The sequence below is a fragment of the Xenopus laevis genome, chromosome 5S (genome assembly GCF_017654675.1).
Source record: "Xenopus laevis strain J_2021 chromosome 5S, Xenopus_laevis_v10.1, whole genome shotgun sequence".
NCBI classification, from domain to species: Eukaryota; Metazoa; Chordata; class Amphibia; order Anura; family Pipidae; genus Xenopus; species Xenopus laevis.
The window spans coordinates 52798638-52925376 of record NC_054380.1 but is presented as its reverse complement, the minus strand read 5'-3'; the positions used below and the strand labels follow the sequence as shown (position 1 = coordinate 52925376).

The window sequence follows — 126739 nt, the reverse complement described above, 5'->3', positions numbered from 1 at the left end:
ATTATTTAAGAAGTCATTACTAGCCCCAGGACTAGATCCATTTGAGGAGTAAAGAGATTCATAGTATTCCATAAAAATATTTACTAGTTTTTGGGGATTATTTGTTAGGGAGCCCTGTTTATCCTTAATTCTAATCAGTGTGGATTTCCTATTCCAACATTTGGAAAGATTAACTAAAACATTGTTAGCTTTATTACTTAGGTTACCTAGTTTAGCTTTAGAATATTGAGCAAATAGTGAAGCTCTTAAGGTTATCCAAGCCTTCAAGGAGGCAGAAACTTCCTTATATTTGTTACAATTAGATTGGGAGAGAAAGTTTTTTAGATTAACATAACAATCCTTAGTTTCAAAAAGTTATCATTGACTTTACGAATAAGGCGAAATTTAAAGGCTGATATCTCACCACATATCACAGCCTTCCAAGTATCCCATAAGAGAGGTAAATTCTCAGAATGTTCACAATTTTCTGTCCCATCTGTCTAATAGCATTTTAATAAATTCGGGCTGCTCTGCTAGAGAAGTTGGAAAATACCAAGGTACATAGTCTTTAACACCTTTGGTAGTAATAAATTGGGCAGAAATAGGGGCATGGTCAGAATGAACAATAGGACCTATGTCAACTGCAACTGTTTTAGCTATTACATTATTAGAAACAAATATATAGTCAATTCTAGTGCCCAATTCATGGTCAAACTGAAAGGGTTAATCAATCCCTTGAGAAATTTTTAAGGTGCTATGTGTCTGACAATCAGTCTTCTTGGGCTGAATTATTACCATGGGCAGAATTTGCTTATAATGCTACTCATTCTTCTACTGGTGAATCTCCATTCTTTATTGTTAATGATTTACAATACAAAGCATTTTTCTTTTCTGGTTCCTTGTCCCCTATACCCTCTGTCAACTCTTCTGTCAAACATTTTGCAAAAATTTGGTCTGGGGTGCACGACTCTCTTTCTGCAGCTACAGCCACTCAGAAAAAAGCAGCTGATAGGTCTTGTAGAGAGGCACCCAAATATCTGTATGGTTGTCTACAAAAAACATTAAGTTGAAAGACCCTTCTCTCAAGTTAGGGCCCAAGTTTATTGGTCCATATCCCATTACTGAAATAATCAATCCTTCTTCTGTTAGTCTCAAACTACCTGACAATTTCAAAATCTCTAATTCTTTTCATGTTTCTCTTTTAAAACCAGCTTCACAGGTCCGTCAACAGTATGTTCCTCCCCCAGTGTTGGTTGAAGGTCAGTCTGAGTTTGAAGTCCAAGAGCTCCTCGATTCTCGCCTAGTGCGAGGTAAGCTTCAATATATAGTTAAATGGAAGGACTACGGCCCTGAAGAGAACTCTTGGGTTCCAGTTAGTGACATCAGGGCTGATCGTCTCAGGAAACAGTTCCACCTATAGTTTCCTGAGAGACCTGGGGGTCCAGTGGCCCCCCTAGAGGGGGGGGTAATGTAATAAAAGAGACTCACCCTGGTAGTCTAGTGGGGGGACGGCAGGGATGCCCGCAACAATGTGTTCCTCCTTAGTGAAACTTTCCTAAGGTTCTCGCGCTGCGCGTCTCCTGTATTTAAAGGCACATGCAATGGCGCAAAATTCAAATGTTTAAAAGAGACATCTATGTGTAAAGCCCATTATAGGATTTGTTCCTGGAGCTGTTAGCTTTTGCTATTCTGATCTTGATTCTGACTACCTGTTGTGACCCCTGTCTGTTCCTAATGATTCTTACCTCTGTATCCTGATCCATTGCCTGAAATCTGACTATCTCTTCTGCTTTATTTGATCTCCTGGTTTTGATCCTTGCCTGCCTGACCACGATTTGAACTCTGCCAGCCCAGACCCGGCCTGATTTGTTTACGCTCACTTTCTGCCTGCCTCTACCTGGCCTGTTCCGACTACGATTCTGTCTAAACACCTTGCACCAAGACCTTCTGCCCAAAGACTTTGCTTACAGTTGTGCCCCTTCACTTGTTTAGAACCTTTCACCTTGCACCCCTTGTTTTAAGCTCCTCCCAAGGCCAAAGGCGGCTGCAACAGGATGAAGCACGAGCCGAGACCAGGGTGCTTGGCATTGGTTCTAAATTCTGGGTGCCAACCGTTACATAAATCTGTTATTGAATTGAGTGTCCTTAAAATCCATTATATTTTTTTTTGGTTGCACCTTTCACATAAGGCAAACCTTCAATACAAGTATAATACAACACAACACTAGCATTAGTTGTACAGTTTGAAGAGATTGTTAATTTGTTTTTGTATAATGACCTCATTTGTGTACTTGCAGACATCTTATTTAGAGGCAGGACTTTGGGTAATAATAGTGTGACTACATTTGCCAACCATGCAGCAGTATTAGAATCAGAAGAATTTTATTAGAATCAGAAGAATTAAATGAGGTAAGCTTTAAAAAGAAAACATTTGCCAAATGATGTGGCAGTAGTAGCAACATAAGCAGCAGTAGTATTGGAATCAACTTTATTAGAATCAGAAGAATTAAATGAGGTAGGCCTCAAACAGAAGACATTTGCCAAATGATGCGGTGGTATTAAAAGCAACATTTTTAGAAGCCATGGTAGGCCTCAACCAGAAGAAATTAGCCAACTACACCGCAGTATTAGAAGCAACATTTTTAAAAGCCATGGTAGGCCTAAAAAAAGAAGGCATTTGCCAAATGATGCAACAGAAGACATATATCCAAGTGCCTATTGTAGACATCAGAGACTAGCCTCCTCTCCTCCTCCTCCCAGATGTACCCGCCTCTCTCCATTGCTACCTATACTCTCTCTCAAATGGTGCACAGTTTCAGAAGCAACATTTTTATAAGCCATGGTAGGCCTAAAAAAGAAGGCATTTGCCAAATGATGCAGCAGTATTAGAAGCAACATTTTTAGAAGCCATGGTAGGCCTCAACCAGAAGAAATCGGCCAACTGCACAGCAGTATTAGAAGCAACATTATTATTAGCCGTGATAGGCTCCATCACAAAAAAAATTGCTGACAATGCAGCAGTACAGCAGTAGGAGCATTCATAGGCCCCCACCACAAAAAAATTTGCAGACAATGCAGCAGTACAGCCGTATGAGCATTGATAGGCCCCAACCACAAAAAAGTTTGCAGACAATGCAGCAGTACAGAAGTAGGAGCATTGATAGGCCCCCACCACAAAAAAATTTGCAGACAATGCAGCAGTACAGCGGTAGGAGTATTGATAGGCCCCCACCACAAAAATTTTGCCGACAATGCAGCAGTACGAGCATTGATAGGCCCCCACCACAAAAAAACTTGCTGACAATGCAGCAGTAGTACTAGGGGTAGCAGGCTGCAGCAGCAGACATAACAGCCAGATGGGGAATAGGCAAAACTATGGAGGAGGAGTCTATGAGAGGGAGTATAGGTAGCAATGGAGAGAGGAGGGTACATCTGGAAGGAGGAGGAGAGGAGGCTAGTCTTTGATGTCTACAATGGGCACTTGGATATACCCGCTTATCCATGCCTCATTCATTTTTATAAATGTCAGGATATCACTGCTGCCAGTGGATAGCCGTGTCCACTTTTCAGTGACCACCCCACCTGCGGAACTGAAGGCACACTCTGACAGGATACTGGCAGGGGGCAAGCCAGCACCTCCAGAGCATACTGTGACAGTTCTGGCCACTGGTCGAGCCTCCACACCCAAAAATGCATGGGGTCATCATCAGTGCACAGGCCCGGACTGGTAATCTGTCCGTATGGGCAAATGCCCGAGGGGCCGCTCTATCCTACGCTCAGGTGGGCCACCCGCTGCCTTATTAGATGCGGCGCTGAACTTATTAAGTACTGCCACCTTTTTCTAAGTTGCAGGCATTTTATTTTATTGGACTGCCCTGCTGTCTTTATAACTAAAAACTAGTGTCAGACTGAGAGTGGTGTGGGAGGGTGGGGGAGCACAGGGCCGGGTGATCGCTCACAGCGTAGGACCCAGGTGCAGCTTTTCCTTCATACACGTGTCAGGCTGAGGGTAGGTGGGGGGAGAAGCACAGGGCCGGCCAGCCGATCACTCACCACGTACCCAGGAGCAGCTTTTCCTTCCTGCACACTGAGGTTTCCCCAATCATCTACAATTGAGACTACAATTGGACTATGAGAGACCTCTTCTATTTTCAAATCCTAATAAGTATTAACAAAACAACAACATAAAATAAAACATTTAGATCAGTTATGCCCATTACTCGCCCTTGTTAAAAGGGGCATTTATATGTTTTCCTTTATCTATGTGTCCGTGAATCCTGGGAGGCAGCCAGTATATCCATTTTATTCAGACCGTATTGCTAGAATAAGAGGGTTAGTTCCTCTGAGGCTTTCTAGGTCGTACCACGTGGTTCTGTAGAATGTGGAAACTGTCAGTTTTCTTATGTCAGCGGGGAGACTTAGGATATAAGTGGTCCATATGTCAAAACATTTGCTAGTATGGGATATTTTGTTTATGGATGCTTCCAGCCAGTCAATGTGGAATAGTTTATTTTTTACTAAAGTCATGGAGGGTGGGTTGGGTGATAACCATTCCTGTAATATAGCTTTCCTAGTAGCTGCGGCTAACCGTTCTGCTACAGCTTTTTTGGCCCTGGTAATTTGTTGGGTGTTCTTGAGTTTACTAAATAGAGCCCATTCGATGTCAGGTTCGAATTGTTTTTTGGTCAGTCAATGCCAATATTCATATACCTCCAACCAGAAGGTTTTGATAATTGGGCATGACCACATGCAATGAATTAGGGAGGCATCAGCTGTTGAGCATCTCAAACACGATAAGCTGGCTAGCAATCCCATTTTGAACCGTCTTAGTGGGGTCAGGTAGGATTGGTTTAGTATTTGCAGGGTCATGATCTGATATTGACTGGATGGTATTAGGTGCATTGAATCAGAGTGCATTTTCACAATGTCTGATGTTGAAGTTCCTGAAATTATGTCAGTCCATTTTCCAAAAGAGGTGTCATTTTCCAATGGGTCTAGGTTTGTTCTTGTAAGTTTGTAAATGTAGGATGTGGAGCGTGGTGTTAGTTCCCTTCCATATATGGTTTAATGGACTAGATATGTCTTGCTCTGTCATCTTGTGTAATACCTCCCTCGCATAGTGGGTAGCTTGTAAGTAGTGGAAATGTCTGCAAAGAATCGGGTGTTTAGCGGATGCTTCCTCGTGTGTCATGACATTTAGTGTGCTAGTGAGTATGTCTCTTATGCAGTAGATGTCATTGTTTTGCCAGGTAGTGAATGTGTTTGATAATAGACCATTTGGGAATTGTTTATTACCAGTCCAATGTAGATATAGGGAAAGGGCTTGTGTGGTATTTCCGTTATGTCGGGGGTTATCTCCAGGCTTTTTAAGTGCCCATAAAGAGAGGGTTAGTTTTTTGGTTGTGTGTGTGAGTTCATTAGGTGGGAGGTGGAGTAAGGGATTTAAGTATGTAGTATCCATTAGCTCTTGTTCTAGGTCTAAGTTGCTGTATGTGGTAGTATTGTATATCCAGTCACCAGCATGATGCAACAAAGCAGCTTCATTATAGTCTTCAACACTTGGATGTTAATACCTCCATTAATTTTTGATGCTGTAGTTTTAGTAGGGCTATTCGGGGCCTTTTCCCTTTCCAAATGAAGTGTCTGAAAATGTTATTGATTAGTTTTAGGTCTTTGAGCTTGAGGTAATATGGTAACATTTGGATCTTATAAAGTATTTTTGGAAAATATATCATTTTGATTAAATGCGCTCTGCCTAAAAAGGAGATGTTTGCCGTTTTCCATTTATCTAGGTCATGCTGGATGTTGGAGATAGCTTGTTTTATGTTAAGCTGGTAGGTATCTGTGTGATGGCTTGTGAATTTTATGCCTAGATATGTAATATAGTGTTGAACGGTATATTTTTGTGTCCAGTCTGTATGGGTTATATGTTTTAATTTAATAGCTTCAGATTTGTCATAGTTGATTTTTAGGCCTGAGAAGGTTGCGTATATATAGTATATAGTTTCCATAACGATTGGGATGTCTTGGTTAGGTTTGTTTATGAATAACAGAATGTCGTCTGCAAATGCTATTATTTTGTGTTGCACTCGTCCTATGGTGAATCCTTGGAATGATTGGTTTTGTGCTAGGTGTCTAAGTAAGGGGTCTAAGGCTATATTGAAAAGGAGGGGGGATAGTGGGCAGCCTTGTCTGGTGCCTTTTTTGATTGGGATCCTATCAGAATTTATGTTATTTACCGTAAGGAATGCCTTAGGGGAGTCACATAGATTGTGAAAGAGCTTCAGTAGTTGGTGCCCAAAATGCTGAAATTTTAGAAGTCTAAGGATGTGTGAGTGGTATATTCTGTCGAATGCCTTTTCAGCATCTAGGTTTACCAATATCCCATGTTTGCGCTTTTCTATGTTGTATGTATATATTGAAGCTAATATTTGGCGTATAGCTTTCACCGAGTGTCTCCCTTTTGTGAAACCTGTTTGGATTGGGGTTAAGATCCTAGGTAGAATCAGTTGTAATCTGTCGGCCATTATTTTTGTAACTATTTTCAAGTCTTGATTAAGGAGGGATATGGGCGGTATTATTGTGGCTTTGTTGGGTCTCTGTGTCTTTCTTTGGGAGGAGGATTATCCGGGCTTCGTTTGCTTCTGGCCAAAGAGGGAGACCTGAGAGTGTATTTTTGTGTAATGTGTGCAGTGTAGAGGTTATATCTGGCGCTAGAATCTTTTAAAATTCAGTGCTTAGGCCATCTGGGCCAGGGGTTTTGCTTAATTTCAATGATTTGATTGTGTGTATCATTTCATTTTCTGTTATCAGGGTATCGAGTACAGATGGAGCCAGAATGGATGGTACATCTGGCGCGCTGTAACGTTAGATAAGCAGCAGCAAGTGCGTTGTGCTGCATTTCCACATCGCATTCATCGCCTTTACCAGCATGTAATACAAGTATGTGCTAGCTAATGCGATCCATACCTATACACAGTAGATGTGGTGTCTTAGTGGATTAAAGGAACAGTAACACCAAAAACTGAAAGTGTTTTAAAGTAATGAAAATATCATGTAGTGTTGCCCTGCACTGGTAAAACGGATGTGTTTGCTTCACTACTATAGTTCATATAAACAAGCTGCTGTGTAGCAATGGCGGAAATTGAAAAACGGCTAAATGGCACAGGATAGATAATGGATAACAGATAACACCATTAGACAGACAGAGCTTATCTGCTGTCTGCTGTGTAACTTGAGCCTTTTCTCCTTTGAATGGCTGCCCCCATGGATACACAGCAGCTTATTTATATAAACTATAGTAATGTTTCTGAAGCAAACACAGCAGTTTTACTAGTGCAGGGCAACACTGCATTATATTTTTATTACTTTAAAACAATTTAATTTTTTGATGTTACTGGTCCTTTAAGTCCCTGCCTTTGACCAGTGGGTTTAGTGTTCAATCCCCAAAGTATGTTTTTTTTTTTTTGTTCCCTCTAATTTATGTTCAAAAGTAAAATTTTCAATGTAACAGAACCTTAACTGAATCCTATTAAAACACACAAGGATTGATAAGTGGCACCCTCAATTTACACTATCAGGGTATAGATGGAGCCAGAATGGATTGTCCGTCTGGCGCGCTGTAACAGATCAAGCTAAATTCTCTCATCACGTTGAGTGCAGGGAACCGCGATGTCCCTACGTTAAGAAAAGCTAGAATCTAAATAACTAATAAATGAATGGGCATTGTGGTCATTGTTCTAGGCTTTGGTAATCTGCAAAGTACTGCATTAAAATACTTGGTTGAGTACTTTCCCCCCAATAAAAACAAATAAATAATTATAAAAAAAAAAAAAAAAATGCATACATCTATTTAAGTTTGTATAGAACCCCTGGCAATATCCTGAACACAGCAGTGATTTTTTTTTTTACTTATTACAACTATGTATATTCCCCTTAAATAAATGTTTTCAGCACTTCAAACAAGTAAGAGGCTTCATAGCCTTGTGGTTAAGTGAATCAACTTTGGAGCTGAAAATCAATGGGTTCAAATCCTGTATTTTCTTTTCCCCCTTATAATTCACAATCATGATTTTTTTTGGGTGGGACACTGCCAAATAAATGGACATAAAAAAATGGGCATTGTGATCATAATTCTGGTCTTTAGTAATCTGCAAAGTATTGCATTAAAATACTTGGTTGAGTACTTTCCCCCCATAAAAACAAATAAATAATAATTTAAAAAAAAATGCATACATCTATGTAAGGTTTTATAGAACCCCTGGCATCAGCCTAAATATAGCAATGATTTTTTATTGTATTTTACTATTAGCCTTAAAGAAAAGTTTTCCGCAGGTCCCAACACCAAAAGGCTTCATATCATTGTGGCTAGGTGAATGACCTATGAAGGTAAAGGTCATGGGTTCAAGTTCTGAATTTTTTTTTTATAATTTTTAAACTTCATACTGTTAAAGGTTGCACAGTGTTTGCATGAAAGATTCTAACGGTTGATTTATTCATATTAAAAATAATAGTATTTAGTCGGATCGCGGCCGCATCTGTTCGTTGATGCGGTTCCGCGATCCGACCCCCATTCCCATTTGTTAGGATCCGATCGTTGGGCCCTAGGGCCCACGATCGGATCAGCCCAATATTGCCCACCTCAGGGTGGGCATATCGGGGAGAGATCCGCTCGTTTGGCGACATCGCCAAACTAGCGGATCTCTCTGTGTATGGCCACCTTAACATGTGCCTGACTGAAAGCTCTCTGACCAAAGCTGCTGGGGCCACCTATTGTTGGACTCAGTACACCCTGGATGATAAATATCCTGACACCTGGGTCTGTGTTAAGAGGGGGTTTCTCTGCAGCTCCACATAAGCCCCTGACTGCTGGTTTATGTTTTTGATATTTTCACCGCCTTTGCCAATCACCAGACTGCATTTGCCGGCCGGCACAGTGTATGTGATCTCTTGCTTCCTGGTGTACTGAGATTACAATAACCACCACTCTGTCCCCTTCCCCATGCTAAGGAGAGACCTCTAAATCCATCCCATTCCCCCTCCCCCTAGAATTCATATTCACATGCTCATTGATTTTTTTCGGGGGGGGGGGGACACAGCCATATCACTGGAAGTAAATGTAAATGTTGCATATTTTAACACGCCATTGAAACTAATAGCAGGTTGCAGCCTACCAGGAACAGGACGGGGATCGACTGGTAGACTGCGATTGACGTCCTGGGCACTCCTCCCATAAACACTCACTATTTAGTGTACTGCTGGGGGGCTGTTTGGGCCTCTGTTTACTTAAAATTTCAGGGCCTATATTAAATCACAGTCTGGACATGGAATTTTCTTCTCCTTTAACAGACCTTCCCCCCCCCAACAAAAGTTTTACAAATGTAAACACTGTAATATAAACAAACCATTGTTCTTTTTAAATGCAAATGAGCTAAGGGCATTTAATGGTTAGTACTGCTTAGATATAATTAGTACCAAACTCCTAGACACAGGAATGCACAATAGGGTCCAAACAACAAGGAAGGAGTGGGGGTTGTGTGTGCTATACTATACCATGTGCTAAGTACGGAAGTGTCAGACCATTCAAATTAATTTACAAGGCCTTCAATTCTTTGAGCAGAGATTCATCTAAGATCACTAAGGGCTCATAGGGACAAGCAGGTTCTAGCTATCTGTATAACAGAGCATTCTGTCCCAATGACTGCACAGATCCTCTCTGATCCCCAGTGAAAGCAGTCGTGCATCAGAGAGCTCTCAGAGAACCAGAGGAATGGAGAGTGTCAGCCCAGGCCATGCAAAGCCTGGGCGGGCAAACCCCCAGCGTGAGGCCCAGGCCTTGGGGCCTACACTGGAAGGTGTGAGATCCACCAGGAAGGTGCAGACAAGGAGTAAAGCAGCAGGGAGTGAAAGGAAAGGAGCAGCAAGAAGGTCGAGATCGGTTTCCTTGGGAAGGATTTCTTCCACAGACATGGAGGATTTGGGAAAGGCAGCTGCCAGTGCTGTGAAAACGCCTGACAGGGAAGTAAAGTGTGTGATGAGTGAGAGGGAGGGAAGGAAGGAGATTGTTGGTAAAGAAAGACAAATGGAAAGTAAAGCAGAAATTGTATCTGTGACAAACATGGAGGGTTGTGTGCAAAATGTCAGTTCTGATATTTGTGTCTTAAAACATAAAATGGAAACCAGTCAGCATTTTATTTCTCCTGATCTCTTTGCCTCTATGAAATCTGTGTCAGGGGAAGACTGTGAGTTTGCGGGTGGAGAGGCAGCACAGAGCAAACCCAGCAAACAATCAGGGGCTGAATATGCAGCAGCTGCTTTGCACCATGCGGCCGACATGCAGTCTCCAGTGGCTGATTGTGGGGGAGGAATGGCTGCTTCTAAAACTTCCCCTGAGAGGCATCAAGCACCCCATGCTCTGGTAACAAAAACTGCCTCATGTGCGGGGGTGCGGGTGGTGTCTGGAGCTGGTGTGGAGTCAGGGGAGGCAGTAGGAACAAACTCCAGCAGCCATATTGCTACTCCCTCTGTAGAGATGTATAAGAGTCTCGCAGGGAACAGCCATCTTGGTACTCCCACATCAGAGGGAAACAATTGTTCTGATATAAATGAACAACCCCAAGCAGAAAGCCTCTTAAAGGGACAGTATGCTGGTTCAAGTCACAACCAGGATCAAACACCTACCACTGATGAACTGGTTGAATTAATAAAACTGGCAAATGAGCAGGAGCTGCAGCGAAAAAAATTTAAAGTTGAGTTGCAAAAAGCATTTTATAACTATTCCACTGCTGATGTGGAGAAGCAAGACTTTTATTTAGCAAAAGTCAACAAAATAAATGAAGAGTTCAGAACCTTGGAAAAACAGATTTTGCAGAATTATAAAAAAATTGGTCCCCTTTCTGAAGTCTATACAAACAGGAGAAGGTTTGAGGACTCTCGGCAAGCTCTTAAACAGCCGGCTAAATACAGGTCCATGAGGCAAATTGCATCTGCTTCATCTACTTCTGATAGTGACAAGGAGACTAGAAGGATTGGCCAACTGAAACCAAAGAAATCAGTTGTTGCTCAGATACATGCACCCAATTTTATCTTCAGCTTGGATGAGGCAAATAATATAGAAGATAAAATGGGAAAGAGAAGCCAATCTGCTCATAAGGAAGAGGAAAGCTTTGTTTTCTCAGAACAGGATTTTCCCTCCCTTCCCTCTACTTCCCAGAATGACTGTGCCCATCAGCCCTCAGCATCCAAGGAGACCTTCACTCAACCATCAGCCAATAATACAGAGACTTCTGCAGTTGTGCAGAGTGCCCCAATGTCCTTGGCACTGGGGCATGGGAAGCTGAGTGAGCAGGAATTGACGGCAGCTGCTGGTTTGGGAGAGTCTGGGAAGGATGGAGTGGATGGAGTGGAGGCTGGAGCAGACTGTGTGAATGCAAGTGATGTTATGGAGTGTGGAGGTGGAGACATCAGTGAAAGTGTTGCAAGGCAGTGTGTGGAATCTGTGCTGAGTGATGTTAATAAAGTAAACAAAGATGCTAATTCATTGGCCGATGTGATACAACCTGTTCCTTGTACCACCCCTTTAAGTACTGCCGCTTTAATTTCTATTTCATCTTCTGCTGTACTCACCACTTCTTCTATAGCCTCAACCTTTTCCCCAGCCCTTACAGTTTCTCCAATAACAACTTCCCCTTTAACTACTCCAGCTGTTTCTCAGAATCCTCTGCCTACAGTGCCCTCCGCACAGCCAAGTTCTGTCTCTGCACCTGTTTCTTCCTCTGTAAGGAGACCAAATGGTCAGCAGTCAATTCCTTCAGAAAGTGCAGGCAGCAGAAATGTGCCCCCACCACCTCCACCAAATGCTTGGAATAGGCCACTGAATAGGGTGAGGGTGCCTGGGGTGCAAAACAATATCACTGGGCCAGTTTTCAAGCAGAAGAATGTGATTAGACTCAGGTGGCAGGGTGATAAGGAACAAATGCCTTCTAGAGATGTGATAGCCAAGGAGATGCTGCTTAAGCAAAGTACTTTAACACCTGTAGGCGTCAGGGCTTATATAAAGTTTTCTGACACCGAATATGACATTGTGTTCAAAACATCACAAGCCCTGGAATTTTTTTGGCAGGATTATGACAGCTTTAAACATTCAGGCCTGTGGGAAAGCTTTAGAGTCATCTCAATCACTAAACCTGAGACAAAGAAAGTCACCATTTTGTTTAAGAATGATTGTGTCCCACCCGAGGATATTCTAATATGGCTTAGACGTCATTGTAAGGTGCTTACCCCTTTGAAGAAAGACATTGATAATAATGGATATTGGTCAGGTGGGTGGTGTACTAATGTGGAATTGTACATGAGGTATAATGTGCCGCAGCATCTTCCAAACTCTGTCTTCATTGGTAGTGAGCGAGGGGTGGTTTTTTATCCGGGTCAGCCAAGGGCCTGTTTCAAATGTAGTTCTTACCGACATCGGGCAAGTGCCTGTGCAGTGGTCAAGTGTTCACTATGTGGTGATGTAGGACACACCGGGAAAGATTGCAATGATGTGAAATGTAACTTGTGTGGAAGCTATGGCCACTCACATAGGGCTTGTCCAGAGGCTCTTCATAACATAATGGAGAGTTGCCCTCAGTTAGAGGAAGAGATGGCAAAGGATTTGTTGGAAGAGATAAGGGATGAGATGGATTATTTGCAGTCTGATTCACAACCATCGGTCATTCCCCCTTCTCAGCCTCATGATACGGTAAAAGATCAGTCAGCTGTGGCAAGAGATGCAGGAGATTCTGTTCCCCTGACTGTTTCCTCTTTGTCTCAGGGAGCAAAAAATGAGTTGCCAGTTTCTATAACAGAGGCCCCCATCATTCAGCCTTTGGGAATACAGCCTCTTCCCCAGAGGCAGAAACCTCTTGCACAGTCTGGAAAGGGAAATAGTGAACCAGCAGATAAGGCAATTCCACCAGTAAGACTAAGTAAGTCCCCTTTCTCACAAGATTGGACAGTAATAAAGAACAAAGACCTTTCAGGAAAGCAGTCCCCTCCAAAATACATTCCACCTATGCAAATCAGCCTAGAAAACAAATTTGAGCTTTTGGCAGAGAAAAAATCTTGGGCAGATGCTATGGAAGAGCAAGATGAACTGGAAAGGATAGATATGGAAGACAAACAAAGTGTGAAACAGTGTCATGGTCAGGCTGATGTGGGTACAGATAGTGGTGCTGAAGGCGATACTGACAGTAAGGGAAAGGAGGAAGTTGTTTCAGGGTCTGAAATGGAATGTGACAAATTGCAAGTCTGCAGGAAAATTGTCTCGGTTGAGTTCAGGGAAGATGATAAGGCTTTATCTGATGATGCAAGTGAGATGATATCGTTAGGAGATGATGATCCAATCCCATCTGGTACACAGATTAAAAGATTTGGTGATCAAGATGATAGTCAGGATGAGAGAAGGAGTAGAAGGAGGAGGAGGCACAAAAAAATTAATAACACTTAACTATGGCTTCTTGCCCCCTCAGGTTTATTTCAACAAATGTTGCAAGCATTAAAGTGGCCAGTACAAGATATCAAGCCTTTGAAGCCTTGAGCCACACCTCAGCTGACATCATCTTCTTGCAAGAGACCAGACTGACCACCACTGCAGATATCAAGAAAGCATCAAAAGATTGGCTTTGGGGTCCAGCTTTTTTTTCAATTGCTGCAGAACCTGGGGGTGGTGTTGGTATTTTGTTTAAAGGCTTTTCTGGAATATTTGTGCACCGCCTTATAGAGGTGGAAGTAGGCAGGTGTCTTCTATTAGACGTCTCTGTTGCAGGACGCAGACTGAGACTTATTAATGTTTATGGGCCTCAGTCTGGGCATGGGAGAAAAAACCTTTTGAGGGAAATTCAGCCATATCTCCATACCTCCACTTCAGTCATCATGGCTGGTGACTTCAACCAGGTCCTTAGAGCAGAAGATAGATCAAGGCTTTCCTTTGACAAATATGAAAGTAATTTTCTTAAAAACATACTTGAGCAAGCAGACTTGGTTGATGTCTTTACCCATGGTGGCCGGATGTCAAAGCATACTTACCATTGTGCAGGTCGAAGCAGCAGGATTGACATGGCTTTTGTTCGAAAGGAGGAGATCTTTACTCAGACTGAGGAAATCTTGGTTGATTACTCTGACCACCTTGCCTTATCTTTTTTGCTGGGTGTCTCCTCAGTTCCAACCAAAGGTAGGGGGTTATGGAGATTGAGTTCAGATACCCTGGAGAGCGAGTCAGTGCAGCACTCCTTTGAGGCACTCCTTCAGTGTGAGTTAACAAAGATTGTGTTTTTCGACTCAATGTCGCAGTGGTGGGAGGAGGCCAAGAAGTCATTCCGCACCTTCTTCCGCAGACTATCTGTTATAAGGGAGGGAAACAAGTATAAAAAGTACCTTGCCCTACGAAGAAAGCTTGAATCCTTAATTTCGGACAGGGTGGTTGGGGAGAAAGTTTCCAGACTAAAGCTTCAGATCAAACGGCATCAGTATAGTCGTTACAGGTCCTTGGTTCTGGAGAGGGATTATGGGGGATTTCATTGCCCGGATCCCTTTCGGAATTGCAGGGAAGCTGTGACGAGGAAGTTGATTGTTGGTTTGAAGGACTCTCAGGGTATAGTTCAGAAATCTAAGGGTGGGATCCTGCGAGTTGTTCAAACCTACTATGCTAGTTTGTTCGGAAGTAAGGGTTTGGATAGGGGAAGGATGAAAGCTTTTCTGGAGGGAACCCCAGGTCCAGACCTGAAAAATTTGGACTTTTCACCCTTGATTGAGGACATCACAGAGGAAGAGGTCAAAAAGGCAATTGAGCAGCTAAAATTAAAGAAAGCCCCAGGTCCAGATGGCCTAACAGCTGAATTCTATAGAACTTTTAAGAACCTTTTGACCCCGATTCTTGTGGAGGTCTTTAAAGACTGCCTGGGAAGAGGCATTTTGCCTCCCTCCATGAGAATCTCCTCTTTGGTGTTATTATCCAAGGGCAAGGATCCTACAGATGTCAAGAACTGGAGGCCAATTGCCCTCTTGAACACCGATAGGAAGCTTTTGGCAAAGGTTTTTTTTTCTAGGCTTGTTTTATTTTCAGGCACCTTATTGTCCCGTGAGCAGTTCTACACGGTGAAAGGGCGGAACATCTTTGGGGCAGTCTTGTCTGTACGAGAAGTGCTCGAAACATGTAAAGCCCAAAATAAGGGGAAGTATGTGGTAGGTCTTGACCAAGCTAAGGCTTTTGATAGGGTGGATCATGATTATCTGTGGGCGACCTTGCGTAAGTATGGCATCCCGGACCAATTTGTTGATTGGCTTTCTGTTTTGTATAAGGAGGGGGAAAGCTTCCCACTTGTCAATGGGTGGTGTGGTGAAACCTTCGGGGTTGAGGCTGGGGTACGCCAGGGTTGCCCTCTTAGTCCACTGCTATATGTCTTTGCGATTGACCCATTTCTTCGTGGAGTTCAGGCTTTGGATTTGGAGGGCTTCCAGGTCCCCTGTTACCTGCCCCTGAAGTCGGTAGCCTACGCGGACGATGTCTCGGTTGTCATCTCCCGTCCTGAAGAAGTTGGGATGTTGGCCGGGGTTATCGAAAGTTACTCAGAGGCCTCAGGCTCTCTGGTCAACGCTGATAAGTCGGAAGCTTTCTGGACCTTGGATGGTGAGCCGGATTTTCCGCTCCCTGATTTCCAGCATGCCTCCGGTGAAATAAAGATTCTAGGGGTCAAATTCGGGAGGGGTGATAATGCCAGGTTAAATTGGGAGTCAAAACTGGATGCTGTCGACTTAAGGATACAGCGATGGAAAAACTGGAAGCTGTCCTATAGAGAAAGAGTGAAGCTCATCAAAGCTTACCTGGTTCCTATCCTCCTGTATGTGTCTTATGTTTACCCCTTGCCAAAAGCTTTCTATGTAAGGATCCACAGCTTGTTCTTTCAGCTCCTTTGGGGGAACAAGCTGAATCATGTCAAAAGAGGGATCACTTACCTGCGGACTAAAGAGGGTGGGCTGGGCATGTTATGTCCTGTGGCCTTCTTTGGCACAATTTTCTTGAAATTTAATTTTGGGAATCTGGGCCAAAGAACTGATGTTCCGTGGGAAAACAGTGTCAGGGCCTGGGCATCCCCTTTTATAGGGCAATGGTTACAAGGCGATAGGGTGAAGTTGGTGCGGGTGCGACATGGTCAACTCCCACTGCACTTTGTTGCCGCACTGAAGCTTTTAAGAGTTTGGGACATTAGGATAGGCGAACTTGGCACAGCCTCCAGACGTGATCTTTATAAGAGGGTGTTGAGTGTCTATTTTGCTGTTCCAATGGCCTTAAAGGACTGTGTAGGGGGAACTCTTGTGGAGAGCCTGCGTTACCTAAACAGTAAGAGATTACCCCCAAAGTTTTTTGATCTGGCATGGCTCTCTCTTCAAGGAAGGCTCTTTGTTAGGGGGAATGTGAAATACCTGTCTGCAGTAGATAAAAATTGTCCCTGGGGGTGTGGTGTGGAGGAGACCCAGGAGCATTTTCTTTTGCAGTGTCCCATGGCAAGCAACGTCCTTCATCAAGTTTCCCAGGCCATATCTGCCCCATCTTTAAGTTCCCTTAACTATGCTGAACTTGCATATGGTGTTTTGGCAAGAGACCTTTCATATCAAAGGGAGACAGTGTACCTCATTATTACTGCCTACAAATATCACCTTTGGCAGGGTCGTTGTAAATACACTTTTGGGATGGATATGAGTGCAGAGAGGATAGTGTCCTTTATTCTCAGAGAGTTATGTTTTATAAGACAGATGGAAAGATCGAAATCCTCATCCAATATTTCTTCATGGAGGGATTTCATATTCTAATGTTTAGTTTAAACCTGCCGTTTTGTTCAATGTTTATTATTTTATTATGTACACCTTGGAGGAGAATTACTGCCTGCTTTGTTTTGTCCTTGGGGGTCCTTTGTTTTGGGTGGGGGACGGGGTTAGGGTGGAGGGAGTGTGTTACGAGGACATTTCAAGCAGACTCTGGACTTGAATATGAATGTCCTTTATTATAGGGAGGGGAGGATGTCAGTATGGACAGAGTTTGGACAATGGATTCTGACTATCCTCTGGAGGGTGGATTGGGTGGTTTGGTGTCACATACTACATGAACTGCCACAAATGGACTCTCATTAATTAGAGTTTGCATCATGCTAGTAATTTGAAGGTGTGCATTATTTTGTAAAAGGGTTTTTATAATCTATGTAAATAAAAAAATTCCTATCTGATCCCCATTGTAAGCATTCTGTCCCAGTGGCTGCACAGATCCTATCTGATCCCCATTGTAAGAAGCAGTCCTGTCCTGCTTTATGGCAGCTGAGATTCTAGCTATCTGTATAACAGAACATTCTGTCCCAGTGGCTGCACAGATCCTATCTGATCCCCATTGTAAGCAGCAGTCCTGCCCTGCCAAATTTGTGTTCTAGCCTATGGGTGACCTCCTACAATCAATTTGGAGTAGTTTGGTGGACTTTTGAAAAAAAAATTTAATTTTTTTTAAAAAAAATAGTTTTTCATTTTTTTGTGAAAGATTTGAATCATATTCAATTTGAATTCGATTAAAATTTGCAAGTCTATCCTATGCACTCGAACTTACAAATTCAAATTCACCAGGCGACTAAATTTCCCTGAATCTGCCATGTGCCCCTACCCTAAGGATTCATTATATCTTAGTTGGGATAAAGTACAAGCTACTGTTTTATTATTACAAAGAAAAAGGAAATCATTCGTTAAAAATTTGGATTATTTGGAGTCTATGGGTTTTCTGTAATTCAGAGCTCCATTGCTGAGACTCCTCACATGCTTGTCTGAAGCTGTAACTTGAGATCACCTTGCTCTAAACCATCCCCACTCGTCTCACAGGCAATCCCAACAATCAGAAAGCTAGCTGCTACTATTTGTTTCCTTCTTAACATATGCTAATTACAGTTTACACTTCCCAGCAGGACACTGAGACATGGTGGAGAGGGGGTGGGCAGGTAACATCAACAGCCCAATTCCTGCTGTTCTGCTTTGTGTCAATAGTAGGCACTAAGGGCAGCAGCACATAAGTTTGGATTTGTGGGATGCCCAATACATACAAGTGTACCCCAAGCACGTGGCATATACAGGCCCCAAAATGAAGACCCCTCCATATGGTTGGTCTTTTCAAGTACTGCAAAATCAACACATTTACATCACTGGGGGGGGCAAAGTAGAAAAAAGTTCATCCCAAAAAACATATTTTTGGAAAGTACGCATTCCTGCAAATCCAAATTGGGTATGCATGTCTTTGTACTCCAGAGCACCAAGTCACAACACAAGCCTTTCCTAAATTTGGTGATTTTGGTGACATTTAAGTACTACTTGAAAGAGCAAAAGTGGAATGTCATATATTGGGCTTAGTTGCCCTTTAAAAAGTGTGATCTCGTATATTGGGCTTAGTTGCCCTTTAAAATGTGGGATGTCAGATATTGGGTTTAGTTGCCCTTTAAAAGGTGGGATGTCAGATATTGGGCTTAGTTCCCCTAAAAAAAATTGTGATTTTGTATATTGGGCTTAGTTGCCCTTTAAAATAAGGGATGTCAGATATTGGGTTTAGTTGCCCTTTAAAAAGTGGGATTTCATATATTGGGTATAGTTGCCCTTTAAAAAGTGGGATGTTATATATTGGGCTTAGTTGCCCTTTAAAAAGTGTGATCTTGTATATTGGGCTTAGTTGCCCTTTAAAAAGTGTGATCTTGTATAGTGGGCTTAGTTGCCCTTTAAAAAGTGGGATTTCATATATTGGGCTTAGTTCCCCTTTAAAAAGTGTGATCTTGTATATTGGGCTTAGTTGCCCTTTAAAATGTGGGATGTCAGATTTCGGGTTTAGTTGCCCTTTAAAAAGTGGGATTTCATATATTGGGTTTAGTTGCCCTTTAAAAAGTGGGATGTTATATATTGGGCTTAGTTGCTCTTTAAAAAGTGTGATCTCGTTTATTGGGCTTAGTTGCCCTTTAAAATGTGGGATGTCAGATATTGGGTTTAGTTGCCCTTTAAAAAGTGGGATTTCATATATTGGGCTTAGTTCCCCTTTAAAAAGTGTGATCTTGTATATTGGGCTTAGTTGCCCTTTAAAAAGTGGGATTTCATATATTAGGCCTAGTTCCCCTTTAAAAAGTGTGATCTTGTATATTGGGCTTAGTTGCCCTTTAAAATGTGGGATGTCAGATATTGGGTTTAGTTGCCCTTTAAAAAGTGGGATTTCATATATTGGGCTTAGTTCCCCTTTAAAAAGTGTGATCTTGTATATTGGGCTTAGTTTCCCTTTAAAATGTGGGATGTCAGATATTGGGTTTAGTTGCCCTTTAAAAAGTGGGATTTCATATATTGGGCTTAGTTGCCCTTTAAAAAGTGGGATGTCAGATATTGGGCTTAGTTCCCCTAAAAAAAAATTGTGATTTCGTATATTGGGCTAGGTTGCTCTTTAAAATAAGGGATGTCAGATATTGGGTTTAGTTGCCCTTTAAAAAGTGTGATCTCGTATATTGGGTTTATTTCCCCTTTAAAAAGTGGCTTGTCATATATTGGGCTTAGTTGCCCTTTACAAAACGTTAATTAAAAAAAGTAGATAATACAGGATTTGAACTCAAGACCTGCAGTTTCAAGTCATGCACCTTAACCATTAGGCTACAATAGAGCTTAGTGCTAGGTGTGAGAAGTTTGCACACTGGAAGGATCTCTCTCTGCAATACGTTCTTTCCTATGACCAAAGTGTTCCATGCGCCACCTGGTGTCTGTTTAAAGAATTGCAGTTCAAGGAAACAAAGTGGAAATCTTTCTGCTTCGTCAAGGCAGCGTGAGGATCTTCATTCAGCGCGAATAGCGCGCCTATCCAGCTTAGTTACAGCGCGCCAAACATACAAACCAGGCTGGCTGTATATCTCGTTCCTCAACTGTCAGTTTAGGTAGATTAGTTTCCTGCATAAATTTAATGCCTTCTATCAGATCATCAGGTTCTGCCGTGTAGAATTTTTGGAAATATTGTGACATTGTCTTGGTGATTAGAGTAGGGTCTGTTATCTGGGATTGGTTAATTTGAAGTTTGTGTATGTATGATTGTGTGGTTTGTTGCTTGTGATATTTGCATATCTATTGCGTGTGTGGTCTAAATTTAGTTGTGCTTTTTCCGTTAGCAAAGTGTCAAACAGTTTTTGGATTTCTTTGTATTTTTTGTATGATTCATTGGTGTTTTGGGTTTTAAATGAAGCATATGCTAGTGATAGCTCTTTTTGTAGAGCGTTGTATTTATCATTATATTGCTTTTTCCGGTGGGCCATATATGTGATGATTTGTCCCCGTAAGACCGGTTTAGCTGCAGCCCAGAATAGGTTTGTATTATCCCAGTGGGCTATATTGTCATCTACATAGTTGGCCCAAGCGGTTATAAGGTGTTGCTTAAAGTCTTCATTTTTATAGAGATATGAGGGAAAGCGCCAGTTAAAGGATCTGGGCTGAGGTCGTGGATGTTGTATTTTTAATAGGACAGGGGCGTGGTCTGAAATTAATATGTCTTTGATTTCAGAGGTGTGTATCGTGTGTAGTAGTGTTTGGGAGACAAAAATTTAGTCTATGCAAGAGAGGGTCTTATGAACGGCAGAGCAATGAGTGTTTTCTTTGGATGTCGGGTGTGTATAGCGAAAAGAATCATGTAATTGTAAGTGTGTGCATAAAGTTTTAAGATGTTTGGCTTTGTCTGTGGTTGGTTTTGTAGTGGTACCTGAGTTGTCTAGGTATCTGTCCCATGTAGCGTTCATGTCTCCTGCCATGATTACATGTGCTGCCTCCCAGGAGTCCATTTGCTGTAGAAGTTCTGTAAAGAAAGATTGGTTAGCATCATTTGGTGCATATACATTTACTATAACATATCGAACAGTAGCAATTTCTACCAACAACAAGAGATATCTGCCCTGTTTATCCTTTAATGTTTTCAACACTTGTAGGCTAAGTGATTTATTAATTAAAGTGGCTACACCTCTAACTTTCTTGTTATGTGAGGCTTCTATACAGTGACTTAACCAGGTTTTCCTTTTTAAGTTTGTCAAGAATTTTTTTTCCTTTTCATAGGTGTATTTAGGCCACCTACGTTCCAGGTAAGGATTTTAATATTATCGATTAGGGAAGTAGTTTGTGCCATGGTGTTTTAACCTATACCCTTTTTTGTTTCATAAGAAGTACAGGTTATTGTAGTAGGTCGCTCCTGGAGCTGTCCCAGCAAGCAGCATCCAGGTGCTTGAATTAAGCCTGGATAAAAATAAATAGTTAGAAGTATATAAACAAGATTCACAACAGTTAACAATAACATGGTGTATAAGGACATTTAAAGCATACCACTACTGTATGTTCTGTATGTAGCTTGGGAAAATGCAGGATACATTTTACTTGGTGAGCCTGGTGTTTGTCGTATAGAGTTCTGGGTTATGGTCCCACTATGGTGTCCATAGCTAGATGTTAAAATGATTTCAGGTGAGAGGGTTATTTGTTCTTGAGTGTCAGTTAATTGTATTTTCCCTGTTTAGGATTACTGAAGTCATTGTCCTGGTTCACCTGCTGTTCAATCTTTCGAATTTTTGAAGAAAATGAGGAAGTCAGTCATGGTGGGGGTGAACTCGGGTTGTCGTTGTGATCACCATCATTTGTAGGGTTTTGAAAGTAATTTGTTGCTTTTTTGGGATCCTCAAAGTAGATGGTTTTGCCATTCTCCAGCACTCTGAGTTTGGCTGGATATAGTAAGGAGAATTTCCGTCCTGTGTCGTAGAGATGCTTACAGATCGGTGTAAAATCTCTCCATTTTGATGCGACTAGGGTGGAGAAATCTTGGAAGATGTAAAGTTTGTTACCCTCAAAGGTTATTTCTTTAGTTTTTCTATAAGCTTCTAGGATATTCTGTTTGTCTGTGTAATTTAGCAGTTTGAAAATGACTTGGTATGGTCTGGTTGAGTTTTCACGTGTGGGGGGGCCAATCCTGTGGGCTCTCCCTATGTGATAGTGACAGTTTGGTGGTGTCATGTGTAAGGCGTTTGGCAACCATGTGAGGAGGAGATCGTCTAGTTGTTTTCCTTTTATTGTTTCTGGGATTCCTACCAGCCTTAGGTTGTAGGATGAATATTTGTTTTTGTTGGAGGTCAATTTGATTTTGGGCTTTTGTAAGATCATCTTCTACTGTAGAGATCCTGTCTTCTGCTTCCTGTATGCGTTGTGATTGATGTGAAGTTTGTTGTAGGAGTTCATCCAGTGTTTCTTTTATGCTTGCCAGTTTTTGGTCTAGCAAAGGTGTGAGAACGTGTATCAGATCTGTTGTGGCCACCATTTCTGTTTGACTAGGTGGACTGGCTGGTGAGGCTGGAGAATGCTGTGGTGAAGTTTCAGTTACAGTCTGTTTGGTATCCTTCTTTTTCCCTCCTTTAAGGCTGCGTGAGTGAGAGGTGGAGTTTCCCAGATATCTGTCCATGTTTCAGGATTGTGGTATTTATTGGGTGGCAGTTACGTGATATTGGTGGAGACTGGTGATCTTCTTCGTTGATTTATTCAAAGGAGCATGACTTTGATGTTGTCTGTGGCAGGCTTATTTATATAGATAGTGATTACATCTTTGGGGTGTTGTAGACGTTAGTGTGTCTGAAATGAGGTTCTGAATGCCTCTTTTTTTGGGGGGGGTGGATTTAAGGGTAGTGCCTGTTGTGGGTTCCAACGGAGGTTTTGGGATTTCCTTTTTAAGTTGTTGTGTTGGCGTTTTATTAACAGGGTAATCTGCCAAGAGACGCACTAGCCCCACTTATTATAGATCCTGCAGGAGAGACAGTGGTTTGGTGGCTTTCACGCTTCTGCCAGTCTATTTGTTAGTGCAAGTGTGGGCTCTCCACAAGCCCTATATGTTTCGCCTGGTTTAGGTGCCAGTTTCTGGAGTGCAACTGTGTTTTATCCCCTTCACTGCCGTGAGATAGTAGTTCTATGGGAATGTTTTTTGTGTTATAGTGGGGCAAAGCCTGTCCCAAAATGGTGGGGAGAGGTCAGTCTGCCTTTCTGGGCCAGGGGTCTCCAGGGAGAGGTGGTTAGTGGCGCCACCCGGTTGCCCTGCTCCTATTGCAGGTGGGGTTGTAAGTTTATTGGGCCAGTCAGTTTTTAGTTGGCCAGTATTCTTTGGTGTGGCGTGGCTTCTGTTAGACTTTTACCCACCTTGGCTGTGGTATCCTGATGCAGTATTACTCGTCTGGGGGGGATTTGCGGATGACGGCGTGTCTCCGCTCCGATGAGGGCCTATAAAATGGCCGCCGCGTCGCCTTTGAAATATCTCCTGTGTCTCCACTCAGCACTCCAGGTGCAGTCCAGACGCCCCCTCCAGTAATCTGCAGCGGCTCCGATACACTTTCCTCCCTAGCTGCAGGAGGTTTGCACTGGTGCACACTACTGCTGGCTTTCAAAGTCCAATATGGCCGCCGTTTTTCAGGCCAGGCCTGTGCAGTCCGGGTATGCTGCCGGTAAGGATCCTCTGGGGATGTTAAATGCTACAGCATCTCCCCCATGATGTCAGCAGAGGGTAATATTGCCTTCTGTACGTTTTTTACGTATTTTCCCTCAGATGGGGGTGAAGTTTCTGGGTATTACGCTGAGCTCGATAAAACTGCAGCCGCTCTCTGGGCTGCATTCCCGGAAGTCCCTCACTCATGTATTTTAAGGGATAATGTACCCCCTACTGTAAATGATAAGGGTATTAGAAGTCACTGGGGTTGTTCTTTGACCATATAATTTATTGCAATTTTAACCCAATGTATTATATGGAGATATATACATATTGTTGGTGGTGACTTTGGGTGCTAACTGGACCTGCTGTTGCCTGAAGAGGCTCAAAAAGCTCTTCCACACACCAACAATATCTCCGACTTCGCTGCTGCTGCTAGACCCCCGTCTCTGCTGGATGTGTGGAGTAGTGGAGGCCGGAGAAGTGTCAGCCTGGGGGAAGGCTTCCCCCAGTTTCGAGCGCAGGCCCTGGAGTATTGTTTACATAAATTTTTATTAAAGCTTTATGGATCATATCCTGAGTAATAAATACTAGTTTTGGTATTAGCCCATTGACACTATACCAGACATTTGCTGCATTGGTTTTTGGGGACCTCTCTGTACAGGTTAGGATACAACTTTTGTGTGTGTTATTTGGGGGGTGGGAGCAGTGGCGTAACTAGGATAACTAGAAATATGCATTCTATATCATTAAAATGGTAAAAACTATTCCAGAAGTCAAAATATATATACAAAGATTCAGAAGTGATAACTTATATTTGATTTAACACAAAATCTTTTCAGAACTTCTGTTATCTACTGTGTATCCTGTGCTTGAATAGCTACCACCATGGCCACACATCAGCTTGTTTATATACAGTGGTAAACTATAGGTGAGTTTCTGAAGCAAACACACCAGTTTTAGCTGTTCAGTGCAACAGCACATTATATTATCATTCCTTTAAAACACTTATTTTTTAGTGTTACTATTCCTTTAACTCATTGATTGATTATAATTTAATGCAAGAACAGATATTTAGTTTCAGACCCCATAAGGTTAATTTTACTGTGTAACCACAAGAAAAGACAGACGGGATGCTAAAAAGCTGCAGTCATGTATATTACTCCCCTATATCTTGGTAATATAAGAAAACTCACTACTATAGAAAAATGCAAACTTTTGGCACAAGGGTGCTTCTAGCAGTTGGTCAACACCACAGTGTGTGTTAGACCGAGCACTGGCGACTTCTTTCTGTGTTTTGTAAACAATGAATTTTATCCGTCATAATTTGCGAGGACCAAAATGGGTGCTAATTTTTATTAATTTCAGTAAATATTATTTTGATTTGTGTTAGAACAGCATCACTGAGTTGTTAATAACACTATTAATAACACAAATAAGTCAGAAGTAGCTATGAGCACTGCTAAGGGAACCCTGGAATAAGTGGTAGGATCAGGCTGGTGGTGTTCCCTTACATGAATATGTTCACTTGAGTGTAATTCATAATAGAAAGCTGGGCTGCCTATTGTTTTAATTAAGAAATGTAGTATCTATGGTCTAAAGATGTCATATCGGTTTTCTTTATCTTTATTGTCTCAGAACACAAAGTCACTTTTCCCTACTTCTGCATTGAAAGGATATTCGTTTGTTAGAAGGCTAGGTGCTATATAGGTACGTTGACGCCGATAACCATATATTTTCGAATAGCACACATTCTGACAAATAAAATTTACATCTAAAAATAAATCTACCAAATAGCAAATCTAAGCCTGTGGGGCAAGAGGTGTCACCAAGATAGGACACAGGCTACACTTATATACTCATTACGTTTAGAAGGGGCATTGGTTGACATTTTCTGTTTGTTGCACACTATGGTAAGCTCTTGCATGGAACACTCTCTTTACTATCTGCATCAGCAAGTTATTCACAGAGATTATTAAATGAATTTGAAAGCTATCTGCTGTTGTATATTTATTGAAGACTGCTATACTAAGGGACCTGGATTGGCACTATAAACATTTCTGTTGTTTCTATGTAGACACCTACAAGATTGGAAATTGGATCATAGTCATAGTGCCACTTCATATGAATGTATTTTTGTTCTTTGTAGTAATAGTGCCCTACACTTCTCACTAGTGATGTGTGGGCCGGGGGGGGGGGGTTTGGGCCGACTTGCACGCGTGACTTCGCGTCCTTCTACTGCCCCACTTCCAACTCCATTCACGCTCTTTCATATACTTGCGCAGAATGTGCACCTCCCCTTCCATGATGTCACATGTATATAAATGAAGGAGAGCACTGTGTTATGGTCGGGGAGGGTTACTGCTGGGCTGGGTTAGGGTGATGCTGAGTTTTTATCGACCTGAACATCACTTCTGCTCACTATTGCCTGACCAAATCCCACGTTTCACAGGCCGGGAGACTATTGATAATAAACTGATAGATCTGAAAGTCTCAGTAAAGTTTTTTTTCGGCAGTCATTTTACAAGCAATGTGAATTGTACCTCATCCCCTTGAAGCTGTATCAAGCATTGTTTGACACAATTCCATGGAGTATAAAGAATTAAGCCTGACAGCCAACTGTCCATGCTATGGCAAGGGGTATTCATGTGCATGCCCCTTATTTGTGAGTTATTTTCTGTCTGATTCAAGGAACAGAGCATAGATCAAATGCAATTTTTTTTACTACTGATTACAGGCATTTTTTTCTCGGCAAAACTCAGCAAAATATGGCAATATGTTTTGCTCGTCCCTACTAGACATAATTGCACAGTGTATGGCAATCTGAGAGCACATTTGTTCTCAATCTAAGAGCACATTTTGAAGCCCCTAGTGCTCTGACACCTAGAGGCTATTGAAGGCCAAATTTTAGTGGTTTAGAGGTTTTGGGAACCACAACTAAACTCACAAACAGTAAAACAGTGTCATTGAAATTATTAAAAAGATCCGAATATAAAAAGTGCAAATGAAAAAAAGCTCTGAATGATGCACTAAAAAATCTGAATATCTTGTGAAGAAAAATCTAAAAGAAATCTAAAAATCCAAATTGATTTAAATGGTCCAATAAGATCAGCACAGCTCCCATTGACTCTTATAGGCCCTTGATAACCTTTACTTGGCAAATATTTGAATCAAAGATTTTCGTGGTTTTTACACCAGTAACATTCAAAAAATTAGTTTGTTCTTAACGGAAAAAAAACACCAAGACACTTTTAACTTTAAATTCGCAAAGTCTTTATTAAGAAATAACTTCAGAAACAGCGACAGGGCAACGATCCATTGTGCGGCACTCGATTTCTCCTCCCTGGCTATCTCCTATAAGGAAAGCAAAGGAAATTGAGCACTGTACAATGTATTGCCGGATCGCCTTTTCTGAAGAGGAGCGCAAGCGGAATTTCGGTTAGTAATTTCTTAATAAAGACTTTGCGAATTTAAAGTTAAATGTGTCTTGTTTTTTTTTCATTATGTAGAAACTAATTTTGTTTAAAAAAAATTATGTTACTGGTCTTTTAAAAAATATTTTTAGAGCTTTTAACAAATATAGAAAAACCACAAATTTTTAGAGATTCATGAAAAAATAGAAACTTGAATGGTAGCCATATAGCTACAAACTTTTTTTTTTTAACCAGTGCAATGCAACAGCAATATTACATGTAGAAAGGTACAAAACTCATCAATGTTTTATGTTACTGAAAAAACAGTTAGGACCCAGTTGCAGCACATATATTCCTGGGCCCTCAAAAGCAGTGTATTCTAATTCCACTTTTACTTTGCTCTACAGACAAACAGTACAATAATCTTGTATTTTAATTAGCTAGTTATCTAAGTGTAGGGACCTATAGGATATCCTATCCCTATAGAGTTAATCCCCTACCTTTTGTATGTAGCTCTCTTTTCCCTTGTTATTGGGCCAAGCCCTTCTAACTGGTAAAGTGTAACACCCTCACCTATTGGACAAAGAGTGTAATGACACTCCCCTGCCACACTGCTATATAGTGTTGTGCAGGGAGTGGCCTCTTCCTCTTTGACTCCTGGTTCTGCTGCTAGGTGAATCCCCATTGAGGCTGGGATCACCATAGGCCCCAGTAAGCATTTACCTGACACCTTTGGTGCTAAGTCGGGGACCAGGTAACCCCGTGAACGAGGAACAGCTAATATAGTAAGATCTTGTTATAGACTCTCTAGGAGAGTAAGACAGAGGTGTAGCATAAAGAGCCGTTGTCGCTCCAACAAGGATTGTAGGAGGAAGTAGCTTTCCCACAAGGCCTGTTTGCCTTTAGCAACCAATGTGTAAAAGAAACAGATCCGCACACACTGATGAAGGGTGGGTGTTTCCCCCCCGAAACGTTGATGTTTGGTGGCTGAATAAAAGGGGATATTCCCCGACTGCATTAATCGGAGTGTGTGCGGATCCGTTTCTTTTACACATTGGTTGCTAAGGGACCCTGCCGGGTCAACGGAAGGAACGCACCACCAGCTTGCAGGATTGGTGAACTACAGGTGTGCGGTAGGAGAATTACATTGTAATCAAACTGTTTGCCTTTAGAGCAGGGAACTCAGTTGATAGGCATCTAGGTTAGCAAAGGACTACCTGTACCCTACCTGATTGATCCCGATCCCCTCACTGGCAACTTCGGTTAAACTGGGAATTGATACACACTTATCTGCAATATACTTTGGGAGTCGCTTCTGTCTGTCTGTGATCCCTGCTATGTCCAAAGTGATTCCATTTGTTGTGTCCTACACATTTTGTAAGTAAACCTGTGGTCATTTGCCTCTGGCATAATAAATCTGTGCACCTGTTTTACTATCTAAGAACCTCCTGGCGTCCATTATTCTATTTTTACACTTATATGCCTGTGAGTTGTAGTTATACTACATTTTAAAGGGGAAGCTTCCATTTGGCGAAGGATCTGCCCTGGGTGTAGATTCGCAGTGTAACCCATGCTCACCATTTAGCTGGACACCCTTAACTCCTAATTGGCAGGATAGCCCAAGAAAGCGTTACATTTTGGTGCCCAATGTGGGGCTCTGCCCTAAATCCAGGCTATTTTTGTATTTTAGTGATTTAGTGTTTTTGTGCACTGTCGCTTTAAATTTTCGTGACAGGCGGCGGACCTGATTGGCAAAAGGCCGCCTGCACGTCTTTTTCTACTAAATTTGCTAGGTATTTTTCCCCTAGTATCTCAGGGCCGTGGGTTCGGGCTTGGAGGTTCTATTTCCCGACACACGAGCCTGCACCATAGCTGAAGTCTCGCAAACGCGAGATTTCGCTGGCGCAATTTTTTCCATGCAGTAATTGTTGGCGCGCTTTTGGATTAAGGCGGTTCCTGACGTCACGTAGATCTGTGCACCTGTTTTACTATCTAAGAACCTCCTGGCGTCCATTATTCTATTTTTACACTTATATGCCTGTGAGTTGTAGTTCTACTACATTTTAAAGGGGAAGCTTCCATTTGGCGAAGGCTCTGCCCTGGGTGTAGATTCGCAGTGTAACCCATGCTCACCATTTAGCTGGACACCCTTAACTCCTAATTGGCAGGATAGCCCAAGAAAGCGTTACATACATTTTCTGTAAGTTTTATGCCATACTCACACTTCAATGACAGCTCCATCAGGCATGCCAGTTACCAGAGCCGGACTGGGGGTAAAAAGCAGCCCGGGCAAAAGAAATCAAAACAGCCCACATGTAAACACGCAATGGTTTTGTACATATTCGCTCATATATTGGGGTAAAACTGCAAAAAATTATGTGCATAAAGTGCTGCCTTTCTCACAAGTGTAATTCATGTAAAATATGTTAAAGATTCTGAAGCCTTGTGTCTTTATATGCTCACAGAACAATCCCTCAGTGACTTCTAATATGCTTATCATTTACAGTAGGGGGTACATTATCCCTTATAATACATGAGTGATACTCAAGAGTTCCCTGTATAACTCAGACTGCAGCATTGTGCCTTTATATGGTCACAGAACCCCTCAGTGAATGATATCCTTATCATTTACAGTAGGGGTACATTACCTCTTATTTTACATGAGTAATTCTCAGAGTACTTTTCCAGATGAAAAGCTAATTTACAAATAGAACAAACTGTGTCTGATGCTTGCACTTGGTACTGCACCCCAGCTGTTCTTATAAGAAGCAGTTTCTGGCAGTATCTGCTGCTGCACAAGTCTGTATGTCAGATGACAGAAAACCAATATGTTCTGCTGAACCCTGCAGCTAAGATGCAAGTCATGCTATCACATTTTGTAAACAAAGAAAAAGTGTAAGGAAGGAAACCTAATTCTGTAATAGATTGAAACGAAAAATGGTCCCTTATGTCACACTCTTGTAAATGTCTTCTTAATGAAATATAATAATCATTAATTAAACGATTATAGGAGTAAATTGATTTAAATTAATTGAGGTTTTTTATTTCATCACACAATATATATAAAATCATGTACAAAATTCATTTATCAAATTTCATATGTAGCAATTAATTTATAGCATTAAATTCATATTATCAGTTTGTATATACAGTAAATATTTATTTAATCTTGATTATCGTAGCAGCAACTTGAAGCATAAAAAGTTCTATATTAAAAATAGACTTATTCTGTAATAGAACTGAAATGGTTGTAGCAAGCAGGAAAGGGACATCTACATGGCCGATATACGGCACATCTGCGGGGGGAAAAGTTAAATGTACATACCAGCTAAGGAACATAGCTTGCTGGGACACACGCAGCACGGCAGAGGCAGCATAAGCACAGAGTAGGAGGGCGGAGCCACAGCGGGAGATAGGATGGATGAGCGGTCCTAGAGCCCGCCGGATCGATCAGGAGCAGCCTACTTACGCAAAATATAGAGCGGCCCCACGGGCAAATGCCCGAACAGTCAGATGGTCAGTCCGGGCCTGCCAGTTACCTCTGCATGGGTTCTCCTTATTTCACCAATATCAATGACTGTGGTCAAGGCTGCACTGGCTTTTCTAATGTCCACACTACTTTCCCTACTTAAAATGGTAATATTAACTCAAAAATAAATTGATATAAATGTAGAGAAGTGTTATTTGCTCTTTCCCTAACTGCATAACCCTTTGACTTTAAATCTGGAGCCACCAAAAACATGGCTGCTGCTTGCACTGCAGTGAGACCGTTTCAGCCACAGCCTGGCCAATCAGCAAGAAGGATTTGCTTCTGACCTTGTGACCTCTCTGAAAGAAGTTTGGAGCCAAAATGAAAGTGAGACTGAGGTTGGTCAGGAATAAGAGAAGAAGAAAGCATGGTATCTGCACAGAACGACTGAGAGCCAGCCTGAGATTTCTCCTCTCTGCTGTGAGTGTTCCTGCTGATTTATCCAAGTAGGAAGCTAGGGATATCACCTATATAATATTTACCCATATAGGGAATCCCATAGTCTGAGCACAGGAGATTAGTTAACCCTTTCCAGTTAGCCATCATAGTGACTGGAACTAGTACAGCTGCCTGAGCTATTACTAGGGAAGTAATCCCTATAGCAGTGATCCCCAACCAGTAGCTCATGAGCAACATGTTGCTCTCCAACCCCTTGGATGTTGCTCCCAGTGGCCTCAAAGCAGGTGCTTATTTATGAATTTCAGGCTTGGAGGCAAGTTTTGGTTGTATAAAAACCAGGTGCACTGCCAAATAGAGCCTCTATGTAGGTTGACAATCCACAGAGGGGCTACCAAATGACAAATCACAACACTTATATGGCAGCCCAAGAATATTTTTCATGCTAGTGTTGCTCCCCAACTCCTTTTACTTCTCAATGTTGCTCACAGGGTTGAAAAGGTTGGGGATCCCTGCCCTATAGGATAGATAAGACTTCAGCCCTGTAGTGAGTTGGCAGCGTGTAAGGAAGCCTTTCCTTACACCAGCATTCCAATGTCAGTGTGGATTAAAGCTGCCAGACTGCTTCCCTGCATCTGCTCTGCCTCACAGGATCTATTTCTTCTTTCACTATCACTGGGAGTTGGTGAGACCTTGTTGGTGTGACCCCGGGGTGCATCAATCTGGTGTTGCAACACATAACCCTGATTTTACTAATTTGGGATTACTTACATATCCCTGCAGACCATAGTGTGCACACTCACCATTCTTAAAGTGACAGTAGACATTTACATACAAGGGGTGATCATTATTATACTGTCTAACATTCAGTGTTATTGTTATTTAACTGTTCTTATTGCATTGCATATATTATTGCAATATCCAAATTACTGCATATCTGCTTATTGTGTGGTTTATGGTCTGTTACATTGTGTACAGTTATTACTGTACTGCAGTTCCCAGGGAGTTATATATCCACAAATATCTGGTTTTAGCCCTGGGTGAAGGCACATCACGTATCCAAACTCTGCAAATCTCGCACTTATAGCGGAGGCTTGGGATCTATACTGCTAGTGCCACAGTGTGGCCCTGGATATTCCTGCTAAGAAAGGGTTACATAAACTTAAATCAGTTCTCTGAACACTTTTGCAATTTAGATATTTTTAGTGGTTTCTATTTTTGACAGTTTCAGTCTGATAATACTTTTTTTTGAAGGTGTCAATAATCCTACCTGTCTGTCTGAGGTTACTGATTCTCTTTCAGACAGAGCTCTGCTGAGCCCAAATCAACTAATTGCTGCTACATCTAAAACACAGACTGCTAAAAATAAAAAATGTCATGTAAATTGCAAATGTGCTCAGGGAAGGATTAATTTTTGATGTTTAGATTGCCTTTAAGGATACTGCATTTATAATGCTGCTACATCTAGTATTTTAAATAGTCATTTTATCTGCATTTGTGTGCATCTAATAAAACAAATAATGGATTAGTAGTAGGAGCAAATCTCTGAGAATTTCTTCAATTCTGCAAATGTAAGGTTTTTTTTTAATTTAAAAGAGGTCCTGTATAACAATGCGATTGCTGTGTTTTGGTTTTTTGTGTTGCTATTCAAACCTGGGCCATTAGGTTTATCATTGTTATTCCAGACCTACCCCAAGTTGCAAAAGGAACACACTGCAATGCACCAAATCTCATCCCCCCTGTGTAATGAGCAAAAAGACATTGTATATCTCACTACATAGATCATCAAAAAAGTACCGTGTGACTGCAGAAGAAGCACATCCAGTTTTAATACCTCTAAGATGTGCGATGACCATATAATGTATATTTTGCAACAGAAATGTTAAACTTGTACCTGTTTGTGTGTAATTAAAGGAGAATTAGTTAAACTAGTTAAAATGTGAACAAGCAAGAAAATAGATAATAATTGTAATCAGTGATATAAGCCCAAGGAGTGTCCACAAACAACTAAGTTCAAAATATCTAGACCTGAAAAAGGGACTTAACCTCTAAGAATTTATCCCTGAATAGGAACATTTCTTAAATAATCCAAAAATTTTTCTAAAAAGGCAATATTTATTCACAACCATGCCCCAAGTATCAATTAAAAACAAATTTAAAAACAAAGGTGCAACGCACAGGAGGAGGGATCCCTCCCCTTGGATTATTGAACCACACAACCCGATTTAAATAAATCAGGAAGGAGGAGCAAATAGTATTTATACAGCTGTAAGACACAAAACTAATCTGTCTATAAAAAGTATGACATGTCGACATTCAACTTATTAAGAATACATCTATGTATTCTTAATAAGAATACATAGATGTATACAACGCATGTTGTATCCGTCATTGGTTGCCACACAGCTGATTTAGCAATATGTTGAAACAATAGATGGTGTAATACGCAATAAAGTATAGATCATAGGCACTGTCCAGAACGTTATATATATTCGAAATTATCCCAATAATGCAGGTACTGGGTCTCCTTCAGAGAACAACGTCCCAAGGTGTTGATCAGGGACACAATATAATAGTTATATAGTATAGGTCGGCAGGGAGGTCTGTATATTGATAACCTGTGGTATTATTAATCCATATGTAAAAAGTCTAAGACATACTCATGGACTCATGGAATCCTATAATGGCACTGTCAAAGTAACACAAATAAACATACAGACCGTGTTCCTGAAGTTTCACCACTGAGCCGGCTTAAGGTGTGCAGCGGGAGTGCAGCGTCCATGGTCCAATGCCTTGTCACCACAAATCTTTGGAGAGGGGCTCCTTCTCCCAGAACGCCGCACCAACCTCAACGACCGTTTCGCTGCCAACCACAGCTTTGTCAAGAGGCCGACTGTGAAACAATGGACGAATCTTAAGGGTGTCGTCACGTGACCCTTCACGTGCGTGTGACGCACACGTCTTGTTGAAATCTTTAAAGGGGTAACAATCTTTTGACGTGTGCATTTCTATCATCAGCATCAAGGCACTCATATTCAACTGCAGGCAAAGTCCATTCTCAGCAATCAGCCGCAGGCACAAACGCCACTGTGTGAATATCAAGTGCCGACCCCATTGTCTGTTAGATAATATAGTGAATAAAGTACCCCCTCTTGTAAAATATAAGGATATTATAAGTTACTGAGGAGTTTCATGACCATATAAAAACACGAGGCCGAAGGCCGAGTGTTTTTATACAGGTCATGGAACTCCGAGGTAACTTCTAATATCCTCATATTTTGCAACTGGGGGTACTTTATTTATTATAATACACAAGTTTCAGTGAGTCATGTGACAGAAATGACATCAGAACTCACCGTTTATAACTGATGACATCAGAACTCACCATTTATAAGGATATAATTTACAGGATATTCATGGCTTTTGTGTATTATATATGGGATACAAAATATGCAATATAATCAAGGCATTCCCACGACATGTCTCACCCCTCGGGCATGGTTGTGAAATTATTAACAATAATTATAATATTAAAGTCAGTTTTGAACAAAATTGTAATATTTACTGCAATACCAGGGCCAAACAGCCCTGAATAAAATTTATTACAGTTTAAATTAAACAGTAAATCTACGGGCTAACAAATTTGCACATCAAACAAAATGGACCAAAATGCATTATATTACAACTGGAGCATGAGATTTCTGCTCCCTACACAAAGTATACCCTATTACATCAATCCCACTTTGACTAGCTATGTCTAGATCTGAATAAATGCTTGAAATTTTAAATGGCCATTGAGTCCCAATTCAGACTTGTATGTGTTAAACTTAAAAATCCAGGTGGTTTCTAGTTGAAGTAATCTATTGTCGAGATTACCACCCCTTAGATCACAATGGATTCGGTCTATAATTTGAAAAAAAAAGAGCTGGCATATGTACACAATGGATATGTTTTGCAATGCTGGATAATAAATTACAGTTTCTTATTTCCAGTAGATGTTCATAAATCCATCTTTTAAACGGACTCTTTGTTTTCCCCACATATAAGCTGCCACAATGGCATGTGAACAAATATATCACGAGTGGTGGTACAACACGTATATTGATACGTCTTGAACTCTGAGCCAGTTTTTCCAAACGTATTGGATGGTTTTATGAAACTGCATTACTCGCAGGCGCCACATCTAAAGCCACCCAATGTTTTACAACAGGATTTATTAGATTGCTTTTGAAAATGACTTTGTGTCAGTAAGTCACCAATACTGGTGTTTTTCTTATAGGTAAATAGTGGACGGGGGGTGACCAATTGACTTAGAGTGGGATCATTAGATAAAATTTCCCAATGTTTGTGGATTATATTCCGTATGTCCCCATCATTGTCATTATAAATCAAAATAAGTCTGGTCTGGCCCTGATTTTTGGTGCCAATTTTATTGAATTTGGGTTTTGTGGGTTTATAAAGTAAGTCCTCCCTGTTTTGGGAAAGGGCCCATTGATAAGCTCTACGGAGGGACAAAGATTTGTACCCTCGCATTTTAAATCTTTGGCATAATTTATATGCCTCGTATTTGAAATCCTCATCCGAGGAACAAATCCTCCTCAGTCTTATATATTGTCCCTTGGGAATGCCCTCAATGCATTTAAAAGGGTGCATGGATTTAGCGTGAAGTAAACTATTACTCGCTGTTTTCTTTTGAAATAAATTAGTAGACACTAAGCCATGATGATCCTTCTTAATTTTTATGTCCAAAAACTCGAGTTTGGAACTATCAGAGTTCATAGTAAAAGAAAGGTTGAAATTGTTAGTGTTAAGTATGGTCACAAATTCTCTCAGAAGTTGCTCCGAGCCCTGCCATATCATCATGATGTCATCGATTAGTGATTAACAGTGTCACGGTAGCTCGGTATTTGTGCATATAGTATGAGTTGACATTGTTCTGGTATATTCATAAAATACATAAACACAGACATAGAACAGCACAAACTGATAAAAAAAACTTTTTGCTTCATATTTATTTCATAATTTGATTTTAATTAATAAATAGCAAAGCGATAATTATCAAAAGCAATTGGCAAACAAGATCAAATCTGCACCTTTCTTCACACACTACTACTCGGCATGCAAAAAGAAGAGAAAGAAGGACCAGAAAATGTAATTTTTAAAAGGTGTTAGTCTGTTAAAAATTTTTACATTCTGTATATGAATCTGGCAATACCATATTAGTTCAGCAGAGGTTTTCTGATGAGGTAAAGGAGAATCTAGACTGAAAGGATGCTCTGCTTCCAAGGCAGATAGAAGGTAATTTACATAACATGTAATTTTTTGACAATTCCTAGCAAAAATAAAAATCAGAGAAACTCTAAGGGGGTTATTTATCAATGTCCAAATTTATCTCAATATTATCTGCTACAAACGCCAATCAAATCCACTCAGATTTTGTTATGCATATTTATTATTAAATTTTCCCGAAAATTTTTCATTTTTCATCTGATTTCAAGATTTTCAAAATATTTTCGTAATTTTCACCCAAAAACTCAGAAAACTTGGGGGTATTGCCCGAAACCCAGCACACATCAAAAAAATCATTGGGAATTCTCCCATTGACTTACATGCAACCTCAACAGGTCTGAGATGCGGATTTTCAGATTCTGACTTTTCCATCTTCGGGGTTTAATAAATTCCGAAAGATTCATGATTTTTTAAAAGTCAGATTTTATAAAGAAAAAACACACATTTTTCGTGATTTTTGCATTGTGAGTTTAGTAAATAACCCCCTAAAAGTCCAAATTGATTAAAAAAGATCCAATAGGATCAGCGCAGCTCCCACTGACTTCTATAAGATCATGACAACTTTTACCTGGTAAATTTTAGTATTGGAGATTTTCATGGTTTTTACACTTAAAAAGGAACAGTAACACCAAAAAATGAAAGTGTTTTAAAATAATGAAAATATCATGTACTACCCTGCACTGGTAAAACTGATCTGTTTGCTTCAGAAACACTACTATAGTTCATATAAACAAGCTGTAATGGTGGAAACTGAAATAAGGTTATATGGCACAGGTTAAATAGTAGATAACAGATAACACCACTGTGTTCTACAGAGCTTATCTTCTGTGTAACCTGAGCCTTTTCTCCTTTGAATGGCTGCCTCCAATGCTACACAGCAGCTAATTATTATAAACAATAGTAGTATTTCTGAAGCAAACATGGCAGTTTTACCAGTGTAGGGCGACACCGCATTTTATTTTTATTACTTTAAAAAACTTTCATTTTTTGATGTTACTGTTCATTTAATAAATCTCTAATTTTTACAGTTTTAAAGAAACATAGAAAGACTACAGATTTTTAGAGATTTGTGGGGAATGTTAGCAAATAGACCTCATTGTAACAGCACTGTAGATTCCACTGGCTTACATACATTTCTGTGCAGGATCAGTCCTGTCCATGCGTGATAATATGGGGTGCCGTTCGTCCCAAATACATTCTGTATACAAAACTATCCCTAATACACAGAATGAATGTCTCTCATGGTATATAAGTATTTGTGACCATAAACAGATAAAAAAATATACAAGAGAGACTTATTTATATTAAAGAATGAGAACAAAATCTGTTTGGTGCACAAAAGGATGTCATATCACGAACTCCATTCTGTACATTTTAACAAGCAATCTGTCGCACAAATGTATAACCTCCATTTAATGGACGCACTAATGTGCAAAGTTACTTACAGAATGAATTATGTAAAAAAAACTTGGACTTAAAATATAATAGTGTAACTAACTAGTGCATGTCAAGCTAGATTTGAATGACAAAATAGATATTTGTGACAAAAAGCAAGATTTTAAAATAACTAATTATTTTTACAAAATGAAAGCTCAGTTTCACAAAACAGATAAAATAACCATTCTGTGAAGCAACACTGTCAATCACATTCATAAACCAATAAGAACAAAGCTTATTGCCATATAACAAACAAGATGAGAAGTTGCCAGCTCTGCTCCACATGGCTGCATCATCCCTAAGGCATAGTATGTGGCCTGCTATTGATGGCGCCCTCTAATGTCCCCTGTGCTGCATAGTAATAAACATTTACAAAAATTTCCTAAAAGGGCTGCTGTTAAACACTACAGGTGATTGGGCGTTCTTACAAATGGCTGAAAAATATAATGATTCACTTATAATGATTGTAGAGAAAGAAAAGTATGCAAAACATAAATATGATCATTTTAGGTGATATAGCTACAGTATTTTTATTGTAGTAACCTGCTTGTGTGGCCATTTTGGTTAAGGGCATTCCTGCTGTTTTGCCATTGTCTTATGATTCACTCCTTTTCCTGTTTCCCTCTTCCTGTCTAAGCTGAGAGCAATAATGGGGCAGGCCACACCTACCTGCCATGTTGTAATAAATGTACCAGAAGCTGGGGGGTAACTACAGAGGAAGTAGACTCTGCGGGTGCAGGGTGGGCCAGGAGGTATAGGGGCCCCATAAGGCCCTAATTCATAGACAATTTCATTAAATATTGATAAAACAAGTCAACCACTAGACATTTTAGGGGCCTGAAAGACATCTCTGTCTGTGTCAGACATCTCATTTGCATTGTGGTAAAAAACATGGCAACTGTAGTCATAAATCACCCCTAAAGTCTATGTAGTACAATGTGTAGCCTTAGTGATTAGGGTTAGTGATGGGCCATTAAATTCGCCGGACACAAATTCGCTAAATTCATTGCAAGCAAATTAGTTTGCCGGCAACAAATCTGCCGTCAAAAATTCTGCTGCATCAAAATGAAAAATTGGGGCTAGTAAAATTGACACACATTAAAATTATTCAAACACCTACTGACTTTACGTAGCACGTAGTAGCTCGCGTCAAAATTGACACGGGTCAGAATTATTTTGACGCCCATTGCATTTTGCAAATTTTTGCTGTTTTGAGAATTTCAAGGCACATATTTGTCCATCACTAATTAGGGACATTATATAATTAATACTGTCAAATCTGAACTGCGCAGTTCCTTGCACAGCAGCAATCCAGGTGCACAATAATATAATTAGAAAAATAGTATTTTACTTAGAGTGAGTGCAGAATTTTTCAACAAGACTGTGCTGCTGAACTCCATCCGCCAGTCGGTCATTCAGCTGTTTTACCAGATTAATCCATATGGGAAAACTTCACTCATAAGTAGTCTCTACTCACTCACAAACTGTTACACTGCTTTTGACAAAGCTGCCATAGTGATGAAATGGAAACTGCCAAGAAACTGCTTATAATCCTACTCATGCTATACAGACTGTGTGTGTCCCCATTGTCTGGAGTGTAGAGGTTGCCAAACGAGCAGATCTTGCCCCAGTATGGCCACTGGGTGATGTTCGTCTGATCCGTTTGTGGGCCCTGGCAGCTTTTAATTGGCCAGTGTATGTCCACCTTTAGTCAGCCACTCCAGACACTGGGGTTACAAACACAGTCTGTATAGTATGACGTGTGGGCCTTATAAGCAGTTTCTTAGTCACATAGTTAGCTGTAGTTTAACTACTACATAACTTCAATTTCATCACTATGGCAGCTTTGTCAAAAGCAGTGTAACAGTTTGTGAGTAAGCAGAGACTACCCATGTGTGAATGTTTCCCATTGGATTAATCTGGTATATGTTGCTCAGTAAAGCAGCTGAGTGACCCACTAGTGGATGGAGTTCAGCAGCTCAGTCTTGTTGCAAAAATGTGAACTCACACTAAGGAAAATATTATATATGTATTATGAGTGGCTGCTTATAAGACATACACTTCATAACCTTCAAAACCGTGATGTCCGGGTGAAATCTGGACAGGTGGCAACCATAGATCAGTCCCACATCTCTGGCTACATCTATTATGTAGTTGTTGAACTATAGCTAAGCACATTATAAAGAGACTGCTAAAACCTAACAGGTGCAAGATTACAGCTAGGAGGAGACATTGGAGTCGAACAATCATATACAAAGCTTATTACTGACTCTGAGGGGCAGATTTATCAAGGGTCGAGGTGAATTTTCAAATGAAAAAAAATTTGAGTTTCGAGCTATTTTTGTGTACTTCGGCTAGGGAATAGTCCAAATTCAATTTGAAAAAAATAAGAAAATTAGATTATCGCAATTTATCATGTACTGTCTCTTTAAAAATTCGACTTCGCCCATTCGCCATCTAAAATCTGTGGAATTGCTGTTTTAGCCTACAGGGGACCTCCTAGAACCTATTTGGAATCAATTCTTGGACTTTGAAAAATCAAAGTTTTTTTTAGGAAAAACTTTGAATCAAATTAAATCGAATGCCTTATTCATTTGATTCATACAGTTCAAATTCGATCGAAAACGGACCTATTCGGCAAAAAAAAAACTTAATTTAATTTCGGTTGGTCTTTTTGAATTTCGGAATATTTCAAATTCAAAATTCGACCATTGATAAATATGCCCCTGAGAGTTTGTCAGAAGTTATTAAAGGGATATTAGGCTGCAAGAAATAAATGTGATAAACTGGCTGGTAGTGGACTAAATGATTCTGCTGTGTTAGTCCAGGCAAAACAGCCAGACAAGCACAGGAACTTCTGGTACATTTATTACAACATGGCAGCTAAGTGTGGCCTGTCCCATTATTGCTCTCAGTTTAGACAGGAAGAGGGAAATAGAAACAGGAGTGAATCATAAGACAATGGCAAAACAGCAGGAATGCCCTTAACCAAAATGGCCACACAAGCAGGTTACTACAATAAAAATACTGTAGCTATATCACCTAAAATGATCATATTTATGTTTTGCATACTTTTCTTTCTCTACAATCATTATAAGTGCAGCATTATATTTCTCAGCTATTTGTAAGAACTCCCAATCATGAACCTGTAGTGTTTAGCAGCAGCCCTTTTAGGAAATGTTTGTAAATGTTTATTACTATGCAGCACAGGGGACATTAGAGGGCGCCATCAATAGCAGGCCACATACTATGCCTTAGGGATGATGCAGCCATGTGGAGCAGAGCTGGCAACTTCTCATCTTGTTTGTTATATGGCAATGACAGTATTGCTTCACAGAATGGTTATTTATTATTATTAGTTTTGTGAAACAAAACTTTCATTTTGTGGAAAGAATGAATCCTTTACTATAAAATTTTGCTTTCTGTGACAAATATCTATTTTGTCATTCAAATCTAGCTTGACATGCACTAGTTAGTTACACTATTATATATTATGTCCAAGTTTTTTTTTACATAATACATTCTGTAAGTAACTTTGCACATAAGCGAGTTCGTTACATGGAGGTTATACATTTGTGCGACAGATTTCTTGTTAAAATGTACAGAATGGAGTTCGTAATATATTAATCCTTTTGTGCACTAACCAGATTTTGTTCTCATTCTTTAATAGAAATAAGTCTTTTGTATATTTTTATATATTTTTATCTGTGTATGGTCACAAATACTTATATACCATGAGAGACCTTCATTCTGTGTATTAGGGATAGTTTTGTATACAGAATGTATTTGGGACAAACGGCACCCCATATGATAACCTGGTATAAATGGCTAAAAGGGTTATAACATTCCCCACCACTTTTTCAGTTCAGTTGTTTTCCGAAAGATCACCAGAAATAATGACTTTTTTTACAATCACTTTCTATTTTTCTATTTGTTCTATTTTTCTATTCTATTGCTAATATTGAAGTTTAAAGTTTCATTTTTCACCTCTTATGTCTTTCTAAAGGAGCTTCAGGGGGGGGGGTGTCACAGACTCTGTAAACTAATCTAAATTGATACATCAGTACAATTAGATACATTTCTTATCTTTGGCCCTGCTGAATGAATTCCAGTCTTATTAAAGGCAGCTGACATAATTTATAAAATAGTTGATAATATTCCTGAGAATTGTATTAACTAATATAACAAAATTAACAGTTCCGAATCTGCACATGGATCACTGAGCTGTAAAAAATTAAAAAAAGTCTTTATTTCTGGTGAACAACCAGTACAGATTTTTCATAAAAAAACATGTAAAATGTTTTTTGTGAGAATTCATGACTAGGCAAATACACCACTATGACAAGGGCAAATACACCACTGTTGTGCTTGTTTGTTAAACAATCAAAATATTATTCATTTGAAATTGTAATCAATTTATTTTCAATAGAATAAAACCACATGGTTTTAGTTGCTTGTCCCAGGACAAACAAAGGGATCAAACCCTCTGTACCTAGTTTGCAATTGCGCACTCTGCACTATAAGAGCTGAATTTTGGTTCTTTAAGTTAACAGGAACAATTTCTTTCTGCTACTGGTAACCAGCTAGCTGCTGCCATCTGGGAAAAGTTTCTCAACTCTCTTCATGGCAGCAGTGCCCCTTGATCAACAATAGAACATTCTTGGAACAAGAATTTAGTATGGGCATGGTCGATGGTTCATCAGCCAATGACCTAGCAAACGGTCTAATGTCAGCTGATGGAGATATCATCTCTGATAGGATTCCAGGCCAGGTTGGCCAACAAATGAACGAATAGTCAGTCAATCTGGACGACCATTAAAAAACCATGCATCACTATCTTAACCATGCATAGTAACAGTATATTTCCCTTGGTTTTTTTTGCTTCCACTTTCCTGAGCAAATGATTTTTAAAATTTTGCAATTTAAATTTAACAGAACAGCCAAACAAATACAATTACCAACATTCAAACAGGGAAATTTTGCTGTTGGCCTTCCAGCACCACAAATGAGCTTCGTACAAAGAGAGCACTATATGCCACACACCTAACAAATAATCTATTGGTAATTTTAATGTTTTTAGAGATAAGGCTGAGGTTTAAGGTGGTGCCAGTAAGGTGGTGCCAGTAAGGTGGTGCCAGTATTAAATGTATGTTTACAAATGCAAGAAGTCTGACTGGTAAAATGGGAGAGCTGGAGCTGCTGGTGATGGAAGGAAAATATGATGTGATTGGTGTGGCCGAAACATGGCTGAATGAGTCGCATGACTGGGCAGTAAATATCAGTGGCTATACTTTGTTTCGGAGGGACAGAGGCAATAGAAAAGGAGGAGGGGTATGTCTGTATGTTAGGCAGGATTTAAAAGCTCATATAAAGGAGGAGGTTATGTTAGAAAATGAGGGGGCAGAAGTCGTATGGGTGGAGTTCTTCACCAATTGTAAAGAATCCAGCAAATTAATTGTAGGCATATGCTATAGACCCCCTAATGTAAGTGAGGAGGAAGAGACAAAGCTCCTAATGCAAATAGAAAAGGCTGCTAGTTTAGGTAAAGTAATGATAATGGGGGATTTTAATTACCCAGATATTGACTGGAACAACGGTACTGCTAGATCAGTTAATGGGAACAAGTTTATAAACTTAATGCACGACAATTTTTTAGCACAGGTTGTTGAGGAGCCTACCAGAAAAAATGCTATTCTTGATGTAGTGATCTCAAATGACCGAGAACTTATAGCAAATGTGCAAGTCATTGAACCCCTGGGTAATAGTGACCATAAGGTTATATCTTTTAATGTCTGGTGCAAAAAACAAAAATATACTGGGGCAACAAAAACCATGAATTTTGCAAAAGCTAATTTTAGTGCCTTGAGGGCTGCCCTACAGAGCATTGATTGGGGCATTAGGTTTTCAGCTAAAAACACAGAACAGAAATGGTTGTCCTTTAAAATGATATTAAATCATTACTGTTCTCAATTTATTCCCTTAAGGACTAAACGTAGAAGCTCTAAGAATCATCCTGTGTGGCTTAATACAGAAGTAAAGAAGTTAATGGGAAAGAAGAGAAAGGCATTTAAAAACTACAAATCTGTAGGGACAGAAGCTGCATTTAATGAATATAAACACTGTAATAAATGTTGTAAATCAGCAATCCGGAAGGCTAAGAAAAGAAATGAAGAGTTAATTGCGGTGGAGGTGAAAACTAACCCTAAAAAGTTTTTTAAATATATTAATAGTAAAAAGATGCAGGTTGAGAGTGTTGCTCCATTAAATAATGGTACCAGTATGGTTGTAACAGATACAGATAAGGCAAATGTGTTAAATCAGTTCTTTTCTTCAGTGTATACAATAGAGGAGTCTGGGTTCACAGGCTCACTTAATAACTGCACGAATGGTTCAGCTCAATCTAGTCAGTGGGTGACTCAGGATATGATTCAAAAAGCTTTAATACAAATTATGTAAACAAGGCTCCAGGGCCTGATGGCATACACCCCCGGGTTCTAAGAGAGCTTAGTTCAGTTTTAGACCAGCCCTTATTTCTGATTTTCTCAGATTCACTGTCATCTGGTATGGTGCCTATGGATTGGAGAAAAGCTGATGTTATTCCAATATTTAAAAAGGGATTACGATCTCAGCCTGGCAATTATAGGCCAGTAAACTTGACATCTGTGGTGGGCAAATTATTTGAAGGCTTGTTAAGGGATCACATTCAAAATTTTGTCCTAATGAATGGCATTATGAGCAACAATCAGCATGGCTTTATGAAGGCTAGGTCATGTCAGACGAATTTGATTGCATTTTATGATGTGGTAAGTAAGATTCTGGATAGTGGGGGGGCAGTAGATGTGATCTATTTGGATTTTGCCAAAGCATTTGATACTGTGCCCCACAAACGACTGCTTTCTAAACTAAGGTCTGTTGGGCTTAATGAAGTCGTTTGCACGTGGATAGGAAACTGGCTACAGGATCGGGTACAGAGGGTGGTTGTTAATGGGACATTCTCTACTTGGAGTAAGGTTCTTAGTGGGGTCCCCCAGGGCTCAGTATTGGGTCCACTTTTATTTAACTTGTTCATTAATGACTTAGGGGAGGGTGTTGTAAGTAATGTATCAGTGTTTGCAGATGACACAAAATTATCCAGCCCAATTAATTCCATCCAGGATGTGGCATCCTTGCAACATGATCTTGACAAACTGGCAATCTGGGCAGCTAAGTGGCAAATGAGATTCAATGTTGATAAATGTAAAGTCATGCACCTGGGATGTAAAAATATCCAAGCCACTTATACCCTTAATGGGACTGCACTAGGCAAATCCATTATGGAAAAGGACCTTGGAGTCCTTGTAGATGATAAACTTGGCTGTAGCAAGCAATGCCAGTCCGCAGCATCAAGGGCAAATAAGGTCTTGAGCTGTATTAAAAGGGGCATAGAGTCAAGGGAGGAGGGGGTCATTCTTCCACTGTGTAGAGCACTTGTAAGGCCCCATCTAGAATATGCCGTACAGTTTTGGTCTCCATCACTCAAACAGGACATTATTGTATTAGAGAGGGTACAGAGAAGGGCAACTAAGCTGGTAAAAGGTATTGAAAATCTTAGCTATGAGGAAAGACTGGCCAAATTGGAGATGTTCACGCTGGAGAAGAGGCGCTTAAGGGGTGATATGATGACTATGTATAAATATATAAGGGGATCATATAATAATCTCTCTAATGCTTTATTTACCAGTAGGACTTTCCAGCTGACACGAGGTCACCCATTCCGATTAGAAGAAAAGAGGTTCCGCCTAAATATTCGGAAGGGGTTTTTTACAGTGAGAGCTGTGAAATTCTCTCCCTGAATCAGTTGTACAGGCTGATACATTAGATAGCTTTAAGAAGGGGTTGGATGGCTTTTTAGGAAGTAAGGGAATACAGGGTTATGGGAAATAGCTCATAGTCCAAGTTGATCCAGAGACTAGTCCGATTGCCATTTTGGAGTCAGGAAGGAATTTTTCCCCCTCTAAGGCAAATTGGAGAGGCTTCAGATGGGTTTTTTGCCTTCCTCTGGATCAACTGGCAGATAGGTAGTTAATAAAAAAAAAAAAAAAAAGGTTGAACTCGATGGACATGTGTCTTTTTTCAACCTTACTTACTATGTTACTATGTTAAGCATCCATATCAAATAACCATAGAGGATATATGTTCATTAAAGGAACAGTAACATCAAAAAATAAAACCATTTTAAAGTAATTAAAATATACTGTATGAGTGATTGCTTTAGAACGACTACTATGGCTTATATAAATATGCTGCTGTGTAGCTACGGTAGCAGCCATTGAGGCTGAAAAAGAAAAGGAACATATTAGTCTTCAGATATCAGATAAGCTTTGTAATAGAATACAATGGTATTCTCCAGAATGCATCTATTATCTACTATGTAACCTGCGCCTTGAATGGCTGCCCCCATGGCTACACAGCAAATAGTTTATATAAACTATAGTAGTTTATATAAAGAAGGAAACACACCAGTGCAGGGAAACAGAACATTATATTGTAATTACTTTAAAGCAAACTTTTTGGTGTTACTGTTCCTTTAAAATACTTTTGTGCAGCTGCTCTGTTTTAAAAATCAGGGATATTTCCATGGGTAGCAAATCAAAAACAGCTGGGGCTGTTAATGGAAATGAAGGGCATCTGGCAACTGTGGACACATATTATAAAATTATACGTAAGGGGTCATATTAGACTGCATTTGCATGGAAAATCCCATTCATTAAAGGTACTTTGTGTCAGTATGCATTCCTCGCACATCATTTAGTTGCACTCTGTGCTGCTGCTTCCTCTTGCCTTCTGTTTCAAATTTCACCTAGTTGTACCTACCTACTTATGCTGGGAAACCCTGGAACTACCACCACCTCCAAACCAGGCAGTAGCTCCAGGGTTCTCACATCACAGAAATTGACACAGCACAGTTACAGTGAATGCTGGAAATGGCAACCAGAATTAGAAAAGATTCAGAACAATTGATCCTAAGTACAACAAAAGTTATGCTGGAATTATGCGAAGATCATTAAGAAAAACACTGACTTGTGGGTAAAACATGGAATCATGCATGTAACTGCACTTTGTCCAATGCCCTAGCAGACGTAAATGACCCCTATAATGTTTTCAAAACATTCTGGTTCTAATACTTTCATTACAATAAAAACAAAACAAAATATTTTATAATTCCCTGAAACAATACTGTAACTAAAACATGTTTCTTTAAATAATATATTATCTTAAGGATAAAGAATTGGTACTTGCAAAGCATGCTGTTGGTTATACTAGACAAGATTTTAAAATGCTGTAAAGAATATATATTTTATATCAAAATCCTCTTTATGACATTTTTTAACTTTCACTTTAAATAAGTACAATTCTACTATTCATAAAACTGAATGAAATTTCATTCATTTAACTAGTAAAAGAACATAACAAAACAAACGAAGTATCTCCATTACAAAAATAACAAAATGGCTAATACCTTATAAAACAGTGAGTATTTACAGTTGTGGCTGTAGTTTGGCATTGGAGAAATGTATCAGTGAGTAAAACCAATATTACATGTTCCTCAGTCTCCCTTTGAACATTTATGAAGATAATAAAAAACATGAAGAAATACTTAAATATAAATGAAATACTTCCATGAATTAATATTGCTGAATATTTGCTTTTCTACAATTACATGCCTTTTCTACTCCTATATTCATAAATGACTCTACGCAATGATTACAACTTTGATTTAACATAAAAAAAAACAAAAACAAAATCACATAAAGATTTCTGGTGACGATGCCTTGTACTTCTAAAAATTGAGACTATAGTTTCATTTGTTAACAACCTTGGTAAAGCCCTGTTAAGCTGATGTCATGCTTAAACTATATAAATATTTGACTAAAACCAATTTAAAGAATGGTACAAAATAATTTCTTCTCCCTAAACGGATTTTCCGATGCAGGCACTGGAAGAATAAGTGGGTCTTCTCTTACATGAGCATCACAATAGGCCATTAAATCAGCAGCAGCCTTTGACACCTATACAACAAACAGAAAGTGGAAAATAACTGAATTTAAACATTGTAAGAATTCAATTTTGGCATAGCAACTACTACCATGTCCCAATTAGAATAAGTAAATAATTAATTGAATAGGTAAGTTAAAGAGGGAATAAAACAATCTGTTTTATTGCAAACCATTAGAAGACCCAAGCAATGCATCCTTTTATTAACCGATACTCAATAAATATATCTGCTTTTGGAGAATATCCACCAAAATATTCAGCAGAATTCTGCTGGAACAGCACTATTAACTGATGCATTTTGAAAAAAAAAAAAAACACGTTTTCTTGCAACAGTATTCCTTTATCCTGTGCCATTTGCTCTATTTCATTTGTCTTTATTGCTACACAGCAGCTTGTTAATAAACACAATACCAGTGTTTCTGAAGAAAACACAATAGTTTTACCAGTGCAAAGCAACATTACATTATTTTTTACATTAATTTTTTGGTGTTACTGTTCCTTTAAAAAAGTTATAAATACAATAGATAATTATTTCCTTTACAATTATTTACTTTTACTATTTTGGTAGATATTACATAATATTATAACTTTTATATTATTGACACTCATGCAGATTTACAAAATAAAAACGTGATCTAAAAAAATGTAAACAAGGTGGCAATGTGTCGAAGTCTAAGTTGTTTAAAGAGACAGTACTTCGATTTTTGAATGGTCGAATTTGTGAAGTATTTTCAATTCAAAACGAATTTTGGCTTATTCGATGGTCGAAGTACCCAAAAATTACTTTAAAATTCGAAGTTTTTGAATTTGAAAATTCACTTCGACCCTTAGTAAATGGGCCCCCAAGTGATTACAGGATCACAAAAGCATTCTTTTGCATATTGGGTGTGGGAAAGTTGTGTCACCCAAAACAAGAAATGAGACCACCTGTACTTCTGTTTTACCTGTTTAGCCAGTTGTCTTGTGGGGCTGTAAAACACTATGAATGATGTGTCCAAATGACAGTCTGGGGTTATGTTTTAGGTAACAGACTTGTCTCTCTCTGAACATGCAGGCCCAGAGACTGACTTGCTGTCCAAGGATTGGTAACTATCCGAGTGTCTCTTTGTCATTGATAGTTGTTAATAGTCAGTGTGGTTATACAGTATGTGTATGGAATTTAGAGAATATACAGCTTGCAATACATTGTAGGAACCATTGTCATTGTAGGTTGTTTTCATACTGTGGATATTAATTATTGTTTATTTGGAGTTGTTGATTTGTCTTACTGGTTGTTTGAATACTCATTGCATAGAATTGGTGAATAGTATTTTGAATTATAGATTTTATATTTCCTTTTCTTATATATATATTATTGGTTATTATGTGCTGTAATTTGTGTTTGTGTGTTTTAGAACCTATGGTTAAAGTACTATTATAGACTAATATTAATATTGACAACCATAATAATATCTACACCTTGATGTAGGATGGTTCCCTTTAGGCTGCTGCGAAACTTTCTCACAGATTTAGAGAGTTGTATTCAGTGATGTTTTACTTAACAGAGATCATTCTGTAGTTATCAGTAATGTTTTCTCTGAAGGACTTTTTAATATTTTCTCTGAAATTCTGGAATGTTGGGCATGACCAGAAACCATGTATAAGTTTAGCATCTCAGGTATTTGTCGGAGGTAATTGTGTATGTCTTATAACATTTTACAGGGGTTGACTTGGGAGACATTTATTTTATCAATATGTATTTCATGATAATGGTTTGTATTATGTAAAATGATGTTATATTCATTATTTATGAAAAAGAGGAACATAGAGGAATCTAGTTTTAAATCAAAACATAATACTCAGAATTTAGTACACAGAACGTAAAAATGGAAAAAAGTACTTAGGAAAAATAACCTAAGAAAGGGTGGTCACTCCATTTTTACATTTTTTACTGCCCTTAGGTGGTAGCAGACTCAGAAACCGCTGGGTTATGAAAGAACCATGTAATGTTTGCAGGGTAATAAATAAATATTAAGTAATTTTAAAGCATATGGTATGGTTGCTTGGGGGATATTTTCCATCCATCTGGTCAATCCTAGATTTTTGGTTTCAGAGTATGCTTTCTCACTTGATCACAGTTCGAATGCCCAGACTAGAATATGAGCACAATGTACTCCCAAAGAATCTGAGTTGCCACAACTCTCCAAAAAGAAATTCCATCATTTATCTTATTCCAGGATCTCCTAAAAGTAACTAAATTGGTTGAAACTTGGTGGTTATGATGGCTAGTTTAATTAACATTCAGACTTACTGATTAAGGGTTAGGAGTCAGATGCAGGACCACAAAGGCTAAAGTCAAACTTGTCATTTTCTTTGAAACTGCCAAAATCTGTGTGTGTGCAGTAACAGCCAGTTGCCATTGAAGTCAAGGGATAACTTCACAGGCTGCAAAATAGGCTGCATCGCCCAGGTGTGCAGGGTTTGTATCCATGTACTGCTTTGTGCCTATTTTTTTAAAATTTGTGCTGCCTATATGTAAATGAAACCAATTAGGTCCATGTTAATCCAAGCATTTAGTCCTTGTGGGTGGGGACATACTGCATTCCCATCTACACAGAAATGCTGAAGCAAGAGTGTACTCTAAATAGCTTTGTAATTGGTATTTGTATATGTCATTTATTATTTATATTGTCCTCTAAGGGAATAAGTGACCCTAAATCAATTCTTAGTATGGAGTGTTCTAACACATGGAAATGTTGTGCTTTGCTGCTTATAAGCATAGGGCATGTATATTCCCAATGAAAGAAGTAAGGGCAAACACCATTGTGGCACTCAACGGGGAAATAGTGAAGCCTGAAAACAGGACGCTCCCTCCAAACCCCACTCTTCACATGTAGAAGAAACTTGATGGTGTCGGAAGCATCCCCAAAACAGGAATCCGGGGAACCCAAGCTTTGTATAAAACAATAAATCTTTATTGATCCATTTTAAAACACAACATGGTTGAGCAGGCAGGGGAACTAGCTTTACGAGTTTCGTGACCGAGTGTCACTTCATCAGTCCCAATGAGCCATCTCTTTTGTATTCTGTAGTTTAAATGTTGCTTTCAAAAGTATTTTCTCTCAATGTATAACTGGATTTACATTGTGGCATCTTAATGGGAGTAATATTTATCAAGGTATCATTTCTAGTATATAATTGCACCATTAGATATAAAACTTTTCTATGTGTAGATTTAAGCATTAAATGAATTGTTCAGTATAAAGATAAAACTGGGTAAATAGATAGACTGTGCAAAAAATAAAATGTTTTAAATATAGTTAGTTAGCCAGAAATGTTAGCGCTCTTGGTTTCCACAAACTGGTTACCAGGCAGTAACCAATGAGTGACTTGAGGGGGGGGCACATGGTTCATAACACTTAGCTTTTGAATCTGATCTGCATGCTAAAGATCAATTGCAAACTCACTAAACAGTTATGTCCCATGTACCCCCCTCCCCTTCAGGTTGAGCTGCAAAGGAAGTCATGCTCGGGCTATTATGTTAGACATCCAGTCACTCCAGTCTTTATAGATTACATTTTTGTCTATATTAGAAACATTTTTATTTTTATTTTAAACAGCCTATCTAGTTACCCAGGTTAATTTTTTACAATGAACTGTTCCTTTAAAACTAGAGCAATAAAATATATCTTTGCCAATGAAAATTTTTAGTAGGCCAAAATTTTTTTTATTCATGAAAATCCACTAACATGTCCAAAATATACACTGAAGGAAACATGGTATAACATGTTAAAAGAAAAACTGCAGTTATATGTATTGTACTGACCCTTTATGTTGCATCAGAAACAATAATAAATTTATCAATAAAAAGTTGCATAGTTTGTACCTTAATCCTGTCCATACATGCTTCCATTTTAAGTTGTTCCACTGCTTTTCTTGCTTGAGATATACTAGTTGTGCTATTGTTAGACATGCTGTCTTTCATTGTCTGCTTCTGAAATAAAGAAGTTATATTATTTGTTATATGATATTTTAATTATATGTTATGTACTATATGGGACAAGAATGAATAAGGTGTTTTAAAGGGAAACAACCCCAGTTAACCATGTAGATCCTGCAAAGTCCCTCAATCCATTCCCATGTAGTGGCTTTCAGTTTGCATGCTCCTGTCAGTCATCAAAAAGAGAGTCTGGGACTTAAAGTAATGTGGTCAGACATGACAGCCAATAACCATGCAGCACAGATTTGCAGGTACAGGAAATGCAGCTTTTGGGAGTCACTTTTATGGTTGGAGAACTGGTTCAAATGTAACAATAGGACTCTTTCCCCAGTTCTTCCCTTTTACTATCAGTTCCTACCCAAAACTGATGATGGCACAGACAGCGGACGGCAAAAACCAAACAGCCACAGCATGAGTACTGTAAGCAACAGTACTTACAGTATCATACAAACAAATATCGGTAAGAAGATAAAATTTGAGAATTGTAATGGAACATAACTTGAATTTTAATTTATTGCTGTGTATACATAAGTATTTGGAACTGATGTTTCACTTGTTTGAAATCAATAAAAATTATATATATAAAAAAAAATGTAACAATAGGAGAAAACTTAAGGGCCGAAAAAAATCCCAAACACTGCTTAATCCTCAAAATCATCTAACCGCTGATCTAATGACTGTGTCATTATGCTTCAACTGAAACAAGCAAACAGTCGTAAATATAGAATTTTTATTTGTGCGCACAATACCCAAACCCTTAGAGCTGGTTGAGCAACACTGGCGCTGCCAATAGCAGCTGGCAATAGCAACCAGTTAACAACTCATTTTGAACAATTTAATAATTTTTAGCTTTTTTTTAAAACTGTATTTATGAATGAATTAAGGGGCAGACTTATTAAAGGGGACATATACCATAAATTTTTACAATGCAGAAAACCATGTAAAATAATGTAAAATAAAAGGAATTGTTTTTATTTTAATACCTTTTGTGTCAAATATGTCCATATAAGCATGAAAACTGTGTTCAGCCCGCCCCTTTGCTAAGTTTCCTGTCTTGGAATCTCTGGTATGTGGCTCTGCAGCCGACGGCCGTTTCTGCCTGTGTAATAGAGCTGCATCCAGTGAGGGAGGACTGGGCGTGCAGAGGTTGGCGGTGCTGTTCATGATGTCACACTCAGTCCGTCCCTGCATTCCTTCTACAGACTGGATCATTCTTACTGCTCGTTTCCCTTCTGCTGGTTTCTTTCACTCTCTGCTCGATTTGTTTAACCCCCTCCTCCCCTGCTCATTTGTCTCCCTCTGTTTCCCCCCTCCCTCCACTACTCGTTTCTTTCACTCTCAGCTGTGTTCGTTTTTAATCCCTCCACTGCTCCGTTTCTGTCTCTCTCTGCTCTATTTGTTTAACCCCTCCTCCCCTGTTCCTTTTACTCCCTCTCCCCCACTGCTCCTTTACTTTCTCTCTGCTCTATTCACTTAACCCCTTCTTCCCCTGCTCCTTTCACTGACTCTCTCTGTTTGTTTCCCCCTCCCTCCAATACTCTTTTTCACTCTCTGCTGTGTTCGTTTTACTTCCTCCACTGCTCCTTTCTGACACTCTCAGCTCACATCCCCCTCCCTCCCCTGATCCTTTCTCTCCCTCTCTGTTTGTTTCCCCCCTCCCTCCACTGCTCCGTTTCTGCCACTCTCTGCTCTATTTGATTAACCCCTTACTCCCCTGCTCCTTTTACTCCCTCTCTGCTCATTCCCCGTCCCACTACTACTCGTTTGTCACTCTCTGCTCTATTCCTTTAACCTCCACCTCCCTATGCCTCACTGTTCGCTTTTCTCCCTGTCTACCTTATTCTTTTCCTTATCCCCCCCTTACCAAATGCTTGTTCCTCTACTTTGTGGATATTGGTTTTTTTTTTTTTTTTTACACCTTGCATCTGTTATTAGATGTTACACAATTCCAGAACATGAGCTGCATTTATCTCCTTACAACTCCCTGCACCTGACAATAAACTGTTGCAGAACAGCTGCCTTTCCCTGCACCTGACCACAAACTGTTACAGCACAGCTGCATTTTTCACTTGGAACTCCCAGCACAAGATCATAAAAATGTTCCAAAAATGCTGCATTTTTTCTTTGCAACTCACTGCACCTGGAAATGTTTTAGAACAGCAAATTTGTTTTCTCTTTATAGTTTGTATTAAACTCGACATCTATTGCTTTATGCTGAGCATTTAAAATATACTGATAGGTTAAATGATCAGGCAACAGTGTAAGACTATATGTGCAGACTGGGACACACAAGACAGAGGGTGGGAGGGGAGGGGTTTGGCTGCTACAGCTCAGGAGTTCAGCCTGTCAGTCAGTGCTGTGACCACTTCCTGTGAGAGAATGAACGACACTCCCACTCTTCATTTCAGCCTAGCTTCTGACCTGAGAGGTTCTCATTGCAGCTCTGATGTAATGACAGTTTTAGCAGGTAAAATGCATTCAAAACGTTTTTTTTTATGCATCATTACATTGTTTGAGGAAAGATTCATCATATATCTGAATATGAAGGTTATGCATAAATTTTTATGTTTAAGACTGTCAAATTCGACTAGGGAGTTATACAAATTTGATTAAAGTTTTTCAAAAAATTCAAATTAGATTTTTGAGATTTATCATACATTGGCCCTTTAAGAACTCGAAATCGACTATTCGCCACCTAAAACCTGCCGAATTGCTGTTTAAGTTAATGGGAAACTTTCAGGGATCAAGTTGTAGTTGTTTGCAGCCTTCCTGGCATTCAAGTTTTTTTCAGAGAAAAAAACTCGAATCAAGTTTTTAAAATTCATATTCACAGTTTAAAAAAAAAAATTTGATTTTTATAATAAAAATTAGATTGGTCGAATTTTGAGTTTATAGGAATTTCAAAAAACTCAAATGAATTTGAAATTTGACCCTTGATAAATGTGCCTCTAAGTGTTCTTTTTGTAAAGCTCAGTTTTGGATTCAGATTTTTCAGCAGGATTCAGCAGTCTAAACTGAATCTAGACTTTACACCATGTAATAATGGAAGGCATTTTACATATACAAATAAAGGCTCAGATCCAATTGAATCTTTCATGGAGAATACAGAAAAGGTAAAGTCTGTGCATTCCTAGTACATTCTATTATAGTAACGTTGGCAGCCCTAGTAGCCCCAATACTGTCATCTTAGCACAAAACCCCCTGTAAGTCCAGTTATCAAGTAGTGGTACAGCCCAACTGTAACAACCAGGGCCGGATTTCCTTTTTCCTGGCCACTCCATATCAGCATTACAACCTTCATCAAACATTACAGTTTGGATTTGTCCTCTTCAAGTAACCATGCCTTTGCAACAGGAGCCCACCTGGCTTTCTCTAGTTATTAAAAAGATTTTTGCAACATTATTGGTTATGTTTTTTCCCACCCTAGGGAATGTATGGCTCGGTATAGCCGGTTGTAATGCTGATATGGAGTGGCCAGGAAAGTGGAGAATTCCTATCATACTTACCGTAATTCTCTTTTCCTGGCCACTCTCCATATCAGCATTTCCCCCCCAGGCAAGTACAGATGCTTGGTATTAGACAAGGTAGGTGGTCTCCAGAGAGGATTTAAAGATTTAGAGGGAGGGACGTTCTGGTCTATGGGTGGGGATGGGAGGAGCTCCCCGGTTGTAATGCTGATATGGAGAGTGGCCAGGAAAAGAGAATTACGGTAAGTATGATAGGAATTCTCCACTTTTGCCACCCCTAGGCTGCTTGGGTCCTAGCACCCGCTCATGTGTGCACACCCCCCTGCGTGTGTATGCGCTGGCCACCAGGTCCTAGTGCCTGCCCGGCAAAACGTGCACACATGTGCTTGCACGCTCACTCACTTGCAGGGGGAGGCCCCTGCAAGTGAGTGAGCGTGCAAGCACATGTGGCTCCCAATACTTTTATAGATGCGCTGGGCGGCATGCCGCCCCTCAAATTATGCCGCCCCTCAAATTATGCCGCCCTAGGCCCAGGCCTTTGTGGCCTCGCCACAAATCAGGGCCTGGTTACAACATTTTAAGATGTTCCAGACGATCAAGTAGTTGTAGAAAACAATTACCTTACAAATTACAGGTATGAGATCTGGAAACCCGTATCTGTATTGATAAAACAGTAGCATGGGGGGCATGGCCTGGATACTGAGAAAGATGGCTGATTAAACCAACTGCTCCTCCGTTTTTGCCTGCCAAAAGCCTACATTAGCACCCTGAATCCAGCTGAAACCTTGACACAGAGACTCCTCGGGCCCGCAGAGTCCTCCGGTACCTGTAACAGGAGTGAGACTGCAGACAGCACGAAACCAGAGAGCACGCTAAGAGTGAGCGCCCATTTGCCAGCACATCCTCCCGTCCAGAGGCATGACAAAGCCTGCACAGCAGGGAGGCACCCTGATATCAGGTAGATATAACGGCACAGCAAGAGCCGACCTGGAGGCAAGTAAAGACACCGATACTTCAGCACTCACTGGGCCCCTCCAGGAACAGGCGACCGCGCACTGAGCGGGCCTAGATGCGACTGCTGCACAGAAGAGGAAGCTTCACCACTGCAGCACACTGAATTATTGGCACCCAAGATCGAGTGGACACCCTGACACATGGGCTCCCCCAGGCCCTCACGGCTGACCGCTGCCTAGGGCAGGATCCAGACTGCAGACAGTACGCTGCTGCGGCCACAAGGACAGGTGTGCACACATAAGGAGAGAGGTCGCCATCAGCCTAGCATCCATAGGGCCCCCCCGGGAAAAAGTAACTGTTCAATGAGCGAGGCCTAAACACAACTGCAGCACAGGGGAGGTAACCCACACCCAGATCTTCACCATAGCAGTGCACTCAATTACTCATAAGGCAGAGGTGTCCAAACTTTTTGCAAGGGCCAGATTTGGTGCGCTGAAAATGTGTGGGGCCGACCATTCAGCCTGACATTCTTTGGACCATTAACATCATTTAACTCATTTAAACAAGGAATTGCGTAGCCGTAATATTTGGGCACATGATTAGTGATCGTCTATACTGCTGCCTGTGTGCTGATGGTGTTCACAATAGCCATGTACTGGCACGTAGTGATGCCCCGTTCTTGCATACTTCTTTAGTTTATGGTCAGTACATCTTTTCGCTGTCAGTACATCTTTTGACACCTTCAGCCCTAAAGAAGTATGCGAGAGCGGTGCGTCAGTACTTGCCAGTATGTGTCTATTGCTAACACCTTCAGCAGAGGCAGCAGTATACCAAGTGGCAGATCATTTCACTCATTTGCCCAAATATTACTGCTACAGATACGCAATTCCTGATTGCACTATGATGCGGGCGCATTATTATTAATTTCATGATGGAGGCTGAGGGCCAGCAATCAGCGCAGAAGCCCATTGGAACTATATGCTCTATCCCACCCATTGGCCAAATAACTGCCAAACCACCAGATCGTTACTATAAGGGCAAATAATACAGACAAACAAAAAGCCATCATATGCTGACCAGGCAGGCCAAGGAAGGTACCAAACAACCTTACCACATAAACGGTAAAACCAAAAGAACATACTGCAAAAGCCACTTTGCAACCTGCATCATACCAGCAGAAACAGTAGGCTGCATTGCATGGGGTGTGATCCCCAGAACAAGTGAACTTAAGCTGTAGCCAAGCTTCCTCCAAAACCAAAAAGTGGACATGAGATCCAACCAACACCATTGCAAAATCCACACTGGTTCTCTCCTCCTCACCATGATGGGTGGCAGACAGAAGCAAGCAAATTACCCCACTGAGGGGCATCAGACTTTTTTAAAAGTCTAAAGCAAACAAAAAAAAAAAAGCAACAAAAAAACACAAGAGTTAGAATATTAGTGCACCAAAAAAGATATAAACAAGCTGAAATCTCTCCTCCTCTGTTTCAAGGATGAGATACAAAATTGAATATGGAACTCCCTTACTGAAATCAAAATGTAACTTACAGCAATGGACCACAGGGACCAACAAGAACAAACTCAAAACCCAATACAGGAATCCACATCCGATATGGAAATTATGATCCAGGACCTTCAAACACAAGTGAGAGATCTTCAAGATACCCATGAGGAGCTAGAAAACAGCACTAGATAGAACAATCTTTGCCTCCAAGATATACCACCCACCTACTGCTCCAACTTTATATTCTATTCCTTCGTTTCCAGCTTCTCCCCTCTATGGCTCTGCACCAAAGTACTACGGCTGCAACTGAGATGGGCGAATAAACCACCTCCGGCCACTGCTCCTTTGATTTGAAGGTAGGCAAAAACACACAATGGCCTTCTCCTATTACGATAAACACAGAATAGACATCTTGCTGCTGCAGGAGACACACTTTAGCAAAATATCAAAACCAAAATACAAAACATTATTCCCAAGTATACTTGGTGAACTCAGTAATCAAAACCAAAGGGGTGGTTATCCTTATTGCAAAACAGGTCAAGTTCCAACTTAAACAGAAATACTTAGACCCCACAGGCTGATATCTCCAGAACCAGTTAACTACACTAGCATCAGTCTATGCTCCCAACACAGGCATTTTTTAGTACCTTCTTCAATAAACTTGAGGAAATCTCAGAGGACAGACAGAGTCATTATTTGAGGAGATTTCAACACAGCACTACATAATATTGTAGACAGATCTCATGACATACTAGACACACTGACTCTCACTAACCATGACTGAGACACTAAACACCTAAAGGAGAGAGCTCTACTTGACGCTTGGAGAGAAAAACACCCTATAGATAGGGGCTCCCTAAAAAAGAGCAACAAGGAGAAAAACCAAACAACTCTCACAAAAACGACACGAACTGGCCACTGTACACAAAAGCAAACCGTCACCAGAGAACACTGGAGAAATACAAGACACAAGAGCTCAACTGATTGGTTTAAGTTTATCTAACAATTTTCCTACTTGCTTGAGTGAATGGTTGGTATGTCCATTTTATTGCCACATCTGGCTCAGTCCCATCCCTATTGTTTAATTACTGATCTTCTGTTAGATAACCAGACTATGAGATTCTTCTGTCTTTAAACTTGTCTTACTTAGTCAACTGCCGGCCCTCACCCATGTGACCCCCTTGCTGTATATCAGGACATTCACTTTAAGGAAAACATGGCAGGGGTGAGTATGGCAAGAGAGCTATGGCAGATTTAGCAACTTAAAGTCCAGCAACTTCAAGTACAACAAATAGAGTTAGACAGAGTTGGACAGTAGTTGGATCAGAGTTGGATTGGAAACTGCCAGCAAACATCAGGATATCACTGCTCGTCAATACTATAAGATATAGATAAGCCTGATTATACCATTTACCTATGTTTAGTTTGATTGCCTTCTTTTTCTCTCCTCTGTACTTCTGCATATACCCTCTGCACTATAACATCCATCAAACTATCCTGAAATTGTAACCTCCTCTTCACTGCTCCCATCACCCTCTCTCAATCTAAGCACAATGTCTTGTATTGTTAAATCTCTTATCCCCTTTCAACCCATTAAATGATAAAAGCTTGCACTGTCAAATCCAGGTCACACCTTGTCTCACTTTCTTTATTACTATTACTTGCAGCTGGGGACATCATTCCTCCCCTCACCTATTCCCACTCATTTGACAATGTTTCCAGTCTCTAAAACTTTACGCACTTCTAATTCTGCAAAACTTTTTCACATAAAGCTAGCACTCTCTCTGCCGTTCTCATGTGCCCTCAGGAATGCACGGTTAATCTACAATAAACTCAGTCCATGATCTCTTTATATCCAATTCCCTTCATCTTCTGGCTATCACTGAAACATGGCTCTCTCCCACAGACACTGCTTCATCTGCCGGCCTCTACTATGGAGGCTTCTCACTTAGTCACACCCCTCGACTGGATGGCCATCACGGTGGTAGGGTAGGATTTCTTCTCTCCCCCAAATGTAGGTTTCAAAATCTAATCACACCAACTTCTCTCTTGTTCACTTCTTTTGAAGTGATGCTTCTTTTGAACTTCTTTTCATGGTCATGCTCTTGATCTTATATTCTGCCACTCGTGCCACCCATCCAACCTTACTAACTCTATTTACTCTCTATCTGACCATCACCTACTCTCCTTTCAGATAACACTTTCACCTTTCCCAAACATCTTTTTCTACCCACACGTACGGAAAGCTTAATGCCTTTTATTCACAACAATTATCAACAGTATCAGCACACCCCATCTATCATATTAACAATCTTTCCTGTCCCAACATGGCAGCTCTTTCAACAGCCCTTGCTCTTCTACCACCCGTCACAGCCAACCAGCTTAACCCCAACCCTGGCACACTAGTGTAACGTGGAACCTCAGAAGATGTAGTAGATCACCTGAATGATGGTTCAGAGGGACAGAGAGAAATAATTACCCATATATTGACTGGAGCAGCAGTACTGATCAGCCAGATCAGATATTGGGAAAAAGTTTATACGCTTGTTGCATGACAATTTTATGGCACAGGTTGTTGAGGAGCCACAAAAACCATGAATTTCAGAAAAGCCAATTTTAGTGCCTTGAGGGCTGCCCTTCAGAGCATTGATTGGGGCATTAAGTTTTCAGCTAAAAACACAGAACAGGAATGGTTGTCATTTAAAATGATATTAAATCATTACTGTTCTCAATTTATTCCCTTAAGGAGTAAATGTAGAAGCTCTATGAATCACCCTATGTGGCTTAATATAGAAGTAAAGAAGTTAATAGGAAAGAAGAGAAAGGCATTTAAAAACTACAAGTCTGTAGGGACAGAAGCAGCATTTAATGAATATAAACACTATAATAAATGTTGTAAATCAACAATCCGGAAGGGAAAGAAAGAAAATGAAGAGTGCATTGCTAAGACTAACCCAAAAAAGTTTTTTAAATATGTTTTTAGTAAAAAGATGCAAGTTGAGAGTGTTGCTCCATTAAATAATGGTACCAGTATGGTTGTAACAGATACAGAAAAGGCAAATCAGAAATCAGTTCTTTTCTTCTGTGTATACAATAGAGGAGACTGAGTTCCCAGACTCACTTCATAGCTGCACTGATGGCTCAGCTCAATCTAGTCAGTGGCTGACTCAGGATATGATCCATATAGCTTTAATAAAAATTAATGTAAACAAGGCTCCAGGGCCTGATGACATGCACCCACAGGTTCTAAGAGAGCTTAGTTCAGTTTTATTCCAGCCTCTATTTCTGATTTTCTCAACGTCACTTTCATCTGGTATGGTACCTATGGATTGGAGAAAAGCTGATGCCATTCCAATATTTAAAAAGGGATTTTGATCTCAGCCTGGTAATTATAGGCCTGTAAATTTGACATCTGTGGTGGGCAAATTATTAGAAGGCTTGTTAAGGGATCACATTTAAAATTTTGTCCTAGTGAATGGCATTATGAGCAGCAATCAGCATGGCTTTATGAAGGATAGGTCATGTCAGACAAATTTGATTGCTTTTTATGATGAGGTAAGTAAGATGCTGGATAGTGGTGGGGGGCAGTAGATGTAATCTATTTGGATTTTGCCAAAGCATTTGGCCCCACAAACGACTGCTTTCTAAACTAAGGTCTGTTGGGCTTAATGAAGTCATTTGCATATGGATAGAAAACTGGCTACAGGATCGTGTATAGAGGGTGGTTGTTAATTGCACATTCTCTACTTGAAGTAAGCTTTTTAGTGGGGTCCCTCAGGGCTCAGTATTGGGTCCACTTTTATTTAACTTGTTTATTAACGACTTAGGCGAGGGTATTGTAAGTAATGTATCAGTGTTTGCAGATGACACAAAACTATCCAGCCCAATAAATTCCATCCAGGATGTGACATCCTTGCAACAGGATCTGGACAAAATGGCAATGTTGAATCATGCACCTGGCATGTAAAAATATCCAAGCCACTTATACCCTTAATGGGACTGCACTAGGCAAATCCATTGTGGAAAAGGACCTTGGAGTCCTTGTAAATGATAAACTTGGCTGTAGCAAGCAATGCCAGTCAGCAGCATCAAGGGCAAATAGGGTCTTGAGCTGTATTAAAAGGGGCATTGATTCAAGGCAGGAAGCGGTCATTCTTTCACTTTATAGAGCACTGGTAAGGCCCCATCTAGAATATGCTGTACAGTCTTGATCTCCATCTCTCAAACAGGACATTATTGTATTAGAGAAGGTCCGGAGAAGGGCAACTAAGCTGTTAAAAGGTATGGAAAATCTTAGCTATGAAGAAAGGCTGGCCAAATTGGGGATGTTCAAGCTGGAGAAGAGGCGTTTAAGGGGTGATATTATAACTATGTATAAATATATAAGGGGATCATATAATAATCTCTCTTATGCTTTATTTACCAATAGGTCTTTCCAGCTGACACAAGGTCACCGATTCCGATTAGAGGAAAAGAGGTTCTGCCTAAATATTCGGAAGGGGTTTTTTACAGTGAGAGCTCTGAAGATTCTTGCCCTGAATCAGGCTGATACATTAGATAGCTTTAAGTAGGGGTTGGATGGCTTCTTAGCAAGTGAGGGAATACAGGGTTATGGAATATAGCTCATAGTACAAGATGATCCAGGGACTAGTCCGATTGCCATTTTGGAGTCAGGAAGGAATTTTTTCACCTGAGGCAAATTGGAGAGGCTTCAGATGGTTTTTTTTGCCTTCCTCTGGATCAACTGGTAGTTGAAAGGTTGAACTTGATGGACATGCCTTTTTTCAACCTAATTTACTATGTAACTTACTATGTTACTATGCCCCCTCCTCCCATTAATGTAACTGCCCAAGATCTTGCTAATTTCTTTAATGAAAAAATCGATCTCATTAGGCTGAGCATGCCGTCTAACAACAATCTCAGACGTGCAGTCCACTCAAATCCACTTTGCACTCCTTCACCCCTGCAACACTAGATTAAGTTAGTACACTTCTAGACTACTCAAAACCCACAACCTGCTCCTTTGACCCCATACCCTCTTGCCTCCTCTATACAATCTTTGATACACTCTCTCCTGCACTTACCCAACTATTCACGCTCTACTGGTACTTTTCCATTCTTATACAAACAAGCACTAATCACTCCTATCCTCAAAAAAACCTTACCTTGATACTAGCTCTCCTGCTATCATCCAGTTTCCCTTCTTCCATTCACATCCAGATTACAAGAAAGGCTTGTCTACCAATGCCTGATCCAGCATCTCACTCACAACTCCCTTGTCGACCCCCTGCAATCTGTCTTCCGCCCAAAACACTCAACTGAAACTGCACTCACCAGGTTCTGAAACTCTGGGGCCCCATGCGCAAAACCCCGTGCGTGTGTCCGAATGGCAGAAGCACAGCACGCATGACAGGCCCACCGCACGCATGCGTGAACGTCAAGCACACCTCGCGCATGCGCTAACTGCGACCATACTGCGCCTCATAACTTTTTTCCCCCTTTGGGAGGCCAATCTAGGACTGGATCTGGGCCGGCGGGGGCCCAAGAGGGCCAGGGCCCACCATGTTTTTTCCTTCCGGCCCAGTCCAACACAGTTGACCACACACTCCTCCTAGACATTCTATACTCAGTTGGCATTCGTCATACTGCTCTTTCATGGTTTACATCTTATCTGTCTGACCGTTCCTTTAAAGTTGCCTTCTCTAACTCTACTTCTACTACGTTCCCTCTCTCTCTGTCGGAGTTCCTGAAGGCTCTGTTCTAGGCTCTCTGCTGTTCTCGTTCTATACAACTTTGCTAGGAAAACGTATCCAGTCGTTTGGACTTCAGTATCACCTTTATGCTGATGACACCCAACTGTACTTGTCTACTCCCGATCTTTCTAATTCTGTCCTTTCCCAAGTTACAGACTGTCTCTCTGTTAACTCCTCCAGGATGTCACAGCACCACCTGAAACTGAACCTTTAAAAAACAGAACTCATATTTCCTCCAAGATCTTCCCCTGTCCCTCAGTTATCACGCACAGTAAACAACAACAACTTTCATTCCATCACACAGGCACTCTGCCTAGGAGTTATCCTAGACTCGCATCTGTCTTTTTCCCCACACATTCAAACACTTGCAAGATCTTGTCGTTTTCAACTGGGCAACATTGTCCGAAAACTACCATATCTCCGTTCAGAATCAACTAAAACACTGATTTAGTCTCTCATCATAAGAGCACTAAATGAGCACTAAAACGGAGAGCCATACATACCACACAAACTATCCACACTATATGGACACCGTCAGGGATGATAACATGAGACACAAATCAAATACTCAGGACGTTCAGCAATTTCTACGCTAAATTATACATGGCAGATAAAGCCCCAGATGCTAATATTGCAAAGGAATCAGACTTCCTGACTAACTGGAACCCTCCTCAGCTCAATAGGGAAAACCAGGAGATTAGGCGATAGCCTCACCAATAAAAATAGAGGAAATAGAAGCAGTGATTAAAGACTCCAAACCAAGCAAAGCCCCTGGCCTAGCAAAATATTACAAAACATTTGACAAACATTTAATACCACATCTAGATCTCTATCAATCAATCCTTGATGGATCACCGTTCACACAACAAATGCAAGCAGCATCTATACTAATGATATTAAAACCAGGGAAAGATCCCCACAGCTGCGCTAGTTATAGACCAATATCACCAATGTATTGAGAAGGGCTCTTGTTCAGTCTGTAGAGTAATTAAACTGACACACACAAGTAAAACAAACATAAGAGATTTATTGATACTGAAGGACCCCTCCATAAAATGGCTCAGCAGCAATTCCAACATAACCAGGCACTCTGAAGTCCAGGCAGAAGTCAAAGAGCCTCCCCCCAAATGAAGCTTTATATATGTTTCCCCCACACAGGATATAAGAAGATTTATACATTTTAGCAGCTAACATACTATGGGGGTAATGTAATAAAAGGCACTACGTTTGCCCATGGGCAGTAACACATAGCAACCAATCAGCAGGCAGCATTTACTGGTCACTGGTTTAAAAGCAACGATCTTATTGGTTGTTATGGGTTACTGCCCCTGGGCAAACTTAGAGCCTTTTATTACATTAGAGGGTATATATGGTAAAAAACTACACTTAGCATACTATATATGGGGAAAATCAAGCATTAAACAGTGTCACATTCCTTGAATTGCTAAAAGCTCTAGACGCCATATTTAAGGTGTTGCTCTTTTTTCTCTATCTTCTGCTCTGTGAATCACTCATTTTCCTTACAACCAATCAACACAGACAATAAGATATTTGTGAAAATACTGACTTTCTGCATTACTACCCACGATCATCCACAAAGATCAAGTGGTCATGTGTTTGACACCAAAGATATCAGTCTCTGACACCATTAATTTTTGCTCACACCATTAGACACAATCCAGACATCAAAGGTATCCGAATGGGAGATAGTGAGCACAACATAAACCTCTTTGCTGATGACATTCTACTCACTCTCACTTTTTTACAGTGAGAGCTGTGAAGATGTGAAATTCTCTCCCTGAATCAGTGGTACATGCTGATACATTAGATAGCTTTAAGAAGGGGTTGGATGGCTTCTTAGCAAGTGAAGGAATAGAGGGTTATGGAGCATAGCTCATAGTACAAGTTGATCCAGGGACTGTTAACCCAACAAAGTCACATGCACTGCCACTGAAAATGTCTGAGCCAGATCTAAAACTACTACAGCTCCATTTTGACTATAAATGGGAAAAAGAACCTTGGAATTTATCTCACCCCATCATATGACACTCTATATAATGCCAACTACCCAAAACCTCTCTTTGTTCGGCAGAATAGCAGCTGTCAATATGACATTAATGCCAAGACTTCTATATCTATTTAGAAAACTGCCTATACACTTTGCTGAAAAAACAGCCTCTCATCACAAAAGAACATATCAGACTTCACCTGGGGGGAAAGAGTCCCAGGATTTAAGTGACAACTATGACCAAGCCAAGACACTGGGAGGGATGGGAGTCCCACACATTTACAGATAGCACCTGGCCAGCAGATTAGAGGCAATGGTCTACATACATGCCTCGACAGAAGAGCCATGGAAAGATATCGAGAACCCCCGACACAGCCCCCTTAGAACTATCTCACCTATCTTGGATACCCAAGACATCCAGAATCACCCCCAGAAAACTTTTTCCCACATCACAAGCCCTAGATCTTTGAGATTCAATATCCACCAGGATGGAACCGAACAGATTTTCAACCCTGATAGATGCAACCATGCTCACCATCACAGCCATTCACCCAGACCAGACAACATCTTGCAAAGAGAAACATGACATCATACAATCAAAATTTTTTCGTCATCTGCAAATCAGACATTACATAGAAGCTGAGGTTAAAAACAAAACATCTAAGACCTCTGACCTATTTTGAAACCAAAATGATGGGCGAATTTGTCCCTCTTTTTTGAGAAACGGGCAAAAATTGTGCGGAAAGCTGGTTTTGACGCCGGTGACAATTTGACGAATTCTAAATTGGCAAATTTTATTCACCGGCGTCAAAATGCGGAAATTCACAGTGAATAAGTGCCTGGCAAATAAATTGGCCCATCAATACCCATTGCACTTAATCTCACTGATATATAGCAGCTTTACAGCAGACAACACAGATATACACCAACCCTACATGAAAAAATGGGAAGAAGACTTCGACCTCAGAAAACTCCTGGTCATATGTGTGGGAGACAGCCAAAAAAAGTCAATATGTGCAGTTTCCAGTAAAAGAGCATATAACATCATATTCAGATGCTACTACACCCCCAGCAGACTTAGTGGTAATCCTAATCATGCCATGTGCTTTGGAGGCTGTGTAGCACAAGGTTCCTTTCTACACACTTGGTGGACATGCACAGTAGCTCAGGAATTCTGGAAGATGGTAGTGACTCTGCTCTCCAAGGTACTTCACTGCACCATTCAGGCTACCCCCACATATTCCTTTTAGACATGAAAATCAGAGCCATTTGCTCCAAACAATCCCATAAATTAGCCACACATATCCTAACAACAGCGAGCTCGCTATTAGTGGTACATTAGAAATTACCACAAATCCCAGGCTGACAAACATTGGAGACCAAGGTAAATTGCATAAGGACAATGGAATCAATTAGAGTTAAACTTTTGGACAGAAGTTATGAGGTGGAGCTGGAGTGGTATCCGTGGGCCCAGTACCTGGAAAGCCCAGGAATAATGCTGCAACATAAGTCATTACATAGGAAAACATATTTCTGCCCAGGATGGGAACCAGTATGGATACACGCTTTGCACCCCAATATGCCAACCTCTTCATGGCAAAACTAGAAGAGGACTTCCTCTCCACCCGCAATACCAAGCCTTTGACATACCTCCGCTATATAGAGGACATATTCATAATCTAGACAGACACTGAACAAGAACTTATTCAGTTTCACAAACAGTTTCAAGACTTACATCCAACTATGAATTTGAAAATGAGCTACTCTCCCACTCACATCCACTTTCTGGACACAACGATTCACATCAGGGAAAATACTATTCAAACCAACATATATCGAAAGTCAACGGACAAACCATCATATCTAATGTATGACAGCTTTCACCTTGACCACATGAAACACTCAATAATCTACAGCCAGGCTTTACGATACAATCGTATATGTTCGGACACCACTGAAAGGAACCACCACCTCAAAGCACTCAAAGCAGACTTCATCAACAGGGACTACAACCCCATGATTGTAGATCAATACATTCATGCAACCACCAGGATTCCCAGAAGTCACCTTCTATAATATAAACAAAAACCTGAAATAAATGGGGTTCCCCTAGTGGTCACATACATTCCACAACTAAGGACCCCCAGAGATCTACAAGGTACACTTCGTAAGGACAAGAGGCTCAAAAGCATATTCCCAGATCCACCACTCCTAGCATTCAGACAGCCTCCCAACCTAAAGTCACTAATAACAAGAAGTGCCTTATTGCACCCCACTAAAAATGGAACATATCCCTGTGACAAAAAACAATGCAAAACCTGCCCACACATCCTGATTTCAGACAAAATACCAATTCCGGACACATTAGAGGAATACAGCATCCATGGTCACTACAACTGTTCTTCCTCCAATGTGGTGTACTTAATACAATGCACTAAATGCATAACAGGGGGACTATATAGGTGAGACTGGGCTAAAGGTGGCCATAGATGCAAAGATCCGCTCGTTTGGCGATGTTGCCAAACGAGCGGATCTTTCCCCGATATGCCATTAACAGGCATGGCTATATCGGGGGTAATCTGATTGTTCGGCCATATGGCCGAACGATCAGATTACGATGTGCCATGAGCTCCGGCGGGATCGGTCGGGTCAAAATCAAACCTGACCGATCGACCAAACGAGCGGATCTCTCCCTGATATGCCCACATTGAAGTGGGCCCAACAATCGGATCATAACGGATCTGATATGTTTGGTTGCATCGTGGGGCCGCATAAACACATAGATGCACCGCGATCCAATGGGATTATTAAACCTGCCCAATCGAGATCAGGCCAACTTTAAATAAATAATAAAACCAATTTGTGTTTTTTCAAGCATTTACCACAATACTTTAAAGGTTCACCTTCCAACACTTTTTTTCATCTTAGTTGTTTATAGATTGTTTAGCTTTTTTCGATTACTTTCCTTGATTTATATTTGACCGTTTTCCCAGAATTAAAGTTTTATGTTCCTGTCTGTTGTTTTTGTAATCCAGGCGCAGCATCTGAACTGTTACAATTTGCTACATTAGTCGATACATTTCACAGCAGCATCTGTGGCATATTAGCAATTACTGTATCAATTACAGTATAACAGTGGCCTTTAATAAAACTCAGAGCTGCTTCAGAAAGACTGAAGAAAGTGAAAAATTAAGCAGGGTTTTATGCAATATATTTTTTATAGAGACCTACATTGTTTTAAGGGTATAGTTTTCCTTTAAGGACTCTATTGAGATGTATTCTAGAGGGCCTACTTATAATGCTGTGTAAAATTATCAATTAAAAGTGTGTATTTTTTTTTACATCACCATTATGTTTATGGAATAACCTTTTGGTGACAATGAGTGTGATGTACTTGATTGGCATTTAATTACATAATTTGATAAATAGGCCCTATGCCTTGCACAAAACATGCCAGTAAAAACATAACAGGTACACGTGTAAAGAAACTAAGATTGGCTGTGAGATTGGAATTTCTTGTGGATGTCTATAGCAGTTAACAAAATTTTACCTTTGGGACAGCTTTGAGCAATAGCACTTTGGCACACAAGAAGGTTTCTAGCGTAGTACAATTGCTATTTTTCATCATGTATTAATAAACAATGCTACACTATATATTTTTCTCTTACTTCTGGCATAACCAACTAAGCCTATATTATCTAACATTGAACAATTTGCTCTATCATAATGATAATTAACAATTAGTTTTATATAATACGGTTTTTAAATGACTGCACAGCCTCATGTAATATTGCAATGCTGCTGTATTATATACAAAGTCTGAGGAATCAAATTATGAGCTTAGGAGCAATGCTTAAAGTAATTGAATCAAACTTTATGTTTGATTTGTGTTTGGAACACCGTGAGTTCTTTTTGACTGTTTTACAAACTTTTATCAAAGCTAATTCTTTTCCTTTTCTTAGTATTGTGTTAACAATGTGGCCTATGGCATAAACACAGCAGGACGCACTCCACTACTGGAATATTTATGAAGGAAAAAATAGCTACTGCATTATGTACTTAATTGTATTATGTCAGTATGATTGCTAACACATTTATAGAACTAGCAGCTGTTTCATATTAAAAGAACAGTGTCATATGCCAACCAAACACACTAAAAAGAAATACTAGTATTAATAGAGTCACTGGGATCCTTGCATCCATTATATCTGATGCTATTTTGTAGCTTATACAAAAATGATTATTAAACCAGACCTTATTAAAAATGATGGTTTTGATTATACTTGACCAAAAGTAAAGTATAAATTGGGATTATTTCATTAAAGGGGTTGTTCGCCTTCCAAATACTTTTTTTTAGTTCAGTTATTTTCAGATTGTTCACCATAATCAAAGACTTGTTTCAATTGCATTCAATCTACTTGTTACCATTCTCCCAAAATGTAAGTTTAAACCTTTCGCTGCCAGCGAATTTGGCTGATTTGGTACTTGTATTGCCAGACCATTTTTGAACATTTTGTACCCTTTCACTTTAAGGGCCATTCCTGGGTGGGTCTTTTAGTTTACCCAGCAAAATATATTTTTTTTTTTCAGGACAATCTGAGCTTTCAAAATATGCTAGAATGTTTCTGTAATTCCACTTCTGTAAAATAATATAGGCCAAGGGGCACATTTACTAAGGGTCAAATCAAATCCTACGATCAAATAAAAATCATTAGATCGAACGATAAAATCCTTCGGATCGAACGATTCGAACGATTTTAATCAATCAAAGGATTTTTCTTCAATCAAAAAAAGCTTAGAAAGTGATGGGGAAAGTCCCCATAGGCTAACATTGTACTTCGGTAGGTTTAAACTGCCGAAGTATGTAGTCGAAGGTTTTTTTAAAGAGACAGTACTATCGAATGGTCGAATATTCGAACGATTTTTACTTCGAATCATTTGAGTCAAAGTCGAAGGTCGTAGTAGCCTACTCTATGGTCGAAGTACCCAAGAAAATACTTCAAAATTCAAAGTATTTTTCATTCGAATCCTTCATAGTTACATAGTTAAATTGGGTTGAAAAAAGACAAAGTCCAACCCCTCCAAATGAAAACCCAGCAAACATACACACACCCCTCCCTACTTTTAATTAAATTCTATATACCCATACCTATACTAACTATAGAGCTTAGTATCACAATAGCCTTTGAGATTATGTCTGTCCAAAAAATCATCCAAGCCATTCTTAAAGGCATTACCTGATTCAGCCATCACAACATCACCCGGCAGTGCATTCCACAGCCTCACTGTCCTGACTGTGAAGAACCCCCTACCTTGCTTCAAATGAAAGTTCTTTTCTTCTAGTCTAAAGGGGTGGCCTCTGGTATGGTGATCCACTTTATGGGTAAAAAGGTCCCCTGCTATTTGTCTATAATGTCCTCTAATGTACTTGTAAAGTGTAATCATGTCCCCTCGCAAGCGCCTTTTTTCCCAGAGAAAACAACCCCAACCTTCACTCGAGCTTAGTAAAAGTGTCCCCCTAGTGTGTAATAAAATGAAAAAAATCACATAGTACAATCACATATATCAGAAACATAATTTAATTTATGTAAGAAAACACAGCTAATTTGGAAAGTTATATGTCTCCTGAATGTGCCAATATCAAATATATATAGTTTTATGGAGATCTCACACTTGTATAGATCAAAAGCAGTAAAAAAAAAAAAAAGCAGTAAAAAAAAAAAATAGTAGTACACTACCAAATTTCCAAAGCACTGCTCTACAAAATGGCATACTTCTGATTTCAAGGCAAAACATTCCACTAACAGTAGGTTTACCATAGAAAACTACCAATTATTAGAAAGAACAGATTCCGGAGAATCAAAAAATGGGTAAATATATCTATGTACTCCAAACTACCAAGTTGCAATTTTTACCTAAAGTTATAATTTTTAATAGAAATTGGTGAATTTTTGAAAAATGACCTCAAAGCTTCCAATCTACAGCATCATATCTCCTACTAAGGTACTACGGTATCAAGATAAATCACCCCAAATATTAAAGCCTGGGGTTTTATGCCTAATATGTATATGTTTACCTAAGCACCTGAAATATAGGGGCCCAACAATGACAAAGACCCCCATATGGTCTGTCATTTCAGGTACTGCAAAATCAACACATTTACATAATTTTTGGGGGGGGGGGGGCAAAGGTAGAAAAAAGTACGTTCACCCCAGAAAACCATATATTTTTGGAAATTACACATTCCCCTGAATCCAAATTGGGTATGCATGTCTTTCTACTCCAAAGCACCAAGCCGCAAACCATTCCTAAATTTGGCAATTTTGGTGACATTTACAAAAATCACCTCAAAATTTTCAACCTGCAGCATCATATTTCCCACATACTATTAGGTATCAAGATAAATCACCCCAAATATGAAAGCCAGGGGTCCGCTGAACAGTTTTATGCCTAATATGTGTAGGTTTACCTAAGCACGTGGCATATAGGGGCCTGACAATTAAGACCCCCCCGTATGGTCTGCCATCTCAGGTACTGCAAAATCAACACATTTACATTGTTTTGGGGGGGGGGGCGCAAAGGTAGAAAAAAGTACATTCACCCCAGAAAACCATACATTTTCGTAAAGCACACATTCCTCCAAATCCAAATGGGGAATGCATGTCTTTCTACTCCAAAGCACCAAGCCGCAAACATTTCTTAAAATTGGTGATTTTGGTGACATTTACAAAAATCACCTCAAAACTTCCACCCTGCAGCATCGTATTTCCCAAAAAATATTAGGAATCAAGATAAATCACCCCAAATATGAAAGCCTGGGGTCCTCTGAACAGTTTTATATCCAATATGTATAGGTATACCTAAGCACGTGGCAAATTGCGGCCCCAAAATCAAGACCCCCCATATGGTCTGTCATCTCAGGTACTGAAAAATCAACAAATTACCATCATTTTGGGGAGGGCAAAGGTAGTAAAAAGTACTTTCACCCCAGAAAACCATATATTTTCAGAAGGTACACATTCCCCCAAATCAAAGTGGGTATGCATGTCTTTCTAATCCAAAGCACCAAGCAGAAAACCATTCGTAATTTTGGCAATTTTGGTGACATTTCCAAAAATCACTTCAAAATTTTCAACCTGCAGCATTGTATTTCCCACATACTTTTAGGTATCAAGACAAATCCCCCCAAATATGAAAGCCTGGGGTCCGCTGAACAGTTTCAAGTCCAATATGTATAGGTGTACCTAAGCACTTGGCATATAGGGGCCCCAAAATGAAGACCCCCCCCATATGGTCTGTCATCTCAGGTACTGCAAAATCAACAAATTAACATCATTTTGGAGGGGGGCAAAGGTAGAAAATAGTATGTTCACCACAGAAAACCATATATTTTCGGAAAGTACACATTCTCCTGAATCCAAATTGGGTATGCATGTCTTTCTACTCCAAACCACCAAGCTGCAAACTTTTCCTAAATTTGGCAATTTTGGTGACATTTCCAAAAATCACGTCAAAACTTCCACCTGCAGCATCTTATTTCCCACATACTATTAGGTATCAAGATAAGTCACTCTAAATATCAAAGCCTGGGATTCGCTGAACAGTTTGATGCCAAATGTACATAGGTTTTTCGAAGTACATGGCATGTAAAGACCCCAGAATCTACCCTGTGCATACTTATTTGATGGTTTACATTTACAATAATTTATAAACAATGACAGTTTTATATGGTATAAAAAGTACAAAAAATTTTGGTGACCCCTAACAACCATATATTTTTGGAAAGTATACATTCTGACAAAACCAAAATGGGTAATTATGTTTTTCTACTCCAAACTACCTGACTGCAAAGCTATGCTAAAGGCAGCTGTTTTTATGACATTTCTGAAAATCGCCTAAAATATTGCAATTGGCCTAATTTATCTCACCCAATTTCTTACATAAAATTGTAAAACAACCTTAATATTGACGCAATGGGTTTACTGAAAAGTTTGATGCCTGGTATGCATAGATATAACAAAGTAGCTGGCATGTGCAGACGCCAAATAAAAAGTGTGCATATGAATTGTCTCGCTGCCAATTCACCTTCTGCGAACATAGACCCTGACTATGTATTATGTGCCACAAGACCCTCCTAACAGAACAAAGACCCCCACAAAACCATATATGTTTGGAAAGTACATATTCTGATGAATCCAAAATAGGTAACTATGTCTTGCTACTCCAAAGTACCATACTGCAAAGCTAAGCTAAAAGCAGTGGTTTTTATGACATTTCTGAAAATCGCCTAAAAATATTGTAATTGGTCTCATTTATCTAACCGAATTTCTTCCATACACCCAAAATATTGATGCCAAGGGTCTACTGAACAGTTTTATGCCCAATATGCATAGATATACCAAAGCAGCTGGCATGTGTGGACCCCAAATATAAATAGTATAGCAGTTTTTATGACATTTATTTCACCCAAATTCTTCCATTCAATTGTAAAACACTGGGGAGCAGCATACACACAAGATCATGTAAGAAGTCAGGTCCTGCCACAATTGTTGTTGCAGGACCTGTGTGGCAGCCCCCTAGGCTCATTGTCTAGGGGGATGAGCAGCCAGGAGAGCCCTTTCTCACTTTGATTTTGCAGAGAGTGCAAGTGCAGAGAGGCAGCCCTACAGAGAAACAGAGAAAGGAGCTCCTACGTTCCTGGCACTTAGAGCCTTCTTAAGCCAGAATGTAGGAGCTATGTTCTTGGCATTTAAAGGGTTAATCTTTTAAACGCCAAGAACATAGCTCCTACCTTCTGGCTTAAAAAGGCTGTAAGTGCCAGGAACGTAGGAGCGCCGTTCTCTGTTTATAGGGCTGCCTCTCTGCACTTGCACTCTCTGCAAAATCAAAGTGAGAAAAGGCTCTCCTGGCTGCTACGTTATCTGTTCAAAGGGATGCCTCTCTGCACTTCTGGCAAAATCGAAGTGCAGAGAGGCTCTTCTGGCTGCTCAACCCCCTAGAAAAGAGCCTAGGGGGCAGCCACACGGGTCCTGCAATGAGATTGTCGCAGGACCTGACTTCTTACGTCCTCCTGTGTGCTGTATGCTGCTCCCTCATGTGAAGCTCCACCCACGCACTTCCTGCTGCTGTTCTATGCGATCCTAGAGTCTGCAGATCTGCTTCTGATCCCTTCTTCTCCAAAAAAACGATAAGCACCCTTCTATTTACACAGCTTCACACACACACACACACACACACACACACACACACATTTACACATACACAGCACACACAATGATTTTTTTCATTTTCTGGCTTTTTTTTGTATTTTACAGAGTCACATGCACATATAGACACATTTATACACTTGTTAGAGCTGTACCCACATGTATACACAAACACACACTTATAGGATCATTTTTACTTTTTTTTTTCTTATGGTTTTGTGGATCTTGTGGCATATAATAAGCAGTCTGGGTCAGTGACGGAACTAGGGTGGGGGACGGGGCCCGGCTCCACGGCCCGCCCCCCACCCTTGTCCATGTGGCTGCAGCCTGGCCCAATTGCACCCCCTGCTCCCCCAGTAGTTACGCCACTGGTCTGGGTCTATGTTCACAGAATGCAAATCAGCAGCCGATAAAAATCCTATTTTTATTTGGGGTCCGCACATGCCAGCTGCTTTAGTATATCTATGCATATTGGGCATCAAACTGTTCAGTAGACCCTTGGCGTTAATATTTAGGGTGTTTTACAATTGTATGTATGAAATTAGGTGAGATAAATGCGACCAATTGCAATACTTTTAGACAATTTTCAGAAATGTCATAAAAACCGCTGCCTTTAGCGTTGCTTTGCAGAATGGTAGTTTGGCGAAGAAAGACATAATTACCTATTTTGGATTTGTCAGAATGTGTTACTTTCCAAAAATATATGGTTTTGGGGGGTATTTGTGCTGTTAAGGGGTCTTGTGGCACAATACACAGTGACTGGTCTATTTTCACAAAAGGCGAAAAGACAGCTGAGAAAATTCAAATGCATTAATTATTTTTGGGGTCCACACTGCCAGATGCTTTGGTATATCTTGGCCATCAAAATGTTCAGTAGACAGTTGGCGTCAATATTTAAGGTGTTTTACAATTGTATGTATGAAATTAGGTGAGATAAATGCGAGCAATTGCAATATTTGTAGACAATTTTCAGAAATGTCAAAAACCGCTGCCTTTAGCGTAGCTTTGCAGTATGGTAGTTTGGCAAAGAAAGACATAATTACCTATTTTGGATTTGTCAGAATGTGTACTTTCCAAAAATATATGGTTTTGGGGGGTATTTGTGCTGTTAGGGGGTCTTGTGGCACAATACACAGTGACTGGTCTATTTTCACAGAAGGCGAAAAGACAGCTGAGAAAATTCAAATGCACTAATTATTTTTGGCGTCCGCACTGCCAGATGCTTTGGTATATCTTGGCCATCAAAATGTTCAGTAGACCGTTGGCGTCAATATTTAGGGTGTTTTACAATTGTATGTAAGAAATTGGGTGTGATAAATGCGGCCAATTGCAACGTTTTTAGGCCATTTTCAAAAATGTCAAAAACCGCTGCTTTTAGCGTAGCTTTGCAGTATGGTAGTTTGAAGTAGAAAGACATAGTTACTGATTTTGGATTTGTCACAATGTATACTTTTCAAATATATATGTTTTTGGGGGTATTTGTGCTGTTAGGAGGGTCTTGTGGCATATAATAAGCAGTCTGGGTCTATGTTCACAGATGGCAGATGTTGTAGAAGGTCCCCATAGGCTAACATAGCACTTCGGTAGGTTTAATTTGGCGAAGTATTGAAGTCAAAGTTTTTTTAAAGAGACAGTACTTCGATTATCTAATGGTCGAATATTCAAATGATTTTTACTTCGAATCAAAGTAAATTCGAAGTCGTAGTATCCAATTCAATTGTATGGAAAAAATTGGGTGAGATAAATGAGGCCAATCAGCTTAGCTTTGCAGTTTGATAGCTTGGAGTACAAAGACATAATTACCTATTTTGGCAATAGCCAGAATGTGTACTTTCCAAAAATATATGGTTTTCTGGGGTGAACATTAATTTTTGTACTTTTGCCCCTTGAAAAATGCTGTAAATGTGCTGATTTTCCTGTATTTTGAATTACAAAACGGATTACTCCTATGGGGTCAAAATGTGTACTTTCCAAAAATATATGGTTCTCTAGGGTGAACATACATTTTTGTACTTTTGTCCCTTCAAAAATGCTGTAAATATGTTGATTTTGCAATTACAGAACTGATAACTAGTATGGGGTGTCCTCATTCTGGGGCCCCTGTACGCCACATACTTAGGTGTACCTATGCATATTCAGCATCAAACTTTTCTGCGGACTCCGAGCTTTCAGATTTAGGGAGTTTTATCTTGGAATGTAATGATTTGTGGGAGATAAAATGCTTCAGTTGGAGTTGGAGTATTGAGGAGATTTATGTAAATGTCATAAAAAAGATTTGTGGCTTGGTACTCTGGAGTAGAAAGACATGCATACCCCTTTTAGATTCGTCAGAATGTGTTCTTTTTAAAAATATATGGTTTTCTGGGGTGTACATTTTTGTACTTTTGCCCCTTGAAAAATGCTGTAAATGTGCCGATTTTGCGGTATCTGGAATTACAGAACTGATAACTCGTATGGGGTGTCGTCATTCTGGGGCCCCTATACGGCACATACTTAGGTGTACCTATGCATATTGGGTATCAAACTGTTCAGTGGACCCCCGGCTTTAATTTTAGGGGGTTTTATCTTGGTATGTATTGATATGTTGGAGATACAATGCTGAAGACTGAACACTTTGAGGTCATTTTTCAAAAATGTAACATTTTTAAAAAAACTGCTAATTTTAGGAAAGAATTGCAACTTGGTAGTTTTGACTACAAATATATATTTACCCATTTTGAACTCGTTAGAATCTGTTCTTTCCAATAATGTGTCTTTTTTTTTTTGGTTAAACCTACTGTTAGTATAATGGTTGGCCATGAAATCAGATATATGCAATTTTGTGGAGTGGTACTTTGGAAATATGGTAGTTTGCTGCTTCTAGTTTTTGATCTATAGAAGTGCGAAATCTCCAAAAAACTATATATTTAGTATTGGCACGTTCGGGAGACACAGCACTTTCCAAATCTGCTGTGTTCTCGGCATTAAATAAATTATGTTTTTTTATACACTTAGAAGCCCATATCTTTTTACAGGAGTGGAATCACAACAAATTCTGGTCTGGCAATAAAAGTACCAACTTGGCCAAATTGGCTGGCAGTGAAAAGGTTAAAGGAGAAGGAAAGGTTAAAACTAAGTAAGCTATTTCAAAATAAACACTCACAGTGCTATTGTTCTGAGCTCTCTGTGAAAGAACCACAGCATTTATTTTTACACATGAGCTTCTGTATCAGATTTCTTACTCTCAGCTCAACCTCCTGGCCCCAGACAGCAGCCTGAACAGCTTACACTTCTGCCCCTCCCTTTTCCCTCCTGTAATCTGAGTAATGAGTGGAGCCAGCAGTGAGAGACACACAATGTCGGACTGGGATACCAGGGGCCCATCAGAAAACCCTAGACTGTGGGCCCACTTTTCAAACTATGATTCCTCCTTTCCTCACTCAACCTCTTTATTCTCCTAGTCTTTTATATCTACTTACTATATTCTTGAATTATTAACTTTTTTCCCCATAAAGAAATAGGCAATGACCATGAAATAGGCTAAATGGTTAGAAGCAAAAGGGCCCACTGACACCCAGGCCCACCAGGAGTTATCCTGGTATCCCAGTGGGCCAGTTCGACACTGGAGAGATTCAGTCAGGAAAGATGCAGGAAAGATGCAGTCGGAAGTTACATCGCACAAAACTGAAATGACAGACTCTGAAAATATTCAGTGCAACTATATCAGATTTGTGATTAAGCTAATGCTGAATCAGTGAAACGCTCAATTCTACCCACAATAACGCTAGAATTCAACGCTAGAGTTCTAGGAAAAAAATTCTGGATAGTGGGAAAAAAATATGTCAGTTGCGCATGAAATTGCCAAGCTTAGTGAATGTGCCTTATGATTTATTTTTATTAGATAGTTGCTCATTTCAGGCTTTTCTATTAATTACATGTTAAACCAGTGCAGGGCCAAGTGGGCCGGGCGCCCTAGGCAATGTTATGATAGATAATAAAGTTTATTTTCTTATGTCAGTATCTCTTTAAGAGGGGGAGAGAATCTTCACTAAGTTGGACTTCTGTGGTGCGTATAAATTGATCTGAATACATGAGGGGGATGAGTGGAAGATGGTATTTAACACCAGAGATAGGCACTACAAATACCCAGTCCATTTGACCTATGCAACACCCTGCTGTCTTCTAAGAATTTGTTAATGATATCTTTAGAGATTGTCTAGGACAGTCTAGGATCAGTGATCGTTTACTTAGACATTATCCTTATTTTCTCCAAAGCCTTGGTTAGTCATAGAATCCAGGTAAAAGAAGTACACTCTCTTCTGTGGGAAAATTCCCTTTACTCCAAGTTGGAGAAGTGTGTCTTTGAAGTACCCGAAATTCCCTTTCTTGGCTACATTATCTCTTAGGTGGGATATGAGATGGATCTGGTAAAAGTCTCTGCAATTCAGAAAAGGCCTCTTACCACCTGCACCAAAGCCAAACAAAGATTCATAGACCGTTCATCAAAGGATTCTCCTCCCATATAGCTCCTATTCTGACCCTCATTGACAAAGGAGGGAAACCTAAATTCCTGGCCCCCACAAGCCCTGGAAGCCTTTAAATCTTTAAAAGAGTCCTTTGATTCTGCTCCTGTCCTCAGGCATCCAGATCCCCTTCAACCCTTCTTCATTAAAGTAGACGCTTCCGTAGCCCATGGGGCTGAAGCTATTCTATCCCAAAGATAAACTGTGGATCAGAAATTATATTTTTCTAAAAAAATTCTTCTCTTCAGATAAAAATTAAAAATTATGACATTGGAAACCATGAGTTACTTGCAGTTAAGCTAGCCCTTGAGGATTGGCAACATCTCCTAGAAGAGCACTGCATCCCATCACCACTTCCATGGATCATAAAAATCTAGAATACATTCAGGCTCTCAAGAGGTTGAATCCTCGGCAGGCGTGGCAGTCACTCTTCTTCTTCCAGATTTTGTAATTACATACTGTTCTGGTTACAGGAACCAGAAGGCAGATTCTCTTTCTAGAAGCTTCATTCCTATGGATCACCACAATGAGGACCAGGACACAATTGTTCCTCCTATCAAGATCATTGCTTCCCTGCTTCCACAATTTGCCATCCAGATTCAGTCTGTTCAATTCTGGTCTCCCACTAACACCCCCATTGGCATGGTATATGTTCCACCTGAATTCCACCTTCCCATCCTCCAGCAAACCCACTGTTCCAAGCAGGATAGGCATCCCGATACAAAGAAAACTTTGGATCTGTTAAGTTGCCTCATATGGTGGCCAACTCTACTGCAGGACTTTAAAGACTTTGTGGTGGCTTGTACTATCCCCTTCCCTGTCGGCCCTAGACTCACTTAGCCATGGACTTCATTGTTGAGCTACCACCTTTCAAGGATAACAGTTATTTGGGAAGTTATCAACAGTTTTAGCAAGATGGCACATTTCATCCCTCTGCGGTGGAACTCTCCCAACTTTTTATCCAGTACATCTTACATCTGCATGGATTTCCAGGGGATATAGTTTCAAACAGAGGTTCTCAGTTTGTGTCCAAGTTCTGGCACTCCCTATGTAAAACTCTAAATATTGCTCTCCAATTTTCCACTGCTTACCACCCTCAATCCATTGGGGCAGCTTAACATGTAAAACAAGAGCTGTAACAATTCTTGATAAGTTATGTATCCCTTTGTAAGGATATTGGTCCAATTTGCTTCCCTTGGTGGAATCCACTCACAATAATGCTGCTCATGCATCCACTGGCAAATCACCCTTTCCACATCCCCAAGCCTTCCTTCAAGACTCTTTTGTCGGACGTCCAAGCTGCTAGTGATCATGTGGCCCACTTGTCTACTATTTGGTCCTCCACTAAAATAGATTTGGAAAAGAGTTCCTTGTCTCATAAGGATTATGCTGATAAAAGACGTAAATCCTCTCCCCAGTACACTGTAGGGGATAAGCAGGGCCATTGTAAGCCCTTGGGCAAAGAGCCAAATGACGGCCCACACAACCCAGGCATGTGCAGCGTGTCAAATTTTTAAAGTCCATGCCTACTTTTTGGCCACAACCCCAAAATCCCCCATTTTACCTAAACACAACCCAGATGTAAATTCCAACGTAAACCCTAGACATACCAGTATAGCTACTACAGAAAATTGATACTCATAGCTTATTACCCCGATTTGTACCAGTATAATCACTTTAAAAATTACCAATGAGCAGATGTATCAGTAAGATCATTGAAAAATGTCCAATAAGCACTCCATTAACATCAAACATGTCAGTAAGACCACTTTGGGAAACACTCCTGCTATTAAACCATTCCCCATGTTACAGATACACTATCAGTGAATATATAAAATATAAATATATAAATGAACAGAGTGGCAATTTCATGTATTCCTCCAGATTTCATAGCAAGATGGCAATTCCTTGTATAAATACCCCAGAACTCACAGCAGGATGGCACAGAAATGAATATATAAATACCCCAGAAGGCATTGCAGGATGGCACAGAGATTATTTCATGCATAAATACCCCCAGAAGGCATAGCAGGATGTCACAGAGATTATTTCATATATAGATACCCCCACAAGGCATATCAGGATGGCACAAAGATTACTTCATGTATAAATACCCCAGAATTTAGGGGGGCTAGTTGTGAAAATGGGCCAGACCAGAGGGACCACAGGGTGGCAAACCAAAACATTTTGTTATAAATATTTATGCAGTCACTGGCAGTGGGCCCCAAAATGAGTGGGCACTGTAAATCATATTACAATAAGTCAGCTTGTTTTGCTTTGGCAATCAGCATTTTTAACAGGGGACCTTGCCTTCATACTAAAGCAGAGGGATAAAAAGAGAGAGAGAGAAGTCAGAAAGTGTCAGAAAGCAACAGACATAGAGACTGGCTCAGCTGGCTGGGACCTGGGGTAAGTGTGTGCAGAACAGTTGTGGAAGGTCACTCACTGTGTGCGACAGACTTCGGTCAGGTAGCAGATCTGGATGGCTCTTGGCTCATGGTGGGTATGTGCAGGACCAGGCCAGCAAGCAAATTTATGTCTCTATGAAAATCTGTAGTCAAATTAGGGGATACGTCTAGCCTAGTATGTAACATGTCGCCTGGACATAAGAGAATTTGTGGAAGAGTAGATCTTTTGACTACTGTTGAATACTGTGCCACAGAAGGTAATTTATTTTTCATAGGGAATATGACACTATTTGATAGGGGGACTGAAGCACTGAAGGAGGCACAATTTTACACACAATTTTACACACAATTTTACCATTGGAGAATAGCAGACACTATTCTACTGAGGCACTGGGTGAAAAGAGTTGCACTAACCTACCCCAAGTTTCGACCCTGAGCCAATGTAAAGGACAATTTGATGCTGTTGTGTGAGGCAGGGTAAAGCTTTTGAACACAGAGAAAACATTTGAAAACAAAGAGAAATGATAACTGTGGTGTTTATGCAAATGGGCTGTAGGTGTCACCGTGTACATGAATTGTGCTGTGCATGCACAATACTTTTTATACAGCTTGGGGTGTTAGAGTGAAGCTACTGTTGATGTGTAATGGCTGCATGAACCTGCTAATAAAGCACTGTTATACTCTACTCATCCTCGGCTACCAAAACACAACAATAACAGAAGAGGTTATATTTAACAGGCGAGAAGGAGAAGGGGATGAGATGTATTGGTAATGTGGAGAGAAGAAGAAAAGAACTAAAATATACAAAGAGAGCTAAGAAGGAAAGGGAACAACATTGGAAACAGATAGAAAGGTTAGGGGATAAGAGAAAAGAAAAGGCAATGAGTAGGAATTAAAAAAAAGGGAAGAGAAGTAAGTGAAGAAAGGAAAGTTGCATACATGACACAGGAAGGAGGAGAATAGAAAAGCAATTAAAGTCAACTAAGGAGAAGAAAATGGGAGAGTAGAGCTGGTTTAAGCATGTTAAGAGAAGGGCTAAAAAAAGATGAATATAAGTGAAAAAATAAAGAGAGAAAATATATGCGAGATAGTGGGGAAGAAAACACAAGAACCTCTATAACTAAGACAGTGAAAGACAGGTTTAGTAACCCATAGCAACTAATCAGTTTCTATATTTACTACAACTAGTACAAACTTTGTACATGTTATGACACAAGTTAATACTGTGGAAGGTGATTTAACCTAGTTTATGTTTCTTGTATTTTTTTAAAAAAAAAAAAGGGGGAAAAAAATCAATGAATGCAAGAAAATATAAGCAAGATTAATGGTGGCCATACACGGGCAGATAAAGCTGCCGATATCGGTCGTTTGGACCGATTTGACAGCTTATCTGCCCGTGTATGGGGGCTTCCGACGGGTCTTCCCGATCGATATCTGGCCACGATATCGATCGGGAAGGTTGGATTTTTACCCGACCGACCCGTCTGAGCCGATTGGCGCATCGTAATTCGATCGTTCGAATTACCCCCGATATAGCCATGCAGTTTAGTGGCATATCGGGGAAAGATCCGCTCGTTTGGCGATGTCGCCAAACAAGCGGATCTTGGAGTCTATGGCCACCCATTTTGCATTTTCTTATAAGGATAACCACAACCCCCCATATCAATGAGTAATAAGAATGTCTCTGTACTAATTATAACTAAATATATTAAAAATGAAAAATATATAATTATAATAAATGCTCACATCTCAATGAAATGTACTTAAAAATCAGATGAACTGATGTATACTAATCAACTATTTGCTATATGCTTTTTGCATACATATCTGCAATTAAAGTGGTTATTTGACCAAACTATGCTCCATTAAAGTTAATGGATCATATGTCATTTTACTTTTAAAGGAAGCAGCAAAACTGATATGATAAATATAAATAAACACAAATAACAACTTAATCAATATTCTGTTTTGAATAACCTTTGCTGATGTGTTTTAATAATTTGATTCAGTAAATTGTGTTGGGATAAAATTTGTTTTCAGTTGGAAAAACATTTCCATTACCCTTGGCTTTCAATATTTTTATTGAAATTATATCTTAGAAACAGTTAGAACTGCAATTGAAAATGCCTGACTAATCAGGTGGAAAATGCTGCATTTAACAATTTCACAAATGAGGAGACAGTGAAAAATTAATTGTCATTTCATTCTAAACATGCAAAAAATAGAGTTGAGCACTACTAAAACCTGAAATCCAGCAGAGAGCTAAATGTGTCAGCAGATTTTCCGCCTGAATGCCCGCAGTCTGCATATCTTATGGTATCTTGTACCTTTAGGAATCGATTTAACTTGACCCAATGATTTCATGAAAAACCACTGCATCTTATCTTATTCTGACTATATCACATCATTAATCTATTTATCTCAAATTGTTACCATGTCATTTCAGCTTATTTAGTTTTGGGGCAGATTCAGGGAGATTTAGTCGACTGGCGACTAATCGCCTCTTCTGCAGGGCAACAATCTCCCCGAACTGCCTTCCATCTGCTTGAATGAAGAATCGCATGCGCTAATACACTTGCGGCGCTTCGTTTTCCTAAGTCGCCCGAAAATTTTTATTTTTTGTAAGGCCACAAATGGATTGTTATTGCAATTTTTATTACTCATCTTTCTATTCAGACCTCTCCTATTGATATTCCTGTCTCTTATTAAAATCAGTGAATGGTTGCTAGGCTAATGTGGACCCTAGCAATGAGATGGCTGAAACTGCAAACTGGAGAGCTGCTGAATAAAAAGCTAAATAAGCACAAATAATCAAAAATGAAAACCAATGGCAAATCATATTAGAATAACACTTTCTACATCATACTAAATGTTAATTTAAAGGTGAACCACCCTTTTAATTATAATTGCAGTTATAGATTTCAACAGGCTACAAGTTCTAGACTGAAATCTAAAATCTCATTGATTGCTAGGCACAAGTGAAGTTTGCACTGTATAAAGCTTAAATGCTTGTGCTTTCTACATGGTCATTTAAAGGCCTTATAGCTCTACCAATTGTGAAGTTTGCACTGTATAAAGCCTAAATGATTGTGCTTTCTACATGGTGATTTAAAGGCCTTAAAACTCTACCAATTGTGCCCCATTAAAAGTGAATGGTAAATTTAGTGATTGATCATAATTGTCCTGCTTTGACTGAACTGTACTGTTTGAAAATGCAAGGGCACACATTTTTGACTGGTATGTATCTGCCACTAAGCAGTACAAAGCGAGTCTATGGTGTTTCCCATTCACTTTCAATGGAGGATATGTGTTGCTTTTTGTCTCCCACACCTAAAGCTAAACCACTAGGGTGACAAAATGCTTCAAATCTACCCCTGTGCCATTATGCTTAAGGCACCTAATTGCAATCACATTCATTTCAGCTTAACACAATCATAATGAATATAACTCCTGTGCAGCTAATTACAGCAAGGCAGCTGGAAACTGCCCTCCCAAATTCTAGTATTTAGCTTGTTCTCCATTCTTTTCCAGTCGCAGTTGCTATGGCTTCGCTCTCCAAACCCCAATTACAGTACAATATTTCCATTCCAAACAATGATTTAATAAAGGTAAGTTAGTGGGTTAATTTTACTGGAAGCATATATTACTTAGCCTGAATAGTGGGTGTAACAGAAGAAACAGACTCACCAGTGCCTGGGGTTCAAAATTTACAGAGAGGCTTATGTGTGAATATCCAAGCACAACGTAAACCTTTTCATGCAAACCTTTTTTATTTTGGGCAGCTGCACGGTCAACACTGTCACATCATCCAGGGGAAATGACCTGCAAATAAATATGGGTTATAAAATACAGATGAACAATTTAGTTGGCTTTCAGACAGTAACATCTGCACAATGCACATAGAATGACCTAGATATCAGCTGCCAGCCTGACACATTGCCGAAAAATCCACTGAGCAACTAGGGGCCTTCCAGCTGCCTGCTATTCAACTAAATTCTCACTGAATTGTGGTTGTGGATCGACAAAAACTAGAAGGCATCGGACGATAGATCACTGATAACGTCCTGCCTTCGTAATCATCCTGCCGAAATGTCAAAATGAAGCAGCAAACTCCATATTACCCCTTTTTACTTGATTTCTTTTCTCTGAATCATCATCCATTCACACTGACACGAAGCTCCTAACCCAGGGAAGTCTTCGTCCGCTTGTGCTTCTCCTCCCAGCTCCTCCCTTTTGCTTCCCAGTACCACAGATACGGTTGGACTTCATACAAAACGGGACGCTCGAATATAATAAATCAAATGCCCGCCCACCCGCAGCGCCAGCAAATATTGGTCTCATGAACCCCAACTCACAAAGCGAAGGCTGTGGAAGAGCAATCTGACATCCTCCTTGAGACAAGTCAGTGCATCTGGTCGCACAAAAGAAGACTATGCCCGAAAGCAAGGCAAGAAATGCCCAGAGCGACTCCCTACTCCAGCTCCCAGGCTTGAATACACCTGTAATTGATTCACTATGGAAAAGCGCCGTCCCTTGCTGAAACCGCCCCCTCAAATAAACCAGCAGCAGCAGAGCCTGGCAGTGCACTGGGGAAGACCTTCCGAAAAATCACACACATGCGCTCCTACACCCGTATTGCGTTATAAGGGATTCCCACAAGAACATGGACCAGAGCTGCTATTTATATGGATGCCTGACAACATTCGAGTCTTGCTTTCCTTCTTGAGTACCAAAGGACATTGTGTTCAGCGAGTCAATTACAGGCTCGACAACCTGCTTGCTGTGCCTGCACTTCCTGACGTCACCATAGGATCCTCCGATGCTTCCCAGCTCTTCTACTGACGTCACACCCCAGGATCAGCGAGTAGCGTGCAGTGATACACATAGCTACACATGATTAGCCGGTGATGAAAGGATGTGTGTGGAATTACGTCAACTGCAGGCATATATTCTAATGAAGACATTGTGGCAACCAGTGTCGGACTGGTACACCAGGGGCCGTCCAAAATCCTTAGGCCAGGGCCCACCATAAAACCTTATACCAGGGGCCCACTCTCAGTACTAATATTCTTCCTCTCCTCAATCAACCTCTATTCTCATAGTTTCTTTTCTTTACATACTATAATCTATTTAGCCGCCTCTTTGTTCTCATATAATAGGGAATGGCCATGAAATAGGCCAAAAGTTTAGCAGCACGAGGGGCCATGGACACTTTGGCCCACCGGGAATTTTCCTGGTATCCCTGTGGCCAGTCCGACACTGGTGGCAACAAGCAGTTCTTAATTTTTAGACCCGACAATCTGAAAGCCAGTTTTTAATGGCATTAACTGCACAGCTGCTCCGTGCTTCATAGCTATGACTCTGGTACCAATTAAAGCTATGACCATAGTTCTGAAGAACCACGCTAATTCTACTCTAACATATACAGGGTGGGTTGCTAACTAACATATACAGAGTTGTGTGCCACCTGACCAAGGGGATAACGTTTTTACTAAAACAAATGTTTAGTGCTCACTGCTATCGATTTTCTAAAATCTTTGTTGCAGTGAATTGCCACATTAATTTATTACCACTAGTAAACAAAGACAAGGCACTTTTTAAAGAAATAATTGCAGAAGCGTTTGGATCACACAAACACAGCCTGCTAAATGCAAAACCAAGGAACCACTGCCATGGCTTTAATCTACAATAGTTTCACAGGCTGTGAAGGTACACTTGGGTCTGGTGCAACCCCAGAATGGCTATATGGATATTACTTGGTTTGAACGTACATTTACACTTGGAAAACTATAGCAGGGCAGGGTAGAACACTTCTGGCAAATTTTAGCAATGTGCAGTCTGGACCACATATAATTATGAAAGAAACAGCACCTTGTCAAAGATTAAAAAGCCTTTGTTAATCCATGGCTTTGAGCAAAGTCACAGCATTGATTCAAGCCCTTCTTTGACTCGTTTTCAAGCCCCTTTTTCAAGTCTGGACCACATAAAAATCACTGAATTTTAAAAGGATTCTACATGGAACCAGAAGTATTCCTGTGCATATGCCGCAAGGCCGATTTATATATGAATTTGTGCAAGATGACAATTTTAAACATTGTAAAGACACATTAAACACTGTAAAGACACTTTTCATTGCTAACTTATTTCCTTGCCCAATAAGGTGATTTTATTAAAAAAAATATAAATATATATATATATATATATATATATATATATATATATATATATATATATATATATATATATATAGTAGTTTTTTTTAAATGTACTTGATTATATGTGGGGTCTGCTAGACAAACAGGTTCCATGCAACAATATTTTCAAGATCAACTATAGTGTTGAAGATGGCTTCTGTAAACAGCTGCACAGTGATATTCCTCAACTAGCAACCAGCATGAGAGAGAGGCTTGAACAGCATGTGACAGGCAGCAGCATACTGACAAGAGGATAAAATAATTGCTGGGAGAAGAAAAAAGTAAAGATAAACTGTTAAAAAAGCCTGGTCTCCATCCTGGCAGAGTAATATCAAATGGTGAGCTAGGGAGTCTAACGAAGCCTAATGGTGAGTCTAACGAAGCCTAATGAGAAACTGAAGCAATGTTCCCCTGCAGAGCTTGGTAATGAGGGGTGGCTTGTGCCTCTACACTAGACCAGATGTCACTGTTGTGAATGCAAGTTAAACCTTGGGCAGTTTCTCTAAATGTTACAAGATACTGTTAGAAGTATAAGATAACTCCCCAATTACATACATCCGTTTTTTTTTTTAGGTAAGACCGGAAAGTAAAGTAGGTCACAGAGGGCTTATTGGAAATCAGGGACATAGCCGAAAATATATTGACTTTCTAATCTGGAATATAAGAATATGGAATATATGAACAGACTGTTCCACAGTTCACCAGCAAGGAATCATTGAGTTCTTCTTGTTGTTGTTTACATGTCATAAAATCTAGCAATGTTTTATTAATATCACCCATCCAGAGTGGTAACGGGGTCTTTATAAGGACCATGCTAGATAATTTGCCCAAATAAGTGTGTATATTAGACATTTTAATATTCTTACCTTCCCCTGCTCCTGCACCAGTGTTCTGTACAATAGCAACACCCTCTTGTACTCCACCTGACTCTAGAGTAGGCAAAAATACATGGAATTACAACAATGGAACAACAGGAGTCAAGCACTGAATAATGCAAGAGTGATAAACCCACAAATATCTTTTGTCAGCATCTATGGCTGTGAAAATGGTGTAAGCACCCTTGTATCATTAAGTGTTTGCTCCTACATCGCAACATAGTTGTAACAAACGTTTACACTGGTGGTCTAGTGGCTTGTCCTGTGGCATGCGGGGGCGCCTGCCGTGCCTTCGGCGGGGACGCCCGCCACATGCGTCCGGTTCCCTATGGCGCACGCGGCCACGCACTCCAAGGTTTAGGTGCCGGATGGTGCACCGAATGGTGCGAAATTCAAACTATTTAAAGGGATCTCAGTAGTTGTAACATGGCCCATTCTTAGGTTCAATTGAGGTTGTTTCTGGTGCTACTTCTAAGTGATTCTGTTGATCTTCTGGTTATTACTACTATTCTGAACTCTGTATCCTGACCCTTGCCTGGCTGTTTATCCTGAACTCTCCTAGCTGACCCTTATCTGTCTGACTATTCTACGCTCTCCAATCCTGATTGCGACCTGTCTGACTATTCTACCTCCTCTTGTGCTGGCCCAGCCTGCCTGTTCCATGCTGTGTTGTCTTCTTAGTGGTGTTCTTCCTTCCAGTATCCTTGGTGAGATGATCGTGCCCCTTTGCTCGATCAGAACCTGTAACTTTGCCCCTCTCTCAATAAGACCTGGCGGCATCCATCCATTAGCCGAGGGCTCCTCCCAAGGTGAAAGGCGCCTGTTAAAGGCAGAAGCAAGAGCCGAGACCAGGGAGCCTTGCACTGGTTCTGGATTTAGGGTGCTGTTCATGACAATAGTAAGTTAGGTTGAAAAATAAGATATAAAGTATGTCCATCAAGTTAAACTTTTAAAATCTATATATAACCTGCCTAACTGCAAGTTGATCCAGAGGAAGACAAAAAAACACAATTTGAAGCCTCTCCAAATTGTTTTACAGAGGTGTAAAAGTTCCTTCCTGACTCCAAGATTGGACAAGTCCTTGGATCAACATGTATTATGAGCTATCTTCCATAACCGTGTCTTCCAGCACTTGCTATGAAGCCATCATAACTCCTGTGGTTCTATTGTTATGCTTCAAATTATGTTATCCCTCACACCTAGAGAGATAATGCAATCCTATATAATAAAGTTGAAGTGTCTCAGCGTCCAGTCCCTGTGTCCGTGGGATTGCGCTACTGCGCATATGCCCCACGGACCGTCTCTGGCGAATGTTTGACTACATATGTTCTAGCGCCCGTTAATTTAACGGGCTTAATGTCTAGTACTTTAATAATTCTGGAGAACACATGGGAACTTCATATCAACAAATCTTTATGGAAAGCCTGACTGCAATGCTCCAAACGAACCAGTCTTCCCATTAAGTATATCTACCTCATTGAGGGAAATTATTACTCTGTACACTATTTGTGTAAAGTAATTTATAGATATATTTTAATCCCAAAATTATTTGTATTCATTTATAATGAGCTTTATCCATCCATCCATTCAAAACAGGTAACAGAGCAGAAGTGATATGTAACTACATAGTAACATAGTAAGTAAGGTTGAGAAAAGACACACATCCATCAGGTTCAACCTTTTTTTTTTTTTTTTTTTTTATACTTGCCTAACTGCCAGTTGATCCAGAGGAAGGCAAAAAAAACCATCTGAAGCCTCACCAATTTGCCTCAGAGGGGGAAAAAATTCCTTCCTGCCTCCAAAATGGCAATCGGACTAGTCCATGGATCAACTTGTACTATGAGCTATCTCCCATAACCCTGTATTCCCTCACTTGCTAAAAAGCTATCCAACCCCTTCTTAAAGCTATCTAATGTATCAGCCCGCACAACTGATTCAGGGAGAGAATTCCACATCTTCACAACTCTCACTGTAAAAAAACCCTTCCGAATATTTAGGCAGAACCTCTTTTCTTCTAATCGGAATGGGTGACCTCGTGTCAGCTGGAAAGACTTACTGGTAAATAAAGCATTAGAGAGATTATTATATGATCCCCTTATATATTTATACATAGTTATCATATCACCCCTTAAGCGCCTCTTCTCCAGCGTGAACATCTCCAATTTGGCCAGTCTTTCCTCATAGCTAAGTTTTTTAGACATTTTACCAGCTTAGTTGCCCTTCTCTGTACCCTCTCTAATACAATAATGTCCTGTTTGAGTGATGGAGACCAAAACTGAACGGCATATTCTAGATGGGGCCTTACAAGTGCTCTATACAGTGGAAGAATGACCCCCTCCTCCCGTGACTCTATGCCCCTTTTAATACAGCTCAAGACCTTATTTGCCCTTGATGCTGCTGACTGGCATTGCTTGCTACAGCCAAGTTTATCATCTACAAGGACTCCAAGGTCCTTTTCCATAATGGATTTGTCTAGTGCAGTCCCATTTAGGGTATAAGTGGCTTGGATATTTTTACATCCCAGGTGCATGACTTTACATTTATCAACATTGAATCTCATTTGCCACTTAGCTGCCCAGATTGCCAATTTGTCAAGATCGTGTTGCAAGGATGCCACATCCTGGATGGAATTAATTCGGCTGGATAGTTTTTTGTCATCTGCAAACACTGATACATTACTTACAAAACCTCCTCTAAGTCATTCATGAACAAGTTCACCTCCATCGCAATTAACTCTTCATTTCCTTTCTTTGCCTTCCGGATTGCTGATTTACAACATTTATTACAGTGTTTATATTCATTAAATGCAGCTTCTGTCCCAACAGATTTGTAGTTTTTAAATGCCTTTCTGTTCTTTCCTATTAACTTCTTTACTTCTGTATTAAGCCACATAGGATGATTCTTAGAGCTTCTACATTTACTCCTTAAGGGAATAAATTGAGAACAGTAATGATTTAATATAATTTTAAATGACAACCATTTCTGTTCTGTGTTTTTAGCTGAAAACTTAATGCCCCAATCAATGCTCTGTAGGGCAGCCCTCAAGGCACTAAAATTAGCTTTTGCAAAATTCATGGTTTTTGTTGCCCCAGTATATATTTGATTTTTGCACCAGACATTAAATGATATAAATTTATATGGTCACTATTACCCAGGGGTTCAATGACTTGCACATTTGCTATAAGTTCTGGGTCATTTGAGATCACTAAATCCAGAATAACATTTTTTCTGGTAGGAGCCTCAACAACCTGTGCCACAAAATTGTCATGCAACAAGTTTATAAATTTGTTCCCATTAACTGATCTGGCAGTACTCTAGGCATTGTGTTGCCAATAATCCCATCAATATGTCTAGGGCTACCAATACAGTAAAATGTCAAACAATGCTGAGTTTGAGGTAGCCGTTGGACATCTGTGGTCAGAGTTCTCAATTATAAATAGAATCTTAGCCATAAACCATGACAGAACTGCTGCATTAATTAAATAATATTTTTCTCTGCAAGCAAGCACTCAGTAATTAAACCTTTGTGAAAATGTTGCTGTATTTTTGCATTGTTTTTTCATCCCAGATTGAAATCTGTTTTGAATACATGAGTTAGTAAAGTTTTTAGCCTGCAGCTTCTATCAGACAAAGAGTTTTTTTCCAGTCGGGTACCTTCTCAAGATGACATCTAATATTTTTGCACTCCGCTGGTGCGTTCTCCATCAGATGGTGAAGCGAATACTATTGGTGTTGGCCTTTGGTCTCTTTTGGTGATGTGTACTTTGCACAATTCAATTGAAAAATCTAGATGGCAGGGAAGCCAGCACTTTAATTTGGAGGCATAGATATGTAGTAGCTTCTGGAACGCACCTGGAACTTTAGCCTTTTCAAGCATACTAGGACCACTGGTTTTTATGTGTATGTGGGTTTTCAGTTCCACATTCATTGGCCTTTGTAGTGGTTGGGAATTTTAAATATGCTCCCTTCAGGGAAGAAAGATAGCCTTTTTTCTTTTACTACTTTGTTTACACATGCTTTTTTTTAGCTGTCTTTCTAGAGTGGTTTCAGGGGCTAGATCCTGCTGCCTCAGCTGCCTCAAATAAAAAAGTAAATTGGCCCTAAAGCTAGGTAGGTCCCTTTTATTTTAGTTCTCTTGCATACTTGACAGTTTGTTTAAAAAGAAATGAGCTAAAAGGAAAGAGACTCCTGTATGGCAGGGTTGCCTGTCAATACAAACTGCCTTTATTTTGTACCTGTTTGCTGCTGGCTGAAATAAAAGCCATTTTTCTTTAAGAGACTTTTGCTGTCCTGATGCTTACTTTGTGGGAACCTGTCATAGATTGATTAATTGATTAATTTTTTATCTAGTAAATTGTGACCATTCAGAATCAGCACCTGGATTATTGAGAGGCCTGATTGAAACACCAGAAACAGGAACATTACGCTTTAAACTTCAGTTTTGGAAAAACTTTTGTGGCTACTTCGATCATCGAATTGGCTACTTCGACCTTCGACTACGACTTCGAATCGAACGATTTGAACTAAAAATCATTAGACTATTCGACCATTCAATAGTCGCAGTACTGTCTTTAAAAAAAACTTCGACCACCTACTTCACCACCTAAAACCTACCGAACATTAATGTTAGCCTATGGGGAAGGTCCCCATAGACTTTCTAGCCAATTTGTGATCGAAGGAAAATCGTTTGATCGATGGATTAAAATCCTTCTTTTTCCTTCGTTCATCAATCGTACTAAATGCGGTAAATCCTTTGACTTCGATATTCAAAGCCGAGGGATTTTACTTCTACGGTCGAATATCGAGGGTTAATTAACCCTCGATATTCGACCCTAAGTAAATGTGCCCCTGTATTTCTGATGAAATATCTGAAAACAACAGAACTGAAAAAAGTGTTTGGAAGGTGAAAACCCCCTTTAACCCTTTCCCTGCCAGCCGTTTTGTCCTAGATGCGAACATCTACTGCCAAGCAGTTTTTAGATATTTTGCACTCTTTCACTTTAAGGGCCTTTCTTGGGGCGGTCTTTTAGTTTACCCAGGAAAACAATATATTGTTTTTTTCAGGACAACCTGAACTTTCAAAATATGCAAGAATTTTGGTGTAATTCTACTTCTGTAAAAAAATATAGGCTTCTAAGTGTCCAATAAAATGAAAAAATTCATGTTTCACAAAGAACAATCACATATATCAGAAACATCATTTATTTTATGTACGAGAACACAGCCAATTTGGAAAGGTCTATGTCTCCTGAAAGCGGCAATACCAAAAATATATATAGTTTTATGGAGATTTCTCACTTGTATAGATCAAAATCTAGAAGCAGTACACTACCAAATTTCCAAAGCACCGCTCCCCAAACGGCATACTTCTGATTTCAAGGCCAAACATTCCACTAACAGTAGGTTTACCCTAGAAAACTACCCATTATTAGAAAGAACAGATTCTGGTGAATCAAAAATGGGTAAATATATCGTTGTACTCCAAACTATATAGGGGCCCTAAAATGTAGACACCTCATTTGAGCTATCGGTTCTGTAATTCCAGATACTGCAAAATCAACACATTTGCATCGTTTTGGGGGGGTGTAAAAGTAGAAAAAAGTAAGTTCACCCCAGAAAACCATATATTTTCGGAAATTACACATTCCCACGAATCTAAATTGGGTATGCATGTCTTTGTACTCCAAAGTACCAAGCCGCAAACCATTCCTAAATTTGGTGATTTTGGCGAAATTTACAAAAATCACCTCAAAATTTCTAGCCTGCAGCATTGTATTACCCACATACTTTTAGGTATCAAGAGAAATCACCCCAAATATGAAAGCCTAGGGTCCTCTGAACAGGTTGATGCCCAATATGTATAGGAGTACCCAAGCACGTGGCATACAGGGCCCCCAAAAGGAAGACCCCCATATGGTCTGTCATTTCAGATACTGCAAAATCAACACATTTACATAGTTTTGGGGGGGTGTAAAAGTAGAAAAAAGTAAGTTCACCCCAGAAAACCATATATTTTCGGAAAGTACACATTCCCATGAATATAAATTGGGTATGCATGTCTTTGTACTCCAAAGTACCAAGCCGCAAACCATTCCTAAATTTGGTGATTTTGGCAACATTTCCAAAAATCACCTCAAAATTTCTACCCTGCAGCATTGTATTACTCACATACTTTTAGGTATCAAGAGAAATCACCCCAAATATGAAAGCCTAGGGTCCTCTGAACAGTTTGATGCCCAATATGTATAGGTGTACCCAAGCACATGGCATACAGGGGCCCCAAAAGGAAGACCCCCATATGGTCTGGCATTTCAGATACTGCAAAATCAACACATTTACATCATTTTGGGGGGGTCAAAAGTAGAAAAAAGTAAGTTCACCCCAGAAAACCATATATTTTCGGAAAGTACACATTCCCATGAATATAAATTGGGTATGCATGTCTTTGTACTCCAAAGTACCAAGCCGCAAACCATTCCTAAATTTGGTGATTTTGGCAACATTTCCAAAAATCACCTCAAAATTTCTACCCTGCAGCATTGTATTACCCACATACTTTTATGAATCAAGAGAAATCACCCCAAATATGAAAGCCTAGGGTCCTCTGAACAGTTTGATGCCCAATATGTATAGGTGCACCCAAGCATGTGGCATACAGGGGACCCAAAAGGAAGACTCCCATATGGTCTGTCATTTCAGGTACAGCAAAATCAACACATTTACATTGTTTTGGGGGGGTCAAAAGCAGAAAAAAGTAAGTTCACCCCAGAAAACCATATATTTTCGGAAAGTACACATCCCCACGAATCTAAATTGGGTATGCATGTCTTTGTACTCCAAAGTACCAAGCCGCAAACCATTCCTAAATTTGGTGATTTTGGCAACATTTCCAAAAATCACCTCAAAATTTCTACCCTGCAGCATTGTATTACCCACATACTTTTATGAATCAAGAGAAATCACCCCAAATATGAAAGCCTAGGGTCCTCTGAACAGTTTGATGCCCAATATGTATAGGTGTACTCAAGCATGTGGCATACAGGGGCCCTAAAAGGAAGACTCCCATATGGTCTGTCATTTCAGGTACAGCAAAATCAACATATTTACATTGTTTTGGGGGGGTCAAAAGTAGAAAAAAGTAAGTTCACCCCAGAAAACCATATATTTTCGGAAAGTACACATTCCCACGAATCTAAATTGGGTATGCATGTCTTTGTACTCCAAAGTACCAAGCCGCAAACCATTCCTAAATTTGGTGATTTTGGCAACATTTCCAAAAATCACCTCAAAATTTCTACCCTGCAGCATCGTATTACCCACATACTTTTAGGTATCAAGAGAAATCACCCCAAATATGAAAGCCTAGGGTCCTCTGAACAGTTTGATGCCCAATATGTATAGGTGTACCCAAGCATGTGGCATACAGGGGCCCCAAAAGGAAGACTCCCATATGGTCTGTCATTTCAGATACTGCAAAATCAACACATTTACATCATTTTGGGGGGGTCAAAAGTAGAAAAAAGTAAGTTCACCCCAGAAAACCATATATTTTCGGAAAGTACACATTCCTATGAATCTAAATTGGGTATGCCTGTCTTTGTACTCCAAAGTACCAAGCCGCAAACTATTGCTAAATTTGGTGATTTTGGCGACATTTCCAAAAATCACCTCAAAATTTCTACCCTGCAGCATCGTATTACCCACATACTTTTAGGTATCAAGAGAAATCACCCCAAATATGAAAGCCTAGGGTCCTCTGAACAGTTTGATGCCCAATATGTATAGGTGTACCCAAGCATGTGGCATACAGGGGCCCCAAAAGGAAGACCCCCATATGGTCTGTCATTTCAGGTACAGCAAAATCAACACATTTACATTGTTTTGGGGGGGCCAAAAGTAGAAAAAAGTAACTTCACCCCAGAAAACCATATATTTTCGGAAAGTAAACATTCCCACAAATCTAAATTGGGTATGCATGTCTTTGTACTCCAAAGTACCAAGCCGCAAACCATTCCTAAATTTGGTGATTTTGGCAACTTTTCCAAAAATCACCTCAAAATTTCTACCCTGCAGCATCATATTACCCACATACTTTTAGGTATCAAGAAAAATCACCCCAAATATGAAAGCTTAGGGTCCTCTGAACAGTTTGATGCCAAATATGTATAGGTGTACTTAAGCATGTGGCATATAGGAGCCTAAAATGAAGACCCCCCCCTCATATGGTCTGTCATTTCAGGTACTGCAAAATCAATACATTTGCATCGTTTTGGGGGCGGCAAAGTTAGAAAAAAATAAGTTCACCCCAGAAAGCCATATATTTTTGGAAAGTACACATTCCCACGAATCTAAATTGGGTATACATGTCTTTGTACTCCAAAGTACCAAGCCGCAAACCATTCCTAAATTTGGTAATTTTGCTGACATTTCCAAAAATCACATCAAAATTCTACCCTGCAGCATCATATAACCCACATACTTTTAGGTATCAAGAGAAATCACCCCAAATATGAAAACCTATGGTCCTCTGAACAGTTTGATGCCAAATATGTATAGGTGGACCCAAGCACGTGGCATACAGGGGCCCCAAAAGGAAGAGCCCCCCATATGGTCTGTCATTTCAGATACTGCAAAATCAACACATTTACATAGTTTTGTGGGGGGCAAAAGTAGAAAACAGTAGGTTCACCCCAGAAAACCATATATTTTCGGAAAGTACACATTCCCACGAATCTAAATTGGGTATGCACGTCTTTGTACTCCAAAGTACCAAGCCGCAAACCATTCCTAAATTTGGTGATTTTGCTGACATTTCCAAAAATCACCTAAAAATTTCTACCCTGCAGCATCGTATTACCCACATACTTTTAGGTATTAAGAGAAATCACCCCAAATATGAAAGCCCAGGGTCCTCTGAACAGTTTGATGCCCAATATGTGTCGGTGTACCCAAGCATGTGGCATACAGGGGCCCCAAAAGGAAGACCCCCATATGGTCTGTCATTTCAGATACTGCAAAATCAACACATTTACATCGTTTTGGGGGGGCAAAAGTAGAAAAAAAGTAGGTTCACCCCAGAAAACCATATATTTTCGGAAAGGACACATTCCCACGAATCTAAATTGGGTATGCATGTCTTTGTACTCCAAAGTACCAAGCCGCACACCATTCCTAAATTTGGTGATTTTGCTGACATTTCCAAAAATCACCTCAAAATTTCTACCCTGCAGCATCGTATTACCCACATAGTTTTAGGTATCAAGAGAAATCACTCCAAATATGAAAGCCTAGGGTCCTCTGAACAGTTTGATGCCCAATATGTATAGTGTACCCAAGCATGTGGCATACAGGGGCCCCAAAAGGAAGACCCCCATATGGTCTGTCATTTCAGGTACAGCTAAATCAACACATTTACATTGTTTTGGGGGGGTCAAAAGTAGAAAAAAGTAAGTTCACCCCAGAAAACCATATATTTTTCGGAAAGTACACATTCTCACAAATCTAAATTGGGTATGCATATCTTTGTACTCCAAAGTACCAAGCCGCAAACCATTCCTAAATTTGGTAATTTTGGTGACATTTCCAAAAATCACCTCAAAATTTCTAACCTGCAGCATCATATAACCCACATACTTTTAGGTATCAAGATAAATCACCCCAAATATGAAAGCCTAGGGTCCTCTGAACAGTTTGATGCCCAATATGTATAGGTGTACACAAGCATGTGGCATACAGGGGCCCCAAAAGGAAGACCCCCATATGGTCTGTCATTTCAGGTACTGCAAAATCAACACATTTATATTGTTTCGGGGGGCCCAAAGTAGAAAAAAGTAGGTTCATCCCAGAAAACCATATATTTTCAGAAAGTACACATTCCCACGAATCTAAATTGGGTATGCATGTCTTTGTACTCCAAAGTACCAAGCCGCAAACCATTCCTAAATTTGGTGATTTTGCTGACATTTCCAAAAATCACCTCAAAATTTCTACCTTGCAGCATCGTATTACCCACATACTTTTAGGTATCAAGAGAAATCACCCCGAATATGAAAGCATGGGGTCCTCTGAACAGTTTGATGCCCAATATATATTGGTGTACCCAAGCACGTGGCATACAGGGGCCCCAAAACTAAGACCCCCCCATATGGTCTGTCATTTCAGGTACCGCAAAAGCAACCCATTTACATCATTTTGAGAGGGGCAAAGTTAGAAAAGAGTAATTTCACCCCAGAACACCATATATTTTTCGGAAAGTACACATTCCCCCGAATACAAATTGGGTATGCATGTCTTTGTACTCCAAAGTACCATACTGCAAAGCTACGCTAAATGCTGTGGTTTTTATGACATTTCTAAAAAATCACCTAAAAATATTGTAATTGGCTGCATTTTTCTCACCCAATTTCTTACATACAATTGTAAAACACCCTAAATATTGATGCCAAGGGTCTACTGAACAGTTTGATGCCCAATATGCAAAGATATACCAAAGCAGCTGGCATGTGCGGACCCCAAATACAAATAGTGCATATGAATTTTCTCGGCTGCCGATTCGCCTTCTGTGAACAAAGACCTTTGACTGCGCATTGTGTGCCACAAGACCCTCCTAACGGCACATGGACCCCCAAAACCATATATATTTGGAAATTACACATTCTGACTAACCCAAATTTGCTAAAAATGTGTTTGTACTCCAAATGATCAAAGAGCAAATGACGCTAAAAAAATGTAAGGAACAACAATGAAAGCATAAAAATCCCAAAAATCAAATACAATTAGGCAAATCAATAAAATAACAAAATAACTGATCCAACGGTGTGGTTAGTGGTCAAAATGCTTGATCCACTAGTCACACTGGTAAAGCAACAGTTATTTAGGGAATAACAAGAAGGAAACTGGTAAACTGAAGAACTAAAAAAAAAAAAAAAAACTAACAAAGATCCTATAAGTGTGTGTTTGTGTATACATGTGTGTGTTTGTGTATACATGTGTGTACAGCTCTGACAAGTGTATAAGTGTGTGTATATCTGTATGTGACTCTGTAAAATACATAAAAAGCCAGTAAATTAAAAAAAAATATACCTTTAGTTATATGTGTGTTATGTATGTGTAAATGCATGTATGTATGTGTGATTGCATGTATGTGTGTGTGTGTAACTGTGTAAATAGAAGGGCACTTACAGTTTTTTGGAGAAGAAGGGATCAGAAGCAGATCTGCACACTCCAGGATCGCAGAGATCAACAGCAGGAAGTGCGTGGGCGGAGCTTCACACGAGGTCGGTCCAGGAAGAAGCAGCACAGTGGGAGCAGCATTCAGCACACAGGATCAGGTAAGAAGTCGGGTCCTGCGACAATCGCAGCACAGGACCCGACTGGCAGCCCCCTAGGCTAGTTGTTTAGGGGGTGGAGGGGCCAGGAGAACCTCTCTGCACTTTGATTTTTGCAGGAGTGCAGAGAGGCAACTGATTAAAGAAAGAAAGTAGCTCCTACGTTCTTGGCACTTGCAGCCTTTTTTTAAAATAACGTAGGAGCTACGTTCTTGGCAGGGAAAGGGTTAATCCATCCGTGGTTCTTCCAGCAGCTTGTTAGTAACAGTTAGAACTTTATATTGTACAGGGTACTGAAAAAGTTATGATCAATAAAAAAACATACCACACAAAGAAACTTATTTAAAGAAGACCAGCTAATTAACATTTAAAAGCAAACACAAATAGGAATACTGTGAAAACAACTTTAAATAACCTTTCATGCAATGCTCACAGGTTGGAGACTGTAGGAGAAATGATTGTATATTTACTAATGAAACAATAGAAAAAACAAGAGAGAGAAGCAGATATCACAAAACAAACATCAAATCAAAAGAACAACGAACTAAACCACGAACTAAACCACATCATGGCTTCAATTTTGTTATATGGAAACGGGAGAAAAAGTGCATGGAATGGTCAAATTCATTTACAAACTTTTTTCTATTTTACAGTATAGAATCAGCAGATATTTTTGCACCATGCAGCATTAAGTTTACAAAAGATAGTGAAGACTTTTGTTTCTAAAATATTAAATTATATTTAAACTTACAAAATACCAAGCAGGACCAAAGCACATACAACTTTTCCAATTAGTTATTTTTAGTTGAAATGCTTGATAAAAGGAAATATATTAATGGAAACTGATTCCTCCACAGGAAGATATCTTACCCTTATCTGAACTGGTCATCGTATGTAACCTAGTGAGCCCTGACCAGGCAAGGTTACTTACAGAGATCTAGAAAACATACTTCATATATATCTCAAAATAACTATGCAAATTCAGTGACCCTTTTGGAGGTGGACATTTTGGTATGAAGCAGAGAGAAGAATGAGAATGAAATTACAGGTATGAAGCCTGTTATTCAGAATGCTCAGGACCTGAGGTTTTCTGGATAAGGGATATTTCTGTAATTTGGATCTCCATACCATAAGTCTACAAAAAAAGTGGGGAAAAAGAGGAAACTCCGGGCGACTTTGGAAAACGAAGCACTGCGTGTGCCTTTTAGCCGGCGGAGGGCAGGGGGAAGGCAGTTCGGGGAGATTGTCACCCCGAAGAAGAGGAGATTTGTCACTGGGGCGACTATTCTCCCCTAATCTGACAAAATTAGAGGAGGTGGTGACTAATCCCCCTAATCTGACAAAGTTAGAGGAGGTGGTGAAGTACTCAAGAACAATTTTAAAAAACTAGGTGTAAAGTTGATGCAGAGGACTAACTATAAAAGTCCACCCCTTTGTCCATATTGACTGCCTCCCCTCCCCACACCCTCCCCAATTCCAACAACACCCAATGGATAACCAGTTTCAAAGTCTTATCTCTGTCCAATCTGGCTTTCATTCCCCTCCACCAAACCAAAAAATCCAGAGCCCACCACAAAAAAAACAAAACCCCCCCCCCAAAAAAACAACAACAGAATCATGATCTTGAAATATGACAGCAATAATAAAAGAGATTCCTTATAGAAAGAAAACTGCCATGGCCCGGAGGCTACAGAGTAAATCCCCCTCATAATGAAGCGGTGTCCCAGGAGCGAGCTGACTCTAAAGAACTTATATACCATAACTCTCCCATGATGGATTTAACAATGCTCTCAGGAGTCACATCCGAACCAAAAATAAAACAACATCGCCCGTGCCATAGATGGTACTTATATACTGTGATCACTAGGTACAGCGTCTCATGGTCGTGGCTGCGCTGTCTGGCTGACACTCCATATGCAAGTTCAGCATAGCCCAGGGTGTGCAGGAGCGGAACATTTAGAGCTCGGGAGACCTGAGAGCGCACCCTCTTTGCCAAGGGACAATGCTGCAGAAAATGCTCCTGGATCTCCTCCACACCACACCCCCAGGGGCAGTTTCAGTCAACCACCGACAAATACTTGACATTCTCCCTGACAAAGAGCTTTCCATGAAGGGAGAGCCAGGATAGGTCAAATAGCTTGAGTGGTAGCCTTTTGCTATTGAGGAAGAGCAAGCTCCTGACCAGAGTGTCCCCAATGCAGTCCTTCAAAACGAGAGGAATAGTGAAGTAGACATTTAGCACCCTCATATAAAAAGCACACCGGGAGGTTTTACGAAATTCATCGACTCCTATATCCCATCTTCTCAAATGCTTCAGCGCAAGGACAAAGTATGATGGAAGATGACCCGCACCCGCACCCGCTTCACCCTATCGCCCTGTAACCATTTACCTACAAAAGGGAATACCCAGGCCCTGACACTGCCCTCCCATGAAACATCAGTTCTTTGACCCAGATGCCCAAAGTTAACCTTTAGGAAGATGGTGCCAAAGAAGGCCACTGGACACATCATGTCCAACTCTCTTTTATCCGCAGGTAAGTAATCCCTCTTTTTACATGGTTTTTACATGAGAGATGGGTGTAGGGAGGAGGGTTTTGGTTTTTTGGAGAACTGGGCTGATTTCTCAGTCGTCTACAGGCTCTTTGCTAGAGATGGGCTGCACCTCAATGATGATGGTGCAGCTGTTTTGGGGGAGAAGATGGCTAGACGTTGAAGGAGACTTTAAACTAGGCATGGGGGGGAGGGTTCAGTAAAAGATTCAGTAGAAGACAGGTTAGATGAGATAGTGGGCAAAGGAAGGGAAAATGGGGGAGGAGATGTTGTTGGAGGTACTTTTATGATAGGGAAGACCACATGTAATTTGTTCAATATGGTACCAGTTTTAAATGTATGTTTGCAAATGCAAGGTTAAACTGGGAGAGCTGGAGGTGCTCGTGCTGGAGGGAAAATATGATGTGATTGGTGTGACCGAAACATGGTTGAATGAGTCGCATGACTGGGCAGTTAATATCAGCGGCTATACTTTGTTTCAGAGGGACATAGGCAATAGAAAAGGAGGAGGGGTATATCTGTTTGTTAAGCAGGATTTAAAAGCTTATATAAAGGAGGCGGTTATGTTAGAAAATGAGGGGGCAGAAGTTTTATGGGTAGAGTTCTTCACCACTTGTAAAGAGTCCAGCAAATTAATTTTAGGAGTATGCTATAGACCCTCTAATGTAAGTGAGGAGGAGGCTAAGCGCCTGATGCAAATAGAAAAGGCTGCTAGTTTGGGTAAAGTGATAATAATGGGGGATTTTAATTACCCAGATATTGACTGGAGCAACAGTACTGCCAGATCAGTTAATGGGAACAAGTTTATAAACATGTCGCATGACAATTTTGTGGCACAGGTTGTTAAGGAGCCAACCAGAAAAAATGCTATTCTGGATCTAGTGATCTCAAATGACCCAGAACTTATAGCAAATGTGCAAGTCATTGAACCCCTGGGTAATAGTGATCATAATGTTATATCATTTAATGTTTGGTGTAAAAAACAAATATACACTGGGGCAACAAAAACCATGAATTTCACAAAAGCAAATTTTAGTGCCTTAAGAAGCTGCCCTTCAGAGCATTGATTGGGGCATTAAGTTTTCAGCTAAAAACACAGAACAGGAATGGTTGTCATTTAAAATGATATTAAATCATTACTGTTCTCAATTTATTCCCTTAAGGAGTAAATGTAGAAGCTCTATGAATCACCCCATGTAGCTTAATATAGAAGTAAAGAAGTTAATAGGAAAGAAGAGAAAGGCATTTAAAAATTACAAGTTTGTTGGGACAGAAGCTGCATTTAATGAATATAAAGACTATAATAAATGTTGTAAATCAGCAATCCGGAAGGCAAAGAAAGGAAATGAAGAGTGCATTGCGGCTGAGGCTAAGACTAACTTCAAAAAGTTTTTTAAATAAATGTAGGGGCCCCTATGGGTTAATCTGCCCTGCAGCTTTAAGGCCCCCACCCTTTTTCTTAGAGTGATCTGCCAGGAGAGGTGTGACAGCTTCCTGCTACACTGCACTGTAGTGTGTGTAAGGAGTTGCCTCTTCCGCCTCTGGATGGTGATCCAGCTGGGTGTGCTCATAGGGACTGAGTACACCAGGCCCAGAAGAAGGCATGTGTCCAAGTCGGGGACCAGGCAACCCCGTGAATGAGGAATAGATATACTAGTGCAGACTTGTCATAGTCTCTCTAGGAATGAAAGGCAGAGAGGTTAGAGAGAAAGAGCAGTTGAAGCTCCAACAAGGATTTGCAGTAAGGGAGTAGCTTCCCAGAAGCTCTGTGTGTTGCCTTCAGACAGGGACCTCAGTGAAGAGGGACTGTAGGGTAGAAGCTGCTTTGCTGACAATTCCAGGAGGGAATGTGTGTGAATTCTGCAAATGCCTAATGGAGGCTCTTCCTCATGAAATGCCTGTGTCTGCTCTAGGTGAGCGTGCCTGCAGATCTGTGTGAACTCTCTATATGATGTTGTCTCAACTCCTGGGTGAGTAGAAACCTGATGTCACTTGCCTCGTGCATAGTTCAATAAACCTTGTTCCTGTTATATTAAGAACCTCCTGGAGCCCAAGTCTTTTGTTATTGCACAGTAGCCTGTGGGAGCTGTAGTTACACTACACCACACCTTTAATCTTCCATATAAGGAAGACCCTAGCCTGAAGTGTTAGACTCATTTGTAACCCATGCTCTATTGCTCTAGCTGGTGAATTAACCCTGTATGGCCCAAATAGGTGTTACATTTGGCGACTAACGTGGGGCGTGATCTCTTACAGGTGGAGCTACTGTTGCTTTAAGTTTTTGTTACAGGCTGCCTGACCTGATAGGAAAAAGGGCAGTACTGCACATGTTTCTTTTTCTGTAGAAAAAAAAGTATGTGGCTGTGGGTTCGGGCTTGGAGGTTCGCCCCGAATTTCACAAAGAGCTGAGGTGCCGCATATCTTGTGGTGGATGAGATTTTTGCTGGTGCCAAAGATGTTCCTGCGCAAGAAGAGTGGAGCGATTGAAGCAGGAGGCTCCTGGACAATTGTTGTCGCTGCTGACTTATCTGCGTGTTAACCCGCTGCTGCGGGTGCAAGAGATTTTCAGCCATGTGATACCATGCCCATATCCAAGATGGAGGATGCCAGTGGGATGGATGGCCAGATTCAGATGTCCCGGAGGGGATAGGTCCATGTTAAAGTGCTCTCGGTATTGGATCCGAAGATTGGAGGTACCAGTGGAGCAGGAGGAGTGGACACTAGGATCCAAAGTGGTTCACAGCGGTGAGGCCAGGAAGATGGAACCTAGTGTGCCAGAACGTGAAGTGCTGGAGTGGACTTGTACAGACACTCAGGACAGTTGTAATAAAGTTTGAGTAACTGCAACTTCTTCATTTTTCACTTGAAATGTTGATACAGTATTGTGTATGTTGTTTTTCCTTTGCAGTGACCATTGTTACCAGGTATGCTATGTGTTGTCGATGTTTAAACCATTGTCGGGACGAAATGGCGTTTTCCCCTGGGTGAATGTATGGGCCCCTACAGGTTAATCTGCCCTGCAGCTTTAAGGCCCCACCCTTTTTCTTAGAGTGATCTGCCAGGAGAGGTGTGACAGCTTCCTGCTACACTGCACTATAGTGTGTGTAAGGAGTGGCCTCTTCCTCTTTCACCTCTGGATGGTGATCCAGCTGGGTGTGCTCAGGAGGACTGAGCACACCAGGCCCAGAAGAAAGGAATGTGTCAAAGTCGGGGACCAGGCAACCCCATGAATGAGGAATAGATATACTAGGGCAGACTTGTCATAATCTCTCTAGAAGAGAAAGGCAGAGAGGTTAGAGAGAAAGAGCAGTTGTAGCTCCAACAAGGATTTGCAGTAAGGGAGTAGCTTCCCAGAGGCTCTGTGTGTTGCCTCCAGTCAGGGACCTCAGTGAAGAGGGACTGTAGGGTAGAAGCTGCTTTCCTGACAACTTCCAGGATGGAATGTGTGTGAATTCTGCAAATGCCTAATGGAGGCACTTCCTCATGAAATGCCTGTGTCTGCTCTAGGTGAGCGTGCCTGCAGATCTGTGTGAACTCTCTATATGCTGTTGCCTCGTGCATAGTTCAATAAACCTGGTTCCTGTTTTATTAAGAACTTCCTGGCGCCCAAGTCTTTTGTTATTGCACAGTAGCCTGTGGGAGTTGTAGTTACACTACACCACACCTTTAATCTTCCATATAGCGAAGGCCCTAGCCTGAAGTGTTACCCATGCTCTATTGCACTAGCTGGTGAATTAACCCCGTATGGCTCAAATAGGTGTTAGATATATTAATAGTAAAAAGATGCAGGTTGAGAGTGTTGCTCCATTAAATAATGGTACCAGTATGGTTGTAACAGATCCAGAAAAGGCAAATGTGCTAAATCAGTTCTTTTCTTCAGTGTATACAATAGAGGAGTCTGAGTTCCCAGGCTCACTTCATAGCTGCACTGATGGCTTAGTTCAATCTAGTCAGTGGCTGACTCAGGATATGATCCATAAAGCTTTATTAAAAATTAATGTAAACAAGGCTCCAGGGCCTGATGACATACACCCCCACAAATGACTGCTTTCTAAACTAAGGTCTGTTTGGGCTAAATGAAGTCATTTGCACATGGATAAGAAACTGGTTACAGGATCGGGTACATAGGGTGATTGTTAATGGTACATCTACATCTACTTGGAGTAAGGTTCTTAGTGGGGTCCCCTCAGGGCTCGGTATTGGGTCCACTTTTATTTAACTTGTTTATTAATGACTTGGGGGAGGATATTGTAAGTCATGTATCAGTGTTTGCAGATGACACAAAACTATCCAGCCCAATAAATTCCATCCAGGATGTGGCATCCTTGCAACAGGATCTTGACGAACTGGCAATCTGGCCAGCTAAGTGGCAAATGAGATTTATGTTAATAAATGTAAAATCATGCACCTGGGATCTAAAAATATCCAAACCACTTATACCCATAATGGGACTGCACTAGTCAAATCCATTATGGAAAAGGACCTTGGAGTCCTTGTAGATGATAAACTTGGCTGTAGCAAGCAATGCCAGTCAGCAGCATCAAGGGTAAATAAGGTCTTGAGCTGTATTAAAAGGGGCATTAATTCATGGAGGAAGCAGTCATTCTTGCACTTTATAGAGAACTGGTAAGGCCCCATCTAGAATATGCCGTAAGTTTTGGTCTCCATCACTCAAACAGGCCATTATTGTATTAGAGAGGGTACAGAGAAGGGCAACTACTAACTTACCAGCTGGTAAAAGGTATGGAAAATATTAGCTATGAAGAAAGACTGGCCAAATTGAAGATGTTCACGCTGGAGAAGAGGCGCTTAAGGGGTGATATGATAACTATGAATAAATATTTAAGGGGATCATATAATAATCTCTTTAATGTTTTATTTACCAGTAGGTCTTTCCAGCTGACACAAGGTCACCCATTCCGTTTAGAAGAAAAGAGGTTCCGCCTAAATATTCGGAAGGGGTTTTTTACAGTGAGAGCTGTGAAGATGTGGAATTCTCTCCCTGAATCAGTTGTGCTGGCTGATACATTAGATAGCTTTAAGAAGGGGATTGTCACAACCGGCACCCAATATCAGAACAAGTGCCAAGCACCCTGGTCTCGGCTCGGCTTCACCAGTAGTGTGACGACCGTTGGGCTTCAGGAGGAGCCCTCAGCTTACTTGGGTGCCACCTGGACTTAACGAGAGGTGCAAGGCGAGATGTTCTGGCTGGCAAAGGGGCACTGATGTTAGCGTCTTTTGGGCCGAAGGTCACGGTACAAATGGAGCAGGCAAGAGAATCGTCAGACAGGCAGGGTCGAGGCAGGCAGATATCAAGAATCGTCAGGCAGGCTAGGGTCAAGCAGGAAGAGTTGTCGTAGGCAGGCGAGGGTCAGGATACAGAATGCAGAATAGTCAGGAACAGGCTGGGCCAAACACGGGTAATCACTAGAAACAAGTTCTATCACGGGCATCAGTCAGCAGTCTGAATGGGCCTTTTATAGGGCCAAGAACGTGCATTTTCGCGCCAAAGCATGCTGGCGTGCCGCGCGCCCTATGGGCACTAATGGCGCCGGGAGGAGGAAGGAGAAGGAGCGCGGCGGCGTGGCGGCCATCCACGCCGCCGTACCACTAGACCACCAGGTATTTTTATTACATTACCCCCCCTCTAGGGGGGCCACTGGACCCCAGGCTTCCCAGGAAATTTTTGATGGAAAGTTCTCCTCAGAGCCATAGCCCTTCCACTTAATAAGATACTGGAGCTTACCCCGTACCAGACGAGAATCGAGGAACTCCTGGATCTCAAATTCAGGCTGACCTTCGACTAATACTGGGGGAGGAACAGGAATATGACGGACTTGAGTGGCTGGTTTTAGGAGAGAAACATGAAAAGAATTAGATATTTTAAACTCTGCAGGTAATTGGAGACGAACAGAAGAAGAATTGATTATCTAAGTTATTGGGTATGGACCAATGAACCTGGGCCCCAGTTTGAGAGAGGGGACCTTCAACCTAATATTTTTGATAGATAGCCAAACAGAATCTCCCACCTTGTATTGAGGAGCCTGTCTACGCGATCTATCTGCAGCTTTCTTTTGAGCAGAGGAAGCTGCAGAAAGAGAATGATGAACTTGAGACAAAATTTTAGAAAAACGACTGACAGAGGAATTAGCAGAGGGTACAGAGGAATCTAAACCAGAAAAAGAAAATGCTTTTGGATGTAGCCCATTTACAATAAAGAAAGGAGACTCTTCAGAAGAGGAGTGAGTGGCATTATTGTAGGCAAACTCTGCCCAGGGCAACAATTCAGCCCAAGAGGACTGGTTATCAGACACGTAACACCTGAGATATTGCTCTAGGGATTGATTCACTCTTTCAGTTTGTCCGTTGGTTTGGGGATGGTAAGCAGTAGAGAAGGATAAATCAATGCCAATTAAAGAGCAGAAGGCTCTCCAAAACTTTGAGACAAACTGAACTCCTCTGTCAGACACAATGTTAACAGGAAACCCATGTAACCTGAAAATATGAGAGATAAACAGATCGGCTGAAGGTTTTGGCAGAAATGGAGGTGTGGAAGGGCAACAAAATGGCTCATTTTACTAAACCTATCCACCAGGCCTGGACTGGTAGATAAAATAGGCCCAGCAATTCCAAGTACACAAAGGTTCAAACGGCCCCCTACCAGCCCACTATATGGTAACTTTCTATGGAACCATACAGCAGCCCCTCTGGCATTTGCCAGAACCCACAGATTGCCAGTCCGGGCCTGCTATCCACCACCACCCAAATTACAGTTTTACCCTGAGAGGAAGGCAGATCTACAATGAAATCCATCGAAAGATGGGACCATGGTCTCTCAGGGATTGGTAACGGATTTAACAGACCCTGTGACATTTGACGAGAGGATTTAGACCTTTGACAAATTGGACAAGAATTTACGAAAACCTAAGCATCCTGTTTAAAAGAAGGCCACCACACATGGCGGGTTAACAAGGAAATAGTTTTGGCTATGCCAGGATGCCCAGCCATTTTGGAGTTATGAACCTCTTCCAGAACTTGTTCCCTCAGCTCCGCAAGCACAAACATTCTCCCAGAAGGAGTGTCTGCAGGAGCAGAAGATTGGACAGGGGACAACAAGGTGGAGAGGTCAGAATCCAATGCGGCAACAATCAACTCCCTAGGAAAGATGGGGATGCACTCACTAGAGTCAGAGGAGGTAGATTCAAAACTCCTAGAGAGTGCATCAGCTTTGGTGTTTTTAGATCCAGGCCTGTATGTTAAAGAAAAGTTAAACCTGGTGAAGAACAATGCCCATCTAGCTTGCCTAGGATTTAGCCGTTTGGCCGATTCTATATAAAGCAGGTTTTTATGGTCTGTATATACTATTACCATATGTTTAGCACCTTCAAGTAGATGCCACCATTCCTCAAAGGCCCACTTGATAGCCAACAATTCCCTGTTTCCAATATCATAGTTTGCCTCTGCAGGCGAAAACTTCCTAGAGAAAAAGGCGCAGGGATGTAACTTGTTGGTTATCGGGTGCCTTTGGGAAAGGACTGCCCCAGCACCCACTTCAGAGACATCTACCTCCACAATAAATGGTAAGGCAGTATCTGGATGTTGCAAAATAGGGGCAGAACTGAACTCTTTTTTTGAGGCGTTCGAAAGCTTGAACTGCTTCTGGGGGCCAAATACTAGGATCAGCACCCTTTTTGGTCAAGTTGGTGATTGGGGCAACTACCAGGGAAAAATTCTTGATGAATTGGCGGTAATAATTTGCAAAACCGAGGAATCTCTGGGTTGCCCGTAAAGAAAGGGGTTGGGTCCATTCCAGGACAGCTCTCACCTTCCCTGGATCCATCTCAAGACCCCTGTTAAACCCCAAAAATTGAACAGAGGCAACCTCAAAAGTACACTTCTCAAGTTTTACATACAGATTATTTTCTCTACGTCAACGCAAGACCTCACAGACATGATTCCTGTGTTTACCCAGATTAGAAGAGAAAATAAGAATGTCATCAAGATAGACCACTACGAATATCCCCAGCAGGTCCCGAAAGATGTCATTGACAAATTCCTGGAACACTGCGGGGGCGTTACAAAGACCGAATGGCATCACCAAATATTCGTAGTGGCCATCCCTGGTGTTGAATGCTGTTTTCCACTCATCCTCTTCCCTGATACGAATGAGGTTATAAGCCCCCCTAAGATCTAGTTTAGTATAAATCTATGATACTTGATCTGATCAAACAACTCAGAGATCAAGGTAAGAGGATAGCGGTTCTTAATGGTGATCTTATTGAGATCCCTATAATCAATACAGGGACGAAGACCCCCATCTTTTTTCCCCACAAAGAAAAACCCAGCCCCAGCAGGGGAACAGGAAGGCCGAATAAAGCCTCTTTCCAGATTTTCCCGAATATATTCTTTCATAGCCTGGGCTTCAGGCAATGATAGAGGGTAGGTTCTCCCACGAGGAGGTGTAGACCCTGGGATTAGATCTATTGGGCAATCATATGGCCGATGTGGGGGTAAGGTTTCAGCAGCCTTTTTAAAGAAAACATCCTCAAATTCTGCATTAGCTGCAGGTAACCCTTCTAGAGAGGTAGTAGCTACTACCTGAGGAATACAGACCCCCTCACACCCAGAACCCCATTGAACTACCCTCTTTGAAATCAATTAGAGGGTTATGCCTCTGGAGCCATGGTAACCCCAAGATGAGAGGAGAAGTAGCACCCTCAATGACGTACAGCGCTATCTCCTCACCATGCAGATGATTAAAAGACATGGACAGAAAAACAGTCTTCTTAGACACTATACCCGACCCCAAGGGTCTTTTGTCCACTGCCCAAATTTTCAGGGGGGAACTTAGAGGAACCAATGGAATGTTATGTTTGGCAGCAAATGTAGCGTCCAAAAAGTTCCCCTCTGCCCCTGAATCCAAAAAAGCGGACACCCTGACAGAGCCCGTAGGCCTGGTTAGTTTGACTGGTAACAGAACCTTAGAGGCAGATTGGGGAGAGGAAATTCCTGCACCCAAATGGAGCTCCCCATCTCCATTTGGGCTTAGTTTCCCGGCCTCTTAGAGCATTGGTTTAGAAAATGTCCCTTTTCACCACAGTACATGCAAAGACCCAGGGAACGCCTGCGTGCCTTTTCCTCAGGAGATAGATGGGATATGCCTAATTGCATAGGCTCCTCCTGAGGCAAAGGCACAGAGGGGTTAGAAGATTTTACATTGGTTACCACATTAGATCTTAGATTAGTAACCCCAGAGAAGTTTGTACTCCTCTCACCCCTTCTCTCCCTTTGCCTTCTATCTACCTGGATGGCGAGGGACATGAGATCATCCAGGTTAGAAGGTAAGGGATAATTAACCAGACTACCCTTTACAGAATCTGATAACCCCAAACGGAATTAACTCCGTAGAGCCAAATCGTTCCACCCAGTTTCTACTGGAATTTGGCGGAATTCGGTGCAGTACACCTCCGCATCCCTTTTCCATTGGCGCAATTTACGAATCAGCAGAAGATGCACGATCCGGGTCATCGTAAAGAATTGCCATGCTGTTAAAGAAAGTATCAAGGGAATAACAAGCAGCGTCAGAGGAAGGCAGCATGAGGGCCCAAATTTGGGGGTCACCCGAAAGCAGGGTCATGATGAACCTTACTTTCTCCTCACCAGATTGGAAAGAGTGAGGAAAGAAACTAAGGTACAGCTTGCATGCCTCTTTAAAGACAAAAAAGTGTGATCCCCACTGAACTTTTCAGGGAACACAATTTTAGGTTCATGGTGTCTGGTTAAACCCACAGGAGGAGGAAGAGGAGCAGGAACAGGAACAGATTGCTGCTGTGAAGCTTGCGTAGTCTCCAGCTGTCGGGTTAGGTTGTGGAAACCCTGCAGGAGATAATTTTGCTTCTGTTCATGGTCCTCCAAGCGCTGTAGCAGGGTGGTAAGAAGCGCTTCGGTGGTAGTTGGAGGAGCAGCAGCTTCATCGTGACTTTCGTCCTCCTTGGCCCGTGATAATGTCACGGCCGGCACCCAATACCAGAACAGGTTCCAAGCACCCTGGTCTCGGCTCGGCTTCACCAGTAGTGTGACCACCGTTGGGCTTCGGGAGGAGCCCTCAGCTTACATGGGTGCCACCTGGACTTAACGAGAGGTGCAAGGTGAGATGTTCTGGCTGGCAAAGGGGCATGGCTGTTAGCAGAGTCTTTTGGGCCGAAGGTCACGGTACAAATGGAGCAGGCAAGAGAATCGTCAGACAGGCAGGGTCGAGGCAGGCAGATATCAAGAATCGTCAGGCAGGCTAGGGTCAAACCGGGTTGTCAATCAAGGGAATCAAGCAGGAAGAGTTGTTGTAGGCAGGCGAGGGTCAGGATACAGAATGCTGAATAGTCAGGAACAGGCTGGGTCAAACACGGGTAATCAAACAGACAAGATACAGAACAGATCGGATGCACAAGGCTCAGGAACCACTAGAAACAAGTTCTATCACGGGCATCAGTCAGCAGTCTGAATGGGTCTTTTATAGGGCAAAAATTCCACGCCCAAGAACGTGCGTTTTCACGCTAAAGCGTGCCTTTAAGAGGCACGCCCTAAGGGCACTAATGGCGCCGGGAGGAGGAAGGAGAAGGAGCGCGACGCCATGGCGGCCGTCCACGCCGCCGTACCACTAGACCACCAGGTATTTTTATTACAGGGATAGATGGCTTTTTAGCAAGTGAGGGAATACAGGGTTATGGAAGATAGCTCATAGTACAAGTTGATCCAGGGACTAGTCCGATTGCTATTTTGGAGTCAGGAAGGATTTTTTTACCCCTTTTTCTGCACACAAAAAATAACTCTTGGCTTTAAAGATTTATTTTCATGTGCCTGTGATAATAGAGCCTACTTGCAATTTATATTTTTATGTCAGTAAAGTATAAATCTAGCTGTCAAACTAGCCAAGTAGTGATGGACCTGTCGGTCCAGACCCTGTATGGGGCTGTAAATGCTAAATGGCTAATCTTGGCCAGAAGTTTTTTTTAATTTAACCTTTTCTAAATTCTAATTTAAACTAGATTGATTGTTGCTGCTGTGCTGTAGACATTCAGGTGGTTATTTATTAAAGTCTGAATAAATTCAAGTTTTTTTTACTGTAAAATCTACATTTTTAGTTGGAAAAAAACCCTAAATGTTTTCATGATTTTTTTTTTGGCAGATCTCAGACCTTCCAAGGTTGTAGTATATGAGTCAGTGGGAGAGGTCCTATCCTATTTGGAAGTTTCTGTGGTCTGCACTGGAATTAGCCCAAAAATCTGGGCAAAAATCTAAAAAAAAATGTACTATTCATGTTTTCATTCAATTTTATCGAGTTTGTCTCCAATCTGATTACATCATGCTTTTTTAATAATAAATACATTCACATTGCGGATTCTAGTTTGGTCAGACATTTTTATTTAAAAAACATTAGATTTTGATAAAGAACAGGTCTGGGGAGCTGTACCTGGGTCATCTGAGTGGCATGGTGAGTGACTTTGATTGTCTGCCCATATTGAATGTGATTTGGAGAAGAGGGTCTCCCACAAGCAGATGTTTTGGGGCTAAGCACCCAAACCAACCCTATATAGTGGTGAGAGTTTATGTGATGAAAATTCCCCTCCTTTTATATTAAGCAGCTAGGAGCATATCTTGTTTTTGCTGTAAACAATCACACCTCACATGTTTTCACTAGGTGAAAATTTTGCATTGCAAAACTGTGAATATTCGTCAAAATACAAAAAGCACAAGAATAAATAATTACACAGAAATATTTCTCCAAGTTCAGGCCAGTGAACTGCCATTATAAAGGCCAAGCATCCACCATGAATTGGGATGGAATTAGACAAATAGACAAGCATTTTAGTAAATATGCCACAAAGACTGCAAAGGCTGTAAATGTTTTGAGAGTTATTACTACAATGCAGATTTCAATAATAAGAAATCTGTAAAGTTACATTAATCTATGCAATTGTATTGAAAATAATAAGTGACTGTACCTGAGTAACAAGATGTACCCATAAAATGATTGTCGTGGGAAAAAATAAACATTGCCCCATATAATAACTGTCACCATGAAATAAAGTGTATTGAAACACAGTGAACCTCCCACCATATTACAATTATGCACATCAATTAAAAGCAGTCCTAAACTTGCTAACCTTTGTTCATAGTGACATAGTAGATGAGCTTGTCCATCAAGTTACACCTTTTAGTCGAAGTGAAGCCTGTGTGCCAGAGGAACCATAACCTTAATCTTCTTTGTTAAAGCTATCATGCTTTAATCTTTTCCTAATATCTGCTCTTTCTTGGTGGTACTCAAAATACACCTATTTACATAATTTTATTGGAGTAAAATACCTATTCTTTTAATTAAAAAAAACAATTAAATAAATAATAATAAATAAATTATCTAGAAATTATCTACCTTGCCAGAAGCAGGGCGTTAGTAATATGGAGTGACTTCGGTTTCTCTATTTGTGCTGTTTATATCTAAACCATAAATATTATTTTATTATATTGTACAAACAAAAATGTAAAACATCAAAAACACATCACAGGGAAAGCTATATGTTATAATGCAAAATGCAACAATACTACAACAGGAAGAAGTGTTGAAGCAAAATACATAATTCTTTCTGTTAATTGGCTCATGTGACCTAAGAAGTATAGTTTGTTTGGTATGTTTGTGTGCACAGTGAATCGTATGATCCCAGGGGGCGGCCCTTATTTTTTAAAATGGCAATTTTCTATTTATGATTACCCAATGGCATATACTACTAGAAAAGTACATTATTATGAAAATGGTTTGTTTACATCAAGCAGGGTTTTACATATGAGCTGTGTTTTGCAATATCTTTTTATAGAGACCTACTTTGTTTGGGGGTATAGTTTTCCTTTAAGAGCATCAGTCTAATGTGTATTAATTGAAATACATTGGAATTCTAGTATCATTGGAAGTGGACTACAGAGCAATGACTCCTTACAAAATCTCTGTACTGTTGTATACCACATACAGATATATATTCTAGAGATGAGATTAAATTAGAGCTTTGTGGTAAAACTGGGAGAACAAAATTGTCAGGGAGCCGGGAGCTCCCTCCAGGGAGGTAGTCAGGATCAAGGAGGAAGCCCTCTTGAGGGATCAAAGTCGCGGTGTCCAAAGGGTTAATCAAGCGGAAGGTCAGAGTCCAGGCAAGAGTTCACAGGCAGATCAGGATCAAATAACAAGTGTTCAGGTAGAGGATCAAAAACCAAGACAGGAAATAGGCTGGAAGCTGGAAACCAGGTGGGAGCAGGAATCAGGCAAATAACAGGGAACCCAGGATTCTAGATAGCAAATCCTATTCTTGGGTGCCATTCTGGCATCCAGAAAGCACTTTTATATTCAAATTTGGCACCAAAGTGACATCCTTACGCCAGCGTGCTTGCGCCGGCGCGTTTGCGCATGTGCGTTTACGCATGCGTCGGCGTTGCGGCCATTTTGGATTCTTCGCCGCCAGGAGCAGACACGCCTCTTCGCGCTCCCACGGGGGGCCTCAGGACCACCAGGGCTTGGCTTCTGGGGAAACTTGGAGTGAAAATCCCTTACAAGACGAGGAGCATGAACATCAGAGTGTCCATCCCAGGAGCATTCTTCAGGGCCAAAGCCCTTCCATTGATGAGGTACTGAAGAGAGTCCCTGGAGAGTCAAGGATCTTTTCCACCTCATATTCTTGTTGACCATCCACAGAAATAGTAGGAGGGGGAGACTGGTCCACAGAAAAGTGGCTGGAGGTAGGGGGTTTCACCAAGGAGACATGAAACACGTTGGGGATTCGCATCTCAGGGGGAAGCTGAAGTCTGACAGCCACAGGATTGATCACCTCTGAGATGGAGAATGGACCCACAAACTTTGGACCCAAATTAGGAGATGGCACCTTCAACCGAATGTTCCTGTAAGACAACCAGGCTTTATCACCAACCTTGTAGGGAGGAGAGGGTCTACGTCTTCGATCTGCAAATGTCTTGTGAACTAGAGCACTCTTCTCCAAGTTCGACTTGGTTGCAGCCCAAATAGCAGACATGTGGGTTGCATGGTCATCTGCAGCCGGGATGTCAGACAACACAAAGTACTGTGGGAAGGCTTGAGGATGTTGACCATACACCGACATGAATGGAGACCTTCCAGTGGAAGTGTGGCAGGCATTGTTATGAGCGAATTCTGCCCACGGGAGGAGATCAGACCAATCATCTTGACAAAGGTAAACGTGGTTCCTCAGGAACTGTTCTAAAGCTTGGTTCACTCTTTCAGCTGCTCCACACTGGAGAGTAATACCCAGATCTTTGTACAGGGAACGCCAAAACTTCTCCGTGAACTGGGAACCTCTGTCAGAGACAATCTCCGCCGGGAAGCCATGCAGGCGGAAAATGAATTGAAGAAACAACTGTGACAACTCCACTGCAGATGGAAGCTTCCGTAAAGGGATGAAGTGGACCATCTTGCTAAAACGATCTATGACGACCCAGATCACGGTGTTCCCACTGGAGGGAGGAAGTTCGACTATGAAGTCCATTGCCAAATGCGTCCAAGGACAAGAGGGGACAGGCAATGTCTGTAGTAACCCGCTAGGACGAGAATGGCTAGACTTGGAAGTAGCACAAACGGTACAAGCAGCAACAAAGTCTTTGACATCTTTACGAATAGTCGGCCACCAGACTAAATGCCGTAAAAGTTCTAGAGTCTTAGCAGGACCAGGATGTCCCGCTTGCTTGGAGCTATGAGTCTGTTGCAGGATAGGCAGACGAAGTTCAGGAGCTACGAATGCCATTCCGATGGGAGTATCAGGAGGGGCAGAAGATTGACCAGCCAGAATTTGATCAGCAAATTGAGGGTACAAAGAAGCGATGATCTTGACAGGAGGAATAATAGGCTCTTGTCTTTCAGGAGTACAATCCACCGGAGTGAAACTCTGAGACAGAGCATCGGGTTTCTGATTCTTGGAGCCAGGGCAAAAAGTCAAGACAAAGTTAAATCGAGAGAAAAAGAGAGCCCACCTTGCTTGTCTGGGATTCAACCTCTTGAGAGATTGATTGAACTCAAGATTCTTATGATCTGTGTAGATCGTGACTGGGATCAAGGAACCTTCAAGGCGGTGACGCCACTCTTCTAAGGCAAGCTTAACAGCCAGGAGTTCTCGATTTCCTACATCATAATTTTGTAGGCAGGAGAGAACTTCTTAGAGAAATACGTACATGGGTGCAGCTTTCCATCAGAGGGATGTCTTTGGGACAGGATAGCTCCAGCTCCAACTTCAGAAGCATCCACCTCGATGAAGAAAGGTAACTCCAGATCAGGATGGCAGAAGTGAAGGCATCCTTCAAGGATTGGAAAGCTTCTATAGCAGGCGGGGGCCATGAGCTGGGTTTACCCCCTTTACGGATGAGGGCCAGGATAGGAGCAATACGAGAAGAGAATCCCTTAATGAATTGCCGGTAGTAATTGGCAAAACCAATGAATCTCTGGATTGCCTTGGTGCTCAGCGGTAGAGGCCACTCTTGGATTGCAGACACTTTCACAGGATCCATCTCGAAAACCCTCTGGGGAGATGATATAGCCCAGAAAAGGAATCTTGGACACTTCAAACACGCATTTCTCCAGCTTGGCAAAGAGGGAGTTCCTCCTCAAAGTACAAAGAGAGTACTTCCTTCACCTGGGAGCGATGGCTTGCTAGGTCCTTGGAGAAAATCAGGATGTCATCAAGGTACACGACCACAAACTTTCCCAAGAGATCCCTAAAAAATGTCATTCACAAATTCTTGGAAGACAGCGGGGGCATTGCAGAGACCAAAGGGCATCACGAGGTATTCATAGTGCCCATCACGGGTGTTGAATGCAGTCTTCCATTCGTCACCTTCACGGATGCGGATGAGGTTGTACGCCCCACGGAGATCCAACTTAGTGAAGATTCTAGCCCCCTTTAGTTGGTCAAAAAGTTCTGCAATCAGAGGCAGGGAATACCGGTTCTTAATGGTGATTTTATTAAGACCCCGGTAGTCAATACAAGGACGTAGGCCTTCATCCTTCTTCTCCACGAAAGAAGAATCCAGGCCCTGCAGGAGAAGTAGAAGGGCGAATAAACCCCCGCTGGAGATTTTCTTGGATATATTCCTTCATGGCAACGGTCTCTGCCAGAGAGAGAGGATAAGTGCGACCTCTAGGAGGCATGGTTCCAGGCAGGAGATCAACTGGACAATCGTAGTGACGATGAGGAGGGAGAAATTCTGCAGACTTTTTACAGAAGACATCGGAGAATTCCTTGTAGAAGGAGGTGTCAAGGATTAGGTAGGGGGAGCTGTGGAGACTGAAGGGAAAGGGTGAGTCCTTGAGGCAGGAGCTGTATGTGCCTAGGGAACACTTGAAGGGAAAGCAGGAACAGGTTGATGAAGGTGAAGACTCAGTCTGGATCAGGTGCAGAACAGGACGGAGAGGGCGAAGATCAGGACTGGACTGGACTAGGCAGGAAGAAGAGGGCGACGACTCAACAGGAACAGACTGGACGGGGCAGGAGTGGAACAGGAACAGACTGGATGGGACAGGACGGTGCGGGCGTAGATCAGATCAAACTGGGGATAGAGTGCAGAGGGAGACTGGAGCGGATAGCAAGACAGGAGCAGAAGAAGATTAGAGTGGATAGCAGAAGAAGATTAGAGTGGATAGCAGAAGAAGACTAGAGCGAATAGCAGAAGGAGACTAGAGCAAGATAGCAAGAGGAGACTGGAGCAAGAGGAGACTGGAGCAAGAGGAGACTGGAGCAAGATAGGACTGGAGCAAGATAGGACTGGAGCAAGATAGGACTGGAGCAAGATAGGACTGGAGCAAGATAGGACTGGAGCAAGATAGGACTGGAGCAAGATAGGACTGGAGCAAGATAGGACTGGAGCAAGATAGGACTGGAGCAAGATAGGACTGGAGCAAGATAGGACTGGAGCAAGATAGGACTGGAGCAAGATAGGACTGGAGCAAGATAGGACTGGAGCAAGATAGGACTGGAGCAAGATAGGACTGGAGCAAGATAGGACTGGAGCAAGATAGGACTGGAGCAAGATAGGACTGGAGCAAGAGAGGACTGGAGCAAGATAGCAAGAGAGGACTGGAGCAAGATAGCAAGAGAGGACTGGAGCAAGATAGCAAGAGAGGACTGGAGCAAGATAGCAAGAGAGGACTGGAGCAAGATAGCAAGAGAGGACTGGAGCAAGATAGCAAGAGAGGACTGGAGCAAGATAGCAAGAGAGGGACAAGGTACAAGGCAGGGTCAGAAAGCTAGAATCAGGAACAGGCGAGACAAGGTCGGTAAAAGGTGAAGTCAGGGCAAGGTACAAGGTGGAACAGGAAGCAGAAGTCAGGAACAAGCAAGGCAGGATCGGATCAAGGTCAAGGCTGGGAAGGTACAAGATAAGGTAAAGCAGGACAAGACAAGGACAGGCAGACAAGGCAAGGCAGAATAATAAGGGAAAAGGGGCAAGAGCTAGAACTACCTAGTTAGGGGCGCTGCCGCAGTACTAGGAAAACCATACAATGCTCTGGCAAGGAGTGGTCTGAGTGCTGCCCTTAAATAGGGAAGAGTCAGCCCTGATTGGCTGATTAAGCTAGGCAGCAGCTGGGTTGGGGCTGTAGATGCCAAACAGGCTGCAGCTGAGCTGGGGCTGGAGAGGCCAATCAGGCGGCAGCTGGGCTGGGACTGCAGAGGCCAGGTTACACATAGCGAGCAACCCTACAGTCTGCTCACCTGGCCAAATGGTTAAGGCATCGAGCCAGAAACCCAAAGGTCCCCGGCTCGAATCCCAGCAATACCTGACAGGAGGGAAGCGTCTTCAAATCTGACGTAGAAATATTTACCCTCTGGATGGGTTCAGCAGGAAGGCAGTGTGGACTCCAACGGGAAACCTGCCCCAAGGACCAATCTATGATAGGGTTATGCAGGCGTAACCAGGGAAGCCCCAAGACGACTGGAACAGAAGGACAGGAAATAATCAGGAACGATAACTTTTCTTTGTGTAAAGTCCCAACCTGCACAGGCATTTCCCCAGTCGTCATAGAGATAAAATTGGATTCAAGGGGTCAGTCATCAAATACTTAGCAAAGAGAGCATCCATGAAATTTCTGGCAACTCCAGAGTCAATAAAAGCTGAGCCAACAATGGTCTTAGTGGACAGATGGATCTGGAAGGAGAAACCTTTGAGTGTTCTCTTGAGAATTTGGAGTAGTGCCCCCTACATGAGTTACCCTAGATATACCTTGGGGAACAAAACTCGTGGGCTTCACAGGACAAGAGTTCGCAAAATGAGATTGTCCGCCACAGTACAGACATATGCCAGCCGTCCGTCTACGAAGCCTTTCTTGCTCGGAGAGACAAGCTCTTCCAACTTGCATAGTTTCCTCCGGAGGAGAAGTAGACGCTTGAGAAGCTGGAGTATGCAAAAGAGGTCTTTGGAAGCGTGGTGCCAACAAGGGTTGAAATCTTTTACTGCGCTCCTTCTCTACTTGATGCTCTCTGAGACGAGTGTCCACTTTAATGGATAGAGCAATCAAATCTTCCAGCAGGTCAGGGAACTCCCTGGAGACAAGATCATCTTTAATTCGAATAGACAGACCTTGATAGAATACAGTCTTATAGGCATCGTCATTCCAAGAAGTCTCGGCCATCAAAGTTCTAAAGTCAATAGCATAGTCACTGACACTGCGGTTTCCCTGCCGGAGTTGCAGAAGACGAGAACGGGCATTTGTGACCCGACCCAGGGCATCAAACACAGTACGAAATGCTTGAAGAAAAGCCTTGGCACCAAAAGTCACTGGAGAATTCTTCTCCCAAAGAGATGTTGCCCACTCAAGCGGTTTGCCCACCAAACGAGACATCGTTCATTGGGAAGTGCGATGGTTGAAACTCGAACTGGATCTGGCACTGTGTAGCGAAACCTCTGCAGGCTTGTGGGTCCCGACTAAAGCGAGGTGGAGGCGGAATGCGAGGCTCACCAGACGTGGAAGTTGCGGTAGACGAGACAGCCGCCAAGGGAGGATTTCCAGCAGCTTAGCAGCAGGGGGCGCAGGAGGCATACGAGAGAGTAGGGTATCGAGTGCCTGCCCTATGCGGTACTGCTGGGCTTCATAATCCTCCATGCGGGATGCCAGTCCGCGGAGCGCTCGTCCGACATCAGGCATAGCTTCCTCAGTAGGAAGAAATTTTCGTACAGCACCAATCAATTTAAAATGCCTTTATTGGTACATTTTATGGCAAACAGCCTGGTCTGCAGACCAGGCTGTTTGCCATAAAATGTACCAATAAAGGCATTTTAAATTGATTGGTGCTGTACGAAAATTTCTTCTTTGGATCAATGGTGGAGGATGGACCACTGATGGTACGTGCACCTGATATCACTTTCTGATTAAGGAATCCAGCTGACTCAAGCATACAAGCTTCCTCAGTAGGATCCATGGCCCAAGAATAATGTCAGGGAGCCAGGAGCCCCCGCCAGGGAGGTAGTCAGGATCAAGGAGGAAGCCCTCTTGAGGGATCAAAGTCACGGTGTCCAAAGGGTTAATCAAGCGGAAGGTCAGTGTCCAGGCAAGAGTTCACAGGCAGATCAGGATCAAATAACAAGTGTTCAGGTAGAGTGTCAAAAACCAAGACCGGAAACAGGCTGGAAGCTGGAAACAAGGTGGGAGCAGGAATCAGCCAAATAACAGGAACCCAGGATTCTAGATAGCAAATCCTATTCTTGGGTGCCATTCTGGCGTCCAGGAAGCACTTTTATATTCAAATTTGGCGCCAAAGTGACGTCATTGACGTCCTTACGCCGGCGTGCACGTTTACGCATGCGTCTATGCTGCGTCCCAGCACCTACGATGGCCGACTGGGCGCCACCATTTTGGATTCTTCGCCGCCGGGAGCAGACGCGTCTCTTCGCGCTCCCGGCGGCCTTGACAAAAATGAAGTCTTTAAATAAGAAATCTCTACTTTTAAACATGGAGGAGGTTCACTCATGTTTTGCGATTGTCATGGAGAGCTGGAGCAGTTTGCAACAAAAGCATGGCCCAAACTGATCAGTAGAGAGTCTAGTGTTTTGCTATTGTGTTTAACTACATATATACAAGTACTGTATATCCTTTATTATCCAGAATGCATGGGACCTGGAAATTACTGGATAAGTGATTAGGGATGTAGCGAACGTTGGAAAAAAAGTTCGCGAACATATTCGCGAACTTGCGTCAAAAATGCGAACGGTTCGCGAACGTCGCGAACCCCATAGACTTCAATGGGAAGGCGAATTTTAAAAGCTAGAAAAGACATTTCTGGCCAGAAAAATGATTTTAAAGTTGTTTAAAGGGTGCAACGACCTGGACAGTGCCATGCCAGAGGGGGATCAAGGGCAAAAATGTTTCTAAAAAATCCATTGTTGACACAGCGCTGCGTTTTGTGCTGTAAAGGGCAGAAATCACACTACATTTCTAAACCTGTGTAATAAAATGCTTTAAAACGTCCGGCGTCTACATGCCAATCAAGTCGTGTAAAAGTTACAGCCTGTTCACACGCAAAGACGAAACGCGGTGCTTACTGCAACGCAAAAAGACGCAAAGAGCTTTAATGAATGATACCGTCAAGTGAGCAAATAATAGTTTTTAATTACTAGTTGCTTGTCACCTCCAGGATGTTCGTCCTGTTGGTGGCAATATTTCTGTAGTGGTGTGTTTAGCAGTCACCGTGCTTGTGCGCACGTGCACTGTCAGGCAGAGGTAATTCAATGTACAGTGAAGTGAACCAAAAAACACTGATTCTGCAGTGTGGGCCCAGTTTTGGTCTACTTTATTGATGACCTGCGGTGACCATAAAAGATGCGATTTTGCCACTGTTGCAGAACCCTGAAAAATTAGGCATGTGTACTTTCCTGAAAAATTATGTTTTTTTTGTCGCAGCCACTGAACCAGAAGTCCAGAAACAATATGCCATATAAATGCTGAAAATATTAATTTTTTTTTGTCGCAGCCACTGCAGCACAGAGGCCAGAAAAAATATGCCATATAAATGCAAACAATATTAATTTTTTTTTGTTGCAGCCACTGCAGCACAGAGGCCAGGAAAAATATGCCATATAAATGCTAACAATATAAATTTTTTTTGTCGCAGACACTGAAGCACAGAGGCCAGAAAAAATATGCCATATAAATGCTGAAAATATTCAATTTTTTTGGTCGCAGCCACTGAAGCACAGAGGCCATAAAAAATATGCCATATAAATGCTGAAAATATTCTGTTTTTTTGTCGCAGCCACTGAAGCACAGAGGCCAGAAAAAATATGCCATATAAATGCTGAAAATATTCTTTTTTTTGTCACAGCCACTGAAGCACAGAGGCCAGAAAAAATATGCCATATAAATGCTGAAAATATTCATTTTTTTGTCACAGCCACTGAAGCACAGAGGCCATAAAAAATATGCCATATAAATGCAGAAAATATTCTGTTTTTTTTGGTCGCAGCCACTGAAGCACAGAGGCCAGAAAAAATATGCCATATAAATGCTGAAAATATTCATTTTTTTGTCACAGCCACTGAAGCACAGAGGCCATAAAAAATATGCCATATAAATGCTGAAAATATTCTGTTTTTTTTGGTCGCAGCCACTGAAGCACAGAGGCCAGAAAAAATATGCCATATAAATGCTGAAAATATTCATTTTTTTGTCACAGCCACTGAAGCACAGAGGCCAGAAAAAATATGCCATATAAATGCTGAAAATATTCATTTTTTTGTCACAGCCACTGAAGCACAGAGGCCAGAAAAATATGCCATATAAATGCAGAAAATATTCTGTTTTTTTTGGTCGCAGCCACTGAAGCACAGAGGCCAGAAAAAATATGCCATATAAATGCTGAAAATATTCATTTTTTTGTCACAGCCACTGAAGCACAGAGGCCAGAAAAAATATGCCATATAAATGCAGAAAATATTCTGTTTTTTTTGGTCGCAGCCACTGAAGCACAGAGGCCATAAAAAATATGCCATATAAATGCTGAAAATATTCATTTTTTTGTCACAGCCACTGAAGCACAGAGGCCATAAAAAATATGCCATATAAATGCTGAAAATATTCTGTTTTTTTGGTCGCAGCCACTGAAGCACAGAGGCCAGAAAAAATATGCCATATAAATGCTGAAAATATTCATTTTTTTGTCACAGCCACTGAAGCACAGAGGCCAGAAAAAATATGCCATATAAATGCAGAAAATATTCTGTTTTTTTTGGTCACAGCCACTGAAGCACAGAGGCCATAAAAAATATGCCATATAAATGCTGAAAATATTCAATTTTTTTGTCACAGCCACTGAAGCACAGAGGCCAGAAAAACTCAGGATTTACCTGGATTCAAATTAAACCAGTAGGGTTTGCACCCTAGTTTGTAACGGTGGTGGAGGGAGGAGGACGCTAAAGGACAGCTGTATGTGGAGTCATGAGGCGTGCAGAGAAGGACAGCTGCATGGGGAGTCAGAATCAGAAACTCAGCACAAGTCTTCCGGCGTGCAGTAACCCTCAGAGATCCACCCCTCATTCATTTTAATAAAGGTCAGGTAATCCACACTTTTGTGACCTAGGCGAGTTCTCTTCTCAGTTACAATCCCTCCTGCTGCACTGAAGGTCCTTTCTGAGAGGACACTTGAGGCGGGGCAAGACAAGAGGTTCATGGCAAATTGTGACAGCTCTGGCCACAGATCAAGCCTGCGCACCCAGTAGTCCAGGGGTTCATCGCTCCTCAGAGTGTCGATATCTGCAGTTAATGCCAGGTAGTCCGCTACCTGCCGGTCGAGGCGTTCTTTGAGGGTGGATCCCGAACGGTTCTGCCGCTGCCTTGGACTGAAAAACATTTGCATGTCTGACGTTACAGAGTGGCCAAAGTGCTTTGTCCTTGCAGGTGCGCTCGTGGCAGGATTACTGGCACCTCTGCCCCTGGAATGTTGATGAGTTCCTGAAGTGACATCACCCTTAAAAGCATTGTACAACATGTTTTGCAGGCTGGTTTCTAAATGCAGCATCCTTTCAGACTTGTGGTATGTTGGTAACATTTCTGCCACTTTATGCTTGTACCGAGGGTCTAGTAGAGTCGCGACCCAGTACAGGTCCTTCTCCTTAAGCCTCTTGATACGGGGGTCCTTCAACAGGCATGACAGCATGAAAGACCCCATTCTCACAAGGTTGGATGCAGAGGTATCCATCTCCGCTTCCTCGTTATCAAGGACTGCATCATCCACGGTCTCCTCCCCCCAGCCACGTACAAGACCAGGGGTCCCCAAAAGGTCACCACTAGCCCCCTGGGAAGCCTGCTCCTGTTGGTCCTCCTCCTCCACAAAGCCACCTTCCTCCTCTGACTCCACTTCTGACACCTCTCCCTGCGTTGCAGCAGGTGCCTGGGTTCGTTCTGGTGATTCCGACCAGAAATCGTGCGCTTCCTGCTCCTCGTCACGCTGGTCTACAGCCTCATCTGTCACTCGTCGCACGGCACGCTCCAGGAAGAAAGCGAAGGGTATTAGGTCGCTGATGGTGCCTTCGGTGCGACTGACCATATTTGTAACCTCTTCAAAAGGGCGCATGAGCCTGCAGGCATCGCGCATAAGCACCCAGTAACGGGGTAAAAAAATCCCCAGCTCTGCAGATCCAGTCCTACCACCCAGTTCAAACAGGTATTCGTTGACGGCTCTTTGTTGTTGCAGCAGACGTTCCAACATGAGGAGCGTTGAATTCCAGCGAGTCTGGCTGTCGCAAATCAAACGCCTGACTGGCATTTAGTACCGCTGCTGAATGTCAGCAAGGCGTGCCATGGCTGTGTAGGACCGTCTGAAATGGGCCGACACCTTCCTGGACTGCCTGAGAACGTCCTGGAATCCTGGGTACTTTGAGACAAAATGTTGTACTATTAAATTCAGAACATGTGCCATGCAGGGCACATGTGTTAAATTGCCCAGTCTCAGTGCTGCCAACAGATTGCTTCCATTGTCACACACCACTTTTCCGATCTTCAGTTGGTGTGGGGTCAGCCACCGATCGGCCTGTGACTGCAGAGATGACAGGAGTACAGATCTGGTATGGTTTTTGCTTTCCAGGCACGTCATCCCAAGACAGCATGACAACGGCGTACCTGGCACGTCGAATAGCCTAGGGGGAGCTGGGGGTGCACAGGTGTGGAGGAGGAGGACCCAGCAGCAGAGGACGAAGAAGAGGAAGAAGACGAGGTAGAGAGCGAAGGAGGAGTAGAGGTGGTGGCAGAACCGCGTGCAATCCGTGGCGGTGACACCAACTCCACTGTCGTTGTTGAGCTACACATTCCCTGCTTCCCAGCCATTACCAAGTTCACCCAGTGGGCAGTGTAGGTGACATACCTGCCCTGACCATGCTTTGAGGAC

The 126739-nt window shown here is 41.1% G+C and overlaps 1 protein-coding gene across 1 annotated transcript; it reads right to left on the bottom strand.

The window, feature by feature from the left end:
• Positions 1 to 46889: 46889 nt before the first annotated feature.
• Positions 46890 to 85915, bottom strand: gng4.S (guanine nucleotide binding protein (G protein), gamma 4 S homeolog; the record flags this gene model as incomplete). Its single annotated transcript, NM_001093293.1, is given in 4 exon segments — positions 46890 to 47598; positions 51450 to 51557; positions 85053 to 85187; positions 85487 to 85915. Coding segments are annotated over 2 exon segments (228 nt in total). The 3' UTR covers positions 46890 to 47469.
• Between the last annotated feature and the right edge of the window lie 40824 nt (positions 85916 to 126739).